General features: G+C 42.4%; 2 protein-coding genes across 2 annotated transcripts; both read right to left on the bottom strand.

The window, feature by feature from the left end:
* Nucleotides 1-43,896: 43,896 nt before the first annotated feature.
* LOC117481492 (rho guanine nucleotide exchange factor 10-like protein) lies at nucleotides 43,897-103,052 on the bottom strand. The gene is given in 29 exon segments (XM_034129191.1): nucleotides 43,897-44,977; nucleotides 44,979-45,457; nucleotides 45,920-46,036; nucleotides 46,426-46,597; nucleotides 51,517-51,659; nucleotides 51,751-51,908; nucleotides 57,796-58,085; nucleotides 58,754-58,834; nucleotides 59,501-59,622; nucleotides 59,853-59,953; nucleotides 60,031-60,158; nucleotides 70,423-70,538; nucleotides 70,831-70,979; nucleotides 71,903-72,048; nucleotides 72,736-72,906; nucleotides 74,050-74,142; nucleotides 75,969-76,085; nucleotides 83,411-83,590; nucleotides 83,974-84,051; nucleotides 85,081-85,184; nucleotides 85,482-85,590; nucleotides 87,285-87,398; nucleotides 93,380-93,507; nucleotides 93,643-93,825; nucleotides 95,186-95,259; nucleotides 96,940-96,970; nucleotides 97,061-97,216; nucleotides 99,112-99,154; nucleotides 102,946-103,052. Coding segments are annotated over 28 exon segments (3,828 nt in total). The 5' UTR covers nucleotides 99,134-99,154; nucleotides 102,946-103,052; the 3' UTR covers nucleotides 43,897-44,911.
* Nucleotides 103,053-134,404: 31,352 nt separating this feature from the next.
* nppa (natriuretic peptide A) lies at nucleotides 134,405-136,872 on the bottom strand. Its single transcript, XM_034129163.1, has 3 exons — nucleotides 136,699-136,872; nucleotides 135,866-136,181; nucleotides 134,405-134,687 (listed from the first exon to the last, which is right to left on the bottom strand). The coding sequence occupies exons 1-3, from the start codon at nucleotides 136,807-136,809 to the stop codon at nucleotides 134,683-134,685; spliced, it is 432 nt and encodes a 143-aa protein (XP_033985054.1). The 5' UTR covers nucleotides 136,810-136,872; the 3' UTR covers nucleotides 134,405-134,682.
* Between the last annotated feature and the right edge of the window lie 7,307 nt (nucleotides 136,873-144,179).

Genomic DNA, 144,179 nt, shown 5'->3' with positions numbered 1-144,179 from the left:
GTTTGGGCCGACCTCACATGGAGGGGCAGAGTGTTCCAGAGCCTAGGGCCAGCTGCTGCGAAGGCTCGATGCCCTCGGGTTTTAAGCCTGGTCTTGGGCACTACCAGCAGCAGCTGGTCAGCAGACCTTAAAGCTCTGGCTGGGGTGTAGCGCTGGAGGAGTTCAGCTATATAGGCCGGAGCCAGCCCATTTAGTGCTTTAAAAACAAATAAAAGGATTTTAAAATCAATTCTGAACCGAACTGGAAGCCAGTGTAGTGAGGCCAGAATAGGGGTGATGTGGTCACGCTTTTTGTGGCCAGTCAGCAAACGTGCAGCTGCGTTTTGGACTAGCTGCAGGCGTTTAATTGAGGCCTGGTCCATACCCACATACAGAGCGTTGCAATAGTCCAGTCTCGAGGTTACAAAGGCGTTAATAACGCTAAGTAATTAAAAGATAAATACGACTTGGTTTTGGCCAATAGTCTTATTTAAAAAAAGCAGGATTTGACTACGGTGCTGACCTGCTGGTCGAATTTAAAAGTGTTAGTGAAGGTCACTCCAAGGTTCATGACCGAGGGGAGGATGTTTTTTTTGAGAGAGCCCAGAATATCAACCGGAGAGGCTGGAGGTTGGGGTCCAAAAAAGATGACCTCAGTCTTGCTCTCGTTGAGGTTGAGAACGTTTTTGCTCAGCCAGGATTTTATCTCTGTTAAGCAGTCCATCAACTGCTGTAGTGAGTGTTTGACATTTGCTTTGAGAGGCAGATAGATCTGTACATCGTCGGCGTAGCAGTGGAAGGGAATATTATGTTTTGTGAGTATTGAACCTAGGGGCAGTATGTACAGTAGAAAAAGGATGGGGCCCAGAATCGAGCCTTGGGGAACCCCACAGGTAAGAGGGGCTTTGGCAGAGGAGAAGGCACCTAGCTGTACCGAGAAGCTACGGTCTGTCAGGTAGGACCTGAACCATGCAAGGGCAGAGCCTGTGATGCCAGCGGACTGTTCAAGCCGTGACAGCAGGATGCTATGGTCCACAGTGTCAAAGGCAGCTGTCAGGTCTTACAGCACCAAGACAGCTGGGCTACCTGAGTCGGCGGCTAGGAGCAGATCATTAAAAACTCTTAAAAGGGCTGTTTCAGTGCTGTGCATGGGTTTGAAGCCAGACTGAAACTTTTCATGGATTCCATGGATGGTTAAAAAAGACTGCAGCTGGGCGTAGACTACTCGCTCCAGGGCTTTTGATAAAAAAGGTAGCTGGGAGATGGGCCTAAAATTGCGAGAATGGAGGGGTCGAGATTTTTCTTTTTAAGTAGTGGCTTAACCACGGCATGTTTGAAGGCAGCTGGGACACATCCTGAGCTAAGAGAGGTGTTTAAAAGTAATAAAATACTTGCTCCAACTGAATCAAAAACATCACTGAGAAGGCGAGAGGGAATGCTGTCTGAGGTGCAGTTTGGTAACAGTGGTAACTCTGTGACGCAGGTTGTAGTTGCGTTTTTGGTTCTCTTTTGCCCACTTCTCTGTCTTCCTGAATTCTCCAAAGTTTGGCCATCGGGGACGCACGGTTGCTGGAAGCTGCGGTATGGTGGTGCATAACTGTCTCCCCATGAGGAGTTGTGCAGGGGAATAACCACACTCAAGAGGTGTGGCTTGATATGTCATAAGAGCTTTCTGTTTCTGACCCCCTCCTTTCCACAGACCTTTCACTGTTGCCACTGCACGCTCCGCCTCTCCATCTGGGGCTACTGGTAATGTGTGAAAACCCATACTCTTTGGAAAAGTCTCTGAAGAGCTCACTGCTGTATTGAGGTCCGTTATATCTGAGACAACCATTTCAGGTATCCCGTGGCGGCTGAATGCTTCTTTTAGAGCTGCAATGACTGTGTTGGCTGTGGCAATGTTGAGCTGCGCAACTTCAATGTGGTGTGAGAAATAATCCACTATTAGTAGATAAGTCTTCTTTTCCTAGAAGAATAAGTCTGTACCCACACGTTGCCAGAGTTTCTCCTGTACTGGGGTTGTCAGCAAAGGCTCTCTCTAATCTGCTCTGTGCTGTGAGCATGTGTTACAGCTCTCCACCAGCTTGGCGATCTGTACAGACAGACCCGGCCACCAGACAGACTGGCAGGCTCTTGCTCTGCACTTGACAATACCTTGATGACCACTGTGAAGGTCGTTGAGGATCTCTTGTATCATACTCTGGGGAATGACGATTCTTTGGCCTCTGAGAAGCAGATCTCCAGCCAGTGTGAGTGTCTCTCTTTCAGGCCAGTATGACCCCAGCTCTGGAGGAAGGGCATGTTTTCATGTGTCACCTTGCTCTCCGCAGTCTCCCAACCAAGTGCACATCTGGTGCCACGCACACGTCCTGAACCTTGTGCTAGGAGACACCACAGGCGTTGTTGTAGCCAGTGCAATCGCTCTTCTCTCACTTCTGAATGATGTTGCTGTATTCATAAGAGAGTGATACAAGCGTATGTGTGAGGATTTGCAGTATCTCCCTCCTTCTTCTCCCCTTTGTTTTGTGTTTGTTATTGTCTGTCTGTCTGTGTGTCTGTCTTCCTGGCTGGGCGTGGCTGACCCACTTCTGTTTCCCGCCAACTCACCTCCTCAGCTGTGGCTCATCATCCGGATTACACTAATCACCTTCACCTGCATATATACCCGGGTCCTCCATCCAGTATTCACCAGTTCGTCGTTTCACCATGCTGGTAAAATACGACTTGGTATATTGACTATAGTGTAACTATACTCTCTGTGTTCCTGTATCTTTACCTTATGCTCTCTCTGTCCAGTATCCGTCTGCCTACTCCCCTGCCTGCCACGTCCAGCCTCCGACTCCTCGTCTGAGTTACCTCCGTGCTTCCACGCACACCAGCTCAGGCCTGTCTACTTTCGTCAGCTCTGGATCCCCGGCTCACCTCGCCGGTGTTCCCTCCGTGCTTCCACGCACACCAGCTTGAGACTGTCAACTCTCGCCAGCTCTGGATCCCCGGCTCTCCTCGCCGGTGTTCCCTCTGTGCTTCCACGCACACCAGCTCAAGCCTGTCAACTCTCGCCAGCTCAGGATCCCCGGCTATCCTCGCCTGTGTACCTCCGTGCACCTCCGCTGGTGACAAAATTCTGGCCCCGGATTAAGTGGACATTAATCCCTCTGTTTATTCCCGAAGGGTTTTTTGGTTAAATAAACCTTTTTTACCAACTAAACTCTGTCTCCCTCTTCCTGGTGTTCAGCATTAGGAGTTCAGTCCTGTAGGCTCGTGAGAGCGTAACAGTATGAACATGAGGGAGGAAGTGAGTGAAGAAACACGACACAGACGGCTGTCTCCAATCGGGGGAGACAAGGTGGTGGGCCAAGGATCAGGCTCTGAGCAAGATATTCGGGTGATTTGGCAATCCTGACCGTGCCTTGTTTATTGACTTGGTGTCAACATTAACAAGGATTCAAGAAGATGACTCCATGAAGCCACATGTCAGAGCAAAATCCAGGGGGTACACAGAGTCTCTCCTAAGGTTCGAGAACAATACTGACCGCTCAGATCTTTCTTCCAGAATATTTGAAATCACGTCACCCCTCTCCAAGTATCTCCAAAACCAGCGGCATGGACTTACTGACTGCCCATCGGTTAGTAATAGGGGACCCAAGAGAGCCTCATCAAGTATGTCCAGGGATTTTGATAAGCTGAAAAGAGCAGCAGATGCATTTGTGGAGTGGGCCAATGCCAAGCTGCAGGAGAAGGAGGACTGTGAAGTTGTGCTCCAGGCTGTGCTCCCAGAGAAACGGATCTGGAGAAAGAAGGTCATGCCAGGTGAGTTGGCTGAAGATGAGCCTGTGTCAGATGCTGAGGCAGACTACAGGATCAAGGTCCACAATGTCCTTCTGGACACAGTCACAGAGAGCATTCAGAGTCGCTAATGCTTTAAATGGACCACTCCTGCGTGGACTTTGCATGTCTTGATCCTCGGAATTTCCCTAAAATAAAGGAATGGGCCTTCCAACAGAAGCATTGCAAAAGCTGAGCGAATGCTTGCAGAAGTATGATGAAAGAGCCACTGCTAGAAGACTGCAGGCTGAGCTGTCAAGCCTAGCCAACTATTGGGAAAGACTTAAGATGCCCCATTTGGATGCATACCATGTCAGGACAACCGGAGGGGAAGATGGAAGAGAAGAAGACCTGGAGCTAGAGAACAGTTGCAACTACTGCAAAAACTGTGCTATTTGTGTGCATCATGTCTTGTCACAGTACAACTTGCTGCTGATGCATATCATGTCATTGGATTGGGCAACAAGTTCCTCCTAACGGTACGTCTACACAGCAGCGTTAAAAAAATCTGGAGGTGGGCGTATCGGATTTTTTGCGAGCAAGGCACGAACAACCAATCACATGAATCTCCCGCCCGCGACATACGAAGCCAAAAAGCCCGAAGTAAACTGGATATAAACTCCCCAAAAACAGGCGAAAACATACCACTGTCTCTGCCACCTCCCTCCATGCCTGGCTCCTCCGGTTTATATCCCGGTAGGTCTGGTCATAAAGCACCGGGGGATTGATTCGCTACCGCTAATTTCTCCTCCATTTTTTGGAATATGAGGAAATGACCTGCGGTATGTCTCTCCCAGCATACACGCCGTTTGATTGGCTAGAGCTTGAACTGTCAGATTTGCGTACACGGGATTTGATTGGCTGACGCTTCCACCTCAGCCTCAAAAGTTGAACATTGTTCAACTTTGAATCCTGAAAATCCTGAAAATCTCCGCTCGCCCTGCCCACAATGCATTTCGGCGAAAAGTGAGGGAAAGTGACGTCACCCCATTCAAAGTGAATGGGCAGAAGCGTTTCAAGATTTTTTTTTAACGCTGCTGTGTAGACGCACCGTAACACTGTCATTCAGTCAAGTTGCCTGTGAGAGGACCTTCTCCACACTGAAATATGTGAAGAATCGACTGAGGACCACCCTGACCCTGGAGCATCTGGAGGCATTCATGCTCATGTGCACAGAGAAGGAGATTCTGATGGCTCAGGACACTGATGGAGTGATTGACAGGGTCGCAGAGACAAGTGACCTGCTGCGACACCTGCTGTTGATGTAAGGTAGGACAATCTCTTTGTCTCTTTGGGGTTTCTGAGAGGGTATGTGTCTGTATGCCTTGAAGTTGGTTGTTTAATACTGGACAAGTGCTCTCATAATGACTATCACTCTCCTCACCCCGTCGACTCCGGTTGGTTCAGGCATTTCTGTGATGGCTCTGAACTTTTCTGGATCTGCGGTCACTCCCTCTGCTGTGACACGGTCAGAGTTGGGTGTAACACGTTACAAAGTAACGCGTCCACATCTCCACGTGCAGTGCTGCATAAACATGGCTGAGTCAGTGATAACTTTTGAGGGGTGGAGGTATGCCCATTATTTTCATTTCATTTCAAACCTTTATTATCCAGGTTGTATCCCATTGAGATCATTGACCTCTTTTCAAGGGAGACCTGCTCAAGTAGGTTCCACATGAAACATTAAAAACATAAACAGAACAACAAAAGGACATCATACATTAGCATTACAGGGATTACAATTTACATAACTATCATCACATGCACAGGTACCAACAGCTTCCGATTCAGTAGCATCCAACCGAGCTTTAAAAACATTGAGTGGCACCAGATTGCTCAGTTTCCATTTTAATTGCAGACTATCCAGGACAGTGGAGCTGCGCATCTAAATGCTATCTTCCCTAAGACAGTCCTAGCAGTTGGCACATTTAATAAAACCACAGCAGCGATCTCAGGCAGTAGCCACTTACAATTCGCCGTGAGATCAGGGAGCAGATGTAGGATGGAAGTTTCCCTAACATGGCTTTATATATAAAAATGTACCAGTGACTGAGCCTTCCGTGCAGTTAGTGAAGGCAGACCAGCCCTTGCATACAGGGTACAGTGATGGGGTTAATGCTTTACAGTTTGTCACAAATCTCAGTGCACTGTGATACGCAGCATCTAACTTGACCAGGCAATTGGCAGGTGCATTCATATAAATCAAATCACCATAGTCCAGCACAGGTAAAAAGGGTCACAGTGACTAGCCTTTTTCTGGCCTCGAGCGAGAAACAGGACTTGTTCCTGTAGAAGAAACCTAGCCTAACCCTCAGTTTTTTAAGCAGGTTATTGACATGACATTTAAAAGTGAGACAATCATCAAGCCAGATACCAAGGTATTTGTAACAGGCAACCACTTCAAGTTTTATTCCTTGCGTAGTTAAAATATCTAAAACAGGCTCTGGTGTCTTTTTTAGCTTTTGAAAAGAGCATTACCTTGGTTTTATCCACATTTAAAAGAAGCTTAAGCGCTGAGAGCTGAGTCTGAATAATGTTAAAAGCAGCTTGCAATTCAACACCAGCCTCCTTAATGGAGGGACCTGCACAGTACATAACGGTATCGTCCGCATAAAAATGTAAGGTTGCTCCATTGACATTTTCACCTAAACTATTGATGTAGATGGAGAATAAAAGGTGGACCTAAAACAGGAACCTTGAGGAACACCATTAGTAATGTTTAACCACTCAGAAGACATTTTGAGTTCGTCCGAAGAATAGACAGGAATGTGACGGTGAGGTGCAAACTGTGTCCAGGCCAGAAGCTGTTATCCACTGCTGCAAACACCACGTCAAACCTCAACAAACACCTGCAAAGAACACAAGCTAAGGTGAAGCTAATAGCTAAGGACCCCCAAACCCAGAGTGAGGATGTTGTGAGTGCGCCGACTCCGAAGCAGCACAAATTAGAATTTGGAGGCCCGGTAACTAAAGCAGAGATGGACAGGCTTGTAGCATCCTTCATAGTAGAGGAAATGTTGCCCATTTGCACAGTGGAATCACCATCGCATCGTTCAGAGATATACTGCGCAAAATACAGATAGCAGGAGGACAGAGGACCAGCCATGGTCAGAGCTATCTGGATCAGTCTTATGCGGACAATGGAAACTGAACTAAAGAGAACATTTGAAACATTAGCAGTCTGCGTGATCTGCCTGTAGGGAGGGGCGGGCCGGCCCCCGCGAGTAAAGAGTAGACGAGTAAAGTAACGAGTTACTTTATAGAGAGAGTAACGAAGTAGTGTAATATATTAACTTTTTTTAAAGTAATATGTAATATGTAATATATTACTTTTTTTAGTAACGACCCCCATCTCTGGTCTGGGACCAAGCTTGACTCCGGTAAGCGCTTGGTTAGAGTAGCAACCACCGATTCATAAAAACGAGGCTTGTTTATTTTCCCCCTGCCTTCTGTCAGCTCTACGTCCTTAAAAAAGCCCGATGAGACGCCCTGTTCAGCCTTCTTCGTTGATCTCCCCCCAGTCGTCTTCATGGCGGTCAAAACATTGATGGTTTGTTTGATGTGGACACTTGAGCCACAAGTGTCATTTCTCTTCTCTGCAGCTTGAGAGACAGGCTCTGGAGTTCACACAGGATGTCTTTCATGACAGCCAAATCTTCCACGAATCCTGAGTTGGTTAGGTGCTTGAGAAGTCCCTTGTATTTTTGCCGTTCTCACTGGATGTTTTAAAATGGAGTGCTAGTCCGGGGAAATCTTTCCATACAGCTTTTACTGTTTAAAGCTGCTGGCAACCATCTGATGGTGAACATTTTACCTATTTTCAGTATTTCCATGTTGAGCTCGGCCGCTGCTTCTTTCAGCAATCTGGAATTCCTGGTTGACTGATTGTAGAGTGAGTATAAATGTGAAATAAATATCTCAAACTGATTAGTGCCACCTACTTCTTTAAGAGCATCTTTGACTGACAGTTCTAGTTTGTGCGCCAGGCAGTGTACAGACTGCACGTTCGGAAACTTGTTTTTGAGTCTGACGACAAGCCCACTGGCTTTTCCCGTGAGCACTGCAGCCCCATCGGTGGCTATGCTTATTAGGTGCGTCTTCAAAAAGTCATCATCCATTCCAGCTTTATATAGACTCGCCATCATCGAGTTATAAATTGATTCAGCATCGACCCCATCTGTAAGTTCCACTATATCCAGGAAAACATTATCTACATCCCCCTTACCACTGACATCACATCTTACGTAAATGATTAGATAGGGACGACCGTGAACGGTACTTTCATCAATTGTGATTGATACCTTTGAATCCATTTCTTTCACATTAGAGACAAACTTGCGGCGCATTTCCTTTGCAATGTGACTTATTATTTCTGCGCATGCATGGTCAGATTTGTGGATATTCCCAACTTCGGCTCCATTCAGCTCCTGCATTATCATGAGGGGGTTGAGCTTTTTATAAGATAGCCTTTCCTTTGCTACGGTGTAAGCTGTTCTAAACGAGACTGTTGTTTTCTTGAGTAAATGGGGTTGTACATCAATGAAACCGTTTGGGAGGGTTTCTTTGTCTTTCATCTGTACTATTTCCACTGACCTCGCGTGGGCCTGGCTGTCCCTGTGTTTGTATATCTTCTTTCGTAGCTGTTTTGCATCAGGGCTAGTAACATCACCATTGATCCATTCTTCCGCGAGGTGTAAACCTGGTCCCTTTTCTGAGAATAGCAACGTTTTTGCTTTCCTACACACTAAGCATCCTAACTTTCCAGCCTTTGTTGTCCAACCAGCCGGCGGAAAGTCACTAGCAGCAGTAGCAGCTACCTCCGCATCTGCTGCGTCTTCTGAGCGCTCTGCCTCAACTTCACCTCCTTCTGGGGAGTGACTGGGCGGGACAGGAGCCCCCGACTCGCTAACGGTTCTGGTAGCGAGTGCTGTGCTAGCTGCTGCATCATCAGCATCATCTCTGGGTGTCTCTTGGTCATCTCGTGGTGTCACTTTTTTGGATGTGAACCCAAAGTGCGCGAGTGAAACACTTTGGTTTAGCTTTCTCTTAGACATTTTAGTCCTCTCTAATGTAACTTCTTTCTCTCCTCTTTGCCGCGCGCGGCTAATTTGCATAATTTGTGTCCGCGTCACGCAGCGTACCCGCGGCTGGCTCTGCTTTTGACAGCCAAAATAGAAGATATTTGTGATAATAAATGTTTTGGAATTATGAATACTGGACATAGTAAGCTTAAAAAACATTTTAGTGACCATTGTCAAGTGACAAAATAAATATTATAATTTCAGACCCCCCCTACATTTTGCTGTTGAGGCTTTCAGGGAGGCTCAGGTGTTAATCGGGGGGGTCGGAGCTCCCCCGAACCCCCCCGTATTTCGCACACTGGCCTCTGTCCATTTTTCTTCTTTTTTCTTTCCTTTTTTTCTTCAGGTTTAGTTTCGTCTTTCTATTATTCCTTTACTTTCCGTTTTACTTCTGACACCATGTTAAGTTATGGCACCGTGTGTGCATAACTAATAAAGAACCAAGAGGCAGCGTTAGTTCACGGCTGTATTTACTTGAGGACTCTGGTGTAACACCCAAGCGGTCCGTGTAGCAACAACCTTCAAAACAGTAGTTCCTTTTACAGAACAACCCCTATCCTCCACCACCTCCACTGGCTCCCAAACAATGGATTGACTTCAACATATTACTTCTCACCTACAAAACCCATCAACAACCTTGCCCCCCCCCACCTCTGTGACCTCATCCAACCACACACCCCTACCCCTCGCCTCAGGTTTGCTGACGCTTACCTACTGCCAGCCCATCAGAACCAAGCTCCGTACCTGGGGTGAACAGGCCTTCGCAGATCAGCTATTTTAGAGGAAACAAATAGGAATACTGGATTTTACAGGATAATGTTTTATTCAATGTTATGATTTGGACTGAGTATTTGTACTAAGATTAAATGAGCCAAACCTTAGAAAAAATAAAAAGGTTTGTTTGAGTTCCAGCTGCAGTATTTGGAACACACTTTTCAGTGAAGTTCTCTACACTATTTTTACTGACAAAATATGTAATAGAGACTTTAGCTTGGAGAGGATGGGATTACTTTAGCAGGAAGGTACAGCTGCTGATTGCTGCCGCCTTGCTTTATGTGTGTTAGATTAGCAGCCAGGTTCAGTTGGTTGCTGGTTAAGGCAGCAAAGCGTGTTAATAATTCCATGTAAAGGCCAGCTGCCCAGCAAGTGTACTCAACAGTGAAGCAAAGGCTGACCCTGACCTCTGGCAGACTAATAAATACTCACACAGCTCACACCCTCAGCACACAGTTTATATGCACTAATCCCCAGGAGCACCATATCTACACACCAGGCCCCCCATGTGTGCTCTGACCCAGTGGGATTAAATGAGTTTTAACACCATTTCCAAGTCTTTAACTACATACATGTAACGGATGACATTTCCTTACAAAAAAGGACATGCAAAACAAATTCAAAGTATTACAAATATGTATTTCACATATGGACATGTATATTACATGTAAATTGATGTATAACATTGCTTTAAGTGTATGTGTAAAATGCAAAACTATAAATAAAACATCGTAAATAACAATGTACCACATTGCACACAATTAGAAACTGTATGAAAACCTAATTTCAAAAATAAATAATGTGATCCAGGCACAGGAAGACTTCTTCAATACTCCACATATGGAAAAGCCTTGTGTGCCTCACATGATGAAACTCAGCTGCCACATTTTCATATGTAGACCCAGCGGTTTCACATATCTAACAATACATCTTTCATGTAAAAGTGTCCAACCTGAAGTGTGTGTGTGTGGTGTGTGTGTGTGTGTGTGTGTGTGTGTGTGTGTGGTGTGTGTGTGTGTGTGTGTGTGTGTGTGTGTGTGTGTGTGTGTTGTGTGTGTGTGTGTGTGTGTGTTGTGTGTGTGTGTGTGTGTGTGTGTTGTGTGTGTGTGTGTGTGTGTGTGTGTTTGTTGCCCTCTGACACATGGACTGGGACTAGAACCAAAGGCACCTTGCAGAGCTGCGCTGTGCGGTGCTGAATGGTTCTGGGGGGGCTCTGATGTCACACAGGGATCCTCACCTCCACAGCGCTGGCCTGCTGCATGACGTCAGCCTGCCTACAGATTATTTTCCCCATGTTTTTCCTTTTAATCCTCCATCCAGTTTTTCATCCAGAGAGCCAGCAATTTGCAAAGCTCTCTCCACACACACAAACAATGTGGCAAAGAGATTAACATATATCAGCAATAAAATTATGGAAGAAAATAAATAACAGCACTTGCACATGACAACAGTTTCATAATGTCCTCGGTGAACAACAGAAATCAATAATTTAACTGAGGGTGAGCATCATTTGGAATGAGATTAAGGTTAGTGAAATGAGATATTGAGGAGTGATATGCCTGTTCCACAGCTGAGCTCTGCATGTGGACCAGACTGCTCTGCTTTACTTTAATGTGACGAATATGGAAAGGAAAATTAAACAGTTTAGCCTATAGAAAACTGTGAACTGCTGTAATGTTTTTGCTGGATGAGATAAAGCTGTCTTTTGCAGCCAAGTCCCTTTGTGTTGTACAATTCTAGTCTGCCCTGCTGTCAGATATGATAATCCGAACTCAAATTTATCAGCGGCAAATTGAAAGACTACAAGAAAATGGTCCGCTGGTGTTGCTACAGTGTGCATGGATGTGGGACTTTAGGGAAAAAGCTGCTTTAATGTTAACATCTTTCAGTGATAACAGAGCTGTGCTCTATATCCATGGAAACGACACATGTGATCTGGCCAACAACACCTGAAAGTGGACTGGCATATAACATTTCTTTCATCTTCCAAACATCAGGAACTCTTTTAAAGAAAGAAAAAAACACAAACCATTTCATACTCTACAACTGACAGTAAGATAGATGTTCCGATCACTGTCATGTCTGTGTGTTAGGTACAGAGCACGAGTCAGGACGTATTAAGTCTAAAGAATTGAGGCGGGGAAAGCAGCGAGACCGATCCTGTTTAAAATTTAAAACACACCTCTTAAGCTCACTGATTAACATGTTGTGTCTGTAAACAAATATAAATATACCCAGACTCAGAGTCGACAGCTGTGCAAGTGGCTCTGCAAAAGCTGAACTGAAGCTTTCGCATTGCCAACATTGGCTTATTAGCGCCTAACACGCAGTTCCCAGGATCACCTCACTCTGCGCATACACATATACATATACATAGATCCATCCTCTCCTACCAACAAACAGAGACAGTGTGTCAAATGGTAACACTGGTAAAAAGACACATTACACTTGCCTTGGGATATTGAAAAATCATTCAACTAATGTTAAGAGTTTAATTTATTTAAAGGGCCCATGGATGTATACTGAGCAATTTTCCAAACTCACATTGGTTTCTCATATAGCATCTCTGTAAAGTATGTGTATTCACCGGTATTCACTCTCTGTCCTAAACGGCTTGTTGGAGCTCCTGCCCCCCCCCTTCCCTGTGAGCCCAGTATGCTCTGATTGGTCGGGACGTTGAGAGGCTCGTTGCTGTGATCTGCTGCGAGGAGCGGACAGGCTTCCGGGTCGGCGATACAGCGAGAACAAGCGAAACTCATCCTGAGCACACACAAACACTCACAGCCGAAGTAAAAACAATAAGTGTGGCTTGATATTGAGTAAGAAAAAGGTTTATAACGCTGTGAGAATGGGTCTGCGGAGAGCATTTCTCCGCGATCCCAACTTAGCAGCCCGAAAAACGTTTACCCATTTAAACAGTCGTGGTAGATACCTTGTTTGTTTTAAACATCATAAATACACAAACAACAATGAATACTTACAGGTTGTGTACCCGAATCTCCCGCTGGTCCAAACAAAGTAGGAACAGCATCGTTCTTCAGTGCCCTACGCTGTACATATCCGGCATGAATCGCTGAAAGGTTTGTGAAGCTTTGTTTCGTGAAATGCTGGCAGAGGGTGTGGCCTCTGGGTATTCACACGTCACAGTACCCAGGAAGTAAACAATGGAAAATGAGAAATCTCCAACGAGGCGTTTTGGGGCAGCATAGATTGTGTTAGAGTTTTACTCGCTACAGGGTGTACTTTGAGGGTTTTTGACTCTGCAGACCGTTTACATGCATACAAACCTTCATAACACACAAGGGGACGGGTAATAACCGGTAAAGCATGACATGGGCCCTTTAAAAGGTTGGGAAATAGTTAAATTAAACCCCAACTGAAAGGAACTAGAGCGAATAATGAGGATTAATCACTCGAAAATCAGTTGTAGGGAAATCAAGTGAGGCCATGCAACATATATAGAATTTATATTTATAATAAAAATAACAATTAAAACTGCAAGCAGCGTAGAGCGGGTCTTTGACGCTCCACAGGCTGTTGCTTAGATGTGTTGAGGGCAGCATCGTTATCAAACCTGTGAAGTTTTGGGCCGTTGGGAGCATGTTCAATGGAGTTATGAGAAAACCGTGTTTTATGGCGACCATTGTGTTACCATGGCAACGGCATATATGTCTTCAGGGCTGTACCGTTAGCACACATATGAAGTTTGAACACTTTTTGACCATTTACACAGGAGTTATAGCAATATCGTTCTTAACGGCGAGGGATGCGTTGCCATGGCAACAGCTTTTGAGGAAAACTCACTGTTGTCATATTGAAGTGTTGAGGGCCGGACCATTAAGGGATGTGTTACCATGGAAACGACATATGGTGAGATCTCAGATTTCACGTAGAGCTGTTGAGGCATGGACCGGTGATATACAAGTGAAGATTGGGGGACGATGGGACCGTGTCCATTGGAGTTACAGCGACATCGTGTTTTATGGTGAGGGATGCGTTGCCATGGTAACGCCACATTATGTAACATCAGATTTGACGTAGAGCTGTTCAGGGCAGCAGTGTTAACCATCATGTGATGTTTGGTGGCGTTCTGAGCATGTCAGTTGGAGTTATGACATGAATGAATAGGGGGAGGGATGAAACCCTCTTTAATGGTCACACATGCAGAGCACACAGCACACACAGTGAAATTTGGCCTCTGCTTTTAACCCATCCTAGTACAAGGAGTCTAGTACTAGGAGCAGTCACATCATCGTGTTCCATGGCGAAGGATCGCCTAGCATCGAGCGAACGTGAACTTTGGCGCCAAATCAGTGACAGTGACAGTGGCTGCGCCCACGTGACTGGGCTCGCGTGGACTATCTCCCTGCCAATTTCTGAACCTTTTCTGTGCTTTTGCCGGTCGTTTTCCCTGTTTTGTGTGTGTTTCGCAGGTTTATCGCTCGCGCAGCAACAATAGGTTCTTCGCTGACCGCTTTTTTATTTTTATTATTATTATTATTATTATTATTATTATTATTATTATTATAAACCATTGGAAAACAGTTGTAACAGGACTGGACCCCCCCCCCCCGGTAAATGGCTCTGTTTGACTGTGTCAGTGGAAGGCTCCTTGCTGCCTCAGCTCTGTAGCTTTCTGCAGGTGGAAGAAGTCTATCTTCATAATCCACAACCTAGACATTCTCCCAAGATCACAGACAGCACATCTGTGAATTATGCTTTGGGATTCAAATCCATGCACTTTGTGGTTTGAATAGCCAAGAGCATTTAATCATCTCAAAGTACAGATTACCTTGAGCAATATGGGTCAGAGTCAGACAATGGGCTTTTTATCCCTGAGGGGAAAAATCTCCAAACAGCATTAGGTAACTAATCTGACCTCTTTCTGCACCAGGCTGCATGAACATATGAGTTCTCTTTGACACAAAATATTTTGTAATTTCCTTTAGATTCCTACTCATTACTACATTTAATTGTTGGGTTTGTTATGGGACGATTTGAATATCCTCTGTGAGTGTTTGTAAGGACCCTGTGGCAAATGTGTGATTTGTGTTTTTTTTTCTCCTAAGTATTTATAGCTTGGGCTAGGGCACAAATGAGCCCTGACTCCCTCTACTGCAAACCCCTTTTAATAAAAAACGAAGGTGGTTATTGGACTACTATGAGAGCAAGGATTTCAATTGGATTTCAAACGATGACAACGTTTATTTTTGCCACCCATTTGTGGTGCAGTACGGTTTTAAAGCCTTGAGCTTGGCTTGTTGGCCATAACCATTTATATTTGTTATACAACAGCGTAGAGCTAGGGGCGCCGCCCCACCTCTTCCCACATTCTAGATTGTCATTAAGAAATACTTACATTTTATAAAAAAATGTTTAATGAACAAGGTACATATTATATAGTTGGTGTCAGTTAAATGTATAATCTACGATAAAATATCGATAAAAATTGTTTAACGATGTCTAAAGTTACTGATAAGTCACATGTTTCCTGCTTGGGGCGCAGAAATCTTTGGCCATTGACTCTCGTAATAAGTGGTGCATGCGCAGTCCGCACCTCTTCAATGCAAGTGATAGGAGCAGCTCGGGGCGCATCAAACTGCGCCCAAAGCAGCTGTTGACACCGCCAACAACTAGGGGGCAGCAGGAGCGCCAGAGTGAGTGATTGACGTTTGAATGAGAGAGAGTTAGACGGACACGGAGTGTAAACAAAACTAGATAGCGAATATGGAGAAGGAAAATGATGTTTAATCACTTAAAGAAACAGCCTTTGAGAGGAGGACACTGGAGGGAAAGCTGAAAGTGTAAGCGCTCGGACCTGATCAGCCTGACATAGGCAGGAGTTAAGCACAGAGGAAGGCAGTATACGTGCTCTTTTTCAAGGAGCTGCTTTAGCAAGAAGGCTAACTACCTGTAGCTACACCAGTGCTATATTTTGCTTCCCCTGCCTCCCTTTTCAAACGTCAGGATCAGACCAGTCTATGGACCAGACCCAGCATGGATCCAGACAAATGTAAGTGACTTAAAGCCCATATCAGAAAAAACAAAAAAGCATGAACAAACTAGAGTCAACATTGATGATGCTATGCGACTAGCCATGTTTAGGAAAGTAAACACAGCTGTCCAATGAGGGCTACAGGATAGGGATCAGTAAGCATAATAAGGAGGTTGACAAAAACAGGCACTAAAATAATAGACTGTATCAAGTGCTGTGTGCCTTTGAGCTAGCCCTGCGTTGTAATATGACATATGTTTTGAGTTTAAGTTTGCTTCAATTCTGGTAGAGCCCCCCCTGGAAAAAAATGCACCAGCCGCCACTGGCTTTCAGCTATAAAGTGAATTCATTGCATGCCATTTTACCTCCCAATAAAACTGCCTGAATTAATTGCATAGAGCTTTCTACAGCCTTTAAAGATACGGATACAAAACTTTTATCTGCCTTCCTAACCTCATCAAACAGGACGTAATGTGGACTCACCGTCTATGAGGCTGAGAGTGTGAGCGCAAAGGAGGAGGCAGCAGAGCGCGAGCGGCCGGGTCATCCTGCTGGAGGCTGCTCACAACCGAGGATCCGCCATCTGTCATCAGAGCGCAGGACGGCGGTTCATCTCCCATCCTCACACTGAGGCTGCTCGCTCTGTGCTCTGGTTTATAGTCAGAGGATTACATCTGCTCTCTCTCTGCGCCCTGACAGCACGTCTATCCCTCTCTCTTTAGATTGGGCTCTAGTGATTTATTTTTTACACAATATTTTAATACATCTAGCTTAGCACATGTCTCATCTGGGTTTCGGTACCCTGCTCTTTAAAGATAATAAAATTAAATGTTGAGTAAAACACACAACTGGTCTGGAGTTAAATATATAATTTATTTGAGGAGAAAAGGCCCAAATGGCCTAAAGAAATTACGTTTTTGCTTGCAAGTTGTTGAGGACCAACAGCTACTGGAATGAACTTATACAAAAACCTGGACCAAATGACAAAATAAATCCTCTGAAAACGGAAGATATTTTTAAATATTGAAGTTAAAAGCATCAATCTGGTGCACTTTGAGAGCAACATTAAGAGAACTATGGATACATCTCTCAACACCCATGAAACAGAACTGTAAACAGATTTTCTTTTTCTTTATGGATATTTTACAAATCACTCCCCTTTTAAACTGTATTTTTGTTTTACTGTCATATAGTAGGCTATTTCATAACTGTTTTTCATGTATTCTCTTATTTTTTTTATAACTATAATGATCGTATGTAGGTGTGCCTCGGAAAAAACCTTTTACATACAGATGTAGCAGCTAATTTAGGCCAGTTTGAAACGCGAGGGTCGTGGTCGGCCCGTGAACGGCCCGTGATCAAGAGACTGCCCCCAGTCTGACTTGAGACCGCCCCCGTGATAAATAAATGTAATTATTGTAAAGCCAGCTGCAATGGATCATTGATCCACCAGGGGGTGCAGTGGGGTTCCACACTGGAGCTCATGTGAAATCAACTTCGATACAGTAAGCTGGATGTACAGTATGTCTGGTACTACTGTATAGCGGATCTTTGTTAAGATCCATATGTCACGGATAGGATCATAGTCTGTGCTAAATAAGAGACATGTAATCATTTACAAAACATCACCATGTTGTTATTTAACAAAATAATGTTGTTTAGTCGAAAAAACGAACGAGAGGAAATGCAGCCGGCTCTCGATTTTTAATTCTAATTTAATCATCATCTTCACCACGATCATTTATGTTTATGTTCGCCGAATTTACAGGAAATCACTGAAAAATATGAATATTCTGTATTCAACTTCATTAAAACGTTATTAACGTGCCTAAACTCAGTAATTCACAAAAAATATTTATATTTTAATGGAGCCTTGTCAGGCAGATCAGGATCCCGACGCATAGCGGAGGGATCTTGATCCCTGGGTGTTATTTTTCCCCACAATGACCAAGTCGCTGCAAATTATCCCGCTTATTACATGGCCACATTCTCAACAAAGTACCGACATGACTCCCAATATTAATTGAAATGCTTTTATGGATTTAGAAAATGTTTTTATTGATTTAAAAAATAGTTGTATGTATTGATTTAAATTGACATGCATCAACTAAGAAACATAGTCCGTTGTTACCGTTTTTCAAACAGTCTGAATGCTGTGTGTTTACACACCTAATGGCCCATCAGCCACAGCTCTCTCTCTCCTCTTAGTAGCGCGCACTCCTTTCCTGTAAATTACAGGTCCAGCCAGGCAAAACTGCACTTCTCTTTCCCGCACTACTGTGACAGACCATGGGGCTGGGTCAGCCACTAACATATTCATATTGCTCTTCTCAAAAAGAGAAATATGAACGTTAGTTTTTAACTGAAATGATCAAATAAAGTCAAAATGTCACAGTGTTTACAAACATTGACCATACCGTTCACCAGCCCCCACCTCCATGTCTACTGTAGGCCTATGTTGCGTATACTCTTTGTTTAAAACTAATTGGCCATCGGAATGTGTGTGTCCCAACCCCACCCTGTGATATCTCTTCTCCAGCAGTCTGTAGGTTTGTGTTCGCATATTTATGCTGTCGCAGTTCCTAAATGACACGTTTACACCTTAAAACGATGTTTAAAATGAAAAGTAAACGTTCAGGGTTTTTATTAATGGTAATTTTCAGACTGTGAGTTGTTTAGTGGTAGCTCATATAGTCTTGATTATTGTGGTTAAACTTTTCGGTGGCAATGGTGTTTTTATTTATTTATTCATTTATTTAACAGGGACATGAACATTTCTGTAAATGTGCCAGAGTTAGCCAAGAGGCTATTTTTCATCTGTAGTCCCTGGACAGATTTTAAAAGTAAATCTAAAACACATTTCATTTTAAACAAGTAAATACAATACATTTAAAACATGCAACATACATTACTGGGATACTTAAATAAAACAATTTAAAATACAGAACATTAAAACAAAACAAATAAAACAAAACAAAAGAACATGTTAAAACATGTTAAAACACAGGCAGTGGGTTGTAAGGAGCAGAAGATTGGGTCAGTGTTGGCAGAGCTGATTCCTCACTAACCATATTTTGATTTAAATAAAGTGAATGTGGACTGGTCTCTGATTGGAGATGGGATTGAGTTCCATTGCTGAGCAGCTTTAACAGAAAATGAAGACTGACTGAAAGAACTTTTTCTGAGTGGAATAATGCAATCTCCTCTCTCTGCACCTCTTGTTACCCTAGTTGCAGTTGTGCGTATGTTAATAAACTGTCTAAGAGGAGGTGAGGTAAGGCCGTTGACAATCTTGTAAAAAAGGCAAGCATTTGCATGTTTACTGAGGTTTTCCCAGCTTAGCAACTTGGCACTAAGAGTACTGATATGTCTACCATTTATTTTATGAGTGTAATATCTGCATTTTCTCTTTTGAAAAACTAAGTCTTAGTTTGCCCATAGTTTGGCCACTCAATTTTAATCACACACGTCTCCCCATCCCATTCAAATTCAAATTCTTGACTGAAAGAGCAGTGTAGCCTACAGTACATGTAAATGGGTGGCATTGCCTATATGCATTTGAAAAGAAATAGTAACCCCCTCTGAGTGACTACGTGTTGACTTCACATCTTGTCACAAACCAGGGACTTTAATTCCTGATTTTTGGAAGACAAGACTGACCCAAGATACCTGTACATAGTGGAAAGTGAAATTGACATTGTCAAATTTAATACAAATACAAAATAATGTTCACATTTGGGAACCGATTGGAAACATAGGACTCAATCTTTTGCTTCACATTGAGGGGAAGAGGCATTTTCCCATTGGTCCCAGTCCAGTTGGTTCTTTTCACCATTCTCCCATATGTTACAAATGGCGTTATGGCCATAAAAATATTAGCAGCATAGATCTCAGGGCGATGCTGTCCCTTAAAAAATCTGTCCTGATAAAAATGTTCCTCTCGCTCTGAGGAAACTGCCCTGGTGGGTTCATCAGGTGTGGCCGCCGACCCTGGATTGACCACTGGCACTGGAATGACCGGTGGCAATGGTGTTTTTATTTATTTATTCATTTATTTAACAGGGACAGTGCACATTAATGAAGAGGGTGTCTGTTTCTCTGCTGTGTAAATGTACCACAACCTGCAAAAAGAAGCTGTCTAGCCCTGTTTGTTTTTTTGACCTTTCAGATGTTGTTGTATAGCCTCTGGAGCAGAAATGAAAGAGTTTTAAAAATGTTTACGTTTTGGTAAGTTTTTAGGGAAATGTTGTAATATTGCAACGTTGGCCTTAGGTGGGAGCAGCATTTCTAACAATTTCTAACAACCTAAACTAGTTATAAATGTTTATTTTTACTGTTGGCCGGGTCACTCATTACTGGATCAGCTGCTGTATGAGACAGACACTGAAAAGTATTATCATCTGAAATGAATCATTATGTTATTAGTATTAAATACATATAAGTATTTTTACAGCTTGTATTTAGAAATACTCTGTTGTAATTATTGATGCATAAATGTGTTCATCCATTCAATGTGGCATCTGCTATAATGGGGTTAATGTATGATATTACTTAATAATACAATACACTATATCATATATGATATGATAATTACATTTTAATTTGATTAATTTCTTATTTCATAGTTTCTCTTCATTATTATAACAGTTCTGTTTCATATGAGTGTTGAGAGCTGTATCCATAAATCTCTTAATTTTGCCCTCAAAGTGCACAAGATTGATGCATTTAACTTCAATTTAAAGAAAAACATCTTCTGTTGCCAAAGTGCTGTACATATAATAAAAATACCCTACAGTAAAGACACTTTACAGCAAATACAACAGCACAGTTTGTTCAGAATATCAGTATGAGTATGGGCACCCAATATTGATGTGTTCAAATGCTCTTCTAAACAAAACTGAAAGTCCATGAAAAGTTGTCTTTCTGTATTTGTGAATGAAGCGCCATCTCCTGGTTAAATCCTGAAATTGAAAATCTGGCAACGCCCTCTTTGAAAATAGTGGGAGGGCTTAACATTCCCAGATACTGGTCTTAGGCAGGTAGCTGGCAGGTAGCTGGCAGGTAGCAGGCAGGAAGCTGTAAACTGGAGTCTGAAATAAGCTGCTACATCTGTAATTTGTGAGTGACCAAACCGTTGCATTCACTGAACACGGGAAATTACAATCCTGCCGTCCTCTCTAGTGTCATGATGAGGTTCAGGTAAAGCACGGTTAATGTATTATATTATTGAGGGAGAAAAAACATTCGGGGCTCAGGCCAGGCGACGCCACTGATATACACTCTTGCAATTCAATTTAATTATTTGTTGTTTTGATGTCTTTGTCAATCTGTAAACATTACAAGCTACTTCTTTCATTTGATATGGTCTTCTTTTTTTTATATATATACTGCTACTTAGTTTTTTTTTATATATATATAATAACTTATCTGTTATTGTTTTTTTACCTATTGTGTTTTTTATGGAATTAGTTTTGTATCATTAACCTGTTAAGCCCGAGAGTACCCTAATCCGGGTCTGGCGGGTAATTTTTTCACGAAACTGTGTCACAGGTAGGGATGGGTACCGAGCCCCGGTATTAAACGGGCCCCGGGGCTGAATTATTAAAGACCGTGGTACCGTTAAGCTCCGACGTTATTGGTCTTTTTATCGGTACTGGAGACATCTAAAAAATATGTCATGTGTATTATTGCTACACAAACATTATATTGCAGTTTTAGTGTCGCCAACTCCGTTTCTAATACGCAAAAAGACTGCAAAATGCGTCATTTTTTGTATTTTCGATCTCTCCAATCCAAACGAGAGATCTCTCTCCCCCGCCTGTGTGCGAGGGGGCGGGGCAGTTTACACACACGCAGCTGCTACATGCAGCAACACACACACACACGGAGGAGATGGCGGAGAGAACGCGCTCCGAGGTGTGGTTAAACTTTACCCGTCTCGCTCGTTGCCTAAAGTGCAATAAGAGTTTAGCATGTCAGGGCGGTAACACGAGCAATTTGTCTAAACATCTTGCAAAAGTGCACCACGTTCAGACGGAGAAATGCACCGGGTTCGACTGTCTCTCTAGTAGCTCTGTAGCCCCATCCACGAGTAACGTTTCCACGTCAGGTATATTATGTATGCTAGCAGCAACACACGGAGCTAACTCAATGATTCAAACATGGGTTAATGATTAGAGGGAACTGAGTTATTTAGTTTGTTAAAGTTTCAGCCATTCTGTTCACAGTTCTGTCATCAGATTATTTAATATGATTTGTTAAAACGTTGTTTCTGTTGATGTGAAATATTATGTATTTCATTTAAATAAAAAGCAATGTTAGTTTTGTTCACAATTTGTTAATTTTCATTTAATTGTTTATTTGAATAGGGACAATGCACATTAATGAACACTTTAGACCAGGGGTGGGAATTTTACGGCCCGCGGGCCACATCCGGCCCGTTGGCCGGCCCGTGTGAGGTTGATCATAAATTATAACATAATGAAAAAAAACAGCAACCTTTTCAAAATAAAAGCAACACAGCTGTATTGCTTGCATGGCGTAAATACTTTTCTAACTGTGTTGCTTTTATTTTGAAAAGGAAGCTGCTGTTTTTTTTATTTATTTACAAACGCGCATGCCGTAACAGCTACGTGTGATGCTGGCCGGCTAGTCCTCGAAATGTCCGCTAAGGGCAAAAAAAGAAAGATCGATACTGAATGCCGTATTTTCAACAAGACATGGACCGCTAAGTATTTATTTACAGAAGTGAAAGGTAAAGCTGTGTGTTTAGTTTGTGGTGCGCAGGTCGCTGTGTTCAAGGAGTACAATTTGAGTCGCCACTATGCTACCAAACACGCAGATAAATACAAGAACCTGTCTGAGGAAGAGCGGGCAAAGGGGTCGGATGCTTTGCTAGCTAAGCTGCAAAGCCAACAACACATTTTCACAAAACATTCCACATCCAGAGATGCAGCTGTCAAGACGAGTTATGTCTTAAAAGTTAACCGTTTTCGGACGAAGAGTTCATTAAGGAGTGTTTGTTGGACACTAATATGCCCGGAGAAAAAGGAGGCATTTGAGAAAGTGCCGCTCTCGCGACGCACTGTTACGAGGAGGATTGAGGACATCGCGGGAAATCTGGAGCTTCAGCTGCAGAACAGAGCGGTCAACTTTGACTTTTTTTCCTTGGCTTTGGATGAGAGCTGCGATGTACGTGACACTGCCCAGCTACTCATCTTCCTACGTGGGATAACTACAGACTTCAAAATCACGGAGGAGCTGGCAGCCATGCAGTCAATGAAAGGTACAACAACAGGGAGTGATTTGTTCACGGAGGTAAATGCATGTGTGGAAAAGTTGGGACTGAAATGGGACAAGCTGGCAGGCGTGACAACGGATGGTTGTCCAAATCTGACAGGGAAAAATGTTGGACTATTGAAGAGAATGCAGGATAAAGTGACAGAAATTAACCCTGAGCAGAAATAGGTATTTTTGCATTGTATTATACATCAGGAAGTGTTGTGTAAGTCAGTGTTAAAAATTAACCATGTTGTTGATGTTGTAACTAAAATAGTTAACTTCATCAGGGCAAGAGCATTGAATCACAGACAGGTTGTTGCACTTTTGGAGGAAAGTGAGACTGAACATCGTGACATACCCTACCATGCAGCTGTCAGGTGGCTCAGCCTGGGCAAAGTGCTGAAAAGAGTATGGGACCTGAGAGAAGAGATTCAAGACTTCTGTGTGAAGAAAGGAAACGACATCCCACAGCTTTCAGATGCAGACTGGATGGCAGACCTTGGTTTTGCTGTAGATGTGACTGCACTAATGAGTGAACTAAATGTCAAACTGCAAGGCAAGGGCCTTTTTGTGCATGACATGTACAGTGCAGTGAAGGCTTTCATGAGAAAGCTGCAGCTTCTCTCAAGCCAAATGGAGGACAACATTCTCACGCACTTGCCAACACTGAAGGAAGCCACACCATCAGCTGATCACCTCCAGAGGTACTCATCCATGTTAGAAGCACTGCATGGTGAGTTTTCAAGGCGATTTAAAGACTTCAAAACAGTTGAGAATGAAATGAACATGATCTTTTCCCCATTTACATGCCATGTGGATGATGCACCCAGTGATGTTCAGCTTGAACTCATTGACCTGCAGTCTGACACACTTCTGTCAGAGCACTTTAGGTCAGTCTCACTGCCTGAGTTTTACTCTTCCCTGAAAGAGGAGAACTTTCCACACATCAGGAGACATGCTCAGAAGATGATGGTCCTCTTTGGATCTACCTACATATGTGAACAGACATTCTCAGTGATGAAGTTCAACAAATCCAGATACAGATCCTCTATCACTGATGATCACCTCTCAGCTGTCCTTCGCATATCCACCTCAGACATTGAACCAGATTTCCGTGCACTTGTTCAAGCCCAAGACAGACTGGATTTTTCTCACTGAACAAGTAAAATTAACTGAAAAACAAAAATCAAAAGCACTCATTTCTTTTTGTATAAAGCTGATTCATTTCTTATCTTTAACATACTGTAAAACACCTTTTCAGTATTTGTATATTGAGCAGAATTAAGTTCAACTTATTTTTGATTCGGCCCCCCAACACAGCTCGAGTTTCTGAAGTGGCCCCTTGTAAAAAATAATTGCCCACCCCTGCTTTAGACAAATAATGCTTCAAGTGTAAATATGCCGGATTTTAGCTTTGAGCTCATTTCCATCCGTAGTCCCTGACATACAACATATCAGTGGCGGCCGGTCCATAGGGGCGCTAGGGGCGCCGCCCCACCTCTTCCCATATTAAAAAATAAATAAATAATATATATATATATATTTTAAAAAACATATATATTTTTATTTTTATTTTTAATGAACAAGGTAAATATTATATAATTGGTATCAGTAAAATGTATAATCTACAATAAAATCTCGTTTAAAATTGTGTTACGATGTCTAAAGTTACTGATAAGTCACATGTTTCCTGCCTGGCCTTGCCCGTGTACCTTCTCTCGTCTGGGCGCTAAGAGAGGAGCCCTCAACCACTGCAGCAGCAGCCACTAGCAGCTGACTGTTGCTATCTGTAACGTGTAAACTATGCCGCGAAAACATAATTTCAGCCAATCAGCGTCGTCAAATATGATGGTCACAGGGCTCCTACGTGAGCGCCCGGTGCAGTCTGTGAGTTGTTTGGACTCGTATCCAAGGAGACAAAACAGGAAGCTGTCATACACTCTGGAAGCTACCATTTAGCAGCTAATGAAAACTCCGTTTTTGACATAAAAATGGAATTATGGATCATCAATCATTTTTCAAAGTGACAGACACATTGGATTAATTTATGGATTAACCTTCAGCTGCGTTTTTCCTCGTTTTTGATCAGAATTGTTATTCTGCAAAAGGTGAGCATATCTCCATGTTTTGCTACCTAAAGCTACGTCGTGTGATGTCTGTATTTGCTTCCCCTGTCGCGAGTTCTGATCGCTCAGTGATGATACTTATATTTCTAGAATATGTGGAATCTCAGTTTGTAAGCTTGTTTGTGCATATCCGATAAGTATATCGATTGATTTATACCTAGAGTGCGTTAGCATTTTTTCGCTCAGGGCTCATTTAGACGCTTCTTGTGAGACTTGTGTTTTGTTTCGGTAAACATGGTTCATATCATCAGTTAGATGCGTTTCCTCTGAGTAGGACACATGAATAGTTTATTACATTTTAAGAAGCCCTGAGACACAGTTTCGTGAGAAAAAAAACGGGGGAAAAAAGCCCCTTAACAGGTTAAATGGGAATTAAATCAGTGTTCCCAAAGCCCCGGTGTTCTGCAGTTTGTGTGGGCCTACTGTACTGTTGCACAGTTTATGCTGTAGAAACTATGTCCAGGACAAGGTGTTTGGAAGTTTTGGAAGATTCATAGCTAACCACACTGAAGTTATGGAGGTATTGATCAGTCTTCTCATATTTTTAAGCCTCAAATTGTCCTTCTCCCCCCCTCTAACATCACCAGAAGTCATGATTTAAGGGGTCTTTTCTCAAAAAAAATTACCGGGGGAGCATCCCCCCGGACCCCTCTAGTATTGTTTGATCACCATTTCCACAGCCCCACCTAAAATATTTTCCACCAGCCGCCACTGCAACATATAGTTAGTTTACCTCATTTTTCTCTCCAAAAGAACCGATAAGAGTACCGTTAAAAGACCGGACCGATAAGCGGTATCGATAAAAGTAATAGTACCGTTAAAACCTTAACGATACCCATCCCTAGTCACAGGCAGTGGCGACTGGTCATTAGGGGCAGGTGCACAGCCCCACCTAGTGTCAGCAGAAAGTATTACACATAATGATTACAAAAAATGCAAAGAGATGCAAAAAAAAAAATTAAAAAAAATATAAAATATATTTTAAGGTCATGTTTAATCATCTGATTCGTCTGTACATTGCTGTTTTAGTCTGTGTTCTTCTAATTAGTGTCTACAGTGCTGTTTTGAGCCATGTGGGACAAAACCTGATCATGCCCCTCCCTCTCACTGTCTAAGTGAACGGTGACTGTAAAAACTACACTGCGCATGCTCAGAGTATTTTTCAATGTAATGTGTGTGGCAAAAAAATAATGACCATAGGGGCACTGAGCTGCCATCCCCACCATACGTCATCTCACATAATTCAGAACTGATTGGCTGTAAATATGTCACGTGTGCAGTGCTGCGAAACGTCACGTGTAGTGTGAAGAGGAGACGAGAGAGCAGCATATAGCTAACATCACCAGCGATTAAAAGAAGTATAAAACGGAAAAAGAAAATGAATGAAGTTGACCATTTACTGGAGCACACATTTGAGACACTTAGTCTCGGAGAGAAACTGGAGGTAAAGCGCCTCGGTGCCCACCATCCACCGGATTTCCAAATGGTCCAGACTGCGGGCAAAGTGAACCGCGGGTTTAATGCTGAGTGGTTTGCTAAAAAGAAATGGCTGACGGCGAGCATCCAGAAGAATTCCCTCTTTTGCTTTCCTTGCCTGCTTTTTGGTGAAGATCAAGGTACTTGGTCGAGGACAGGTTACAAGGACTTAAAGCATCTTTCGGAGAGGACAATGAAGCATGAGAGCAGCAACAGTCACTTGGAAAATGCCGTAAAATTGGGATTACTGGGAAGGGTGAATGTTGCAGCTCAGATTGACAGCGCCTACAGACGCGGCATTGATGATCATAATAGGAAGGTGGAAGAAAACAGGTACGTGTTGGGTCGGATCATCACCTGTATTAAACTGTGTGGGAAATGTGAGACAGCACTGCGGGGCCACGACGAGTCGGCGGACTCTCTGAATCCAGGGATATTCAGGTCAATTTTCAAGACAATGTGTGAGGGCGATTCCAGGCTTCGACGGCACTACGAAGCTCAGCCCGTTTTCAAAGGGACATCAAGCACCATACAGAATGAACTCTTGGACTGCATGTATGATGTGTACAGGGAGGAAATATCCAAGCAAGTGGACAACACATAATTTGTTGCCGTTCAGGCCGACGAGACAACCGATGTCTCATGTAAATCGCAAATGGTGATTGTGCTGCGATACATTATGCCTGACCTCACAGTTACAGAGCGTTTTTTGGAGTTTGTGGAAGTAAAGGACAAAACTGGTGTAGCATCAAGGCTGTTCTTGAACCCCTGAAGCTGAAAGAAAAGCGAATCGCTCAGACCTATGACGGGGCGGCCGTCATTAGCGGTCACGTGCGCGGGGTACAGACGGTCATGAAGGAGACGTACCCAAACGCTCAGTTTGTTCACTGCTACGCCCACCAACTGAACCTGACCCTGCAGCAACTGTGTTCAGCAAGGATGAGCATCCTGAAGGTGTTTTTTGCAGATCTAACTGCTTTTTCCACTTTTTTCTCCGGTGCTCCAAAACGTGTTGCAGCTCTTGCAGAGGCAACACAGAGACGCATACCACGGCCACCGAGAACAACTTGGAGGATACGTTTGCTGAGACTGTTATTTTGGTCAAAATAATAGTAACAACTCCGATGACGACATCCGAGTCAGAGAGGAACTTTTCCACCCTCAAAAGGATAAAGACTTTCACTCGCAACACCATGGGACAGCCGCGACTTAACGCATTGGCCATGCTTTCAATTGAAAGCCAGTTGATCCAGCAACTACAGGACTTCATCCCCAAAGTGATAGAAACATTCTGTCAGAGGAAGGACCGCCGTCAGAGTTCCCGTTAGCCGGTAATTACCGGACAATGACCGGTAAAATATGCTGAAGTCCGGCAAATCTAAATCTCTCCGGTCAAAATGTCCGGTCAAAATAATTTTCCCTTAGCGCAATACCGCATCAGTTGCGCCACTTATGTGACAGACAAGAATAGTATGTGACAGACAAAAGAGTATGTGACAGACAAAAATTGTCAATTCTAATGTCTAACACTTAATGTGGAGAAAGAGATGTCCTGTATGGGTTGATTGTGCGTTGATCTGTTGGTAATGCCTCGGGGTTCCGGTGGGCATGTAAACAAATGCATAATGCTGCGCTATACTTTGTGGCCTCATCCGGTTGCATAGCGACGCTTATTGTTTAGGTGTCTTTTAACAAGCAGGTAGTCATATCATTAGCTAGAACTAGCTAGATCTGATCGATATGGACATAAATGCGAGTAAAGTCTAATCTGACAGGAGAGAGAGATCGGCTGCTGCTGACGAGTCGACACGCAGCTCTGCATGATCCCCTGCAGCGGCGAGCAGAGCAAAACACACTTCAGGTTAGAAAATCACACGTAGCTATTTTAATTACCTCTCAAACTACCTAAACTAGTTATAGATATGTTTAGTTTTACTGTCGGGTCACTCATTACTGGATCCGCGAGCTGCATGATACTGACGGGCTGTCAGGAGAAGGAGAGAGCGCTCCGTTTATTATTCCCGCGTTTTTGTAAATTACTGTACACTTTTGAATAATGTAGTTAATCTACTATAATTAGTTTGTTTAATGTCGAATCATATCAATTTGTTTTAAAGCTCAATAAATAACAAAGAAGACCTTTAAACCGGCACTTATCTAATTTTGTCCGGAAGATTTCAACTTTAACGGACATGTTGACCGGCAAAAAAAATATTCTAACGGGAACTCTGACCGCCGTGCCGCTTTTCTTTTCAAGTGAGCCTTCAGCTTTGGTAAGTTCATTTATGTCATATATTTTGTTGATCTTCTGTGTTTTGCCTCTGCTGGATCGATTGATATTGTGACCTCGGTGATGAGTGTCTGTGTTTTCCTTATATGTACAGTCTATGGTGTTTTAATGCTAAAGCATTATGGTTGTTGTTGTTGTTGTTAAGAATTGCTTTGTGATGGTGCCCTTTACTTATGTATTAAGGTGCATTACAATATGACATCCCCACGCTGTGTACCGTACATTTACGTACACAGTGTACGTAAATGTATGCGCTGACAGTGTTGCTCCATGTGGTCTTCAGTATGTAATTTGACACTCCCCCCCCCTCTCTCTCTCCCCCCTCTCTCTCTCTCTCTCTCTCTCCTCCCCCCCACCTCTCTCTGTCCCCCCTCTCTCTCTCTCCCCCCTCTCTCTCTCTCTCCTCCCCCCTCTCTCTGTCCCCCCCCCTCTCTCTCTCTCCCCCCACCTCTCTCTGCCCCCCCAGTTTTGTACACATAGAAACGCCACTGGTCACAGGGCTTCTTAATATTTAAAAACCTATTAATGTGTCATACTCACTTAACGGTTAGAAACTCAGCTAACTGAAGATATGAACCATTTACCGAAAAAAAGCACAAGTCTCACAAGAAGCGTCTAAATGACCCCTGAGCGAAAAAATGCTCATGCACTTAGCACAGAACTCAAGGTAAAAATACCCTTATTACTTATCGTAACTGCACATACAAGATATCAGATTAAAGCTGAGATTCCACAGATTATATAGGTATTAGTATCATCACTGAGCGATCAGAACTCGCGACAGGGGAAGCAAACACAGAAATCACAACACGTAGCTTTACGGAGCATTCACGTCAGATCGTCTCACCTTAGCTGTTATTCTGATCAAAAGTCGTGTTCAATGGCATTAAAACGATAAAAACGCGGCTGAAGGTTAATCCAATGTGTCTGTCACTTTGAAAAAATTATTGATAATCCATAATTCCATTTTTATGTAAAAGTCGGAGATGTTATATTAGCTGCTAATGGTAGCCACCAGAGTGTATCGCAGCTTCCGGTTCCGGGGCATTCTGGCTGCGCAGCACTCATTCACCAATGGGTAATGTTTAGATGAATTTTAGGAACTTCCCATCGATTCTATTGGCTCTAACGGTTAAAAAGAGATGTCAATCATCAAAATCGAACGAGGGGGGGCCAGAGATATGGAAAATGCACCCAAAAGACCCCAGAAGTGGGGGTTTTTCTTCTAAATCTCTCTTAAAAGGTCAAACTTCACTTGTTTTGCATCAATCTTGATACAGGGTACTTATTATATGTTATAGTTTGGATTTCTAAAGCTTTTAGTCTACTATCCCATCATTCAAACCTGAAAAACAGGCTCAGGGCTTAACAGGTTAAAGGTAGGGTAGGTAAGAATGGAGAAACCAGCTTGAGTGCGCTAGAATTTGAAAGTACACAACCGAAAAAAAAATCTGCCCCTTCCTTCAGACTTCCTAACAGAGCCCCTCCTCCAACACACACGAACGTGACCAATGAGGGCATGAGATAAGTTTGTGCACGAGATGGAAGGCTGATCCAATTATCTGCCGTGGGCCGAGGCAGATAATTGGACTTGCTTTTTACAGCGCCACGGCTTCCACAGATGAAATATTTGTATATATTTATTGTCAAAGCATTTCATGTATTCATTGCTATCGGGATGTTAGCAATGAATTTGTTTCTCAGAATCAAGCAAAACTAAGAGTTTAACCTGTTAAGCCCTGAGCCTGTTTTTCAGGTCTCAGGCTCGAAAATGACATTCCCAGAACAAATGACCATATCTTCCCTTCTAAAAGGGTTAAATTAATAATCTTTTTTCTCAAAGTAATGATAAACCTGTGAGTTGGATGTAGAAAAGTCAGAATCAATATAGATGTTTTTGATTTTAAAGAAAATTCAGATTTTACATAGTAAAAAACTGTAAATGATAGTGTCCGTCCAAAACTTATCTTTTACTTATAGTGAAAACTACCCTTGGATGATGGTAAGGTAGACTAAAAGCTTTAGGAATCCAAAGTACAACATATAATAAGTACCCTGTATCAAGATTGATGCAAAACAAGGGACATTTGACCTTTTTAGAGAGGTTTAGCCAAAAATAACCACTTCTGGGGTCATTTGGGTGGATTTTCCATATCTCTGGCCCCCCTTGCTCGATTTTGATGGTTGACACCTCTTTCTGACCGTTAGAGCCAATAGAATCGAAGGGGGAGTCCCCCACACACACTCATTGTGAAAAAAAAAGGTGGGGGCTTTGCGCATGTAATTTTGCATTAGAGTGAAGCTCCAGTCTAGCTCTGACATCTAGAAACGTAAAAGCATGGATTATCAATCTCATTGTTCATGGATTATCAGAAATAATTTCAAAGGGACACAGACACATTGGATTAAGCTATGGATTAACTTCAGCAGCGTTTTTATCGTTTTAATGCCATTGAAGACCACTTTGGAGAGACTACAGAGGCAAGGTAACCTTGTTAGCATTTTTAGCTACCTAGCGTCAAATGTTTTGATGTCCGTTTTTGCTTATAACGTCGCGAATTCGTATAATTCAGTGATAATGCGGGTACCCATCGATTCTGTGTCACCTCACGATGTGAATCGATGTCATGGATGTGAACAAAAGATAAATAATAAGGTTTTGTGAGTGATATTTGGTGTTAGCATTTTTCGCTCGTTGCTAATTCAGAGGCTCAGTGTTAGCATTGTGGGTTTTCTTTTGAAAAAAAAAAAAAAATGATCAGTTAGATGAGTTTCTTCCCGTTACATGGATATAAAACATTCAGTTCATTAAATGAACATGCCCTCAGACACTGTTTCCTGCAAGATGTTGCGGCAGTGCCCCGGTACCGGGGTCTCTCGGGCTTAACAGGTTAAGAGGGAAAAAAAAACAAGTCAAGCTAAATTAATTTAATTTAAAAAATAAAACTATAAGTTGCAAACAAATCATTTGTGTAATCATGTAAACTATAAGTCTTTTTTCTTTGTTTTAACATATATTTTTCTTTGCAGTTGCCTTTGATTCTTTCTCAATGATCAGACTTTTGCTCTCGCTGCAGCTCTCTCGTTTGCGCTCCTTAACTTATCGTTCAAATCTCCAGCTCTGTGCGCGATAGTGCACGCTTTCAGTTTGCCACGCACCTCGCCGTTTATCCAGGGCTTTTGATTAGGGAATGTTCGTACTGAAACCTTCGGTACCACGTCATCGATGCATTTCCTAATGTAGCAGATGACCGTGTCCGTGTGTGTGTTGATGTTGTTGTCCTCAAACACACTCCAATCCGTAGATGCAAAGCAATCCTGCAGAGCTGAATCTGACTCCTCACTCCATCGCTGAACTGTCCTTGTTATCGGTCTGTCCCTTTTAAGTTTCTGCTTGTAAGCAGGCAGCAGCAGCAGTGAGATGTGGTCTGATTTGCCGAAGGGAGGGCGAGGGAGAGCCTTATATCCATGTCGAAAAGGGGAATAAACATGGTCCAGTATGTTTCCCCCGCGCGTCAGGCAGAACTTTCTTCATGTTGGCGGTATTAAAGTCCCCGGCCACAACGAACGCCGCCTCTGGCCGTGAAGTCTCCGTACTGTCGATAATCCCAAACAGCTGATCGAGTGCTGTGTTGTCGGCGAGCGGCGGAATATACACTGCTGTGATCACAACAGATGTAAATTCTCTTGGCAGGTGAAAAGCCTGGCATGTGATCATGAGGTGCTCTAAATGAGCAGAACAGTCCTAAGAAATAATCCTCACATCTGTGCACCAGTTGTTATTAGTCATTACACACACACCGCCTCCCTTACTTTTCCCCGAGTTAACTGTCCGGTCCTGACGAAAAATAGTGAATCCGTCAGGAACAATGGCGGAGTCCGGGATAGCGGGGTTGAGCCAAGTCTCGGTGAGAATGAACACGTTACATTTCTTAATGTCCCGTTGAAAAGCAATCCGACTTCTGAGTTCATCTAGCTTATTTTCAATCGATTGATACAGAAGAATACTCGGAAGAGGGGGTCGGTTTTCTCATTTTCTCATTTCCTCAGTCTAACCAGCCTGGTGCGGGACCCCCGCTTTGCCTTTCTCCTGCGTCTCTCAGGTAGGACAACAGGTAGCCATGGCGAATCTCCATTGTCTGTCGGTGGGCTATTGTCCACAAAGTTTCTGATGTGAAGAAGTTCTTCTCTGCTATATTGTATAGCAGAGTTGGTGCGGTCGGCTTGCATGTTGCGAACCATGTTAAAAGCAGACGACAAAAAGTAAATAAATACTGAAAAAATACAAAAGAGGGCAAAGTTGGGAGGAGCCAAAAGACAATGCGGCCGTCTTTCACGGCGCAGAGTAAGTATAGGATCACTATAGGTATCAGGGCCGCCCCTCCCTACACGTTTTTTTTTCTAAACCTCTCTAAAAAGGTCAAATTTCACTTGTTTTGCATCAATCTTGATACAGGGTACTTATTATATGTTATAGTTTGGATTTCTAAAGCTTTTTGTCTACTATCCCATCATTCAAGGGTGATTTTCACTATAAGTAATGGTTATTTTTGGACGGAAACTATAATTTACATTTTTTTACTTTGTTCAATCTGAATTTACTTTAAAATGAAAACATCTATATTGATTCTGACTGTTCTACATCCAATTCACAAGTATATCATTGCTTTGAGAAAAAAGATTATTAATTTACCCCTTTTAGAAGTGAAGATATAGTCATTTGTTCTGGGAATGTCATTTTCGAGCCTGAGACCTGAAAAACAGGCTTGGGGCTTAACAGGTTAATAAAATGGTCTATGTATTCTGTTATATTGTAGGATTCTGAGCCACAGTCGCTGATGATGGGGCGGCCGACCGGAACCACAGAGGGGACCGTCCAAGCCTCCAGCACTATATGGTTTCATGAAAAATATCTACTGTTTATGGGTTAGGGGTCCAGAGAGACTCCTCTCTCCTCTACATCAGTGTACCCTCGGTTATAGTTCCTCCAGAGAGACTCCTCTTTCCTCTTTCCTCTCTCCTCTCTCTGCTCTCCTCTACATCAGTGTACCCTCGGTTATAGCTACTCCTCTCTCCTCTACATCAGTGTACCCTCGGTTATAGCTACTCCTCTCTCCTCTACATCAGTGTACCCTCGGTTATAGCTACTCCTCTCTCCTCTAAATCAGTGTATCCTCGGTTACGGCTCCTCCAGACAGCCTCCTCGATAATCGATCCTCGATGAGCCTTTAGAGAAATTTGTTTTCCTTCGAGACAGCGCGCCGACATCCATTTCCGGGTCGCTGCCGGAGGACCGAGGAGTCGAGGACGAGAAAATTAGAGAAATGACAAACGGCTCATTTTAGAGGACTTGTGTGCGTCGACTTCACGCCAAGACGACCGGCGACCCGCCCCGACAGGCGCAAAGAGGCGAGGGTCCGCTCATCAATGCGCACCACTATGACCGCAGTTTTAATTGTTTATTGTTATTGGAAACTGGAAATTGTTTTCTTGCTCTTTCCTGGCTGCTAGTTCAGTGAGTTTTGGTCGTACAGTGATGAGACTTATACATATGGAATAAGTGGAATCTCAGCTTTCATATGATATGATATGTTTGTGCAGATAGCATGAAGTAGAAAAGATCGCTTTTGCCAGTTATGTGCTAAAGTAGCCGTTAGCTCGTTAGCCCGTTTTCGCTAAGTGCTGATTTAGACGCTTGGTGTTAGACTTGTGTTTCGTTTAGGTAAAAATGGTTAATATCATCTGTTAGCTGAGTTTCTTCCCGTTAAGTGGGTATGACACATTAATAGGTTGTTAAATGTTAAGAAGCCCTGAGACGCTGTCTCTTGCAAGATGTTGCTAAATCCATAGAGCGGAAATTAAAGTGCTTGTTTAAGTATGACATGTTTTTCATTTGAATGTTTTATTTGCCTAATTGTTTTAAGTTAATGAAAGTGTGTTTTTGTGTTTCTTAAAGGTTTTCAACCTAAATGAAGCTAAATGAAGCTAAACGATGCTACATGAAATCCAGTGGCGGCTGGTGGAAAATATTTTAGGTGGGGCTGTGGAAATGGTGATCAAACAATACTAGAGGGGTCCGGGGGGATGCTCCCCCGGTAATTTTTTTTGAGAAAAGACCCCTTAAATCATGACTTCTGGTGATGTTAGAGGGGGGGAGAAGGACAATTTGAGGCTTAAAAATATGAGAAGACTGATCAATACCTCCATAACTTCAGTGTGGTTAGCTATGAATCTTCCAAAACTTCCAAACACCTTGTCCTGGACATAGTTTCTACAGCATAAACTGTGCAACAGTACAGTATGCCCACACAAACTGCAGAACACCGGGGCTTTGGGAACACTGATTTAATTCCCATTTAACCTGTTAAGGGGCTTTTTCCCCCCGTTTTTTTTCTCACGAAACTGTGTCTCAGGGCTTCTTAAAATGTAATAAACTATTCATGTGTCCTACTCAGAGGAAACGCATCTAACTGATGATATGAACCATGTTTACCGAAACAAAACACAAGTCTCACAAGAAGCGTCTAAATGAGCCCTGAGCAAAAAAATGCTAACGCACTCTAGGTATAAATCAATCGATATACTTATCGGATATGCACAAACAAGCTTACAAGCTGAGATTCCACATATTCTAGAAATATAAGTATCATCACTGAGCAATCAGAACTCGCGACAGGGGAGGCAAATCCAGACATCACACGACGTAGCTTTAGGTAGCAAAACATGGAGATATGCTCACCTTTTGCAGAATAACAATTCTGATCAAAAACGAGAAAAACGCAGCTGAAGGTTAATCCATAGGTTAATCCAATGTGTCTGTCACTTTGAAAAATGATTGATGATCCATAATTCAATTTTTATGTCAAAAACGGAGTTTTCATTAGCTGTAGCTTCCAGAGTGTATGACAGCTTCCTGTTTTGTCTCCTTGGATACGAGTCCAAACAACTCACAGACTGCACCGGGCGCTCACGTAGGAGCCCTGTGACCATCATATTTGACGACGCTGATTGGCTGAAATTATGTTTTCGCGGCATAGTTTACACGTTACAGATAGCAACAGTCAGCTGCTAGTGGCTGCTGCTGCACTGGTTGAGGGCTCCTCTCTTAGCGCCCAGACGAGAGAAGGTACACGGGCAAGGCCAGGCAGGAAACATGTGATTTATCAGTAACTTTAGACATCGTAACACAATTTTAAACGAGATTTTATTGTAGATTATACATTTTACTGATACCAATTATATAATATTTACCTTGTTCATTAAAAATAAAATTAAAAATATATATATATTTTTTTTTTTTTTTTATTTTTTTTTTTTAATATGGGAAGAGGTGGGGCGGCGCCCCTAGCGCCCCTATGGACCGGCCGCCACTGATGAAATCTAAAAGAACTCTACTTTGAATACAAATAAGAAGAAAATAATCAAGATTGAGTTGTCCTGTGCGTCCTTTTGGAGTGAACCAGGCCATTTTCAAGTTTAGGCAGGAATCAATCAAGCAACACAAATCATAACTTGACAACCACTGATGGAAGAAAGTGTCTTCTAGAAACTGGCAGTAGAATTGGGTTGATTTTTAGTCAACCCACAATTCTTTAACCTGAAAAGGTCCAACTAGCTCCTCTTGAATAATACCAGCCCATACCAGAACCCCACCTCCACCTTGCTGGCGTCTGAGTCGAAGTGGAGCTCTGGGCCCGGTACTGATCCAGCCACGGGCCCATCCATCTGGTCCGTCAAGAGTCACCCTCATCTCATCAGTCCCTACAACTTTAAACATCTATCTTCAGATATTTCTTGGCCCAGTCTTGACATTTTAACTCATGTGTCTTGTTCAGTGGTGGTTTCAGCCTCCCTTAGCCATGTCTCTGAACACCTGAGACTTCTGGGCCCTGAGGTAGGTCACAGTTCTGGAATATGACCGCACTGGAGGATAATGGCTTCCTGGTGGCTTCACGTTTGATTCTTGTCAGATCTTTGGCAGTTAATTTGCATCCTTTTGTCTCAACCCATTTCTTGCAACCCTGTTGACTATTTGCAACAAAACCTTTGATGGTTCTGTGATCACGCCCCAATATCCTTCCAGAGTGCTGCATCCCTCTGAAATACTTTTAAAATGTTTGACTTTTCAGAGTCAGTTAAATCTCTTTTTTGGCCCATTTTGCCTGAGGAAAAGAAGCTGCCTAATAATTATGCCCACCTTCATGTAGGGTGTTGATCCCCTTAGGCCACACCCGCCCTCATTACACAAATACACATCACCTGATATGCTGAAATTGAATATGCATTGAAGTTCATACTGCTTGGAGTTGGAAATATGCATAAAATGATATGGTCAAAATACTCACTTGCCTAATAATTGTGCACACAGTGTATACAGTTAATTAAGGTCAATGTTGATGTTTTTACATTGCATGCTACGCTGACAAAGAAACATTGAGCCAGGGATGTATTGCATAATAAAGAGTTTTATTTTCACAAATGTTCAATTTTAAAATGTAAATGTTTTATTGTTTGATGATTAAATAACTACATTTTACAATGCTATTTAAATGTGAGATTCCACAGTATTCAACATTCTCCCTTCTCACCAGAGGCCTGTACTACGAAGCCGGTTCAACATAACCTGGATATGTTTGGGTTAGCCGGTTGGCCTAATCCAAAACATACGCGCTCTCGCTAAGCAGTCCTACGACGCTGGTTATCAAGTGGATCGCTCAAGCCAGCCGTGTCCTATCTAGTTAGGTGCACGTTCACATGAAAGGGGTGGTATTTGGAGCATTCGACCAATCACAAACATGGACAAGCGTACTGACAGCGCAGCGTCATACTTCCTGAATGAAAAGTCAACTATAATATTAGACATATGAAGACGTTAAACTTTAAACATCCATGACTTAAACACTTTATCCAGGATAAAAGCCACATAGATGCAGATGCAAGGTGAATACAGCTGGTAAAATAAAAAGTGTTTGAATGCGTACATTAACAGGTTTATGATATCACTAAGACACGATCTGACTTTAATTAGGAGAATTTGACTCGAGTGTTTCGTCAACTTAATGTGTTGCTTAAAATAATACTTCTGCATACAGTATGTGACACTGTGAGTGTTGCACGGCCAGATACGGCTCAAGAAGCTGACTCAGATAAGGAAATATATGATACATTATGATGTGATATGATGTGAATGATAATGGGACACATCGACGTCTGCACTCACAGTTCCACGGACTGTAGGCTACGTAATGCTACTTTGATCCGGTTACTTATGTTGTGGCAGATATTTAATTAAGCTTTCTTAACGCTAATGTTATATTAGTCAGATTGCTCTGAAGATGGGAGGTGATATTCTATTCATTTTCACAGTCTGTGATTTTTGCCGGCCGTCTTTCCTGCAACGGCAGTTTAAACTGTATTTTCTTTCTCCTGTAATATAACTTGATCGCTTTAAACTCCGCACACTGAGCTCTGATTGGTCAGCAGGCGGTGCTTTCACTGAGTTGATCTCTTAGCCTGCAACCTAACCTGCTCCGGACCAGGTTAGCCGCTCAGCATAAGTTACCATGGAGATCTTGCCCGCTAAAAAGAGAACCAGCGTCGTAGGACCGGAAACCCAGAGTTTTCCCTGAAGTTAGCCGGCTAAGCGAAAATCCTGCTTCGTAGTACAGGCCTCTGATGCCATGCTTTGATATGCAGTGCTTGAGATGGAGGATAAGCAGCGCCTCAGTTACTGCTGAGCGAGAAGCTTTGGTTCTTTAGCTTCAGTAAGACTAGCAACAAGACACAATGTTAGATTGTGAAAAAAACATATAGGGTTAGGGTCAAATTCTCAAACTCTTCAGAAAAAATTTCTTCATTTGAGAAAATGTATGTATCCAAAATCTAAACTGTATTCTCTATTATACAATAGCTTTATATTACACCATTCCAAATACAAAACATGTAGTAGAGAGTATCCCCACAATGATCCTAAAATACATTTCACCACAGGGCAGAGCAGCTGTAGTGAGAACACATCTCACACATCACTGTAAGAACCAAAGTTGCTCTATATTAGAAAAAGTAAACAAATGGTTATGAAAGGAACATATTAAAGGTGGGGTAGGTAATTTTGGAGAAACCAGCTCGAGTGCGCTAGAATTTGAAAATACACAGCCGGAACAAATCTGCCACTTCCTTACAGAGCCCCTCCTCCAACACACACGAACGCGCACATGACCAATGAGGGCACGAGATAAGTTTGTGCACAGATGGAAGGCTGACAGGCAGGTAGGCCATCCAGTTATTTTAGCCGGGCCAGCTAAAATGATTGGTCGTGCTTTTTACAGTATTACGGCTTCCACAGATGACATTTTTGTATGGATTTTTTGTCAAAGCACTTAAGATATTCATTGCTATCGGGATGTTAAGAGCATTCCATGGAATATAACAAAAAGTGTATCTCGAGCCGGTTTCTCAAACTTACCTACCCTACCTTTAAGGTGCCTGTCTATCTATAATAGATGAAAAGATGGACACTGAATAGAAGTCTATTACTATTTTACCAAGTTCACAATGAATTGGTATAAACGGTTCAGTGTTAGGTGAGCTCTCTTTACAACATTGCATTGTTTTGCTGTAAACCTTTAAAGAGAATGTTGGTTCATCGTACAAAAAGTGCTGATTTTGATAGTGGAGTCAATGTTGTTAGGAATAAAAGAGCAACTCCAACAAGCAGAAGTGTTCAGATGGCAGCAAAGCAAGCGTTCAGCCACTGAAACTCCATCCTCCCAGTACCAACACACATAATGACCAAATAGACATGTTAACAACTTGCTACATTTAATCATCAACTTAAACACTGGGACTATATTTTGGCAGTGTATCCATCCGCCCAGCACTTCTCTGCAGTGTTTAGGTCATTGTGCAGCTTTGGGTCTGTTTGCAGTGCGGCTGCAGCTACATATTAGTTCAGTAATCCATTATTTTACTGATAATCCCCTTAATTAATTGAGTTATGTAATACAAAACAATGTGCTCTAATAGAAGCAGTATGACACAAGAGAAAAGACTGACCAACTAATTTGGTTTCCATAGTTAGAAAAATCCACATGTATTTTGCTCAAATTGCAAATGACAACATTAGCTGTAAAAACTGAACCCATGTGGCTTCAAGTGCAGTTTGAGGTTTCAAGGCTCCAGACTTCTAAAACCGTCCCAAAATAAAGGAAACCTCCCAGAGTCCATGTTAACTGACAGCATTTTTTTTTAATCATTACAGTAATAATAATAATATTAGATTATAATTATTATACTTATACAGTTACTTTCTTATCTTCATTAAGTTTTACTCAAAAATGAAATTTAACATATATGACAAACATATAATGATAACGTTATAATTAACCTTCACCCAATGAACTGAATAGAGCTTGAACGCATCATAATGCATATTCCATCAGACAGGTATTATGATAGGTAGAGATCACAAGAGAGTGGAAAGGCCCATTATACCAGGAATGGACCTCAGAACTGGGTGTGTGCACAGAACATCCTGCAGCCTATTTACAGAGGTATAAAAATACTAAATATGGAATGTTTATTCCCATTTACTCACTACAGCTGAACCAGTCAACACACCTTTGCGGGCATTGAGAGTTAAAACACACAGGGGCTTCTTATAGTGCTAGATACAGCGTGTGATGGTGGACATACAGAGACAGATCTGTAGAGAGAAGGACTGCAGGAGGGGGGGGGGCAGTGCAGCAGAGGGAACATCCTATGGTTTTACCTTATAACTTATAAAGACTATGAGACATATACATCTGACTAATGTTCATCACATTTCATGTTTAATAGTTTTCCATCCGCTGTACATTACTTCCTTATTATTTTCCACTCTCCTGCCATTGTTTGTTTGTAGCCTTTATTTATCCAGGTTAAAAAATCCCATTGAGATCAACGATCTCTTTTACAAGGGAGACCTGCGGCACATTTAGTTATACATATAAAAACAAACAGAAAACAAAAGGACATCACAACATAATTACAGGGGTATACATTAGCAACCTATTTACATTTACAGGTATCCAATAATATTTCATCCAGCCGTGCTTTAAAATGATGCAAGGGAATCAAAATGCTGAGTTTCAATATTTTTTGCATGGTGTTCCAAGCCAGAGGAGCAGCGCACATAAAAGCTTTAGCACCTAAAACAGTCCTAGCACTTGGCACATGTAATAAAAACACATCCTGTGATCTCAGGCAATAGCTACTTGCCACTCTCCGTGAGATCAAGGAGCAGATATAAGAAGGTAGTTTACCCAGCATGGCTTTGTAGATGAACATGTACCAATGACTGAGCCTCCGACCAGTAAGTGAAGGCAGACCTGCCTTGGCATACAGGGTACAGTGATGAGTAAGTACTTTACAGTTAGTAACAAATCTCAGAGCACTGTGATAGGCGGCATCTAACCTTTCCAGGCAATGGGCAGGTGCATTCATATACAACAAATCACCATAGTCTAGCACAGGTAAAAAGGTCACAGTGACTAGCCTTTTCCTGGCTTCAAAAGAGAAACAGGACTTGTTTCTGAAAAAGAAACCTAATCTAACCCTCAGCTTTTTAAGCAGATTAGTGACCTGAAGTTTAAAAGTAAGACAATCATCAAGCCAGATACCAAGGTATTTATAACAGCTAACCACTTGGAGTACTTGTCCTTGCATAGTCACAATATCCAAAGCAGTCTCTGGAGTCTTTTTAGCTTTAGAAAAGAGCATTGCTTTGGTTTTCTCAACATTTAAAAGAAGCTTTAGTTCAGAGAGCTGAGTCTGAATAATGTTAAAAACAGCCTGTAATTTAACAACCGCCTCCTTAATCGAGGGACCTGCACAGTACATCACGGTGTCATCCGCATAAAAATGCAAAGTAGCTTCATCCACATTTTCACCTAAACTATTGATGTAGATGGAGAATAAAAGTGGACCTAAAACAGAACCTTGAGGAACACCATTAGCAATGTTCAACCACTCAGAAGACAGCCCATCAAAGTGAACACATTGGGACCTTTCAGAGAGGTAGTTCACAAACCACCCCACTGCATGGCTGGATAAGCCAATACTGAGTAGCCTCTGCTTTAAGATGTGATGATCGACGGTGTCAAACGCTTTGGAAAGGTCAATAAATAGAGCTGCACAACTCTGCTTTTTATCTAAAAAACTTGTAATGTCATTCACCACTTTCATTGTGGCAGTGATGGTGCTATGTTGCTTTCTGAAGCCTGACTGATGTTTAGACAGAATGTCATTGTTACATAAAAACTCCTTTACCTGTTCACTCACTAGGCGTTCAAGAACCTTAGCCAGAACTGACAATTTCGAGATTAGCCTATAGTTATTTAAAACAGTTGCCTCCCCTCCTTTTAGTAGTGGCAGGACATAAGCTGACTTCCATACTTTAGGAATTGTGTTTGTGCTGAGGGAGAGGTTAAAAAGAGTAGTGAGAGGTGGAGCAATAAAATCTGCAGCTATCTTTAAAAAGAAAGATTCTACGTTGTCCGGGCCAGCCGGTTTCTTAGGATCTAACTTAGATAAAGCTTCATGAACAACATTTACAGTAAAAGGAGTAAAACTGAAAGGGTTTTCCAGACCACATTGTTCAGAGTCACCGACTGTGGTGTTCACAGAAGCAGAATTAGTCACAGAATCAAACATAGAACCGCAGGACACAAAATGCTCATTAAAACAATTTAACATAGTAGCCCTGTCCGATATAGAGCCAGATGCTGTGGTAATGCACGGAGGTAGCTCATTTCGGATCTCACCGGTGGATAGCGATTTTATGGCTTTCCAAAATTTCCTAGGATTATTTAGGTTTTCTGTAGTAACTGACAAATAGTACTTCGACTTAGCACTTTTGACATGTGAAGTGAAGCTATTTCTTAGCTGCCTAAAACGCAGCCATTCTACCTCTGAGCCTGATTTCCTAGCCTTTGCCCAGGCCTTGTTTCTCTCATGCAGGAGACTGGACAGTTCAGCAGAAAACCAAGGATTGTCTCGTCCCTTTACTCTAAAAGTACGTAGGGGTGCATGTTTATCTATAATTTCCATAAAACCAAGATAAAAATAAGACCATGCAGTTTCAACATCAGCACACAGATCGATTTTTCCCCAATCAAACCCAAACAGATCATGAACAAAACCCTGCTCCACAAAATGTTTTATGTGTCTCTTAATAATAATACGGGGTTTAACCTTTTGGACCTTAGTGTCCCTAATTGTGGCTACAACACAGTGGTCACTCACATCATTTGCAAATACTCCCACAGATGAGTATTTATAGGGAACATTAGTTAGAATGAGATCAATTAGGGAGGATTTATTTGGGGACTTAACGTTAGGGCGAGTAGGACTGTCAACAATCTGAGTAACATTCAGAGAGATACAAAGGTTTTTAAAATCCTCTGATACTGCAGTTAACCAGTCCCAGTTAAAATCTCCAAGTAGCACTATTTCCTTGTAGTCTAGTTGTGATAAAAGTGTTGCTAGTGAAGACAAGGAGTCCTTGACAGCTGAGGGGGTCTGTAACAGCCCACCACCATGACTTGTTGCCCCTTTGCCACTTCTATATTTAAGGCTAAAAATTCGAATTGCTTACTGATAGATTTGGAAACTAATGTGGTTACACTGAACTTATTCTTAACATAAATGGCAACTCCACCACCTTTATTAGGCCGGTCGGTACGATACACATTATAACCATTTAAGGATATGTCAGAGGCCAAAATAGTTTTATTTAGCCATGTTTCTGATAACACAATGACGTCAGCGTCAGTCGAGCTCGCCCAAATGCGGACAAAATCTAGTTTACCTAACAGACTGCGCACATTCAAGTGGATGAAACCCAACCCAGATCTAGCTTTAAAATCAGCAGGAGTAGCGATCTGACTACTACTACTGGGCGGACCAGGGTTAGGTTGAACATTTCCTGACAGTAATAACAACAAAAAAAACAGGCATCTTTTCCTCTTAATCGACACACACACATTGTCATCTACTTTAGAATCATCGGAAAAGTCTGCGAGAGTTTGATTAGAGCTTAAGAAGCAGTCCTGAAGAACCATCATCGCAGGCAAACAAAAAAGACAAACATATTTTGTCGAGCAGATTGTCTGCGACAAGGTGACCGGTAAATGTTTGTGTAAGACATCCGAACCTTTACAGGGGATGTCCACTGCGGGCGGTAGAACAGACCTGAACCCAGTCGACTTCTCCGGATGACGAGAGAACTTCTCATTGTCCAAAATAGCTAACAGGCATAGCAGAATCACAATAGGGGCCATTTTCCCAGACCAGCACAGCATCCGGATAGGTGCGCAAGCAGGCCCGAAACGTGGAGGCGCTCCGGTCTCTCCGTGATGACCCCGGTGCAAAACCTCCTCAGCACAGCAGGATAGGCGAAGCAGGCCCAGCTCGAGGCGTAGAGGCGCTCCGGTCTCTCCGCGATGTCCCCGGTGAAGATCCTCCTCAGCACAGCAGTACAGGATAGGCGAAGCAGGTCCAGCCCGAAACGTAGAGGCGCTCCGGTCTCTCCGCGATATCCCCGTGGTAAAACCTCCTCGGCACCGTAGAGCACGACAGGTGGAGCAGGTGGATACAGGCCTCCGCTACAGCAGGTGTAAAGCAGGCCGCAGCCCGAGCGCGAAGCCGCTCCGGTCTCTCCGTTACGTCAAAAGAAACGTACACAATACAGCCCCAGACAAGCTCAATGTGTCTGCCTGCCATAGTTCAGGGATTGTGCTGCAAGTCAACAAAATCATCAAAGACCTCAGGTAGCTGCACACCAGAGGTTTTAGAAGTATTCAGATCTTCTACTTAAGTAAAAGTAGAAGTACCAGAGTGTAGGAATACTCTGTTGCAGTAAAAGTCCTGCACTGTATTAGCTTCAGAATATAGTAATACAGTAGAATAAAAGTAGTCATTGTGCAGATTGGTCCATTTCAGAATAATATATATGATATGTTTTATAATTATTGATCATTAAAGTGTTATCAAAGCTGGTAAAGGTGCAGCTAGTTTTAATGACTTTGTGACTGGGTGTGCTCTTTCATTGGCCGAGAGTGAGCGGGAGCTGCCACAGCAGCAGAGTGTTCTCAGTGTCTGAGCAGGGGGGGGGCCCCAGGTCCCATCCTGCGGGATCCTCTGCCCCCGGAGAAGACGGCTGTGGAGGTGACTTTGCCGCGCCTGGCCTCCCCCTCCTTCCCCCGCTCCATGGGCCGCCCCCTCACCCACACATCAGGGTCCTCACTAACCTCATAGATAGAGCCATCCTCTGGGCTGTGCTCTGGGGAGTCTGGGAGGGGCTGGGGGTTCCCCTGGTCGGGCTGTGCTGTCAGCAGCCTGCCGGGCAGCTGTCGGGTGGAGTGGAGGCGGTACTGCAGTAGGAGGCTGGGCTTCTCCCTGGGTGAAGGAGCTTCTGCGTCCTTGGAAGAGCTGCCCTGATCCAACCTCTGCCCCCCTTCTCCGTTGACACCCTCCTCGCAACCGTTAAGGATGGAGTTCCGCCTGAGCAGGTCGGAGGCCAGAGTGCTGGACGTAGCCACCAGGACGTCCACCGGACCACAGTGAGCGTTCAGAGACATCATCCCCTTACCTGGGGGTTCAACAGTTCTGAATGTTACCTGGGGGGGCAGCCTGTATAGTAGTTTCCGCAGTGTATGAATTTGTGTGTGAATCTGTAATCTGTCTGTTCTACTCCCTGTTAGTGTTGTCTATCTGGCAGTGAGTACCTTAGTCAACACAGGTATAAGTTGGGTATATAAGTATAAGATTTGTTTGTAATTTGGGGGACAATGGATGTTGCAATCAGATCTACATCAGGTCTCTTGGAGGATAATAATGTCTCCATTTTGTGTGCTCTCTTTAAATTCATGTAAAATAATTTATACCCTGGATGTTCCACATAGAGTTGGAGAGAGTGTGTGTGTGTGTGTGTGTGTGTGTGTGTGTGTGTGTGTGTGTGTGTGTGTGTGTGTGTGTGTGTGTGTGTGTGTGTGTGTGTGTGTGTGGTGCGTGTGCGTGTGCGTGTGTGTGCGTGTGTGTGTGTTGCACTGACCTGTGATCTTGGGGATGCCCTCCAGGGTGGGCACAGGGAAGGTGAGGATGACACCCTGACTTGTCCCCACCCACAGCAGGCCCTGGCAGATCAGCAAGCTGGAGACACACATTTCACCTGGAAGATAAACACACATCGCCCAATAACATTAGAACCATTACTGTTGACACAGCAACGATACAGTCCTTTCATCCAGGAACCACTGCATTGTCATGGCTGCTACCTCTGCTTTTATCAATGCTTTTACTTATAAAAGTCTTTTTTTATTACTGCAGTGAGAGATGCCAACGGATTTGTTTAAATACATGAACAGGACGACATGACAGTGTACAAAAGTCACAAAAAATGATTTATCAGATTATTTACCTCTATAAAGCTCATGGCTCTAATGCTGAGCTGCAGCATGCAATTAGGACTTATTTTAGTTCTAAGCATGAGATTAAATGTGTGTGTGATACGGTAACCGTGTCTGTCCGCGTGGATGTTAACCAGCGTCCTGGCCTTGCCTGTTGTCAGATGGGCGGTGCGGGTGGAGATGTTGACTTCCTGTAGATGTTCCAGGGTCTCTGTGTGAAACAGGTGGATAGAGGATCCCTGGGTGAAGGCCATCCACACCCCCCCGCCTGAGCGAGTCATATGGCTAACACTGCGTCCTGGATCAGAATGGGCTCTGAAACTCTGAGAGAAGAGAGGTGCTCAAATATCACACAAACCCATGTGGAATCATTTTTGTGCCATGTTTGTGTGTTATTATCCACAAAGGCAGACCATTTAATCACACCCATTGCTTTGAAGACACGTGTGGCAGAATGTTATTGATTTTACACTTCTGTTCATCATGTTGTTGGTTAATTAGAATGTTCTTTATCAAACTGAAAGCCTGTCTTTACTATTTCATAAGTGCCTGACTGGGATCATTTTGAATAATCATTAAATCCACAATGAAGAGGATCTAAAGCCAATGTAAAAAATTGGCAACAAATAGAAACTGAAGAGTCACTCCACTAGCTAGGATGAGGCACATGAACTGTTTATCTGAGAGCAAACATGACTAAGTAATGCTGAAGTTAAGGTTTCAGCTGCAGCAGTGCCTCGCACCATGTGCCTTAGGTCGGCCTAGTTTTAGAAAAAGCTTTTTAACATGAACCTGTGCAACAGAGCAGAGGTGAAACATTTATTAAGCAAACAATTTGAAGATGTAGTGACTACTCTGCCAATGGTGGCATCATTTAAATGAGCATTTTAACAACATGGTCTATTTGAAAGAACGGGACAGCTTAACAATAACTACAGTCACTCAGTCCAGAGGGGATTTCTGCCTTTCTTCGTGTTCATCCACTCCACAGCTTCTACAGTTAGCTAGGAGTAAACCTGTATTTTAGCAGTGTCACAAACACTGCCCGGCACTGCGGCATCAGAGACACAGCTTGTGAGGGCCGGCTGATGCAGGCTGTGTACTACTGCATAACATGTGGCATTCAGTGGGATGGATACAACGCTGCTGTTACAGTTGCTTGGAATATTTGATAACCAATCATGTAGCCTGTGAAGCATGAGGACTGTTTGTTCAGTCCAACATAAAGCTGTGTTCTTCATTTGGAATCCTGGGGGCTTCTTCATTAGATGCCTCACCGCTGCGCTATTTTGCTAACAGTGGTTTGTTTTTAAATGTAGCACAGCTCAAATGGTCTTCCTAAGCCAATCACAGTGGGCCTTTCTCATTTCTCTAATTCCCCTCCTCGACTCCCCTCCTCGACTCCTATCCTCGTGTCTTACCCCTAGATTCCACTGGGTCCGTCTGCGCCACGTTACGGGCGCGTTACGGGCGCGCCGCCGCGTTCGCAGTGATCGCTGTGTAAAGGCAGCCTCAGTAGGTGATCAGCTGATCAGCGTGGGCTGTGTGTGACTCTCTTTTGGCGCGTCTCCACTACAGCGCGGAGCACGGTTTAAGAGGGCTGTGACGTCAGCAGCCCGTTTTTGGTTGCGTTTCCACTTGGCCTAGTACCGGCCGGCGGGTCCTAATTCACAGTTTTTCTGGCCTCATAAAATCGTGGTTCTAGGTCCAGAGACAACGAGGCTGAGTCGGGCTGAGTATGCTAAACTAGAGAGAGAATCGCTGGCAAGGGGGCTACAACTACAACAAGATGGACATATTTGACCGTGATTTAATTGTAATACACGTTTCAAAATGATGCCGAAGTAACAACATACTGATACCGGTTAGTAAAAACCATGAATTAATGCTTTGACAAGTCTGCAGACAGACGGCAGGCGAAAAACCTTTTAAAATGCGTGTTTTCTAAATGGAGATTGGCTAAGCTAACGCAGTATATGCTCCGACCGTCCACACTCACAACAACGGCCTATACAGACATAAATAAAGCAGCGACTGTATTCGCCATGACACAGACAGTCTGTGGTTTGTACTTGTTTCACTTTTGTCTAGTTTCTGAACATATATGAGGAGCTGTGAGCTCTGAGTGCTAACAGCTAACGGCTGTGTTGTTTTTCTGGGGTTCTCATTGAAGATGACGTCACGGCTCCGCCTACACTGCGTTACTATAGATACTACCCCAGTTCCTAAACTGTAATGTAAATGCGCCATAAAGTGAGCCAGTCCTAACGAGGCCTAGCCATACCGAGCGAGGTCGTGTAGTGGAAATGCGCCATTTGTTTACACACCTAATGGCCACTCAGCCACAGCTCTCCCCCCCCTCCTGTGATCTCCCAACCCCCCTGTGATCTCTCTTCTCCAGCAGTAACGTTTAACTGTAGGTTTGTGTTCGCATATTTATGCTGTCGCAGTTCCTGTTGTTTCTATCGCGCATTGCCGGTATGAAAGGGTCTGTGCCGGAAATATCAAACATTTCATAAAAGTGAAAAACAATGAACAAGACTTAACGTATTAATAATAATTAATTATATTTATTCCGTTTGGATGTACGATTATTGACTTTGTTTAGAGCAGTGATCTTCTCTTCCTCTCTGCAGCAGAGAGCTAAGCGCTGTCAGACCGGACCATGGCTGTAAAGGCAGAGGGGTGTCTCTAGTTCCCCCTCGACACATAGATAGACTGATCCTTTTTTTGGTCCATGTCCGATTGGCTTAGAGCTTTCGCGACTGCAAACATTTTTAAACAAACATTGACCATGTACCGTTCACCACCCCCCACCCCCCGACAGCTCCCTTATATCAATGCAGGGCTGTGACTCTTTGTTTCAAAAGTAATGGTCCATTGGAATGTGACAAAACTCTCCCCCCCCCCCCTGTTCTACAGCAGTGGTCTGAGGCTGGTGCCCCACGAGGACGAAAACGGGTTGTATCCGCATATTTCTCTTGCGTATAGCCCTTTTTGCTACACGAGGCCGTTACTAAACGATAGAAACGGACCCCGCAAACGATAACGGGTCCAAAGGTGGATAGATCTGGGAACGGAGCGCTCTGGGGGGGGTCATACGGCTCCGTGTGATCGCCTCTATACGATCATTTTGTGATAATGATGACGCCAATAGCCCTGCCTCTCCCCGCCTCTGCTGCTCACCCCCGCAAAAGTACACTGCACACTGAATTCAGATTATTTATCTTTATCTCGATATGGACATAAACGCGAGTGAAGTCTAATCTGACAGGACGGAGACACGCAGCTCCTCCCGCTGTGATGCAGCGGGAGCAAAACACACACTTCAAGTCAGATCATCACCCTTAGCTATTTTAATTACCTCTCAAACTACCTAAACTAGTTATAAATATGTTTATTTTTACTGTCGGGTCACTCATTACTGGATCAGCTGCTGCATGAGACAGACACTGACGCTGTCAGAAGAGAGGAAAAAGAGACAGGCTCCGTGTATTTTATTATTATATATAGTCGTTATTCATTTGTTTTAAAGCTCAATAAATAACAAAGAAGACCTTTGACCGGCACTTTTATAATTTTGTCCGGAAGATTTCAACTTTAACACACGTTGACCGGCGAAAAACTCTGCCCGGTTCCCTCTGCCCCCACCACGGTGAATAAACAGAAGGGCAACTATGACGACCATGCTTCTTCGCTGCTTTTTCTGGAGGAAGTTACAGCGCCACGTACAGGCTCGGCATATGTACTGCAGCTTTTTCCAGTGGTTGGAGCTAAACGGAGCTGTCTCGTGTGAACAGACACTATCCGGTGTATATTGCGTGTGGACGGAAGCTTTTTTGCAATTGCGATTGCGTTAATCCTATGCGTTTTGCCGCATGCGTTCCCGTGGGGCACCAGCCTGAAAGGGTCTCTGGAATTATCAAACATTTAATTAAAGTTTTAAAAACATTGACAGGGTCCAAACTCAGAGGTGGAAGAAGTGTTCAGATTATTTACCTAGGTAAAAATACGTATTAGAAGTAAATGTCCTGCATTCAAAATTGTCAATTGCCCAAGTGAAAAGTATTATCATCTGAAAGTAAAATGAATCATTATGTTATTAGCATTAAATACATATAAGTATTTTTACAACTTGTATTTAGAAATACTCCGTTGTAATTATTGATGCATAAATGTGTTCATCCATTCAATGTGGCATCTGCTATAATGGGGTTAATGTATGATATTACTTAATAATACAATACATTATAATATATGATATGATAATTACATTTTAATTGTATTCATTTCTTATTTCATAGTTTCTCATCATTTTTATTTGTATCGCTGATCTTATTTTTGATTTGATTAATCTGTGTGAATCTGTGCTGTCCTGTTTTTCACTCTCACCCTGTTGCTGTTTGAACTACTGAATTTCCCCTCGGGGATTAATAAAGGTCCATCTTATCTTATCTTATCTTAAAGTATAAGTTGATTTACTTCGATCTACTGTACTGTGTAAAAACACCACAACAATATTACAAAAAATATACTGCATATTAAAGCAAACTATTGTAAAGGTAAAAGTATGAGCATAAAAAATGTAAGAAGTGTAAACATTTACATTATTATTATGATTATTTAATATATAAAGACTATATATTATTGAATTACAATTAAGATAATAAGATTAGATATACTTTATTTGATCTAAAATATTGATGTTTTTTCGTTATAGTAGCCTGTGAAAACCATAACAAATAAGTGATTAAATGCTCTTCAGCAAACACAACTGCAGAGCTGCAACATTGTAAACAGACTAAGTTCTACTGTACTGTATCTCATGGTTAAATCCTGTAATTGAAGAAATGGGGGAAATTTGGTAACGCCCTCTAGCAATTTGGCAACGCCCCCAGCCACTGGGATCCGCTGGGTTTTTGGTTGGAATCCGCTGGGTGGAGTCCTATCTGGAGTGCTACATCTGTACTGTATGTGGCCGAGCTACCCAGCTACAGGACACACAGGCTGCTCAGGGACTTTGAAGGATAGCTCCAACTGTTTTACATGCTCTATCCATTCCCCTATTCATACTGGCTATAAAGGGATATCACTTTATATTGCACTCCCAGAAGTAATATTTCCCAAAGTCTTTTCAGTATTGACGTTGACCAAAGTGGAACACCAATGATCCAAGACCAACACTCATTTAAAATACTTCTAAAATCGTATTTCCATGTGGACGAAGTGCCCCTGGACCTACCTGTGTGTGGAGGCTGGTTCCCTGGATCACGGAGACCTGGTTGGCACAGCTGGCCCAAACCGTGTCTTCCAGTGTGAGCAGGGTGCAGACGGGGGGGCCGCCCAGAGACAGCAGCCGGCACGAGTCCACATCCCACAGTCTCTCTAAAGGGGAACAAAGATTTAGAACCCGTCCACAGCTCTGTGCTCAGGTTCTGCAGTGGTGTGATGTGCAGCAGCATCAGGATGCACCCACCCCCCCGGTTCCTGCGGTACACTGCCACCCTGCCATTAGCCAGTCCGGCGAGGAGGAGATCCGGCGTGTGTGTGAGGCAGAGGACGGGACTGCGGTCTGGGGTGATTAAGGTCAGCAGCCACTGCACCGCTGTGTCCACGCTGCTGTACACAGAGACGCTGCAGAGACATGGCGCACACTCCACTGAAGAGTCAAAAACGACACAGAATGACAGACAGACTAAAAGGAAGCTTCCGTCTGAGATACCGGCCTCATGTCTGTGTTCACCTCTTGAGGTTGTAGTAGAATAAAATAAGTAATTGTGTATTAATAGCAGATGTCAAAGGTATTGAGAAAGATTACTCACACTGCCCAACAACACAGACTGTAAGATTAAAGTAGGAAAATGTCACTGTGGTGCAGATACCATGTGAAGAAATGGAATAGAAATATGGCTAATATGAGTCTATAAAAGAAGACCAGGGGCTTCATTTATAAACGGTGCGTAAGCTCAAAAGATGGCGTACGCCAGTTTCTACGCAATGTTTGCGATTTATAAAAAACAAACTTGACGAGAAAATGTGCGGTCCTCCACGCAAACTCTGACCCATGCGTACGCACTAAGCACAAAAACGGGAGAGACGAGAAACTGCGACACCGTTGGCAGAAGGAAGAATGGAGAGAAATATGTGGAAATAATACCATAAATAAAATGTTACCTCATTTATCATATATGAAGAATTAATTTTCACAAATTGATTAAAGCCAATCTTAAAATGATTTTACAAACGCCTGTTTGAGACTCCTCTGTTACGGTTTTGTATTTATGTTTTCATTTTCCACCTTTTTGTTTTGAAATGTTTGCCTCCTTGTGTCTTCTCTGTTCCTTCTTCCTGTGTTTGCCTTCCTGTCATTAGTTCCCCTGGTGTGTCTGATTGTCTGATTGTGTTCACCTGTTGCCCTTGTGTTTCTGCCTCTCTTACCCCAGCTGTGTCTTGTCTTGTGATTACCCCTCCCTGTATTTAGTCTTGTCTCTTCCTGTGTTCCCCTGTCGGTTCATTGTTGGTTTTTCCTGTCTTCCTCCATGTCAGTCACGGTTGTCTCTCCTGTCTCCCTCCATGTGGGTCACGGTCAGTTTTTTGTACAACCCATTTGTTTCATGCCTTGTTTTGATCAGCTTTTAAAATAAAGCTCGCTTTTTGTTACGAGACCTGTTACCTTTTTGATAGTCTGCATTTGGGTCCTACCCTTCCACGCCATCCTAACAGAATGAACCGACCAGCTTTGGACTCAGCAGACTCGGATCGTTTTGCTCTACAGGCAGAATGTCTTGGGTACTCTCTGGAGTACATTTTTTATACCTGGAATGGCGCCTCTTCTAGACGTGGTAGAGAGGCTGCGTTGAAGGAGGCACGTCAGGAGGTTGCTCGCCAGCCCTGGCTTAGGAGCATGTTGCCTGAGTGGCTACAACTTTTCACAAGTAGTCCTGAGGACTTGTCCGAAGCCTCTAACCCTTTCCTGGGGTATGACCAGGCCTGGGGAGGCCCACAGATCCTCCAAAGAATCTCTAGGAGACGCAAGACCAAGATTCCAGCCCGTGCTCCAGTGGTTCCAGCTCCATTCTCTGGCCCTTTTTTGGGATCCCGCCTGGCGTTTGGAGGTCCACGGAGCCTCCAGGGGGCCTCGGAGAAACGCAAGGTCGGGAGGCCGGCTCGTGGTCCAGTACCGGCCCACACAGCCATGGATCCGTGCACCAGTACCGGCCCACACAGCCATGCTTCCGTGCTCCATTACCTGGCTCACACAGCCAGGGTCCAGGCTTCTGTTCCGTGCCCAGCAGCCATAGTCACTGCTCCAGAACCGGACCTTACAGTCATGTTTCCGTGTTCCAGTGCCGGTCCACACAGTCATGGTACCGTGCTCCAGTACCATCCCACACAGCCATGGTTCCGTGTTCCGGTTCCGTGCCCAGCAGCCATGGTGCCTGCTCTAGTACCGGCCCACACAGCCATGGTTCCGGCTCCAGAACCGGCCCATACAGCCATGGTTCCAGCCCCAGTTCTGGCCCCAGCAGCCATGGTTCCGGCCCCAGTTCTGGCCCCAGCGGCCATGGTTCCGGCCCCAGCAGCCATGGTTCCGGCCCCTGTTCCGGTCCCAGCAGCCATTGTCCCGACTTCAGTTTCGGCTCCAGTACTGGCTCCCCGGCCGACGCCAGCCCCCCGTGTCCTGTCGGTGGTCCGGCCGACTCCAGCACCTCGTGTCCTGTCGGTGGTCTGGCCGACTCCAGCACCCCGTCTCCTGTCGGTGGTCCGGCCGACTCCAGCACCTCGTGTCCTGTCGGTGGTCCGGCCGACTCCAGCACCTCGTGTCCTGTCGGTGGTCCGGCCGACTCCAGCACCCCGTCTCCTGTCGGTGGTCCGGCCGACTCCAGCACCTCGTGTCCTGTCGGTGGTCCGGCCGACTCCAGCACCTCGTGTCCTGTCGGTGGTCCGGCCGACTCCAGCACCTCGTGTCCTGTCGGTGGTCCGGCCGACTCCAGCACCTCGTGTCCTGTCGGTGGTCCGGCCGACTCCAGCACCTCGTGTCCTGTCGGTGGTCCGGCCGACTCCGGCCCCCCGTGTTTTGTCAGTGGTTCGGCCCACTCCAGCCCCTCGTGTTCTGTCGGTGGTCCGGCCGACTCCAGCACCCCGTGTCCTGTTGGCTCTATGGCCGACGCCTACCCCATGTCCTGTGATGTTGGAGGTCCCGCCGACTACTCTTCTGCCGGGGGTCCTGCCAACCCTATGTCCTGTGCTGTTGGAGGTCCCGCCGACTACTCTCCTGCCGGGGGTCTTGCCAACTCTATGTCCTGTGCCGTTGGAGGTCCCGCCGACTACTCTTCTGCCGGGGGTCTTGCCAATCCTATGTCCTGTCCCGTTGGGGGTCCCGCCGACTACTCTTCTGCCGGGGGTCCTGCCAACCCTATGTCCTGTGCTGTTGGAGGTCCCACCGACTACTCTCCTGCCGGGAGTCTTGCCAACTCCATGTCCTGTCCCATTGGGGGTCCCGCCGACTACTCTTCTGCCGGGGGTCTTGCCAATCCTATGTCCTGTCCCGTTGGGGGTCCCGCCGACTACTCTTCTGCCGGGGGTCCTGCCAACCCTATGTCCTGTGCCGTTGGAGGTCCCGCCGACTACTCTTCTGCCGGGGGTCCTGCCAACCCTATGTCCTGTGCCGTTGGAGGTCCCGCCGACTACTCTTCTGCCGGGGGTCCTGCCAACCCTATGTCCTGTGCCGTTGGAGGTCCCACCGACTACTCTTCTGCCGGGGGTCTTGCCAATCCTATGTCCTGTCCCGTTGGGGGTCCCGCCGACTACTCTTCTGCCGGGGGTCCTGCCAACCCTATGTCCTGTGCTGTTGGAGGTCCCACCGACTACTCTCCTGCCGGGAGTCTTGCCAACTCCATGTCCTGTCCCATTGGGGGTCCCGCCGACTACTCTTCTGCCGGGGGTCTTGCCAACCCTGTGTCATGTGCCGTTGGGGGTTCAGCTGTGGGTCCTGCCAACCCCATGTCCTGTCCCGTTGGGGGTCCCGCCGACTACTGCTCCGCCAGGTTTCCTGCCAACACCAGATCCTGTCCTGTTGGGGGTCCCGCCGACACCTGCTCCACCAGATTTCCTGCCTACACCATGTCCTGTCCTGTTGGGGGTCCCGCCGACACCTGTCCCGCCGGGGGTCCTGCCAGCTCCATGTTCTGTTCTGTTGGGGGTCCCGCCGACACCTGTCCCGCCGGGGGTCCTGCCAACTCTGTGTCCTGTCCTGTTGGAGGTCCCGCCGACACCTGTTCCACCGGGGGTCCTGCCAACTCTGTGTCCTGTTCCGTTGGAGGTCCAGTCGACACCAGCCCTTGCTCCATCCGGGGTCCCATTGACACCAGTCCATGTCATGTCCAGGATCCCGTCTACGCCTGTTCCGTCGGCTCCGGTTCCTGTCTGGCCGACAACGGGTCCTGCCCGGCCTCCGGAGCTGTCCCGTCAGCACCTTCCTGCCCGGCCTCCGGAGCTGTCCCGTCGACGCCTTCTTGTTCGCCCTCGAGCCCGGCCCCCTGAGTGCCGGGGCCTTCGCCCTCGAGCTCGGCCCCCTGATTTCCCCAGCCGTGGCCTTCGCCCTCGAGCCGGGCCTCCTGACGCTTTCAGCCGCTGCCTTTGCTCTCATGCCCGGCCCCCTGAGTTCGCCCGCTGTGGTCTTCGCCCTTTTTTGAACTCTGCCTTGCCCCCGGGCCGTCCGCCCGAGACCCCCTCCTTGATCTCTGCCTTGCCCCCGGGCCGTCCGCCCGAGACCCCTTCCGGGTCCTCCGCTGTGCCCCTGGGCTGTCAGCCCAAACCCGTCCTCCAGACCCCCTCCACCCACCCTGCTGGAATTTTTTTGACTTTTGGGGGTTTTCTTGGGACGTCTGGAATCCGTCCCTTGAGGGGGGGGTTCTGTTACGGTTTTGTATTTATGTTTTCATTTTCCACCTTTTTGTTTTGAAATGTTTGCCTCCTTGTGTCTTCTCTGTTCCTTCTTCCTGTGTTTGCCTTCCTGTCATTAGTTCCCCTGGTGTGTCTGATTGTCTGATTGTGTTCACCTGTTGCCCTTGTGTTTCTGCCTCTCTTACCCCAGCTGTGTCTTGTCTTGTGATTACCCCTCCCTGTATTTAGTCTTGTCTCTTCCTGTGTTCCCCTGTCGGTTCATTGTTGGTTTTTCCTGTCTTCCTCCATGTCAGTCACGGTTGTCTCTCCTGTCTCCCTCCATGTGGGTCACGGTCAGTTTTTTGTACAACCCATTTGTTTCATGCCTTGTTTTGATCAGCTTTTAAAATAAAGCTCGCTTTTTGTTACGAGACCTGTTACCTTTTTGATAGTCTGCATTTGGGTCCTACCCTTCCACGCCATCCTAACATCCTCAGTGCACACAAAAACATAACTTGGAGAAATAAATATATACGGATATGTTATTGATCACCCCTCCATTATGTTCTCTTGTTAAGAAATGTATTCTCATAAATGATGCGGTAGACAGAAGGACAGAATTACTTTAAACTGACGCCGTTTTGCATTTCTATAGGTTGTGGATACGAGCATGGTTTTATATACTATCACGTTTAATCATGTTTTATGCCGTTCGCCAAGACTTGATAAGTCACTCGTAAAACACAGGAGGTATGGAAACTAAGAACACCATATGTGGTAAATTGTACAGCTAATATAACACAACACATTAGTTGTATTTCCTTTAACTGGTGGATTATGGATATATAGTTGCTGATCGACAGCTGGAACACAAACCACCAAATACAACCAAATAATTCAGATCCAGTCGTCATGACTCCACTCCGGAGGGATTCCCCGATCATTTCTTACAGTGTCTCATCAAGGGGGTGTCTCCTGTCCCCGGTACAAACACACTATGTGTATTTTTTTTGTCATTAACCTTTTTTGGACCACTTATTTATTTATTTTGGTAACGATCCGACCTTCATGCTGCTACTCTGGTTCAAACTGCATCCACCAAACAATGTGATTTGTCTCCACCTTCCCAAAAGAACCAAAATCTCACACGGAGTGAAATGTCTTTTTTAGCTGTTCTGTCGTCATTTCCTGAGATCTTCTTCATGCAGTCAGTCAAAATGAATATTAATACGGGGCGTTTCTTTGACTATTTATAGGCAATATGGGCGTTACGTGAAGCCCGCAAAAGCTGCGCCGCATTTCGAGTTGATTGTGATTTATAAAGGGAAACCGGCGTAGGACGTGCCGCACGCACGTCCCACACCGGTATGCAGTGTTTTATAAATCGGAAAATTTCTGTGCGTATTTATTTGTTTTGTCCTACGTAAGCAATCTTCCCACGTGAATCCTACGCAAGGCTTTATAAATGAGGCCCCAGAACACACAGAGAGAGGATTTGTATTGGTGACTTGTACTGAGTATAAGTATAGAATAAATCCCGTTTGGCTGCCAATTATGTTGTGGAGATAATATTAATACCAGGTCTGTGAAACCTGAGCAGACCAGAGGAAAGTATCTGGACTCTGAGCCCACTGACCTGCCGTCCTGTAGGCCCACACAGATGATGTTCTCTGTGGGGGCTGCAGGGGGGGCCCCCACACAGATGATGTTCTCTGTGGCGGCTGCAGGGGGGGCCCCCACACAGATGATGTTCTCTGTGGCGGCTGCAGTGGGGGCCTCCTCTGGGCTGGGACATGGCTCCTTCACGTACTCCAGGCAGAGGACCGGGGACATCAGCGGGACGCTCTTAACCAGGCGAGGAGACGCGCGGTTCAGGGAGAAGATCTCCACCTGGCCGTGGTCCAAGCCGCCTCCTCCACCCGCAACCTGAACTCCATCAGAAACAGAAACATGTCTACTCATTCAAAAACAATAAGACAGACCGAGGAGTTTACCACATTAGCAAACAATCATGATAAAATAAACAATACACAAATAAAAAATTCAAACTTGGGCTTCTTCTAGAAATCATTAAACATCATGAATACAATGTAATGACAATTTATTTTCAAAAGAGTAACAAGCTCTTGATAATAGTAATAGTAATAGTAATAATAATGGAGTGGAATAGGAATAACTTCCTAAGAAGGTTAGGTAGCCCCACATATCTGATGAATATTGGTGCCGTACACTGAACATAGAATGTGTTCTGGGGACAGAAAACAAGCGATCCACATTGAAAGCCAACAGACCTACAGCTGTATGAACAGATATATAGTAACATCATCTTACACACCTTTATCAACTGTTGATTGATAAATTGATACATTTTTGATTTGTGGTCATCAGTCTTAGAAACAAAAGTATCTAAAGGATATTATGTTAAAGTTAAAAATGTTGGTACCAATATGTTAGAAGTAAAGAAAAACACAACAAAGCAAAATACAATACAAAAAAAACTAAAAGAATCCTGAAACCCTAAAACACATTACACAATCATATATAATGTATAGTATCTCTTTATATATATATCTGTGCTAAGGCAGCGTACCCACCCAGAGGTAACCCTGAGGTAAGGAGGTGCTGGAGGAGCAGGAGCCCAGCAGGCTGCACCGAGCCGGGCTGTGGAGAGCTGCCTGCAGGCACACAGGCACACACACACACACACACACACACACACACACACACAGACACACACACACACACACACACACACACACACACACACACACACACACACACACACACACACACACACACACACACACACACACACAGTAAGACCTTTTTCACGTCAAAGCTGGTGGAATAAATACATGTTGAAATTTAATCCGAAAATAAGTATGAACACAAATAATATTGTGCCTAGATAGATTACAACATGTATTTATTTGTTCAATTTAATTGAACTAGGTTTATTATTGAATATATTCCATTCTGACATGTATAAAGACATGGGCACAACCCACGTCATCACTGGCTTTAGAGGGATCCACAAACAAAACACAGAAAATGATAATCCAGAAGAAATGTTTTGAAAAGAAAATGTGTTTATTAAGATTTGTGATGGGCTCAGTTTCATCACCTCCTAATGCTATTTTACAGTTTTTATTTCTACAATGTATTTATATCTTGAATGCTGCAAACCTCCTCAGTCTGATGTTAATATCAGTTCACAGCTTAGCCAGAAGATACTGCTGCTCAGTGACCTACATTAACTAGGAAACACCCCTAATAATAATAATGATAATAATAATATACCTTTTAGAATATATATATCAATAATTAGTTGCAGCTCTCACCTTCAGTGTGTGTGTTCTGGAGGAGAAGACAGGAAGTCTGCAGGTCAGCAGTGGACAGCTGAATGCAGCCTTCGTCTTCCCATCTTCTTCATCACATTCCCAGCCCGGAGTGTTCTCCTGTCCTGAGCACACACACAACCAATGCACACACACACACACACACACACACTTTTAGAGACTAATTCAGTCACAGTTTTGAAGAGTGTGCTCAATACAAACACAGTAAGTTGCAATGTGACGCATGATGATCAGACAGACAGACAGACACACAAACACTCTCACACTCACACACACACACACACACACACACACACACACACACACACACACACACACACACACACACACTTACTCTGAGCTATCTTGGCGAGGTGCATCCGGTTGACCCAAGAGATCTTACTGAGGGGGCTGGGGGTGTTGAAGACCAGAATGATGCTCACTGGACGACCACACCTGGGGACATGATCACATGATGAGCTACACTCTGCTCCTGTAGGGCAGCTGCATCAGCGTCCTGCAGAGAGCCTCACCTGTCAGGCTTCCCGGGGACAGACAGCCGCAGGCGGCACCTGTTGGCGTTCTGGATCTCCTCCTCCTTCAGACGCACCAGCCTCTGCAGAGCCAGACTCCAGTCCTGAGACACCAGGCTGTTGAGATTCTGACAGCCACACAGCACAGTGACTTTATTAAATCCTCTGAGAAAGATGGAGGGAGAAATGAGCTTCAGCCTATACTGAGCAGAGCAGCATCCTTAACTGTCTCACAATGAAGATTCTGCTTTAATACAACTTAGATCTCACTCTGCTACTTTTGGCTCATCAGTTAAGGAAGAGAAGCGGACGTGAGGAAAACACAGCGAGAGTGGAGGTGATGTTCTGGTAGGGAGGCTTTGTTTTCATGTGTGTATAATAAAGTGTAATACTAGGGCGTAGTGAATATCCGATCACAAGTTATATTTTCAGAGCCTTCCCTGTCTGCTGCACGGCCTGGTCCTGCATTAGTATACAGGAGAAACAACCAAAGAGCTGAAAAAACAACGGACAAGCAGCAGGGAGAGCTAACACTGAGTTTCTCAATAAAACAGAAGCTTTTTAAGTGTGTATGATGATTGTTAAAAATACAGAGAATTCTATTAATAGTTCCGAAACACAAAACAGGAAAACTGATTTTTACTGTAAAAATTATAATAATAATAATGCATTTTATTCATAGACCGCTTTTCTAGATACTCAAAGAACCTTTGCAGAGTAAAAATTCATAAAAACATAGATAAAACAACACACTTAAAATATATAAAACACAACATTAATTACAGATTAAAAGCAGTTCTGAAAAGGTGAGTTTTGTTTTGTGATTTGAAAATGGTGAGATTGGGGCAGTCACGGTTGTGTTTGTGGAGTGAGTTCCAGAGGGAGGGGACAGCAACGGAGAAGGCTCTGTCTCCCCAGGTCCGGTGCTTGGTCCTATGAGGGAAAGACAGGAGGTTGATGTCTGAGGAGCGGAGGCTGCGGGAAGGAGTGTGGTGATGGAGCAGGTCAGTGAGGGAGGGGGGGCCTGGTCAGTGAGGAGTGGGGGGCCTGGTGAAGGAGCAGGTCAGTTAGGTAGGAGGTGGCCTGGTGATTGAGCAGGTCAGTGAGGTAGGAGGTGGCCTGGTGATGGAGCAGGTCTGTGAGGTAGGAGGTGGCCTGGTGATGGAGCAGGTATGTGAGGTAGGAGGGGGATGGTGGTGGAGCAGGTATGTGAGGTAGGAGGTGGCCTGGTGATGGAGCAGGTCAGTGAGGTAGGAGGGGGCTGGTGGTGGAGCAGGTCAGTGAGGTAGGTGGGGGCTGGTGGTGGAGCAGGTCAGTGAAGTAGGAGGGGGCTGGTGATGGAGCAGGTCAGTGAGGTAGGAGGGGGCTGGTGGTGCAGCAGGTCTGTTAGGTAGGAGGGGGCTGGTGATGGAGCAGGTCAGTGAGGCAGGAGGGGGCTGGTGGTGGAGCAGGTCAGTGAGGTAGGAGGGGGCTGGTGATGGAGCAGGTCAGTGAGGTAGGAGGGGGCTGGTGATGGAGCAGGTATGTGAGGTAGGAGGGGGCTGGTGGTGGAGCAGGTATGTGAGGTAGGAGGGGGCTGGTGGTGGAGCAGGTCTGTTAGGTAGGAGGGGGCTGGTGATGGAGCAGGTATGTGAGGTAGGAGGGGGCTGGTGGTGGAGCAGGTCTGTTATGGCGCATTTCCACCACACGGTCGGCCTCGGCCTCGCTCGGTACTGCTTGGCCGCGTTGGGCCTTAACAGGGCCGGCTCACTTCATGCTGCGCTTCCATTACAGTTTAGGAACTGGGGTAGTTACTATAGTAACGCAGTGTAGGCGGAGCCGTGACGTCATCTTCAATGAGAACCCCAGAAAAACAACACAGCCGTTAGCTGTTAGCACTCAGAGCTCACAGCTCCTTATATATGTTCAGAAACTCGACAAAAGTTAAACAAGTACACACCACAGACTGCCTGTGTCATGACGAGTACAGTCGCTGCTTTATTTATGTCTGTATAGGCCGTTGTTGTGAGTGTGGACGGTCGGAGCATATACTGCGTTAGCTTAGCCAATCTCCATTTAGAAAACACGCATTTTAAAAGGTTTTTCGCCTGCCGTCTGTCTGCAGACTTGACAAAGCATTAATTCATGGTTTTTACTAACCGGTATCAGTATGTTGTTACTTCGGCATCATTTTGAAACGTGTATTACAATTAAATCACGGTCAAATATGTCCATCTTGTTGTAGTTGTAGCCCCGTTGCCAGCGCTCCTCTCTCTAGTTTAGCATACTCAGCCCGACTCAGCCCTGTTTGTTGGCCCCGATAGAACCACAATTTTGTCGGGCCAGAAAAGAGGTGAAAAAGTGGCCCCGGGCCGGGCCGGGCCGTAACTAGGCCTAGTGGAAGCGCAACCAAAAACGGGCACGGCACGACACGGCACGCTTAAACCGCGCTCCGCGCCATGGTGGAAATGCGCCAATAGGTAGGAGGGGGCCTGGTGATGGAGCAGGTCAGTGAGGTAGGAGGTGGCCTGGTGATGGAGCAGGTATGTTAGGTAGGAGGTGGCCTGGTGATGGAGCAGGTCAGTGAGGTAGGAGGTGGCCTGGTGATGGAGCAGGTATGTTAGGTAGGAGGTGGCCTGGTGGTGGAGCAGGTATGTTAGGTAGGAGGTGGCCTGGTGATGGAGCAGGTCAGTGAGGTAGGAGGTGGCCTGGTGATGGAGCAGGTATGTTAGGTAGGAGGTGGCCTGGTGATGGAGCAGGTCAGTGAGGTAGCAGGTGGCCTGGTGATGGAGCAGGTCTGTGAGGTAGGAGGGGGCCTGGTGATGGAGCAGGTCTGTGAGGTAGGAGGGGGCTGGTGGTGGAGCAGGTCTGTGAGGTAGGAGGGGGCCTGGTGATGTAGCAGGTCTGTGAGGTAGGAGGGGGCTGGTGGTGGAGCAGGTCTGTTAGGTAGGAGGGGACCTGGTGATGGAGCACGTCAGTGAGGGTCATGGGAACAGGTGTGGGTGAGGAGACGGCGGCAGAGTTCTGAATATACTGGAGTTTATTGAAGAGTTTGGATGGTATACCATAGAGGATGCTGTTAATAAGATAAGAGGTACTTTATTGATTGTTGCAGTAGTCTAGTCAACCCGGTATCACGGCAAGACGTGAACATGTGACGATCTACCATGCTGGGAGACGTGAATATGTCACGGTTTCGTCCCTTCAAACGTGACAGTTACACGGTATTGTTAACATGGCCCAACCAGTGGAGAAATACCCGGAAGTGCCTAGCAAATGGTCTACCGCGCCTATTGGTCGGTTTTTATTGTCAAAATTAGATGTTTTTAATTTATTTTTTAATCGTCACACTCGATTTCGCCGATTTTCTTGTTGCCCTAGCTGGTCGACACCTCTTTTAGCAGAAACAAAGGCTACATTAATGTATTAAATCGATGTTAATCCATGTGTGTGGAGGTGAGGATGTGGAATTAACGGACGTGACGTTGTGCGATTGCGTTGCCAGGCAACGCAATTTACAAAGTCTTCAACTACAACCCTAATTATATTTAAAAACATTTTAGAAGGCCTCACGAAATACTTTAATGTAAATTAAAATGTAAATGTGAAGGAATGTGTGTAATGTGGTGATTGACATTATTCACCCACGGATCTATGGGTTGGGGGTATTGTTCCGCACGGACATTTTAGTTAACCGGACTCCTGTTGATGTGAAATCCGAAAACATTAAAATAAATTTAAAAAAATACATTATTCCGAGTGTGCTTGCTTTTCTCTTTGGAGGTCATCACATAACGGCATTGTAATACACGGTTCGGCTGCATTAAATATTACATATCTGCCGTAGTTCTGTATTTATAGAGCCCTGATGAGAAGACTTCTGGACAAACAGGAAGCACTGCCGCCAAAACTGAAAACGTGACGTGGATCATAAATATATCAGCAATTAAACAACATCTTACATTTCTTTTTACACAATACGTCTCCTTGCAGTATCAATACTAATTCGGCTGACTTTTATATTTGATCCAATTGGTAGATAGGCTGTATTTACACCATAACGGTGCACAGCTGATAGAAAGGCACATCTAGTGGTTAAAGCACGTTATTGAATTTTATTATTTTATTATTTTTCACAAAAATGAAACCATCAATAGCAGAAACAGAATTAACTGTCATTAGTAAACCACTCAAATAAAAAGATCATAAGTGGTTTTGTTTTATATATATTTGAAGGATAATAATAGCAATGTAACACTGTCTATGACACTTAGGCCTACTGTATAACACTGATTTGAAAAACATACAGAAAAAACTAATTCACTGCCCTTAATAAAGTATTTAAATATACATTTCAGGTGTGCTGTTTTGTTTAGATCATTGACATCTGGAGCTCTTTTAATGTCCTTTTTGATTATTGTTACACCAGGTCTTGTCAAAACCTTTATTCCATATTCAATATCCATTACTAAACAAAACAGCAATTCTACTCCACTACAGTTCAGAGGTTAACCTGGTATTTTTACTCCACTACATTTATTTTAGTTACTTTGCAGATTCTGATTAATGATGTGAAATATAAACAACCCTTAAATCAGGCTTTAGTTACACCTGAGTAAAATTCAGGGAAAGGTGATCGTCAAGTGCCAACAATCAGGAGAGATATTTGATAGTTGCTGCTTGAGAAGACTAAACATTTATCTGCAGATCCCTATAAAGTATATTCATTACTCGTTATTCTCTACTAATAGTTAATTAAAGACTGTATATAATAGCTATTTTGCATATCCCTTTCAAGATTTCAAGATTTTCTAAGGTTCATTGACACAACTAATTCAATAACGTGCTTTAACCACTAGGCGGTGCACACAAGGTACACACAGCCATAATAACTTTGTATTATTAGTGTAGGACACTTGTGTATGTATAACATCTGAAGATGTGTAGTTTTATTCATGCTTTCACATAATTGTACAGGATATTGCTATATTATTTCACATGTTTTACTTCTAATATCTGATTTGTAAAACATCACAGACAGAAAGGTATATCCGTCATTTAACAGTAAGCTATTGAAATTCTGAATCCATAGATGTGTCTCCCATCACCCAAATCCCCTGACTATTCTCTCAACTCAGTATTTACATTCTTATATTCAAAGAAAATCAGTAATATCTTTAAAAACGACAAGTCCTTTTATATCAGCTGTGCACTGTTATGGTGTAAATATAACCTATCTACCAATTGGATCAAATATAAAAGTCAGCCGAATTAGTATTGATACTGCAAGGAGACGTATTGTGTGAAAAGAAATGTAAGATGTTGTTTAATTGCTTATATATTTAAGATCCACGTCACGTTTTCAGTTTTGGCGGCAGTGCTTCTCATCAGGGCTCTATAAATACAGAACTACGGCAGATATGTCATATTTAATGCAGCCGAACCGTGTATTACAATGCCGTTATGTGATGACCTCCAAAGAGAAAAGCAAGCAAACTCGGAATAAAGTATTATTATTCCGGTTAACTAAAATGTCCGTGCGGAACAATACCCCCAACCCATAGATCCGTGGGTGAATAATGTCAATCACCACATTACACACATTCCTTCGCATTTACATTTTAATTTACATTAAAGTATTTTGTGAGGCCTTCTAAAATGTTTTTAAATATAATTAGGGTTGTAGTTGCCTGGCAACGCAATCGCACAACGTCACGTCCGTTAATTCCACATCCTCACCTCCACACATACTTGCCAACCCTCCCGATTTTCGCGGGAGACTCCCGATTTCATTGCCCTCTCCCGGTTTCCTCCCGGGGTCATATTTCTCCCGCATTTCTCCCGATTTCTGACAAAATCAGATTTACTCAGGACTGTTTCCACTCGGACTTTAATACAGCTACACCATTGTTTGGTTTCCATGGTAGCGTAGCGCACGCAACTGAAAGTCTGAGAGGGTGAGGAAGATAGTCACAGCAAACAGAACAAGAATCGACAATTCTACCCTCTGCTCACTCCTTTTCCAGGTCCAGCCCACACATATGGTGCTACAGGCCCCCCCCCCCCCCCGCGGTGGTTTTGGAAATGCTCCCGATTTCTGCCTTCACACACATGGATTAACATCGATTTAATACATTAATGTAGCCTTTGTTTCTGCTAAAAGAGGTGTCGACCAGCTAGGGCAACAAGTAAATCGGCGAAATCGAGTGTGACGATTCAAAAATGAATTAAAAACATCTAATTTTGACAATAAAAACTGACCAATAGGCGCGGTAGACCATTTGCTTGGCACTTCCAGGTATTTCTCCACTGGTTGGGCCATGTTAACAATACCGTGTAACTGTCGTTTGAAACGTTTGAAAGGACGAAACCGTGACATATTCACGTCTCCCAGCATGGTAGATCGTCACATGTTCACATCTTGCCGTGATACCGGGTTGAGTCTAGTCTGGATGAGATGAAGGCATTGATGAGGGTTTCGGCAGCAGAAAAGGAGAGTATGGGCAGAGAAGGGTTATATTTTTGAGGTTGAAGAAGGCAGTTTTTGGACCGATGATGACCATGTCAGAATTATCACAGTTCAGTTTGAGGAAGTTGTTTTGCATCCAGGATTTAATTTCAGTGAAGCAGTTGGTGAGAGTAAAGAGGGTGATGATGGATTTCGTTAAAATGTAGAGTTGCACATCGTCGGCATGGCAGTGGAAGTGGAGGCCATGGCGTTGTATGATGTCACCGAGGGGGAGGAGGTAGAGGATGAAGAGGATGAAGAGGATGAAGAGGAGAGCACCAAGCACCAAACCCTGGGGGACGCCTTGGGGCAGGGGAGCAGGGGGGAGGTGCAGTTGTTGATATTGATGAATTGCTGTTGGTGTGTGAGGTATGACTGTAGCCAGGACAGTGCAGTGCAGGGGCGGATCCACGGGGGGGCAAGGGGGGGCAGTGCCCCCCCACTGTAGAGCCTTGCCCCCCCAGCTGCCCCCCTAACTTTTGTGTCCCTAAAACTGTACTTGTAGAAACAAACCTACACTATGTCCACAAGCTTCTCAATCAACTAAACAAGCAGTACATTCATTAACCTGTTCCACTCTGAGCCTGTTTTTCAGGTCTCAGGCTCGAAAATGACATTCCCAGAACAAATGACCATATCTTCCCTTCTAAAAGGGTTAAATTAATAATCTTTTTTCTCAAAGTAATGATAAACCTGTGAGTTGGATGTAGAAGTGTCAGAATCAATATAAATGTTTTTTATTTTAAAGAAAATTCAGATTTTACATAGTAAAAAACTGTAAATTATAGTGTCCGTCCAAAAATTATTTTTTACAGATAGTGAAAACTACCCTTGGATGATGGGTTAGTAGACTAAAAGCTTTAGGAATCCAAAGTACAACATATAATAAGTACCCTGTATCAAGATTGATGCAAAACAAGTGAAATTTGACCTTTTTAGAGAGATTTAGCCAAAAACTGGGCCATCTGGGGTCATTTGGGTGGATTTGACCTATCTCTGGCCCCCCTTGCTCGATTTGGTTGGTTGACATACCCTTGTGACCGTTAGAGCCAATAGAATCGAAGGAGGAGACTCACATACACACACATTGTAAAGAAAAAATGTGGCCGCTTCACGTGTGGAAAACGAAACCAAACTGGAGGAATGTCTCCTTCTGGAGTTTGGAAACTAAAACGCAGTTGTATTGCTTATGGATTATCAGAAATAATTTCAAAGAAGGCACAGACACATAGGATGAACCTATGGATTAACTGCAGCATCGTTTTTTTATCGTTTTAATGCCATTGAAGACCACTTTTGACCAAGGTAAGCCATATTTACATGTTTAGCTTCTTAGCTCCACATGTGATGATGTCCGCTTTCGTTGATAGCGTCGCGAATGTTTATCACTGAGTGTTGAGGTGGGCACCGGTAGATTCAGTGTCTCCAGGACACCAAAAACGAGTGGTTGGCTGTGCATCTAGGATAAGTAATAAGGGAGTTATGAGTGAGTTTAAGTGCCTTTGTAGGTCCCGTTTTTTCGATCGAGGCTAATTCAGAGGCTGAGTGCTAGCATTGTGGTTTTTTTTTGAAAAAAAAAATTAAAAAGATCAGTTAGCTGAGTTTCTTCCCGTTACATGGATATAACACATTCATAGTTTTATTCAATATTAAGATTCCTTAGACGTTGTTTCCTGCAAATGACGCGTTTATCCGCCCGGTACCGGGGGGAAGGTGTGAAACAGGTTAAAAGTGAATCATTTTAAATATCATCTTAGGCCCGTTAAAATCGTAGCTACGGCCCTGCATTAAACTGCGGAGCGGCGTTCACACAGACCGCGGCTCACACCGCTGCAGAGAGGGAGCGAGCTGTCCCAGCACCTGAGTGATCAGCTTCCCCTGGGAGCATTTCCCCTTCGACTAGTTTTGTTTTTAATAAGGACGAGAGTTTGAAACAAAATATTAATAAACCGCTGCCGTTTGAATCGATAGCGTTTAACAGACGGTCGCTGTTTGGGATGTTACGTTACAAAATACTGCGCAGACAGCGCTAGCTGGGAGATCGATCACTTTATTTGCTAAACTATGCGGTACTATTAAATCCACGTATATTACACATCACAGCAATGAGGCCAGATCAATGAAACCAGGATACATCCTTTACCGTCAAACTGGCTCTAAACGCAGCTGCCTGTGTGCGTTAGTGATGGGAATTATGGCTCTTTGAAGGGAGCCGGATCTTATGGCTCCGTTCCTTTCAAAGAGCCGTTCAAAAGAGCCGTTCAAAAGAGCCATTTTTTTTAAAGGGGGCGGGGTCACTAGGTTTATAATAATCACCAGGATAATGATTGACTGTATTGCCAGACCTAATGTCAATAATCTGCATTGTAAACATGACACAGGGTGGCGCCATATCCATGTCATTCATGTCAGTGAATGTACTACTTTGAATTTACCCTATGTATGTGTTTAGTAAATACATTTGCCTTGCCTAGAATGAAATTCACGCAACTCTTAATATTAGAACACTGCCTGGGTTTTGGTTGAAGTGCATCCAAATGCTGCTGCGTTTTCGCGTTTGGCTCATTTTCCATTCGAAAAACACGTCGTCTACCTGTCCTGTAGCCTACCACTTGTTATGACTTCTCTCTCTCAAGACCCACCCCATCTCACTCCTCGTGCTGAAACCTACCAATCAGAGTAGGGGCGGGTCTTCACAGAATACGTTTGGGGAACGAAATCAAGCTTTTTAAAAGGCGAGTGGATTTTGACAGGCAGTGAGTGTGGACCAACGATTGAACGATAAAAAGAACGGCTCTCACCAAGTAGGACTCGGTTCCCTTCGTTCGTACCAAAGAGCCGTTCAAAAGAATCGGCTCGTTCGCGACCGACACATCACTCTTGTGCGTTTGATAACTACTTTCTGATTTTATATTTATTATTGGCTATGCTACTTATTAGCTACATGGCCCTAACGTGTAAAGTTGTAAGCATTTGTACCAGTGCTTTTCACAAGTAGACTGGAGTGATTCAACAAAAATAAAAAGACATATCTGAGAAGTGATCAGGATAAGTAGAAAGAGGAAAAGGAAAAGACAGTACACTGAAGAGACCAGGAGGGTCAGAGCAGGAGAAAGCCAGGAGAGATGAAGACATTAGTGAAGAAGAAGAAGAAATGTATGTGAGGAATAAAGAAGAAGTGTCAGAAAGAGGGACAGAGGCAGGGATCAGGAGGCAGATGAGACTCCAGCTGGACCACATGGTATGTTTTTATTCTTCTTGCATACATATTCCATTACAGCAGCACAATCTAGCGGCTCTTAGTATTGACAAATATTTATTGAAATGTGTTGCTGCACAGGTCACCTTTAGCTCTCTAAGAGATGGGTGATGTCATTTGTGTACTTAATTATAACTAAGTACTTTTGATGTACTTACAGTAAACAGAGTTCTAGGGTATCATGAGTACTTTCTGCTGTTTTATACTATATTTTAGTTTGTTTGTCTGAACACCTTGTTTCTCTTGTGCATTAAGAACACTTGTGTTAGGGCATGATTTAACAATAAATAGGTTATATATACAGTATAAAATACCACGTACGGTCCGCCCTCCCATGCCACCCTGGCATGACCTCTTGCCCCCCCTTTGCCATTGATTGATCGTTTGTGAAAAAGAATCTGCTTATCATCCAAATGGCTTGTTTTTGGGTCAGCCATTCAGTTTATCATTCTGTACTGTTATTCATATAATAGCATATGAAATATACATGAAATCTCTCACTTATTCAGGGTTATCAGTTGACTGAATAATGGAAAAGGCTTCCCTTAAAGACACAGGTGATTCAGTCAGTTAATCCTGCTGTGGTTAGGGGGCAGAGATGCAGGGTGAACACATTGAGTTAACAGAGAACTCAGCACTTTGTTACCTGGTAGGGTCCATGGAGCGTAGCCACCAGCAGGGACACCTCCTCCACCACAGCCAGGTCGTGCTGCAGCTGCTCCAGCTCCTGGTACAGTCGGGGGGGGCCCAGGAACACTTTCCCTGGAACACAGGGAGCCATACTGAGCTTCATCTAAACACATACTGCACTGAAAAACTGAAACGTTGACTTTTATTAAATGTATAATGTCATCAGATTTCACATAACTGTATTAGGTTAGTTGAAAGAAATACAATTCAGTTTAAATAAAACAATATTAGGTTCAACCCAATATTATTGCTTTCAACTAACCTATACAGTTACGTAAAATCTTTTGAAATAATACATTTAATTAAAATCAACGTTTCAGTTCTTTCAGGGTACCCAATTAGCCACCAGAGATCTGATGTGTACCCATGTAGCTGGAGCCGGAGCTGGGGCATCTGGCTGTGAGGACACTGTCCTGTCCCACCTCCACCACCTGGGTGTGCAGCAGGGGACAGCACCACTTCACCGTGTATTTAGGACCAACAGGAACCAGGCTGCTGATGTCCGAGGGCCCCCTGGTGGACAGACATATTTTAACGTTCAGTAAAGTGCAGTCACTCTGTTTGTCGCTCTGAGGTCTCATCCGTCTGAATCACAGCGGCCGTCCCCACCCCCCACCAATGGTGTTAAGGAGCTAAGTGTGTTTACTCAAGTACTGTACTTAAGTGAAGTACAAGTCTCTCAAAATTATATTTGAATATATTCCATGTTTTGCTACTTTGTACTTAAAAGGTTAATGGTGTACTTTTCCTCCACTACATGTATTTAATACCTTTAGTTACTTCACAGATGTGGATTAATGATGTGAAATATAATCAAGTGTTAAATCAGACTTTAGTTCCACCTGGAGTAAATCCACAAGCTACTCTGCAGTATACAAAGTCATTCAAACTAGCTGCACCTTTACCAGCTTTGAGAACACTTTCATGATCAATCATTATAAAACATATCATATATATTATTCTGAAATGGACCAATCTGCACAATGACTACTTTTACTGTCGCTACTTTAACTATATTTTGATGATAATACTTTTCTACTTTTACTTGAGTAACATTTTGAATGCAGGACTTTTACTTGTAACAGAGTATTCCTACACTCTGGTACTTCTACTTTTACTGAAGTACAAGATCTGAGTACTTCTCCCACCTCTGCCCCCCACCCCCGTGACATCACCTGGAATTTAGTCAGCATCACACAGCTGAAACTCTGGTGGTGTTAGTCAACAGTCACTTCTAATGCTGGAGCATGAAGATGCATTCTTCAGTTAGAGTGAACATCACAACTTTATTCGCCAAAGAAGGCTGTGGTATCACATAAAAATAAAAATATAATGCCAACTGCAAGGTTTTATTTCCACATTCATATTGTAATTATCAAAAGAAAAACAATGCAATATGTACAAAATTATAACAAGTGTCCTGGAGATGTCCTTACTTCAGGTTGAGGTTGGCACAGATCAGGGTGTCGTTGAGCAGGAACAGCTTCCTCTCTTTGGACTTGAGGACTTGCCCTTTGTCTCCGTACACCCTCTCAGTGAGCAGTTCGCAGTGCAGCAGCTGCCTCCCCCCTGCCCGCAGCAGCTGCAGGCAGAAAGCACATCCACAAACACACATGAGTATATTAACATTTACAGCCTGCTTTTTTCTGAAATTCATTTGTTGTGTTGTTTCTTTTGGATTGTTCTAATCCGAAGCTCATGCAATACAAATGACTTGTTGATATAAAGACAAAGGCTGCAAAATGAATAGAGATGACTTTGGTTTGGATGTCAAAAGCTTGACTTTCCGTGGCTTTAGGTCCATCTTAAGGTACTGTATTTTAGTGACTGCGGGCCAGATGGGATGGAATTCAGTTTTGATTGTACGTTCTCTCACTTATTTTCACGCTTTGTCTGTGTTTCCTGTTTTATTTTGAACAGTGTTCACACCCTGTCTCACGGCTGTTTTTACTTCCTGTCTCTGTGTTCCCTCCTGTTTGATAACCTTTGTGTTTTTCCTTCCCTCCCCAGCTGTGTCTTGTCCTCGTGATTAGTCTTGCATGTATTTAAGTTCTGTTTTTCTGTCGGTGTTTGTTGGATCTTTGATTTGTACACATGGGAGAGTTCCGGGCTGTTTGCTGTAAATCTTTTGAACGTTGCATATTTTTCTGTTTTGGTCCATCCTGCCCATGGGTCCAAACCATCATCAACTGAATAGATAAAAGTGAATGTAACATCACATACGAAACATAAACCAGCTGAACAGCTCATTTTGTCCTCATGATGTCACCTTGCTGAGGGTGCGGTCGCCCCCGCTGTGAGCGAGCAGCTGGAGCTCCGCCTCCTGCTCAGACAGGCGCTTCTGCTCGTTCAGCTTCTCGGCCAGAGTCTCCAGCTCGGTGAGAGCCAGCTGCAGCGGTAGCCGGTCCACGTGCCACTGGGGGGTGTTCTTCAACATGTCCTGATCACACAACAACACACGACAGTCACCCTGAAGCTCACAGGGAACACAGTAACGCACACATGTGATGTAATAATCTTCAACAAAATGTTCTTAAAGGCAGGGTATGTAAGTTTGAGAAACCGGCTCGAGATACACTTTTTGTTATATTCCATGGAATACTCTTAACATCCCGATAGCAATGAATATCTTAAGTGCTTTGACAAAAAATCCATAAAAAAATGTCATCTGTAGAAGCCATAGTACTGTAAAAAGTACGACCAATCATTTTAGCCGGCCCAGCTAAAATAACTGGATGGCCTACCTGCCTGTCAGCCTTCCATCTGTGCACAAACTTATCTCGTGCCCTCATTGGTCATGTGCGCGTTCGTGTGTGTTGGAGGAGGGGCTCTATAAGGAAGTGGCAGATTTTCTCCGGTCGTGTATTTTCAAATTCTAGCGCACTCGAGCCGGTTTCTCAAACTTACATACCCTACCTTTAAGTGAATTCAATCTGAATATATTTTTGGGCCAAATTATGATGATAATGTTTGGCATTCATGGTGTTTATGGGCTTGATGTTCATCAATAAAGATCTTAACTTCATCTTCCTAACAGTTTCAGTTTCAAGATGTCAGGATAAGGGACTAACACGTGCAGTAATACTTGTTAAGAGAAGGTGTTGGGGGGATTGATTAAGATGCGCTTCAGCAGACTCAGGAGTGACTGGCTTTCACTTCCTTTTTGTCCGAAACCCCAACACAAAGTCTCAGTGCCTCTGAGCTTGTAGAGATACCAAACACCACGTGCACCACGTGCTGCCACTTGAGAGATTTACACTTCCTGTTTCCTGCCAACATTGGTGATTTACTGGTGAGCAACATAACTCCACTATCTGTATATTAAGGTGTGGATGGTTATAAGACATAAGACAATGACACATCCATGAAAATGCTTCATTTTCATACATATCTAAAAAATCTACCATCCCAACAAACCCATCAACTGTGTTGGAACAGGAATAAATATGACAGTGACTAGAGGGCATGTTTCGGTCTCTCTTCTTCTGTCAGAACTACTGTTCACCGTGCATATCATCAGTGGGGCCACACTGCGGGCTCTGTGAGTTTGATGTGTGTGGTGTGTGTGATGTGTGTGACTGACCTGCAGCAGCAGGATGAACTGAGGGAAGCGCTGGATGGGTCGGACCATCAGGCCGTACAGAGTGATCCTGTCTGGACTGGAGGCCTGCTTCTTCTGAAGGTCACAGGGAGAGGACACTGTGTCAGTCTCTGTCTAGAAAAGTTTCTTTAGCATAGTTATTCTGCAGGTAAACAGTATTTATCAGCTGTGTGTATAATCTGTATGGTGTTTGAAAGGTTTGAACCGCTCTGTGCTGCTGCTGTTAAGTCTTGACATTAAAAGATGGTTCGGTCCCATCCGGCAGAGAACCAAGTTAACGGTCAGCCTTAAGCCATTGACACACATCCATACAGATACAAGGTGTAGTTGCGACACACAGCCGGAGCAATTACAGATCTCCATGGACCAGTGATGGATAGTAACAAAGTACATGTACTCAAGTAATGTACTTAAGTACAATTTGGAGTTACTTGTACTTCACCTGAGTATTCTCAGTTTATGCTACCTTATACTCAGTGGCGAGCCGTCAGGGCCCTCTAGGCCCTCCTAAGATATTACAAATAATAATATTTGAAAACATAAAAAATATATATTATTTTTGAAAATATTAATTTGTTATATATTTTTTATTTGTTTTACCAAAATAACTTGATTTAATTGTATTTAAAATAACATTTCCAAAGAAATAAATCTTTCGAATCTGCCTGTTCAGTTTCTGTTGGAATGTGAAGGGTTAAATTAAAGAAGCTCCTTTGGCCATCTCTGCGAGTTACTGTGAAGACAGGAGGTGATCGGTGGTCCAGCTATAAATTCACAGAGGGCCCGCTATAGTAACTCAACGAGAGAGTAATGTCAAATGACAGTACAATTGACCAATCATATCTTCCCTCTAAATGGGTGGGCTTTATTTTCGCGGACTTTATGACAAGTTCCGCCCGCTGTGAAGTTTATGCATGTGTGTTATAACAACGGGTCAAGCTAGGCGGAAGTAGCCAATTAGCATAAATGTGTTCATGATGGCTCATGTCAGTGATAGTGATGACATCGTTGCGAAATTATTAACGGAGTCATTTTCAAGATTGAGTTACAAGGATAAATTGTAGTGGCAAAGGATCAGCTGCATGACCCGCCATCAAGTGCTTCATCCAAAAGGACAGGAGGATGAACTTTGTGTTTAAGTGATTTGATCATCAAAGGTAGGCCTAAGTCATTTTCAATGTGGGCCACCGTGCCGACTTAATTCATTTGTAATTGTTACTTGGCTGTGGGTGCCCTGTTATGATAGGTGTTTATATAAATCGTGTTGTTTTGTGTGGTAGAGGGTCGCTGTCATTGATGCGTTTTGCACTCCGGGCCGCTGTTTTGATATTCCACTGAAGTATACGCTGAGACATAATAACTTTTTCTAGGTTCAGACGGCCTAGGTATAAAAGTCACGGCTCGCCACTGCTTATTACGCCACTACATTTCAGAAGCAAATATAGTACTGTTTACCCCACTACATTTATTTGACAACTTTTGTTGTTAATAATTACTTTTATGGTTAGATTATAGGCTACTACAAAATCTAAATTAATTATTAAATAAACGTTGACATATATTTATAGAGTTATTAAAATTAGCTCTTAATTTCCCAGCTGTGATAAAAACACTATATCAATATTCATAACAGTAACCCAGTAACTCAATATATATACAATTCTGAAACGGGACAAAAGGAGTACTTTTACTTTTGGTACTTTAAGTATATTTTGATGTACAAAGTACGAGTTTGAATGCAGGACCTTTAGTAAGTAACTTAAATAACAAATCAGAGGACTTATAGAACATCATAGTGCTTGGGATCGAACCACTCACCGTTCACTATGAACACTACCCCCTGAGCCCCAGCCTCCCCAGCCAATCAATGAGTCACAAGAGACATGATTAAAAGTAAGCACCTTCAGGAAGTCCAGGAAAGAAGGTTTAGACATGCAGGCCTTCTTGATGAGAGCCATGGCGTTGGTTAAGTTGTTGATGTACTCACTGTACACGTTCAGCACCATGGACTTGGAAAACTGTGGAGGAAAGAGTGTGACCTCAGGACTTGATCACTACGATCCACTGCCAGTTTAGATTTCAACTTTAAAGTAACAAGGAAGAACTGTTAAATCCAAACATTACTAACAGGCCTCGGACAGAAATATGAGACATCTAGAATATCTTGATCTGATGGAATGGAGCAGCCACAAAGAACCTGGAAGCTGACACTGAGTCAGCAGGAGACAGAGTAACAACACTTGTTTTGTCCATTTAACTACTTAAGGATAGATACAAGACAGGATCACATAATCACATGATCTCATTACTGCATGCAAATCCCAGCATTACTGAATCAAATTATTACAGGATCTGATTTAAATAAAGGGAACGCGGCAACAATAAATTGCAATTCCAGTTTTTTTTTCACTGAACACAGATTGAAAACAAATGGCTGAATGTTAATGCCTTAACTTCGCCTTCAGAGAGAGAACTGTGTGTAGTCCCAGCTGGATGACGCTTCCTTCTTAAAGTGTTTAAATAAGGCGGAAAGTTCTGAGAGACTTCCCTCTGGCCAAAAAGGCACATTTGGAACTTTTTGTGACCATAGTTTCGTATCAGAATCTCTCAGAAGAAAAAAGACATAATAATGAAACTGCAAAAGAACTTGAATGACTTTTCTTTGATGTACACCTCTTCTCTCTTTTAGTTCTGATGCTTATGAGCTGCTTGGTTTGACAGTCCCTGTAAATATGCAAAACATTACAATCAAGTGCACATTTCTTCTATACTAGACACCAGAGGTGGGACCAAGTCATTGTTTTGCAAGTCCGAGTCAAGTCTCAAGTCTTTGTGCTCAAGTCCAAGTCAAGTCTCAAGTCAGGATGGGCAAGTTCAAGTCAAGTCCAAGTCCTAAACTTTGACAAAACGAGTCTTAAACAAGTCATTATGTGCTTTTCACCAAATGTAATGACACCCATCAACAGAATAATACTTAATAATCAAACTGCTCTTTATTAGTCACATTAATACTGTAATAATCTATTTTCTCTCTGCTGGTAAAGTAACGTGTTTTCTTCTATTGTAAGAGGGATCAGTAAGGTAATGCTACTGTGACGGTTTGATTCAGAAGGAGTTTAATTGATAAGATCCCTGATGTTGAGGTAACCAGAATGTTTATTTCCACTGTGTACAACATGTTATAAGGGACCCACAATCTATCTTTATGCAAGGGATAATGTGCAGCGAGGCGTCTCTATGGGGAAAAGAACACCTGAATCTAGATCCCTCTGCAGGTGGTACTTTAACTATATTTTGATGCTAATACTTTTGTACTTTTACTTGTAACATTTTGAATGCAGGACTTTTTATTGTAACCGAGTATTCCTACACTCTGGTACTTTTACTCAAGTACAAGATCTGAACTTCTCCCACCTCTGACAATAAATCCTGAGTGGTTACCAAAAAAAAAACCCTGCTCTGAAGGTTATTTTCATTTTACAAATCCTGCACTCAGCTTTGCTTTCTCCAATATCATTGAAATGCAGCCAGATACTGCTTCTTTTTTCGGTTTTCGCTAATTTCTTGACTTTTTCCGACGCGCTTGCATTTAAATCTGTCTCCCCGTCGCTCTGTGTAGCTGGCCTGTACCACTACACCTGCTGTCTTTGGAGCGTCTGCCCCCCACCCTTCTTTCACATAATGGTATGATCCTAGTGTGTCCTCACATATGATTGGCCGCATGGTGGCCCAGCTAAATAAAGATGCAAGGATTCTCAGCAAGAGTAGAAGCGGCTGGAGGTTCTGCTCTCCCCGACGGGAGTCTGCTCGCGGCATCTCGCGATCGGCGTGTTGGAGACCTCTGAATTAAATTATCAAGTCACCTCAAGTCAGAGGGCTCAAGTCCAAGTCAAGTCCCGAGTCATTGGTGTTCAAGTCCAAGTCGAGTCGCAAGTGTTTTGTGATTTTGTCAAGTCGAGTCCAAAGTCATCAAATTGGTGACTCGAGTCTGAATCGAGTCCAAGTCATGTGACTCGAGTCCACACCTCTGCTAGACACTATAAACGGGTATATTAGATCCTAAGAATAAAAAAAATGTACCTTCAAGTTTTACATCTGTATGACAAGATAAAATGTCTATGTTGTTTTGCACAGTTTACCAGTAAGGGTTTGCACAGAACTATTTGTGCACAGCGTGTACACACAGTGTTGCATGTTGTCAGGTTGGGCTGCAGGGTAAGACTTGTAGGATTTAATAACTGCCACTCCCACTAGTTGGTTTCACTACATATAGCGAACCCCTTGAACCAATGCATGTATGTCCCAACAGTTTTATTTTACAAGGTCTCAATACTTTAATATCTTATTTATGTCACTTAGAGACTCAGTGAAGACTCGGTTCATTTCTGGCTCCAGGGCTGAAGGCTCTCTAGATGGCGGTGCGTGTGCATCGCGAGGCTCAGTGTCTGAAAAATAGTGCTTTTGTACCTAATTATCTCGTGTGTGTTTGCTCGATTCAGCTGGGCGAACTACTCATACAGCAGACAGTCACTTCTGGATATAAATCATCGATGTATCAACATAGTTTTGGACTATCAATTCAACTTCGGCGAGCTACCACCTGAGTAGTGATATTCATACCGCTTTCGTCACAATAGTATGCATTAGTATAAAAAGTAACTGGTGGTGTGACAGCTGACACTTGCTACTACTTATGTTATGACCCCCAATAAAACCTTTGATGTGAGGTGTGAAGACAGGTGTCATACAGGTGTGATATGTTTATGACCCCCAATAAAACCTGTGATGTGAGGTGTGATGACAGATGTCATACAGGTGTCATATGTTTATGACCCCTAATAAAAACTTTTGATGTGAGGTGTGCGGTGTGATGTCTAATCTTTATGACGTGAGATGACAGGTGTCATATGTTTATGAGGTGTTGTTTTATGGTGTCATATGTTTATGAGGTGTTGTTTATGAGGTGTTGTTTATTATGGTATAATAAACCTTTGATGTCTGTCCTTTGATGAATGTCTGATGACAGATGTCATATGTTTTATCAGGTGTTGTTTATGAGGTGTTGTTTATGAGGTGTTGTTTATTATGGTATAATAAACCTCTCTATGTTCGCTCCAAGAGCCTCAAAGGGCGGACTCATGAGCTCCGTAATGTCCCTCTAACATGGCACTTAGACTATTTCCATCATCCAGGGAAACACAACTTCAAAGGGGCTTCCTTAGTTAATAAAGTAATTAAACAATAAAAGATCAATGGGTCATTAAGATCTTTACATTATTATTACCCATTTCAAAGAGACTTCCTTATAGTTAATAAAGTAATTACACATTAGTTCACACGCCATACAACTTAAAAGAACATCCTTAATTAACACAAATCATATTAAACAAATATTTTAGAGTGGGCAATTGAACAACAGGTCAGACACTCATCAAAGGACGGACATCAAAGGTGTATTTACTGGTGTGTTTCCCTGGATGATGGAAATAGTCTACATGCCATGTTAGGGCGACATCACGGAGCTCAGGAGTCCGCCCTTTGAGGCTTGAAGAGCGGACAAAGAGAGGTGTATTTACTGGTGTTGATCCCTGGATGATGTAAATAGTCTAAGTGCCATGTTAGGGGGACATTACGGAGCTCATGAGTCCGCACTTTGAGGCTTTTTTAACATTAATACTTTTTGCTTTGTTTGTGTTACTAAGATACTTTTAGATACACTTTGAAGTGTGCAACACTTTACAACTGGTAGAATATTAAGTACTTTGTAAGGAATTGGGTTTCTCTAAAAGGCAAGTTTTGTGATTTTAACACTTTTTTTTACTGACACTCTGCAGATTTGTGTGTAATTCTCTCACAAAGGAACTGTAAGATACACTTTTATGTATGCAAAACCTTAAAAACTAGAAAATAAAATACTTTGTCTGAATAGATTTTCTTTGAAGGCACTTTGATTTTAACGCTATTTCAGTGGAACAATCCAGTTTTGTTAACATTAATGCTTTTTTCTCTTTTCTTGTGTTACTAAGATACTTTTAGATACACTTTGATGTATGCAACACTTTACAACTGGTAGAATATTAAGTACTTTGTAAGGAATTCGGTTTCTTGGTAGAATATGAAGTAATTTGTAAGGAATTGGGTTTCTTTAATGGCAGTTTGTGATTTTTAGGGCTGTTTCAGTGAGACAATGCAGTTTTGATAATTTCAAGTTTCAAGTTTCAAGGCTTTATAGTCATCTACACATTAGCTACAGTGTGGATATGTCAAGGAAAAATGTAGTTCACAGGCTCCTCCAACAGTGCAACATATATATATATATATATATATATATATATACAGGACATAGAACAAATAAAACAGATAAAATAGTGCAATAGAATGTTTTGAGATGACAGATTTGTGCGTAATTCTCTCACAAAGGAACTGTAAGATACACGTTTATGCAACAGGTCAACAGAGGACGCCATCTCCACGGCACTCCACTCTGCCCTAAACCACCTGGATAGCCCCAAATCTTACGTCAGAATGCTGTTCATAGACTTCAGTTCAGCATTCAACACTGTGATCCCCTCCAAGCTGATCTCCAAGCTTCGCCAGCTTGGTATCAATACATCGCTCTGTAACTGGATGCTGGACTTTCTGACTAACAGGCCCCAGTCTGTGAAGTTAGACAACCTCTCCTCTTCCACCACTACCTTGAACACTGGCGTGCCACAAGGCTGCGTGTTGAGCCCTCTCCTGTACTCCCTGTTCACCCATGACTGCGCTGCTGTTTATGATTCTAACACCATAATAAAGTTTGCAGATGACACCACGGTGGTAGGCCTGATCAGAGGTGACGACGAAACGGCCTACAGGGATGAGGTACAGCACCTGGCCACGTGGTGTGCTGACAACAAACTGGCTTTCAACACCAAGAAGACCAAGGAGATCATCCTGGAATTATTGGGACACTCCTCTTAATCATTTAATTCAGGTGTTTCATTCAGTCCCATTGCCACAGGTGTATAGAATCAAGCACCTAGCCATGCAGTCTGCCTTTAAAAACATTTGTGAAAGAATTGGTCGTTCTAAAGAGCTCACTGAATTCGAACGTGGTAGGATGCCACCAATGCAACAAGTCAGTTGGTGACATTTCTTCTCTCCTAGATATTCCACGATCAACTGTAGGTGGTATTATTGCAAAGTGGAAAAGTTTAGAAACCACAGCAACTCAGCCACAAAGTGGCAGACCACGTAAAGTTACAGAGCGGGGGGGCGGAGTGCTGAGGCGCATATTGCGTAAAAGTGGCCAAAGCTCTGCTGACTCAATAACTGCAGAGTTCCAGCTCTGGCATTAATATCAGACCAAAACTGTGGAAGCTCCATGGGTTTTCATGGCTGAGCAGCTGCATCAAGCCTTACATCACCAAGCACAATGCCAAGCGTCAGATGGAGGGGTGTAAAGTATGGGATTCGTTTTGTGTCATAAAGATAAAGCAACACCAAATCATTTGTGTAATCATGTAAACTTTAAGTATTTTTTCTTTGTTTTAACATAGGTTTTTGTTTGCAGTTCTTGTTGCTTCTTTCTCAATGATCAGACTTTTGCTCTCGCTGCAGCTCTCTCGTTTGCGCTCCCTCATTTTTTGTTTCCGATTCTGACACAAACGTCCCAGGTGGGCGGGACTTTCAGAGGTGCGTCCCCATTGGCTACTCAGCCACTGGAATCTGGAGCAGTGGAAACGTGTTCTGTGGAGTGACCAATCACACTTCTATCTGGCAATCTGATGGACGAGTCTGGGTTTGGCGAATGCCAGGAGAACGTTACCTGCCTGACTGCATTGTGTCGACTGTAAAGTTTGGTGGAGGAGGGATAATGCTATGGGTTGCTTTTCTGGGGTTGGCCTAGGCCCCTTAGTTCCAGTGAAGTGGATTCTTAATGCTTCATCTTAACAAGTCATTTTGGACAATTCTATGCTTCCAACTTTGTGGAAACAGTTTGGGGAAGGCCCTTTTCTGTTCCAGCATGACTGTGCCCCACACAGCAAGGTCCATAAAGGCATGGTTGGATGAGTTTGGTGTGGAAGAACTTGACTGGCCCGCACAGAGCCCTGACCTCACCCCATTGGAAACCTTTGGGATGAACTAGAACGGAGAGCCAGGCCCTCTGTCCAACCTCAGTGTCTGACTTCACAAATGCTCTTCTGGATGAATGGGCGTCCCCAGGGGCGTCGCCTGGACCTGAAAACATTCGGGGCTTAGCCCACAGTGGCGGCGGCACCACAGTGGCATTTTTACTGCAACACTCCCCACACGCACACACAATACACCCGCGATTTTTTTTTAAATATTGAAGTTAAAAGCATCAATCTGGTGCACTTTGAGAGCAAAATGAAGAGATCTATGGATACCTCTCTCAACACCCATATGAAGCAGAACTGTAAACAGATGTACTTTTTCTTTATGGATATTTTACAAATCACTCCCCTTTTAAACTCTATTCTTGTTTTACTGCCATATAGTATTTCATAACTGTTTTTCCTTTATTCTCTTATTTTTTTTATAACTATAATGATCATATGAAGGTGTGCCGCAGAAATAATCTTTTGAATAATTTGTGACCAAACCGTTTGAGACCCACTGAGATAACTTAGACTAAAGTTAAGTATCTAAACACTCAGAGAGTCCTTTAGCTCACCTGAGTCTCTCAGTCTGAGAGGAGAGGACTCTCCTCCAGCTTGTTGTGGAACAAACAGCTCCTTATGTCCGTTAGTGCAGCTAGCTAACCAGATGCTAACAACACGGTCCCTTCTGGCACCGGTCCCTCCCTCCCCCTCTCTCCGTCTCTCTCTCTCTATCACACTAAATGCGCTATTGCCACACACACACAGAGCCGAGCTTGAATGACACAAGCACACGTTTATTTCCATGCAACTCTCTGATTGGTCTGGTGTCATGCCTCTGTTGCATTCACTGAACACGGGAAATTACAGTGCTGCCGTCCTCTCGTGTCATGATGAGGTTCACGTAAAGCACGCTTAATGTATTATATTATTGAGGGAGAATTGTCCGGGGCTACAGAAAAAACATTCGGGGCTAAAGCCCCGGATGCCCTGGCCAGGCGACGCCACTGGGCGTCCCACAGACACACTCCAAAATCTTGTAGAAAGCCTTCCCAGAAGAGTGGAAGCTGTTGTAGCTGCAAAGGGGGACCAACTTCATATTAATGCCTAAGAATTAGGAATGGGATGTCATAAAAGCTCCTGTAGGTGTAATATGTAGGTGGCCCAATACTTTTGTCTATAGTAGGTCAGGAGGACAGACAGAAAAGGACTGAGTAGAGGAAAGGTTGTGGACTGACCGAGGCCACGAACAGGTCTCCGATCTTCTCGCTGTGATCCCACTCGGCCACTCGGGATGCCAGGGCAATTTGGAACATGGAGTGGCACTGATGGATCTCCTGCAGACGGTAAAAGATTTGACGAACCTTCTTGGGGTTTAGGACCAAGTTCTGTGGCTCCAACAAAGGCTGCTGGTACTCCTACACAGAGAAAGGTTGGTTGGACATCCTGTTGATCTGTGCATACATTTCCTTCAGCATACAAAGAATCTCTGGAGATGAAATAGTGTACTTTGCAAATTGACTTTTTTAAACGTTTCTAATGTCTTGAGAGATTAATAATGACCAAAAATGTCAATTGTCAGAATTTGTGGGTAAAATATTATTATCACCATGAATCAAAAGGAACCACTGCATAGCTCCATCATCACTACCGTTTTTCTTTTGGTTTTCCATACAAGAGCTTAAGAACCTCACCTTTGGAGTGAGTTAAAAAATAGCAGCCCAATTCCATCCCTACTGTCTGTCAAAAACACAAAGCTCTCCACACGGACCGGCTGCTACATGTGAGAAATGAGACTCACCTGTAGAATTCTCTTCAGAGAGTCCAGGTAGCTGCACTCACTCTGGACGATGGAGCTGAGGATGAGACGTCTGACAACCTGAGGAGGAGGAGAGAAATGCAGGTACTATTTCTGAGTTATACCATTATATAACATTACATCCTATAAATGTTCTAATCAAATCTGATATTAAATGGCAGTGTTGTGATAAAAGTGGGTCACTGATTAAGGCCTGGTCAAATGTCCTGTAATGGCTCACATGGTGAATCAGAACCTGTGATGTCATCACTCTGCTGCTCTCACTTTCACTTTTCAACACAAACTGAATTGTTTTCAGTCACATATGCATTCAACTTTCTTCTGTTTTATTTTAAGCTTAATATTAGAAATGAACAATTTTCTACAGAAAGTATTTAATTTATAAGGTAGGAGTAAGGCTTTTATTTTGTAACATCTGCAGGAAGTGTTGAGTTCTGCTGACAGTTGAAAACAGAAATAAAGAAGCCATTAATTAGAGAATGAAAACAGCATGAGAGTGACAAAGAGAAAGCTGGAGCATGACATGACGTGTTGTTGTTCTGATGGACTGAGAGCTGTGTATTTTACACACTAATGTATAATGACGGGCCAAACTGTATTGATTTACACCCCTCTGCCTCTGCATAGAGAAAAAGCTGGCCTTTCAAGATTGTCTGCTCCTTTTGACACACAGGAACGCACCTGGTATTCACACACACTAAACAGCACAAGCTACCGAGATGCACTTAGGCGGAATATAACTGAAACTATGACCAAGAAAAGGAGCTGCAGGTACAAAAAGCCCGGAAAAGTATTTACTCTGTGTGAAGCCGGTGGAGGGCAATTCACACACAGAGTTTTTTATGACATTTATCAGAGTTGTTTCAATCGCACATGGAGGTGAATATGATTTAGAGCAACACACTGCATGCAAGACTTTAATTATACACTACTGTGTTTAATATAAATGTTTACATTTTAGAGATAAATGGATATTATATTGAAGTCTAAAGTACCTCTCAGCATCTTGGTAACATGTCCCACATTGTCCCACGTAATCATACTCTTTGTCCTACATTTGTGCGAGTACACACTGGTCTACATACACACCTGCTGACTGCTGAGTCCCTCTGGCGTGGGGGACAGCTGTGCTGGGGGGTGCTTTATCTCACACACAGACACATCTACGTAACCTGCATCATCCTTTCCCTCGCCTGCAAATTCAAACACAATTACTTTATGCACTCAGAGGAAAGAACACATGAATCTGTTCTGGTTCCCGTGTTACAAACATGTACAACTGCCATTTCGCGTGTCCATTCATGTAATTATGATCCACACCTACAAAGTCTAACTCCAGAGATGTTATGTATGCACCAGATCAAATGGATACATTCGGTTTTCTTGGTGCTACCCTCAGGCCACTAGGATCCTGATAGTGAAGTGACTGCCCCCATGTGAGGTGAACGTGAACGAGGTGAACGTGTTTATTCCAGTTCCAGTTTCTGTACCTGTGGAATCTTTTCTCTGCAGGAAGGACACTTTACGAAACATGGCTAACTTTGTCTTCTCTAACCCGTCCATGGTACCATTTTTCGCTGCTTTCATCAGCTGCTGCACCTGAAACACAATGTAAAAACAGACATGGAACACATCTGAAACAGACATGTAACAAAGCCCTTAATGTGTCATGTGACTGTGTTGGTTATCCCGGGTTTACAGGCCCAGCAGAATCTCAGTTGTATCAGTAGGAGAGTCATTCCTACCCAGTGTTGGGTGTAACGCGTTACAAAAGTAACGGAGTTACAGTAATGTATTACTTTTTGCTGTAACGCAGTAATGTAACGCATTACTAATGACATTTGGGTAATATAATACCCGTTACAATTCTCAGTAACACACGTTACAACACACTTTAACCCGAAATTAAGTGGTGTTTTGTGCGGGTAGATTAGTAAGCCTGGTGTTTATGTGCAACGAGGCGGTCATTATGGGGAAAAGAACACCCGACAGGCTGATCAGGGGGCCCGACGCGAAGCTTATTACACGGCCATATACTAAACAAACTAAGGAATCGACTCCCAATATTAATTGAAATTATTTTAATGACTTAAAAATTATCGTATTTCTTCCGCTAAGAAAAAAAAAACTCTGTTCCACGGCGCACCAAAGGCTGGAACTGCGACAACAACTTTACGGCAGCACTGTCCAAGGCCCAATTCCAAACCACACCCTACCCACTCCCCTCCGTGATGGAGTGAACTCCGCCTGTAGTCTCACTCGCAGTTTAATGAGGCTCCCTTCTTTCGGGCCGGCTAAAATGATTGGTCGTGCTTTTTACAGTACTACGGCTTCCACAGATGAAAGTTTTGTATGGATTTTTTGTCAAAGCACTTAAGATATTCATTGCTATCGGGATGTTAAGAGCATTCCATGGAATATAACAAAAAGTGTATCTTGAGCCGGTTTCTCAAACTTACCTACCCCACCTTTAAATGTCTGTCTTGTTTGGCGCAGTTTATCAGTGGATGTTTCCACGGAACTATTTCCAAACAGCTTGTTTCCTGACGGACACACACAGCATTAGTTGGTCAGGTAGGGCAGCAGGTGAAGTCAGGTGCGATGCAGACTCGCTGTTGAAGGGCTTGATAACCCACTCCCCCTCCACACTCATTTGTTTGGAACAGCACTTAATGTGGCGGACCCTCCACGCGAACGCGCACACTTGAGGGGTAGTGTGTAGGGGTAGGGTGTAGGGGGCGGTTTGGAATTGGGCCCAACTCTGTTCACAGTTTCTGAGCCACTAACAAGTCCCTAAACACTGCAGAGCCCATACTGTGTTCCTTCCTGCTAGTGTTTACTTCCTGTCTGCCTTCTTCTGGTGATCTTTTCCTTTCTCTTTCTTGATCCTCCTTAGAAACGGTCATTATAGTCCTTGACAGCAGTCTGTACTACTGTATTAACAACGTGTCACATGTTTTGAATTGACCAATCAGAATTGAGTATTCAACTAAGCCGTGTAATAAAAGTTGTTAGTAGCCTTAATGGCCTACACAGTTGTTATGCTATACCACATTGCCCTTCACTAGATGTATAATGAGCTGCACTAAACTACATTTGAGCATTTAAAATACCTAGCCATTCTTTTGCAGTTATTTTGGTGAAAGTAACTCAAAAGTAATATAAAAGTAGTGTAACTCATTACATTTCAGAGACAGTAATTTTGTAATGTTACTTATTACTTAAAAAAGACAGTAATAAGTAATTTGTACTGTATTACATTTTGGAAGTAACTTGCCCAACACTGTTCCTACCTTAGTGTCACAGCTCTGTCTGGTGTGGGCAACTTGAGGAGTACTGAGACGCCCCCCTCCCTCCCTCTTGGTGGAACCACGGGTCTCCTTCAGCCTCTGCACATCAGCAGTCAGCTGGGGGTCCGGCAGCAGACAGCGAGCAGAAACATAAAGTTTGAGATGAACACTGAAGCAGCGTCATGTACTGTATCACCTCAACACACTCTCCTGGAGCTGGGGAGGGATATCTATGTCTGGGGTGTGGAGGAAACTTCTGTGTAGCAATGCAGTGGGAGTCACCGACTCAGGAAAGAGACACGGTGAGAGTTGGAGCTTTGATGTCAAACACTGATGGGTTTATTCAGAGTATCGGCCGGAGGATTCACATCACAAATCACGGAGTCAGCGGTTCTGACTTACGGGAGAGTTGCCACGTCAATTCTGAAGAGCCTCTCTCTATGTTAGAGAGAGTAATCAACATATCTGAGAAAGTAGACTAAACAGCTGGGAACACTGAATCACTTGCGTCCGACACTTATGGCCTCAAAGATTTCACACCTTAGAGTCCACAAACACCGATAAGGAAGTGCCTCAGCGTTCTCACAACAATTACCATTCGTGCCAGACAAGTTGACCGGTCACAAACTGGTGACAACAACACATATGGCACCAATGCCTTTCCTTAAAGGAGATAACAGACGTCAGAGTAGATCATAAAACGTCACAGAGCAAAAGGTTAGATATCTAGAAGAATTATCCCTTAACATGGGGTACACTCTAGGGGGGGGGGGGGGTGGGGGGGGGGCAATATTTTTTGAAAATGTACTGTTACATATACTGTTATGTTTATTTTATAGCAAACAATTCAATTCCACTTGAATATAGTATATAGAATTTGTCATATGTTATCATATTTGACTGTACTCAGTTTCTTACATAATTATATTCTGTGTTAATATTGTCTTTATTTTTTATTTGTTACAATAGTTAAAAAGCTTTTATAATTGTAAAACGTTTTGCTACGTATTCTTATTTCTTTGTCTTTGTTTGCACCATTATACCAAAGCAAATTCCTCGTATGTGTAAACATACAATAATTATATTTTCGATGTGTAAGATATTGAAACGATTCAGTTACTCTGTTGTGCAGTACAATGCTGTGTATGTGTACAGTTTCTCATGTCCCAGTGAGGACACTCTGTGTATTACATCCCATGATTAATGCACACCACATTATTTATAGCTTCTATGACCCAAGGCTGGGAACAGACATTCAGATAATTTGAAACAAACAAAGAATATCCATCCATATCATACTTTACAGCAACAAATGCAGTTTTTTTTGTCTTGGTATTTAGAAAGATGCATCATTATGGCCGGGGATAACAACTATGATCAGAGTCATGCAGCCAGGAAACATCAAGTGCACACAGAAAACACAAAGCCTATCATATTCATCAGCTACTGCTGACACTAACATCTGAGGTGAGCCCTCTAAATATGACATCATGCCTGACTAACATCGATCGTTTATTGTATTTCAAGAAGCAGCAACTCTAACATACTGGATGTTCTAACTCATATTCACTTATATCCACACACTGCTTAATTTACATAAATTATAAAATGATCAAAGGTGTTTTAAGAACTGATATAGCCTGTTCAAAAGTTCACAACTCTTCCTATGTAGTGTAAACGTTTGAAAGTAAGATTTAAAATCCGGTCAAAACAAAAAAAATGAAAAGTCAACAAGATTAAGAAACTGATCATCACTCACTATATTGTCAATTGTCAGGCAGGTGACAGTCCAATGCTTGGTAGTATTTGATTAAAGCCGTAGAAAACAAGACACATACCTCACACTGTGTATCAATGAATCTCTTGCATTTAGAACATGTTTTCTCCTTCAAAAGTCTGATGTCTTATCCAAGACAGAGAGACATCCTCTGAGTTTAAAGCCAGATGATAAACTTCTTATTGTGAATGTGATAACATCTACACACTCTGCTGCTTTCTCAAACAGCAACACATGAGCTGAGAGGGGAAAGTCCACCCGAGCAGTCACACATGCTAACAGAAGCAGAACACACATGTGCTGACAGAGCGAGGCCAGGGACTGACACAAATAATTTGCTTCCCCTTTTCAGGTTTCGTTTACACTGTTCATTGATTTTAAAGAAGACTGGGCTAAACTGTGCCTAACTGATCTTTAACGTCTTGATCGTCTGTGTTATTGCTTGTAAAATGTTTGGGACCATGTTGTCAGGGGGAAAACATAGGGGTACATAGACATTGTGGAACATTAAACAACAAAACAGACACATATGGAGACCAAAACTAGAGCTAAAGGTGAGAGACTAATGCTCTCACACTCGTTAGGTGGACACAAACACACACACCCCGTAACTAACCACAGCCATGTTATAGTGCGGCAGCTTAGCAAAATTATGGGGACACGCCGGATAAAAGCACCACATTTTTTCCATGTGTTCTACATCACCATAGCTTTAAATTTGGGGGGGAGCTACTTCATCAAGATGGAAGATGGCGGCCATCTTGGATTTCCAAGCTGGGCCGCCATGCAAAAGCTATAAGTGCCAATATCTCGGCTTCCAAGCCACTTAGAAGGTCAATCTTGGTGTCAAAATATACATTTTCTGGGTCAGGGAATGCATTAAAGCTATTGAGAATTTCATAATGTGACTATTGTTTGCCAATATTTAATTATTTGGTCCATTCGGGCAATATATCAATTCAATTTGACTCATTGTAGACCCCTTCATTAGGACCCAATTTCAATGAATAAATTACTGAGATTGAACAAATATATTTTTCTAAATTCCGACTCCCTTTTCATCTCTACCCACTGCCACTGACACAACTCACATAGCTGAGTAGTGGGCGGGTACTATTAATCTTGCCTGGCATTGGCGAAGCTGCAGCAGGATGCCTTCTTGGACATGGTGACTGATAATGAGAAGAGCAAAGAAGCTTGGAGACAAGATATGATCACAAAGAGTCCAACATTTCACGACTGGGATGGCTCTTTTTCTGCTCTATCTACGTAAATGTCCCCTCTGTGGGACTAATAAAGGTATTCTGGTTCTGATTCTGACCATCCTCAACATGGAAAATCTGGGTCTGATATTTGTGCAGGCGCACAGAGAACAAGATTTCCCCCTCTATGTGGAGTCACTGAAGGCCCTCGTCCAATGGTTCTTCGCCCTTGATCACCAGAACTATGCCCGATGGATTCCTGTCCACATCCGGGACATGGAAAGCTTGCCCACGTCCATTCACAAGGAATTTGAAGAACATGGTCATTGGGTTGTTCCCAAACCCACAAACAGATTCTCAAGCATACCGATAGACCAGGCTCATGAGCAGAATAATGATCTGGTGAAGGGTTCTGGGGCTGCTGTGGGACTCACCGAGAATCCTGAAGCCTTCAAAAAGTGGATGATCGCAGGGCCTGAACAAGCACGACCCCTAAAAGAGTTTGAGCAGGAGTATATTTTAGAAAAAGGCAATAAACAACACCACCGAAGAAGGAATGTCTACACAGAAGACATTCAAAGAGCAAGCACTAGCTCTGGTGCACACCATCAGTGGGATGAGCAATCCGTTCCTAGATGATACCCCGATCTTCCAATGGTGGACACGGAATATCATTGACGAGTCTGTTGTTAACACAGTGGAATCAGTGGGCAGAGATCAGTACAACAAGTCCCATAAGAGAGTGATCAGGGACCGCACACACTCCATTAATGAGCCCATCAAAAAGAACTCAATGCCTCTCTTTAGATGGCCAACACCCAGGACAAAGACCAAGCAGGCAGGGCAGATCTCAATGAATGGGATGATGTGGCACTCTTTTCCCAATTATATATAGCCATGCAACACAGAGAGGGGGATATGAGCACCTTCTTTAAGCATGAAAACCATCCATACCCTCCCTCTCTATCTGACAGAGGGAAACTACGGCTTGGAAAGAAGTCAGATCTGCTAATTATTCTGACAAAGAAGACACAACAGGAACCTCCAGGTACTTTTGATGTGAAAGTACTCGACGGTGCAGCTGTTGTGCACTTCCTGTCCACATCCCAACATTACCACATTTGATGAATATGCCAGTTGTGTCTTTGGTCCCCACATCATGAAGCCCTTTAAGACATCAGAGTTGATGTGGTCTGGGATACTTACATCACCAGAAGCATAAAAGAGTCAACGAGGGAGAAGCGAGGCAAAGGGATACGGCGGAAGGTTGCTGGTCAGAACAAGCTGCCAAGGAACTAGCCAGATTTCTTGCGTGACCCCAGGAACAAGCAGGAACTCTTCACCTTCCTCTCCAGTAAAATGTCATCCACTGCCTGGCCAGTTGGCAAGCAGGTCTTCATTTCATCTGGCGTCAGAGTAGTTGGCACAGACACCAGCCACTTCATGCTGCCATGTAACCATGAAGAGGCTGACACCAGGATTATGATTCATCTGCTTGATGCCCTGGAGCATGGCTCTTCTACTTGGTACGCACTGTGGATACGGATGTTGTCGTTATCCTCATCGGCAAGTTCCATGCCCTGCTCACCAAGTATCCAGCTGCAGACATCTGGGTTGCTTTTGGCACCGGCAAAAACTACACTTATCATCACATCAATACCATCTGCCATACTTTGGGCAAAGACAGGTCAACAGCACTTCTCTTCTTCCACTGTTGCACCGGCTGTGACACAACCTCAGCCTTCTGCGGCAAGGGGAAGAAGTCAGCATGGGATGCTTGGAATTCCTACCCTGAGGTCACCCAAGCCTTCAACTATATTGCAGCAAATCCGCATACTCCCGTGACCATAGATGCCGAACACTTTCGACTTCTAGAGCGCAACACAGTAGTCCTTTACGACAAGACAAGTGATTTGGAATCTGTAAATGAAGCACAGAGAAAGATGTTCTGCCAGAAGAACAAAACAATGGAACACATTCCACCAACACAAGATTCCCTGCTACAGCCCTTGAAGTGAGTTGCCTACCAGTCTGGGATCTGGGCAACATCTGAACTGGCCCAGCAGCGGACAAACAGTCCAGAAGGATATGGATGGACTTTGGATAGAGACAGCCTGGTCTGGCTTCCTGTGTGGAGCACTTTACCAATGGCTTCGAAAGCCTGCACTGAACTCGTCAAGTGTGGTTGTAAAAGCTGTGGTGCAAGGTGCTCATGCAAGAAGGCACACTTGAAATGCATAGAGCTTTGCAGTTGTAAATGTGACAGATAATGTAATTATAGCCTAGATGTAAAAATTCTTTATGTTAAAAAAGGAAGCAAATAAAGTGAAATTAAATTCATGCATATTGTCCATTTATCAATGTATATGACTTAAATTAATGTACATATGACCTATAGTCGAGCCGCTTAGGAACCAAGTAAAAAATGATGTGAATACATTGCCAGTATTACCATATTTATTTGATCTCGGTACAAATAATCATCTAGTGATATTCTCAATAGCTTTAATGCATTGCTTGACCTAGAAAATGTACTTTGACACCAAGATTGACCTTCTAAGTGGCTTGGAAGCCAAGATATTGGCACTTATAGCTTTTGCATGGCGGCTCATCTTGGAAATCCAAGATGGCCACCATCCGCCATCTTGATGAAGTGGCTCCCCCCCCCCAAATTTAAAGCTATGGTGATGTAGAACACATGGAACAAATCTGGTGATTTTATCCGGCGTGTCCCCATCCTTCTCAAATCGGGTCATAAGCCGCCGTACTATTAACACAGAATGGGATGATATGTCATTGATGTGTTGTCAGCATGTTCTGCTGACCCCAAGTGTCCAAGAAAAGTATTGCATGTAAATACGTTTTGAATGTCTGTTATTTTGCCATCATGTTTTAGTGTTCTCTATAATACATTGTATGAATTATATAATACACAACTAACATATTATGTAAATGGTAACTTTCAGGGAACAATTACACAAGTTCAACTGTACTAAATGGAAATATGAGTGAAAAGAAGCATTCTTTCTGTGGACTGAATGTCATGCCAGAGACCAGAGAACTATAACGAGGACTTGCTAATCTTATTGACAGTAAAATAAAGTGTATGAGGGAGGCACCTTGCTGCTGTGTGCCGGAGCAGCCTCGCTGTCTGAAAGCTCATCATAACTCTCAAATTCACTGGAGCTCCAGCCGCTGGAGCCGCACTGATCCGTTCTCTGGATGTCCTCGTAGATGTCATCAACATCTACACATAGAAAACCACAGATGAAAAACATGTGCTACTCATGTAGCCTATTCTGTTTGAGTCTGTCAAATAAATCTGTGCAGCCCACAGTGTAGAATAAAGCGTGGTGGTCAATGATGTGAAAACAACACTCACCTCCCACTGGGTGCTGTTTATGTTCAGCAGGCACATCATCATAGATGGCCTGTGGGTGTCTGAGCACACTGTGGGGGGGGCGGCCCCCTGCAGTGTGGTGCTCAGTGTGAGGATTGGCTGAAGACAACACCTGTTCCTCAGCAGCGTCCTCATTACCCCCTCCTGTCATTATAGAAGACTTTCCTACAACATAAAACCATTGAACCAGTGTTAAAGGAGCAGAGCTGCTAACATTAGTCGACTTATCAATAACTGAATTGGCAGAATAATTATTATTATTATAATTCTCATGCAGACATTTAAAAAAAAAAATCATCAAATCATTGGGTGACAAAAAAAAAGGAAGTTGTAACCCCATAAATGACTTCAGATGTACCAGTTGTAGTAGAATGCAGTAAAACCTGCACTTTCTTCAATATTATTAGAACATTCCCCTATAGAATACAAATAAGAGAAATATTTACATCCATTTTCAGTATCCATCTTTTCCATGTATGTTCAAATAATCATATTGTTATATGGATTGTCTCTGTTGTAATTTTACTATGTAGTTTATTCTTTTGCCCGCCCTGGCAGATGCCTCCCTCCTCTGTGTCCCTGTGGTCTCTGCTGCAGTTATTCCCTGTTCGCTGCGAGGGTCTCGGGACAGTGGCTGTCGTATGCTGACATTTCTTTAAAAGCCCCATTTCTTTTTAATGATATGTTGTATTAGCAAATAGAAAATCTACACAAATCCACATTAGTGATCCATTGCCGTCCATTTATTCAAAGAAAATAGTAAACAAAAACTCTAAACTCTTAAACAAAGAGGCCACACAGCATATCAAGGGTAGCTTGTTTCAACAACATGTGACATTTGAATGATTGATAGGCAGCAAGCAGTTGTAGTTGATGTGCTGATGATCTGACAAATCATTTAAGCACTGAAAAAACTGAAATGTTGACTTTAATTAAAAGGTATTATGTGAACGGATTTCACATAAATGTATTAGGTTGAATGAAATCAATAATATAAAGTTGAAATAAAACATATTAGGTTCAACTTAATTTTGTCATTAGTTATGCAAAATTTGTTGACATAATACATTTAAGTAAAGTCAACCTTTCAGCGTACACACACACACACACACACACACACACACACACAAACACACACACACACACACACACACACCTGTCAACACAATACTAATATCTGCTCAAACAAAAACCTCACTACCATATGCACTACTGTTCACAGGAGCCACTTTAAGCACACACAACAGGGGTCTGATGCAGGGGATAACTAGCTAATGCTAATGCTATCTGTATATCTTACCTTTGCTAGGAGCTAGCTACTACCAAATCAAGCTAACAGAGGAAGGTTCTGTACCTTTGTTTAATCGCACTGTGAGCTCTGAAACCACACTGAGCCACTCCGTAGCTCGATGTGATGCGTGTGCTGTTTGGATGCAATCAAACACAAAACATCCTCACTTTGGTGACACATGGACACAGATCTGGAGAACTGGACGTTAGATACTGATGTTCCTCTGATTCTCACCTTCATAAACACTGTTTGCTTTCCAGAAATTCTCCGGCTCTCCTGTCGCTGCCACATCCGAGGAGGTGGAACATCTGCAACAAGCATTTTAGTCTGAAGGTCATTAAAGAGCTCTTCACATTTATCTTTGCGGTTATTTCTCTTGTATTCTTGAGATTTATTGCACTCCAAAACTTCCTAACAAATAATTCCAAAGCCTGTTTGCCCAAAAAAGTCAAATTGAGGTAACGTGACCAAAGATTGAACTTTAAGACTTGAAAAAAGCTGGCGATGTATTTGAGCAAGACAGTAACCCTTCTGGTAAGTGGATCTTGTGGTGAGTTGATTTTTCATTAGTATCTTGTAGTTGTTTGTAAAGCTACAACAAAGGATCCAGATTTTCATGCTCAGCTAAACTTTGGGTTAATAATGGGAGAATCGCCCAGTGGCAGGTGGATCAATCCCAGACTGAAACCATGAACCTCCGTCACATACAACATGGCATTTATGGTAGTAATAAGTCCTACCAAATGACAAAAAAGTACCGGGTGAGATGAAGTCAATAATGTGGATCACTGTTTACTGGTTTGAACTGGTTTGCCTTTATGGGCCTCTGTCCACATAGCGCCTTTTTCTGGCAGAAAGCTGCTCCATTCGTTTCAGCAGAAAAAGGTCATAGCGCTTTGTCACTGTTTCCATGAAGATATCTAAACAACAACTTTTGTAAGACAGGCTAGCATGGATTTCATCATATGTTTGTAGGACATTGTTTTTTCACTATGAGCACAGACAAAAGTGTGTCATTTTAACAGAAGGATCTTGCTCTCACCTTTTGTCTGAATGAGCTTCACTGCTCAGTCTGACAGGCGTTGAGTGAGGAGGAGGATAACAGACCCTCAATCACTAGCAGCTAACACCTGGTGTCCCCTGGCCGATCTGCTCCAACAAACATGCTTCTCAGTCTCTGTTCTGTCTGAACAACACGGCCGTCACCGGCGACTTATGAAAAGTTTTAATATTTTCAACTCTAAGTGCTCCGAGCAGCCACTCAAAAAAGACGTAGAAAAATGGCGCTATGTGGACACAGGCCCTAACTCCACAGTTAGAGTCACAGGTTTGTGTTATTCTGTTAACGATAGCTGTAGGAGCTTTAGCCGAATACTAAAGCTTCTATGTGTTGGTTTAACTCCCGGGGATGACTTGACTGACTCGCTTGCTGTATTTATAGATACCGTTTGTGTTGTTGTGTTCAATGATGAATAGGTAGGCTTGTATTCAGGTGCGGGGTAATACAATCTATTTATTTCCTTAACAAACATCCTTTGCAGTATTCACACTCGTGGTAATGCGGTCAAAAACCTGTTGCCCTTCCGGGGTCAGACACACCCAATCCTGTGACAACACACACCTTAAATACCTGTGCCATAGGGAATCGGTGAGTGACACTCCATGGCACACACAGTGAATAACACACAATGGTGAAACTTCAACCAAAATATGACCATCATTAAAATAGCTATTACAACAGGTTTGGTAAATGTTTGCCAACTTAAATATCTTTACAGAATTAATAAACAAACCAAAGGTATTAGTCGAGCCTTCTTTTTTCCTTTTGGTTTACAGTTTAAAGTACACAGTTATTTTAAATATAAATTAGACATTAAATGAATGTGCCAAAATTGTTTTTCTAGGCCTGTTATATTAAACACTACAGTGATTTTAAATTCAGTTTCATTATTGTTTGTTGTGATGTTGCCTGGTGTACAGCAACTCACCCCTCTGGTGACTTCCTGACCGCCATGTCTCCTACAGGGAAAATGCATACAGAGAAGAACATGATGATGGCATCTACAAGCATAAGACTTGTATTTTAGTATATCCACATCTATTGTGTACCTGAGCAGTGTAGCAGTGAGGCGCTGTGGCCTGAGGGCCAGTCCCTCTGCCTCTCAGGAGGGCCCCTGTCATCGCTGTCATCAAACTCAAACTCCTCCCCCTGCTCCTCTTCATCCTCATCTTCCTCTTTGCCTGGAGCCACATCAGCTGCAGACTCTGAGGAGGAAGAATGTGATGTAGTGCTTGTGTGTCCAGGAAGGGTCCACTCCTGTTTTCCCGAATTGTTTTATATAAACCTGTCCGGTTTTTCTCGAATCTTGGAAATGTGGAGTATATCTCTAAATATCAACACTGCACCTCTGTGAATTTCTATTTTTTTTTTACCTACAATGGCCTCATGTATTTATTATTTTTTAAATATTTTTTTATTCAAGTGACAGCTATTAAAGGGGGGGAAAGAGGTGATGACACGCAGCAAATGGTCCCAGGCCAGATTCGGACCCGGGTCCTGCGGTACATGGGCTGCCAGCTCTACCAACTGAGCCATTCGGCGGCTTTGTGTATTTTGTAACTTCGGACCGAGCGGGACTTGTTTGATGTTTAGTTGGTTTATATAACCTGGCTAATGTTTTGTGAGGAGCAGTGGAGTGCAGGTGTCCCCGTACTAAAAGATGGAAGCCCACACACCGTAGGACTGATTGTTTAGGAATCCTTAGATCCATAAGCATTCCCCTGGGTCCCCTGTGAAGTCTGTCCCCTGAGTCCCTGAACATGATGCAACATGTTGGACAGTATGCTGCCAGGGGTCTGCTGATACAGAGCCACGTAAACATAGGAGTAATCGCAGGATTACACTCTGGGCATATGGCTTTTAAGTCCTAACCCTTCACCAGTCACTCCTCCTTTGCACCACCACTTAGACAAACACATCCAGGCAACAACAAGCCTCTGGGCTATAAGCACCTTGGGGCCCCAAAGTGAAAAGTGGACAGAATGTACACATAGTGAACCTGAAGCATCAGGTTCACTATGTGTACATTCTGTCCACTTTTCACTTTGGGCTTCATCACTCAGCCTCAAAAACAAAAGCTCCGCAGAAAGCTGCCGGGGTCAACAGAGCTGCAGCTCCCTACACAGCTCGGGAACAGTGTGACATTTCAATATACAACTAAACAGATTCTGTAATTGTTATTCTTTTTAAATGTAGTTGAAAAACAGTATCTCCATTAAATAGTTCAAAGAGAGCATTTCAGAGTGTTTATGCTATGTGCCTGTGCTATAGATGCTACAGAAGCAATGCCTATTTATTTATTAACCTCTCATGTTTGTACTTGTGGTTTTCAAGTGTTTTTAGATGTGACAGGGGGTGCTTTTTTGGAGATTTGTTTGTTGTCTGTGTCGTGGTGGATCCCTTTTTATCTGCAAACCAATAAATAACCTGAACCTGTTATACACCATTTTTCAGAGGTTTTACATTTTAGTCTTTAGACGTTATGTGGTTCTGTCTTTGAAGAATATCATAACTTAACATTATTTTGTGTTTAATGAATGTGTCACACACTGAACCAGGGGCTGTGTAGTGCTGCAGCAGAGTGTATGAAGGGGCTCACATTAGGACCTGAACTACCCATGGGCTAGCAGATACTATGGTTAGGGATGGATTGCTTATCAGTAAAGTAATCAATGGGGGGGGGGGGGCGGTTTGAGACAAGGCTGTGTCAAGAGCTTATGGCCTGCAGCAGCTAGCAGATGGTCAGTGGGCCAGGAGGCGCTCACCCCAGGACAGCAGGGGATAATGAGGGGGGCTTCACCTGCTGCACATTCTCAGTTTAGAGCGGACACTTTTCAAAGTTTAAAAACCTGACCCGTATAAGGACTAAAAGTAATTACTTCAAACTTTAAGAAAGTTCAATACATAATATGGGGTAACCCTTTGAATCACAGCATCTCTCAGTGCTTCATGTTCCCAGAAATATATGTTCAAAACCTGCTGCAAAGGCTTTTATTGTCAAAGGTTAAATGTTGTGATGTTTAAAAGTTTACCATCATTCACCAAGTCATCTGTATTATTTAACCAAAACACACTGTCTGTGCTGGGCTCAATTACTCACCAGAGGGACGTGGAGAAGTCATCCTCAAAGGTCACACTGGCTCCTGTCAACACACACATCAACACAGTGAAGTCAGCTCTGAGCCTGAAGATACATGCAATCCATGTGAATGTGTTTACAACAGTTCACGCATCATTCACAGCCTCATCTATACACACTTTATTACTAAGAACATGTAGATATGACAGTATTTTCAGATTTATGCAGTGATACAAAGAGCTATCCAAAATCCCCTCAGCAAAAACCTTTAACTGTCAGCAACAGAAAGCCCGGGTTGTCCACATTTTTTACCTTGAAATGTATGCACATTAGGACATATTTAACAAGATCATGCCTAGGGTTGCAAAGGGGCGGAAAGTTTCCGGTAAATATCCGGAAAGTTTCCGGAAAGTTTCCATGGAAAGTTAAGTTGGGGAATTTTGGAAATATTCGATGCAAAATTAAACAAAAAAACATGACATTTCAACAGATTTTTAAATTTTTTAATTTTTTAAAGTAGAACAGAACAAGTTTTAATTATTTTATTGAACAATTATTTGTTTCATTGAAGAACGAAAACAGGAATGTTGAGTTAAAGGACACCTATCATGCTATATTTAAATTATATATTGTAGGGCCATACCTATATAAGGTATATTTATACGTTTCTGTTTTCAAAATACCAAACAGATCATGCATTTTAGCCATGCCTCATGCCTATGTGCTGTTCTCCAGCACTGTTTTTGCACGGGGCTGATTCTGTGAGCTGCAGCTGACCACACCCCCCTGCAGGAGAGGGGAGCCGTGCTCTGATCAAGTCAAGAGGGGGAGAAAAAAAGATCTCCGTCCTCCGTGTTTTATTATATTATTATAGGCCTATAGAGTCGTTATTCATTTGTTTTAAAGCTCAATAAATAACAAAGAAGACCTTTGACCGGCACTTTTCTAATTTTGTCCGGAAGATTTAAACTTTAACGGACATCTTGACCGGCGAAAGAAACTGAAACTGAAACTCTGCCGCACGGTCCCCTCGTTCCTTGGAAGAGGCGGAGAGGTGGGTGTTTGTCATCTGCTGGTGGACTAACCGGAGAGAATTACAGTGCTTGCCTCGACGGGGAGGGATTGCATTGAATTACAGCAGCGGGAGCAAATGCTTGCCTCGGGGAGGGAGAAAAAAAAGCCACAGCGGAGAATAAACAGAAGGGTAACCATAGCAACCATGCGCGGGAAGTCTTCTTCGCTGCTTTTGTGGCAGACTACAGCGCCACTTACAGGCCTGGCATATGTACTACAGCGTCTCCAGCGCTTTCGAGCGGCAATGGCCGGCCGTGGCCCAACCCCACATTCCCCTGATAGGTGGAGAGTTGGCCCAATAGCCGTAGCGCCACCGTCCTGACAGTGTTCAAATCTGGATCAGTTTTTATCAGATCCGTTGCAGCCCCTTTTTTAGAGATTTGGGTATGGAGGAAAATAGAGAGGGTTGTGTTTTCTGACACTTGGTGAGTTCCCTGGAACACCGGGGACACATATTCATGTATAAAAGATGTACAAAAGTGCATTTTGCATGATAGGTCCCCTTTAAATGTTACTCATCCCCCCCAACCCAACTCATTAAAAAATGAACAAAAATGCACCCCCCCATCCAAAAATCCCCACAAAGTCCCATTCAAAATGTTAAATGAAAAGAGCCCTTCTCCCTCCAAAAAGTCCCATTAAACATGCACATCTTCCTTCAAGCGATCTTCTGCATTTTTGCTAAACCCTTTCAGTCAATGGGCTCTTCCTGGGCCTCATCAACATCCAACTCTGAGTCTTCCTCTTCAGTGTCACTGTTGAGGATGGCTCTGTGTCAGGCTCAAAGAGCCTTAGGTTTGCCCGAATGCCAACCAGTTTTTCCACTCTCACATTTGTGAGCCTGTTGCAAACCTTTGTGTGGTCTCAATAGCCATGCAGTAAGCAGTGTGCTATGGCATGGATATTCAAGTGTACTTGAATGGCATCTGTTTGTTTTAGTCAAGATTATGCTAAAATATACTTTCCCCAACTATATTTAAGTTCCCTATGAAGAGCCAACCTTCAATTTTGAAAATTCCCAGTTTATTCCCATAAATTCCCGTTTATTCCCGTGGAAAGTTTCCATCTTTGAAAATTCCCGGAATTTTGCAACCCTAATCATGCCTCATTTGCATATTTGAACACCAGTGGCGAACCGACATTGTCAATCCAAACGTACGCTCTCATTCAGTGTAAGGGCCAGGGCATTCTATCAAGGATGTAGAATACCTTGGTTGAAGGATATTCTACCCAGAGACCCAGAAAAATATCTGATTGGTTGCATTTTCTTTTTAACACAAAACCACTGAAATGCGTAGTGCATGGACCGAGAAGGACAAACAAATCAACGTAACACTGTAATATTACAGATCAACAACTCATTTATTCATTTTATTTACATTTTATTTATATAATTAATTTGAGCTTTTGTTTGTTTTATCTGAGTGTTCCAGGGTATTCTCTGAATACCTTGAAGGCCCTGATGGTTCACCACTGTTGAACACAGAACTTTAGAAAACGTGCAATTCGAAAAATTAAATGAATTGATTTATTAGTTGATATGTTTAATCTGATGTACCTGTAGTGACTCACTGCACCCTTGTGGAAAAGTCAGATGACACACACACATTATGATGCGGTGACAGGTCTAATGCAGAGCCGGGGGAGGAGCCGGTGTTTATCATGTGGTTATAGTTGTATTTTGCTGCATTCTGCCAGAGGCAACCTGAGCTTGGTACATTCCTTTACAGCAAATCCAGACGTGTTCTTTACCAGACTCTTACTCAATGACATGCCACTACAAACCACATCAACATCACACCTTAGCTTCTATTATTCTCAAAATTAGGTGACTAGACATAAAACGATGTTTTACACAGAAAGAAAGTTGTCCTAACTAAGGCCAGGACCCTCTGGCCAAAATCAACACTGATCTTTCAGTATTAGAAGTTACGGTATTAGTGTCAAATGAAAGACCATGCGAAGAACAATCTTGAATAAAGACAAAAATAGATGAATAATGGAACAGGCTAATGAATAAATTGTGCTGAAGATACCGCGGCCCGGCAGCTGAGTGGGCAGTACCAGAGGGGGATGAGGAAACAGCCTCTGATTGTCCACATCTGCTGTCTCCCACTGAGAGGACAGAGTCAGTGCACACACAGACAACATGAAGGCACATTCTTGCATAATCTCTCACTGAAAACTGATGAGTTGTGTTCTACCAGATGAGAGCGCTGCAGCAGCAGGTCAGAGTTAAACAATGTGAGTCAGTCAGGCTAACACCATATGTTAACAGCTACTACACACGGTTAAATTGTTAAGCAGTAAACAGTAACAGTCAAGTGTTATCAGCTGAGTAGACATTGCCCTGTAGGTCTCCAGCTGATCTCAGAGCAGACAGAGCTGCTGACACACCTGGACATTACCGTGCTCTCCTGACTGTCACATGCACCCATAAACCTGGGTGCTCAACAGCTCTCATTCTCATGTTCTACTCACACACCTTTGAACATTTCTATTGCATAATCATCTCATCACATTGCTTTTATTTCATTACTTGTGAAATCAATTTCTCTTATTTGTTCTCGTCCCCTTACAATCTCTGATGACAATACTGCTGATTGTACCAAACACTGAGTCCTTCACAGTTCTATACTCTCCTCCCACCTACACATGCAGATGGACTCCATGTAGCTTCCTGACAGTCACTGCCTGCTGTCTGGGGTCCACCATCAGCGAGCGTATTAATGCTCTCAGACTGACCAGAGTTGTTGCTGAGAGGTAGAAGGTTGTGCTCACCTCAGTTGTCCTCCCTCTCTGCTCCACAAACATGGCTGGGGTTTCTCACGGGCTTCCCCGAGGAACTCTTCTCTGGTGTTCCTGTTGTTTCCCTCCTCCTCCTCTTCCTCCTCCTCTTCCTCTCTGTCCCGCGCTAACACTGCTCTCTCTGCTGGAGTGGTGCCGGTGAGCGTCACCGTGTGGGCGGGGCCACCATCCTGCTGAGTCCCCCCCCACCCACTGGCAGACTGTCCTCTGAGAGACACAATTATGTCTGTGCATTCCCCTCAGCCAGAGATGCGAAGTAATGAAGTACATTTACTCAAATACTGTACTTAAGTACACTTTTGATGTACTTTTTAAATTGTTGTATTGTATATTACTGTTTACTTCTACTCCTCTACAGTTCAGAGGTACATGGTGTACTTTTACTCCACTACATGTATTTAATACCTTGAGTTACTTTACAGATCTGGATGAATGATGTGAAATCTAATCAAGTGTTAAATCAGACTTTAGTTCCACCTGGAGTAAATTCACAAGCTACCCTGCAGTATACAAAGTCATTCAAACTAGCTGCACCTTTACCAGCTTTGAGAACACTTTCATGATCAATCATTATAAAACATATCATATATATTATTCTGAAATGGACCAATCTGCACAATGACTACTTTTACTCTTGGTACTTTAAGTATATTTTGATGCTAATACTTTTGTACTTTTAATTGAGAACATTTTTGAATGCAGGACCTTTACATGTAACAGAGTATTCCTTCACTCTGGTACTTCTACTTTTACTTAAGTACAAGATCTGAGTACTTCTCCCACCTCAGCCCTCAACACACAGAGAACATGCAGGCTGTGGATTAGAGCAGCGTTTCGTAGGTATATAGTAGAGTAAAGCAGGTTTCAGTACTAAGAACTAACAGCAGAGGTCAACGTTGGCTGCTTAACTGTAGCCAAGTGATGCTGATTATGTCATAGCACACTGACACTGAAGATAGGGAATATGTATTTAAAGGTCTCCTATCATGCAAAATGCACTTTTTGATGTCTTTTATACCTAAATATGTGTTCCCGGTGTGTCAGGGAACTCACAAAGTGTCAGAAAACAAAACCCTCTCTCTTTTCCTCCGTACCCAAATCTCTAAAAACGGGGGTTCAACAGAGCTGATCCAGATTTGCTGACGTAATATCGGAAATGTGGGCTGGCTTTAGAAGCTTTAGGACGTGTTTTGGAAGTAATATGGTCTTTATTTACATAGCAAGCATCGCTAACACTGCTAACCTGTACTGGAGAAAGTATGTATAAAAAAGCAGGATATAAAAAGGAACTCACCTTGTGATAAACCCGCAAGAGAAAAGGCATTTGAGCTCCATAATGTTTCAGAAATAATCCTTGATGTAGTTTTGAACATGATATGGTGTTTAATAATGGCAGCGTTTAGCTGTATCTGGGTAGAATTTTCCCACATGAGCAGGCATAAGCTCCGCCCCCTCTTCTTTATTTAAAAAGAAAAAAGCTTTTTAAATACCCAGAATTGGCACTTTATGGCGCGTTTCCACTACAGCGCGGAGCACGGTTTAAGAGGGCTGTGACGTCAGCGGCCCGTTTTTGGTTGCGTTTCCACTTGGCCTAGTACCGGCCGGCGGGTCCTAATTCACAGTTTTTCTGGCCTCATAAAATCGTGGGTCTAGGGCCAGAGACAACGAGGCTGAGTCGGGCTGAGTATGCTAAACTAGAGAGAGACTCGCTGGCAAGGGGGCTACAACTACAACAAGATGGACATATTTGACCGTGATTTAATTGTAATACACGTTTCAAAATGATGCCGAAGTAACAACATACTGATACCGGTTAGTAAAAACCATGAATTAATGCTTTGACAAGTCTGCAGACAGACGGCAGGCGAAAAACCTTTTAAAATGTGTGTTGTCTAAATGGAGATCGGCTAAGCTAACGCAGTATATGCTCCGACCGTCCACACTCACAACAACGGCCTATACAGACATAAATAAAGCAGCGACTGTATTCGCCATGACACAGGCAGTCTGTGGTTTGTACTTGTTTAACTTTTGTCTAGTTTCTGAACATATATGAGGAGCTGTGAGCTCTGAGTGCTAACAGCTAACGGCTGTGTTGTTTTTCTGGGGTCCTCTGAAGATCACGTCACGGCTCCGCCTACACTGCGTTACTATAGATACTACCCCAGTTCCTAAACTGTAATGGAAATGCGCCATAAAGTGAGCCAGTCCTAACGAGGCCTAGCCATACCGAGCGAGGCCGAGCGAGGCCGTGTAGTGGAAACGCGCCATTAGTAACAGGGCTGAAATAAAGGGTTATGAGGCATGGCTAGAATTGGTGATCTGTTTTGTATTTTGAGCAAAACACTTCATAGACATGTTTTTTATATATTTGTTATATATCTGAGACCTATAATATATGCCTAAAAATAGCATGAGACCTTTAAGTTGTTAAACTGACATAAAATATATTAGATATTTTTTGTAACAATGTATCATGTAATTAAGTACTGTATCTATCTATCAAAAATGGGGGCGGTTGCCACCTCCTCTGTCTCCAATAAATCTGCAACATTTTCTGGTAAGACTTTTTACGTCATCCTACTTTTGATTAGTCTCCATCTCCAGGCTCCGCCCATCCCTTTCTCAATCTAGTACAGAAGTTCTGGTTCACGCATTCGTCACATCCCGTCTGGACTACTGTAATGTTGTCCTCTCTGGCCTTCCCATCAAACTCCCCAATAAACTCCATATCATTCAGAACTCTGCTGCCAGGATCATCACCCGCACCAAGTCCTCAGACAACATCACCCCCATCCTCATCCAACTGCTCTGGCTCCCTGTTCAATCCTGAATTGAATACAAACACCTCCTGCTCACTCACAAAGCCCTCCGCAACCTGGCCCTCACCTATCTGGCTGACCTCCTTCACAGTTAAATCAAAGTGGTTACTTTTTTTTTGGCTAGGCAGTGTAGTTTTACACACCATCTTATTTGACTTCCTCAGGACTTAAAACTGTTTTTTGGGGGCAGACCCCACAAAGAAAAATATATATATGCACACATACAAGTTCATCATCTTAACAGTTTTTTATGATCATCCGTGAGCACAGCATCAAGTTGGCATGCCTATAACAGCTGAATGAGGCGATTACCATCTTGTTCAGCAAAACGCCTCACAAACTGATTGAGATCCAAAGCTTTAGTGCGTTTTGATTCAATGCTGAGTACAGCCAAACTTGACAGTCTCTTCTCTGTCATGTAGACCGCAAATATCTCATTCCTTCCATCTACTTGGGTCCGAATGTTTCTCGTTTACGCCGTCCCGTTCAAATGAAATCGCCGCCAATCATATTAGGCTCGTTTGAGATGAGCGAGACCGACGCAGACCTGCACAATTGCGACTGCCGTCTTGCTAGTGTGTTGCATGATGGTTAGTAATTTTGTCCGACTTGCTCTGGAGGCTCGACTGCATGAGACGTGGCTGGCGGAGTGAGAAGTAACAACGTTGCAGGCTCGTAGAAAAAGTTTAGATTTTAGTCCTTGACTGTAAAACTGACAGGCAATAGCTTATTCATGATACATGATAGTTATTATAGAAGCTTAAATAGTCACATTTTAGTTACCAACACTTTTGACATAAAGTGCCTGCTAGCATGACCGACCACGATTACAACTTAAAAGTTCTCCGTGAGGCGTGTTACGCGTCGGATATCGAGGACATCGACATGGAAGCGGACAACTCTAAGGGACAAAAAATTAATTGGGACCACACACCAACTAAAGGACCGAATCCAAAGAAATCGAAGGTTCATGGCGAAACACAAATGACAGAGGATAGCAGCAGCACTTCAACGCATTGAAGCAAACACTGAAGCAGCTAAAGAAAATAAGAAAGACATTTCTGCTCTTCAGAAAAAGTTTGATGATCTTCTGAAAGATAACACTTTACTACGTAAGTCTGGCGAGGAGCAAGCCCGCTACAAACGGAGGTAGAATCTGAGGATGAATGGTCTGCCTGAAAAAGAAGGAGAAAACACAAGAGAAGCTGTGATCGTGATACTCACAAGAGTTGTTCCGCTGTCTGTGGAAAAGCTGCGTGACTCAGTGGACACTGTCCATCGGCTGGGAATAAAGGGTAATGCAGCTACCTCCAGAGGTGGGACCAAGTCATTGTTTTGCAAGTCCGAGTCAAGTCTCAAGTCTTCGCGCTCAAGTCCGAGTCAAGTCTCAAGTCTTTGCGCTCAAGTCCAAGTCAAGTCTCAAGTCAGGATGGGAAAGTTCAAGTCAAGTCCAAGTCCTAAACTTTGACAAAACGAGTCTTAAACAAGTCCTTATGTGCTTTTCAACAAATGTAATGACATCGATCAACAGAATAATACTTAATAATCAAACTGCTCTTTATTAGTCACATTAATAATTTAATAATCCATTTTCTCTCTGCTGGTAAAGTAACGTGTTTTTCTTCTATTGTAAGAGGGATAAGTAAGGTAAGGCTACCGTGACGGTTTGATTCAGAAGGAGTTTAATGTATAAGATCCCTGATGTTGAGGTGACCAGAATGTTTATTTCCACTGTGTACAACATGTTATAAGGGACCCACAATCTATCTTTATGCAAGGGATAATGTGCAGCGAGGCATCTCTAAGGGGAAAAGAACACCTGAATCTAGATCCCTCTGCAGGTGGTACTTTAAGTATATTTTGATGCTAATACTTTTGTACTTTTACTTGTAACATTTTGAATGCAGGATCTTTTATTGTAACCGAGTATTCCTACACTCTGGTACTGTTACTCAAGTACAAGATCTGAACTTCTCCCACCTCTGGCAATAAATCCTGAGTGGTTACCAAAAAAAAAACCCTGCTCTGAAGGTTATTTTCATTTTACAAATCCTGCACTCAGCTTTGCTTTCTCCAATATCATTGAAATGCAGCCAGAAGCTGCTCCTTTTTTCGGTTTTCGCAAATTTCTTGACTTTTTCCGATGCGCTTGCATTTAAATCCGGCTCCCCGTCTCCCCGTCGCTCTGTGTAGCTGGCCTGTACCACTACACCTGCTGTCTTTGGAGCGTCTGCCCCCCACCCTTCTTTCACATAATGGTATGATCCTAGTGTGTCCTCGCATATGATTGGCCGCATGGTGGCTCAGCAAAATAAAGTCCCGCCCCTGCCTGCATGGATTCTCAGCAAGAGTTGCAGCGGCTGAAGATTCTGCTCTCCCCGACGGGAGTCTGCTCTTCTAACGGCATCTCGCGATCGGCGTGTTGGAGACCCCTGAATTAAATTATCAAGTCACCTCAAGTCAGAAGGCTCAAGTCCAAGTCAAGTCCCGAGTCATTGGTGTTCAAGTCCAAGTCGAGTCGCAAGTGTTTTGTGATTTTGTCAAGTCGAGTCCAAAGTCATCAAATTGGTGAATCGAGTCTGACTCGAGTCCAAGTCATGTGACTCGAGTCCACACCTCTGGCTACCTCCAACAACACACCGCGGTCTAGCATCATTCAGTTCGGGGTGAGGACTGTTCGTGATGAGGTCTGGAAAAAGTCCAAAGATGCGAGAGTCTGCAGCGAGATGCACATTTGTTTCAAAGAGGATTTCTCCAAGGAGGGCCAGGAGGCTCGCTCCAAACTGTGGCCACTGGTTCAAGAAGCCAGGAGAAAGGGGAAGAGAGTATACAACCTGTAAGTTTGCATTGTTATTTGTGTATTTATCAAACAAGACTGTTTAAATGTGTAAACTGTGTTGGACTGCTAAGCCATTGACACAGTGCTAACTGTGCTAACTAAGTTGCTAGAGTTTCCATATATCAACTCTAATATCAGCAGATGGCCTTGCATACATGTATCTCATAGCAGGAGAATGTCTGCATTCACACACAAAATACCTATTGACAGTATACTCCGGGTGATTTGCCATGCGGTCAGTCGCGAAACGTAATTACATTATAGCTGGCGTAGCGTGTATGCAACCGATCTAACACACGGAGCTAGAGCTAGTTTTGGTCGGAAAAACATTTTTGTGATGCTACGTTGCTAGCGTTTAAATATATCAACTACAATGTCAGCAGATGGCCTTACATGTTTGTCATGGCAGGAGAATGTCTGCAGTCACACACACGGAATACTCATACAGTATACTCCGGGTGATTTACCGTACATTGTGACAGTACATATACTGCATGTAGCTAACGAGGCTAGCTGTATGCTAGCGCAAAACAATGTATTCATGCAAGTTACATTGTATGGTAGCAGAATACCTGTATACGATTGCAATTATAAACACGTTATTGCTAGCCTAATATGAACCACTAGCTTTTGTTCATAGTAGTTTTATTACACTGCATTATAGTTGCCTTTCCTCCAAGCTAACGTTCATATCGTGTTAGCTACCAAGGTAAACAAAGCTAGGTTAGCATATTAGCAGGCAAGCTGTTCATTACACAACTACTACTAACGAATCTAAAACAACTAAGTTTCTCTAATATTTTGTGATTTGCATTTGATTTCGTCCAGCCAGATCCTGGCGGACAATCCATGACGGGGAAGGGACTTCTACTACTACTGAGGCCTCGTGCTAAAAGGCACCGCACCGACTGTGCGCAGGCAAGATGCAAGGAGGAATGGATGATATACCGTGTGTATATATGTATATTTATGTTCATTTTGTACATTTCTAAAAATAAAGTTTAATGGAAATACTTAGTAGGCCTATCCTTTCTTCCCTGAATTCATATATAGCAAACCATGATTTGATTTCTCATCAAACAGTAGTAGTTTATAACGGGTAAAAATAACTTACTCTTTGTTATGAGCGGCTCGTAGGCCACAACGGAAAGACAAGGAGACATACACGAGTTTACAAAACCACGGCACATTTATTGTGGTAAATGCAGAGATAGGTGGTTGAGAGGATCGCAGAGTTAGTCTTCCTGCAGCCGCTTTGGAGAGAGACTGGGGCCGTCGTGTGACTCCGGGCAGCTGGGCTTAATAGCACCTCGGCTCCGGAGGTGTCCGTGATCGTGCTGATTAGCCTCTTCAGCTCCACCCCATCGTAAGACAAAGGCCCTGGGGCCGTCACACTCTTCTATAACAACAGTTAAAAATATATATGTATATAAAATATACGGCTGTACCGACGCCATGATAAGACTGATGTTACGCTGAGAGCAGCCGGGAAAAGCACTGTTAGACATGGGCGCAGCCTCTCTGGTGGTTGACTAATCAGAACGAGTGGCCGAGCTGACCAATCGGAGCACACTAGGCTCACAGGGAGGGGGGGGCAAGAGCTCCAACGAGTCGTTTAGTGGAGAAAGTGAATACTGCTGAATACACATGCTTGACAGAGATGCTGTATGCGAAACCAATGTGAGTTTGGAAAATTGCACAGTATAAATCTATTTTAGTATACCTCAACAATGTAATTATGATCAGTGGAAATGGCCATGACATGGGCCCTTTAAGGATTCTATCTTTACTCTTTCAATGTTATCTTTTATATCCTTAAATGCTAGGGGGCTAAAAAACAATGTGAAACATAAGGCAATTTTTCTTTTTTGTAAGGAACAAAAAGCAAATTGTGTGAGGCAGACACTAAGTTCTGGAAAGTACAATGGGGAGACAACATTTTTTTCAGCCATGGAACATCACATTCGGCTGGAGTGATGATTTTATTTAAAGGGGACCTATCATGCTAAATGCACTTTTGTACGTCTTTTATACATGAATATGGGTCCCTGGTGTTCCAGGGAACTCACCAAGTGTCAGAAAACACAATCCTCTCTATTTTCCTCCATACCCAAATCTCTAAAAACGGGGCTGCAACGGATCTGATAAAAACTGATCCAGATTTGAACACGTTACTGACGTCAGGACGGTGGCGCTACGGCTATTGGGCCAACTCTCCACCTATCAGGGGAATGTGGGGTTGGGCCACGGCCGGCCATTGCCGCTCGAAAGCGCTGGAGACGCTGTAGTACATATGCCAGGCCTGTAAGTGGCGCTGTAGTCTGCCACAAAAGCAGCGAAGAAGACTTCCCGCGCATGGTTGCCATGGTTGCCCTTCTGTTTATTCTCCGCTGTGGCTCTTTTTCTCCCTCCCCGAGGCAAGCGTTTGCTCCTGCTGCTGTAATTCAATGCAATCCCTCCCCGTCGAGGCAAGCACTGTAATTCTCTCCGGTTAGTCCACCAGCAGATGACAAACACTCACCTCTCCGCCTCTTCCAAGGAACGAGGGGACCGTTCGGCAGAGTTTCAGTTAGGTTTTTTTCCGCCGGTCAAGATGTCCGTTAAAGTTTTAATCTTCCGGACAAAATTTGAAAAGTGCCGGTCAAAGGTCTTCTTTGTTATTTATTGAGCTTTAAAACAAATGAATAACGACTCTATATAATAATATAATAAAACACGGAGGACGGAGATCTCCCCCTCTTCTGACAGCCCAGCAGCTGTTCAGAGCACGCTCCCCTCTCCTGCAGGGGGGCGTGATCAGCTGCAGCTCACAGAATCAGCCCCCTGCAAAAACAGTGCTGGAAAGAGCAAATGGAGCGAAATGAGGCATGGCTAAAATGCAGGATCTGTTTGGTATTTTGAAAAAAATATATATATTTATATACTTTATATAGGTATGGCCCTACAATATATTGTTTAAATATAGCATGATAGGTGTCCTTTAACAGGTTACCTGGAAATATAATTGACCACAGAAGTGATACAAATGGTCATTGGCTAATGGTTGTGACTAGGGTTGCAAAATTCCGGGAATTTTCAAAGGTGGAAACTTGCCATGGGAATTAACGGGAATAAATGGGAATTTATGGGAATAAACTGGGAATGTTCTAAATTGAAGGTTGGCTCTTCATAGGGAACTTAAATATAGTTGGGGAAAGTATATTTTAGCATAATCTTGACTAAAACAAACAGATGCCATTCAAGTACACTTGAATATCCATGCCATTCCTCAATCACATCTACATAGCACACTGCTTACTGCATGGCTATTGAGACCACACCCCCTACAGGCACTGTGCATTCCTCCATCACATGCACAGATGATTTCTAGAAGACTGGATCACACTTTTGAGCCCAAAGCACAAGACAAATAAAGCCACACATTTGAGCCTGTGGACTACACAAAGTGAAGTAAGTTTTGATGATATTATGGGGTAATATATTTATTTAATTTTTAAATTGCAAATATCACATACAAATGTATTCATCTAGTACAGTGTTTCTCAAACTTTTTCATACCAAGGACCACTTAACCAATACAAAAAACACTAGCGGACCACCTAACTCCCCAAATATCCAAAAACACATAGTTTTTCTAGAACAGATTACAAATTGCCTGAAAATGGTACAAACAAGTGGCAACATGTGTGACGAAGGTGTTGCGCTGGGCTATATCATGCAATCGAAAGTGAAACTTAAGCTCGCTCGCGGAGATATTCCCGCGAGAGTGCAGAAAACTTAAATTTATTTATTTATTTCAAATATGGAATATTTCCAAAATTCCCCAGCTTAACTTCCCATGGAAATTTACCAGAAACTTTCCGGAAATTTACCGGAAATGTTCCGCCCCTTTGCAACCCTAGTTGTGACTGATGTTAATGGGACTAATTACATACTGATGTGTGTTTATGGGTATAATAGAAAGATTCAAAACAATCATTTTCTTTCAATCTTGCATGTGCCAACATTTTAAGGAATGGAAAGTACTTTATACGAGTGATAAGATTATAATCGGAGGGGATTTTAATATAGTTCCTGATGAGTAGTTACAGATGGAGCATCTTATTTCAGACAGTTTGAAACGTGAGGGTCGTGATTGGTCCGTGATTGGTCCGTGATCGGCCCGTGATCGGTTCGTGATGAAGAGCCGGCCCCCAGTCTGACTTGATACCGCCCCCGTGATAAATACATTTAATTATTGTGAAGCCAGCTGCAATGGATCATTGATCCACCAGGGGGTGCAGTGGGGTTCCACACTGGAGCTCATGTGAAATCAACTTCGATACAGTAAACTGGATGTACAGTATGTCTGGTACTAATGTATAGCGGATCTTTGTTAAGATCCATATGTCACGGATAGGATCATAGTCTGTGCTAAATAAGACATGTAATCATTTACAAAACATCACCATGTTGTTATTTAACAAAATAATGTTGTTTAGTCGAAAAAAACGAACGAGAGGAAATGCAGCCGGCTCTCAATTTGTAATCCTAATTTAATCATCATCTTCACCACGATCATTTATGTTTATGTTTGCCGAATTGACATGAAATCACTGACAAATATGAATATACTGTATTCAACTTCATTAAAATGTTATTAACGTGCCTAAACTCAGTAATTCACTAAACATATTTATATTTTAATGGAGCCTTGTCAGGCAGATCAAGATCCGCGTAGCGGAGAGATCTTGATCCCTGGGTGTTATTTTTCCCCATAATGACCAAGTCGCTGCAAATTATCCCGCTTATTACATGGCCACATTCTCAACAAAGTATCGACATGACTCCCAATATTAATTGAAATGCTTTTATGGATTTAGAAAATGTTTTTATTGATTTAAAAAATAGTTGTATGTATTGATTTAAATTGACATGCATCCGCTAAGAAAAATAGTCCGTTGTTACAGTTTTTTAAACAGTCAGAATGAAACGGCAGCTCTCAGCTGTGTGTTTACACCAAGCGGCAAACTCTGGGGAAGAGCCGGGACGCCAATACGGAAGTGCCACAAACTGCAGTTCATATATTGGCCGATAGGCGATGACTGCAGAAAGGAGCAATTTCCATAGACCCCAATGTTAAAATGCCCATTTTCACAGCAGAAAAAAAACGTTTCTAGCCCTGGCTCCAATACATTTTATTATGTATATAGTTAGATTCCACCTTCGTGATTATGAATCTGTGAGTGAATTGTTTTCTAACGCGACCCTTTTATTTATATTAGGTCTTAAAGTCTTTGCATAAATTAGGGCGTGGTCACATTGAGTGACAGCTCTGTCAGGTGACTGCTGCTGTTAGCTTTTTGTCTCTCTGCTAGCTGCTCCGTCCGTGAAGCTACAGGGACACTGCCTGCCCAGTTCATCCAGGGAACACAACTTGATCCCGGCCGTGTTTGTTTGTTCTTCATGCTTATATATCGGACTATTGTGACTCGCTCTGCGGTTAAAACAGACGGTGCATGAATGCCGTTTTGCGGTAAGTGAAATTCGAGTACTTTATTTATGTGTTTATGATACGTAATGAATGTTAAGGCTTGGGTTTGCGTGTAAGCGAGTGGTAGCTATGCTCAAGTATGTAGACAAGCTAACGTCGAAGTAGTGTATGTGAAATCAACCTCACAATAAGATGTGTGTATATTACAATTATTAATGTCATATTTTCAAGATGATTACTTAGATATTACAATATGGTTGGTTGAGCTGGAGTTCATTATTGAGTTTACACATTAACGTCACAGTCATCTGAAGAACGAACCCAAACGTTGTTGTTTTTATTAATTGCATTACCAAATTGGTATCAAATAAACAGTAACACAACAGCATTGGTAACACAACTTCCAAAGTTACAGTAAAATAAAAAGAACCCTGACTCGGACAATACACAATCCAACATGTTCAACAGAAGAGAATAAGTTATATTGTTTGTACACATGGTTCTTTACATATATATCTGTTTGTTTAAAGTTTCCAGGTGATGCAGACAGGATGGACCAGAGAGTGAGAGACAGAACTGGACTCCTCACAGCAGTGAACTTCAGCACAGGTACAAATACTCTTTTTTCATACTGTACAAAGAATCAAGAAAGATATTGGTTTAAATAAATGAAGTATTGACTTTAATACACTGATATACATTCCATTAAACAATACTAAATACTAGATCACCTACACATCAGTGAAGTTGAGGGTTTTTTCCATGCAAAGGGTTACATTTAGATGTTAACAAGCAATATGACTGTCAGCTTTCTAATTTAAGGTATTGAAGGCAAAGCTATTTAACGCATAGTGACAACTGCTATTTATCTCGCAATATTGTCTGTAAAAAACGTGGTAAAAGTTATGATTTCAGTGAGAGAACAGAGCAAGCTTCTACAGTTGCACTAAGTTTTGATAACAGTTCAATATTATTTTGATAATAAAATATATTTCAATGTTGATGAATTTCATACTGTTCATTCATAATCTGATTGTCTTTGTAGCTCACTGTTGAAATAAAATAAAACATTACAATTACAAAATAATTATATCTACAGCCCCTAAACACAAACACACCTCTTTCATAAATAACACACTTGTTCTGCAATAATATGTTTTATGTTTCCTGTAATTTTTGTTAGGAAAGGACATGCCTGAAAGACACGACTCAACATTTTCTCCTTCTCTGAGGGTCAAGAAGAACATCCAAGAGGAAAATTAAAAGCTGATGTTATGAGATTTTAAGACCAGTACAGGACATTCACTAAGAAACTACTTTTATTGTGAAGTCAGCTGATCGAATGCACCTATTTCCACATCTACACTCCATCAGCTGATTAATTCTATTTGCCTCACTTTATGAGCTTCACAACATGTACCTTGTACCGCAGAGTTTGCAACGCAAATAAATGGGGCCAATCTTCAGTCGGATGTGTAATCTAACATTTTCAGTAAGAATAATGGACAAAAGGAGTGCAAATACAAATTCAATTTATTGAAATCTGAACCAAAAGTTAATCAAACATGTTTTAAATAAAAAAGCACATATGGACAGAAGGTGTAAACCTATTAAATGTATAAGTAAACACATTTAGTCAAATAAAGTGACAGACAAGGCCTGATCAGGTGGTATCAGCTATGCATGGGCTCCTCCATCAGGTCTGATCCTCCTCACAGAGGAAAGCCCCTCAGTCCTCTCCAAACCAACAGACTGGACGTCCATCACACGGAGGTTTCTCCCTGAAGTCTCTGCAGCTCTCTGGACACCACGCTGTCTCAATCCGTCCACACTGAATATGAGAGGGGAAAATGAAAATAATAAATGCTTTAGACAATAAGAAATATAAAGTTGACTGTTGAGTTGCTCAGTTTTTTTAGATTGTCAATACTATTACTGTATAACTAATATCCCAGGTTAAGAGGCACCTTCAAATAAAGATTGGTCTTTAAATACATTTTGTCTTTTGTATTGTTTGTCTAAAGTCAAGGATCTAGAACTGGTACTTATAGTTTTAATGATACAGTCTGGTTATAATGCGGTTTGGAGGAGGCCTCACAGGTAAGAGCACTAACTAGCTACCATCACATGCACCTTAGCTTAACTTAAATGTATTAAACGTATAATTAAGTGATAGCAAAATATAAATAACTAATGTCATACAAACATATTAATATTTGCTTGATTCCAGTGTTGCATTTAGCACATTGCATACAAACGTTAAGGGATTTTAAGATTCTGAAGTATTATGCTAAAAACTCAATAACTTAGATTATTATTTATAGTTTTGCTGAATAGTTTCATGTCCGCTTACCTTAGAAACGTAAAATGTGACGGCAGTGTGCTGATGGGGAAGCATGTTAGCTTAGCTTCTTAGCTTGAGCTAGCTCTGTTACTTCCCAGCTGGAGGCAGGAGGTCCCGCCTCGGCTCCGCCTCTTTGCCCTTATTTGGAGCAGGCTGGAGCAGGCGGGAGTTAGACTCAGACGTCACTGTCGAGCCGTTAGTGGCCGACTCCGCCTACTAAGGGCTTCTCGGCAACTCTGCAGAATCCTATGGGTGACGTCACGGACCCTACGTCCATTTATATATACAGTCTATGGTTTACACACCTAATGGCCCATCACCCACAGCTCTCTCCCCCCCTGATCTTTCTTTTCCAACAGTTAAATTAACTGTAGGTTACTCTGAGTGACAAGCTTACAGTTAGTGAAGTAACACTTTTTTTTTGTGAGTCACGACCTGGCTGTTTCATTCTAACATAACGCTCCAAATATGACTGTTTCCACTCGGACTTCAATACAGCAACACCATTGTTTGGTTTCCATGGTAGCGTGTCTCTTTAGTAGCGTGCACTCCTTTCCTGTAAATTACAGGTCCAGCCAGGCAAAACAGTGCACTTCTCTTTCCCGCACTACTGTGACAGACAATGGGGCTGGGTCAGCCACTAACATATTCATATTTCTCTTCTCAAAAAGAGAAACATGAACGTTAGTTTTTAACTGAAATGATCAAATAAAGTCAAAATGTCACAGTGTTTACAAACATTGACCATACCGTTCACCAGCCCCCACCCCCCTATGTTGAGTAGGCTATACTCTTTGTTTAAAACTAATTGGCCATCGGAATGTGTGTGTCCCAACCCCCCCCTGTGATATCTCTTCTCCAGTAGGTTTGTGTTTGCATATTTATGCTGTCGCAGTTCCTGTTGTTTCTATCGCGCATTGCCGGTATGAAAGGGTCTGTGCCGGAAATATCAAGATAACACGGCAGGGTCCGTTACAGTTTGTTTTCATCTGATTTCAAATAAACAAAGTCTTGGCTTTCAGAATATTAAACTTGATTCGGCAAATTTAGATGATAAATACAACTATGAAGCTTGTAACGGCATAATTACTTAAGCGGAGAACGGAGTAATTTAACGTTACAGCAGGCATAACAACAGCCGGTGTTTATTTTATTATTATATATAGTCGTTATTCATTTGTTTTAACCTCTTAAGCCCGGCGATCCCCCCATTGGACCCCTCCCACTTTTTTTTTTTAGATAATGTCTCAGGGCTTCTTAAATTTATGAAACTATTAATGTCTAGCACCAGATTAACGGTAATAATCTCAGCTAACTGAAGATATGAACCATTTTTAGCTAAAAGAAACACAAGAGTAATACCAAGCCTTAGAATTAGCATTTTGCGAAAAAATGCTAACTAATGCTAACGGAGTTTTGCACAGCACTCACTCTCAAAATGCCCTTATTACTTATCGTAACTGCACAAACAAGATATCCGATTAAAGCTGAGACTCCACATATTCCATACATGTAGTGTCATCACTGTACGACCCCGAATTTGCGGAGCTTTCAGCCAGAAAAGAGAAAGTAAACAACATCCGGTTTCAAAAATATTACAATAATTACATCTTACCTTTTTTGATTTGTGATCAAAAGTTGTGTTCAACGGAATAAAAACGCCGCTCAAGGTTAATCCAATGTGTCTGTGTCACGTAGAATTTTTTACTGATAATACATCATCATATTTATGGCAATAAACTGGGTATAAAGTTTTGCAGTCAAGGCTTGTACTTTCAGATGTGCTTCGTTTGTTTCTCTATTACGTCCGCAATGGTAATGTTTACGTAGATTTTGGAACTGCCCATCGGATTCTATTGGATCTAATGGTTAAGAAAAAGGTGTAAATCACTCAAATCGACCAATGGGTTCCATAGATATGGTCCTGCGTAAAGTATAAATTGTGAATGCCAGCGGCACACACACTACGCACCACACTCTACGCAGTGTTTAGTACGTAAACAAGAGGAATTGCAGCAGGACCCAGAGCGCACAGAGCGGACAGCAGATAACGGAGCAGACTACAAGATTGGCGTTTAGGACTTTTGCTATACTTGCTATACTTGTAATAATGGCTTGCAGGAAAGAGATGCTTACGACTTTACAGGCAATGGAAATGGTGACTAATGCTGACAGCGATGCAGACATGTTACCTGTTGATTCTGAGTCAGACGACGAGGACCTCTTGCAGCCAGAACGGAACCCGGAGCGTTGTGACTCTGATGATGAAATTCCACCACGGGAAAGGTATGTAATCTCTCTGTTTTTATCTATTACTTAGTTATTTGGTGTACGATTATTCATATAGTTAATAAATAATAATACAGCGCTATAATAAAACTATTATTTTCTGCCTTGCTCATGAGAGTAACAGCTGGCGAAATTACAGCCTCGCCTACTGATTTTAATTTAACCATATATCGAGCTCGATCGTCGATTTCAAATGTGTGCTCTAAAATGGTATTCATAAATGACTATTATCATTATTATAAGCAAGACAATAAATGGCAAAAATATGTAGAAAATAAACGTATTTAGTTGGAGTTTAGTTCTGTGGGAACATCATTTTTAGGAGACAGGGTTGGCCAGTGTTGAGATGAGGATGAAATGGCTCTATAGTCACTAGATGTATTGCATTCACACACTCAAAATGGCATGTTTACTGCCAAGGAAACAGGAATTACAGGAATTAATCTAATCTCTTTGTTTTTCCACATTTATTTTCAAAGTGATGTAGATGAGGATGAAATGGCTCTATAGTCACTAAATGTGTTGCATTCACACACTCAAAATGGCATGTTTACTGCCAAGGAATTACAGGAATTAATCTAATCTCTTTGTTTTTCCACATTTCTTTTCATAGTGATGGAGATGAGGATGAAATGGCTTCACCACTGCCTACTTTCACCCAGCCCACACCTGCCACACCTGCCTCACCATCACATTCCTCCAGAAAGAGATCTGCACAAGTATTGGCCACTCAGCCTGCATCCAAAAAGCACTCACTTCCAAAGCTACCATCGTCTGGTTTCTACCAGCTTTCTGCAGCGTCAGATGCATCTGTAAACCAAAGGAAGCGTGGCCGAGGTGGGGCTCCCGCTCCTCAGCCAGGAAAGGAAAAGCATCAGATAAATGTGTAAAACGCAGGAAGCGTGGCCGAGGTTCTTCCTCTTCCAGAACGACAGAAGAAGAACTCGGGTGGCACAACAGAGAGGAGAATGACCAAACACCAGAGCCACTGAATTTCACACCAGCCAGGGTCCCAGGCCCAGCGCTCGACCCCACTGTAGCATGGTCTCCCCTCTCCATTTTCAGACTTTTTTTTAGCGCTTCAGTGGTTCATACAATCATTTCCAACACGAACGCCAACGCCCTGAAAAGACTGCAGGCTGGAAAGAAGCATGTTTGGAAAATGCTGACTGTGAGGGATTTCTATGTTTTCCTGTCCATTATCATTTTCTCAGGCCTCGTCACCGTTCCCAACCGATCGGACTACTGGAGGAAGAAATGGCCATATAACTTCAAATTCCCAGGTGATTCGATGTCCCGGGACCGCTTCGGAGCCATCATGTGGTCACTGCACCTGAGCAACCCTGAAGAAGACGAGGAAAACGATCGCAAAAGGAACACCGATGAGTACGGCAGACTTTTCAAAATAAAGCCCCTGTACACGGACATCGTTACTGCCTGCAAAGCACATTTCCAGCCCCATCAAAACATTTCAATAGATGAGAGGATGGTCGCCTCAAAGGCCCGCATCAGCATGAAGCAGTACATGAAGGATAAACCAACTAAGTGGGGATACAAACTGTTTGTGCTGGCGGATTCCTCCACGGCATACACATGGAACTTCAATGTGTACACAGGGAAGAGTACGTTCTTCTCAGGCCAGGGACTCAGCTACACCTCCGTGACCGACCTCCTGCCCCTCCCTCTGCTCGGTGCGGGCTACACACTCTTTGTGGACAATTTCTACACTAGCCCTGCCCTCTTTGGGGATTTGGCCAAAAGAAACATTGGCTGTTGTGGGACCATTCGAAAAAATCGAGTTGGTTTCCCACAGACGGAGTTGAATGGCCTACCAAAGAAGGCTGAAAGGGGAGAACTGCGGTGGATAAGGGAAGGCAAACTCCTATTCATAAAGTGGATGGACAGCCGTGAAGTGACCATGTGCTCCACAGTGCACGAGGCCTTCAGCGGTCAGACGGTCCAGCGGAAAGTGAAACAGGCTGGTGTGTGGCAGACTAACGGGCCGTCTCCACGGCAGCGTTAAAAAAATCTTGGAGGTGGGCGTATCTGAGGCTTGGGGATTTTTTTGCGATCAACCAATCACATGAATCTCCCGCCCGCGACATATGAAGCCAAAAAGCCCGAAGTAAACTGGATATAAACTCCCCAAAACAGGCGAAAACATACCACTGTCTCTGCCACCTCCCTCCATGCCTGGCTCCTCCGGTTTATATCCCGGTAGGTCTGGTCATAAAGCACCGGGTGATTGATTCGCTACCGCTAATTTCTCCTCCATGTTTTGGAATATGAGGAAATGACCTGCGGTCTGTCTCTCCCAGCATACACGCCGTTTGATTGGCTAGAGCTTGAACTGTCAGATTTGCGTACACGGGATTTGATTGGCTGACGCTTCCTCCTCAGCTTCAAAAGTTGAACATTGTTCAACTTTGGATCTTGAAAATCCTGAGAATCTCCGCTCGCCTGCCCACAATGCATTTCGGCGAAAGCGAAAAAAAGTGACGTCACCCCATTCAAAGTGAATGGGCAGAAGCGTTTCAAGATTTTTTAACGCTGCCGTGGAGACGGCCCGTAAGACTGTTCCCGTTCCTGACGCTGTGTTGGACTACAACAGAAGCATGGGCGGCGTGGATGTGTCTGACGCTTTGATCGGGTACTACAGCGTTCTCCACAAAACTATGAAATGGTACAAGACTTTTTTTTACCATTTTGTGGACATTGCAGTGGTGAACAGATTCATTCTCCACAAGGAGCTGCACAAGATGACGAGTGACCCCAGCAGGACAAAGCCACACACCCAGAAGACTTTCAGGGAGCAGCTTGCTGCAGAAATGTTGGAATTTGGAACACCTCCACAACATTATAAATAGTAACATAGCTGAACATGGTATTGCACATTTAGCTTTCAGTGTTACTGACCTGAGATGTTTTTATTACATGAATTAAGGTGACTGAGGCTTTTTAACATAGACTTTTCCAATGTCTGAGTGTAATATCTGCATTTTCTATTTTGATTTGATAAGGACACATCCTGGGGATTGTGTTTACAAACATTGACCATACCGTTCACCATCCCCCACCCCCCTACTGTATGTTGACTTTGTTTGCCTACATGTAAATGGGGGCATTTAGTACCTACCTGTCCGGGGCTAAGCCCATAGGACGATGCTCTGATGTCAACACCCCCCCCGTTGACAATTCACGAGCGTCTAACTCTCTCCCCCCTCCCCCGTCGCACCTTCTAACAGAGCCCCCCCACATATCAAATCCCAATTTAACCCCTGGCCTCTGGAGCAGAAAGGAAAGAGTTTTAAAAATGTTTACGTTTTGGTAAGTTTTTAGGGAAATGTTGTAATATTGCAACGTTGGCCTTAGGTGGGAGCAGAATTTCTGTATTTCTACTCACATTGTCTGAATAAATATATTGAACAACTAAGGGTTAATTTGCAGGATTGATTGCTTACTTAGCCCTATATCAGTATATAGCATGAATAATAATCACACATCACTCATATTTGTTATGAATAATCATTTATCTTTGAATGGTTTAGGCCCAAAATACATGTCTGACCTACTGCTAAATTATGAACCATCCAGAACTCTCAGGTCTTCAGGGACTGGTCAGCTTTCTGTCCCCAGAGTCAGAACTAAACATGGTAAAGCAGCATTCAGTTATTATGCTCCAAATATCTGGAACAAACTCCCAGAAACCTGCAGATCCGCTGCAACTCTTACTACTTTTAAATCCAGGCTGAAGACTTTTCTTTTTGCCGCTGCTTTTAATTGAACTATTCACATCTTAAACTGCACTGTAACTTTTAACTTTTATCCATGTATTTTTTCTTTTAATGTTTATTTTATTATCTTTTCTTTTTAATGACTGATTTTAAATGCCATTTTCATAATGTCTTCCATTTTTGTAAAGCACTTTGAATTGCCTTGTGTTGAAAGGTGCTATATAAATAAACTTGCCTTGCCTTGCCTTGCCTTATCATTTATTAAATAGTAAGTCGCTTTGGATAAAAGCGTCAGCTAAATGCAATTTATGAAAGCCTCACTCAGGATTTTTTTAACAAGTATTTGTATTGCTCTTGGGGCATTAAAAACAAGATTTTAACTTTAGTTTTTTATATAATATCTGCATTTTCTCCTGTGAAAAACTAAGTCTTAGTTTGGCCATAGTTATTTAATATATAGCGCCATCTCCTGGTTAAATCCTGAAATTGAAAATCTAGCAACGCCCTCTTGGAAAATAGTGGGAGGGCTTAACATTCCCAGATACTGGTCTTTGGCAGGTCTTAGGCAGGTAACTGGCTGGTAGTAGGCAGGAAGCAGTAAGCTGGAGTCTGAAATAAGATGCTCCATCTGTAGAACGTCTTCCTTTAAGGGGACAATGTCATAATTGTAATGATTCTATTATTCACTTGGCCTCTAAACTAAACTAAATTAGTTTTTTTTCAATGTGCGTTTAAATAAGTAACACGTAAGCAACAATGAGAACATGTTTTAAGAACTCATTCATTTGTAAATTAATATCACATTTTCTGAACTTTCTTTAAAAAGACGTTTTGGAAAACGTAATAAAAATGCTTTTTTCAACGCCACGGTCATGCCACGCCCTCAAACGAGAATACCGCGGTGTGAGACTTCCTGTTCCTCTTTGCACTGGTTCTTCAGCAGTTGGACACGTGTTTGCGTTGGATCCTCCTCAAACCATCATAAAACAAGTAAGCATGCCACCTGAGTTATTAATTACTGCTTTTTAACTAGAAAGTGTTATTTACTTTTCTTGTATTCACTGTTTTGAACGAAACATCGACATTTTAATGCATGCCAGCGCCATTACTGCTGTTAAAGTTAGACTCAGCCCTGTCGTGCTCATGTAGTCTATTTCTTCACGCAAAGTTGTTGGGCAAAGTTTGCATCAAGTGCTTACCGACGCAATTCTGTTAAAAGTGGTTAAGTTAAGAGTACGTATTAAGAATCAACTCCGCAAACTGTTCCCCTATGCCGCTCTAAGCGTTGGCCCGGGCACCGTGATGCGCCGCGGGGCTCAGAGGCTCTCCTGCCGTGCATGTTGTGCGATAAAATACCTCCGTTAAAACTATTCCCTACTACTTTATAACCCAGCGGTTATGTAAGACTAAGTTACTAATGCCAGGGTGCGTACGGGTGCTTGAAATCCTTGAAAATGCTTGAAATTGTACGAGGTGTTTTCAAGGTTTGAAAAGTGCTTGCATTTTGGGAATGGTGCTTGAATTTGGGATAAAGTGCTTGAAATTGTAAATGCTTTACTTCGCTTTTTAGATTAAAAGAAAATAAAGAAGTCGGAGCGCGCTTAATTGCTTCGCTTTTACATAAAACAGCTCCGCTCCGGCCTTCCCGCGCAATGCGCGTGACCGGCAAGTGTTTTTGTTACGTGTGTGACCTGGGCATTCTGATGAGAGTGATAGATGACAGTATGCCAGGAGGTTGCCGTTTCAATGAGCGTTGGCTAGCAGAAGACAAATACAAGCCATGGCTAAGACGAGGGTCAAGCGAAGCCCAAGAGTAGCCTCCTGCAAAGTGTGCAACAATAACGATGCGAGAGTCTGCGCTGACGAGCCACACCACACGAAAGGTACGCCATAGTAGAGCATTTTAGATTAGGCTATCGTTGCATGTAAAATACATGACACTTTTCTCTGTGCGCGGCAAAAGAAGCTCGCCAAAATGGCTTCACTAGTCTGGCAGTATTTTAAGTGTCCGAAAATGACAATAAAATAGCGGTATGCAACGTGTGTTGCAGAAATCCTGCAGCTCCACCCGCTGTGACGGACCGGTGAGCGGAGCAGAACACACATTAAGAGTTAGACCTAACACACTTAGCTATTTTATCTACCTCTGGAACAAGCTAAACTAGTTATAAATATATTTATTTTTCACTGTCGGGTCGCTCATTACTGGATCAGTGAGTTGCAGGAGATACTGACGGGCTGTCAGGAGAGAGAGAGAGGGGGAGAGAGGAAAAGAGAGCGGTATCGGCCGATACTGATTCCGGCGATCGGCTCCAAAATTGGCGATTGGAGCATCCCTAATAATTGTATATGATATGTTTTATAATGATTGATCATGAAAGTGTTATCAAAGCTGGTAAAGTTGCAGCTAGTTTGAATGACTTTGTATACTACAGGGTAGCTTGTGGATTTACTCCAGGTGGAACTAAAGTCTGATTTAACACTTGATTATATTTCACATCATTCATCCACATCTGTGAAGTAACTAAAGGGATTATATACATGCAGTGGAGGAAAAGTACACCATGTACCTCTGAACTGTAGTTGAGTAGAAGTACACCGTGTACCTCTGAACTGTAGTGGAGTAGAAGTACACCGTGTAACTCTGAACTGTAGTGGAGTACAAGTACACCATGTACCTCTGAACTGTAGTGGAGTAGAAGTACACCATGTACCTCTGAACTGTAGTGGAGTAGAAGTACACCATGTACCTCTGACTTGTGTTTACTGCCAACCTAAAAGTACCTCAAAAATAGTAATCAATAATGTATTGAAAAGTTATTTGGCTGATCGTTTTATATTGGCTCAGCCAGGTTATATGGGATGCCCAGTCTACGTACAGATGGGTCACTCATTTTGAAATATTAAACTTAGTTTTCTTTTCTAACATTTTTAATTTGTCATCCTCATGTAGAATGCTATTATGAAACACACATTTGGTTGTTTATAGCATAAAGAACATCTGATTTAATGTGAGGTAGGGAAATAATCATTTGAGTATAAGTATGTGTATATAAATATGTCATTTACAACAGCTGTAAGATGCTTGAAAAGCTTGAAAATGCACCTTGAAAATGCTTGAAAAGTGCTTGAATTTGACTTTGGAAAAGGTGTAAGAACCCTGCACTTTATATAAATCTCTGAGCATGAGGTGGGGTTAAAAATAAGTAGTTGGACATTTTATGAACTATATCAATATCATGACTATTTGGTTCATTTTCTTGCAAACCAGCCTTTTTTTGATGGCTTAAACCCCTTGTAATGCATGTGAATAGCACCTCTGTTACCGTCTGTTAACAGCTAATGTAAACTGGCTCGTTATGTTTTCAAGACGGATTTGATTTTTGTTTTGAGGAAAACACATGGTGTGTCCTGATTTGTACTCAATTTAGTGTTTTGTTTGTATTTACAGGGAACAGCAGAGGTCGAAGTGCAACAGGCTCGTGATGCACAGCATGAAGTTATACATTGCCCAAGAGCCAGATGCAGTTATAACCATCAAGTAATAACCATGTGTCTCCATGTATGTTAATGTGTTGTGCTTTTAAACAAACTTGTTACTCTTTTATGACAACTGTTTTGAAATAATCACATTTTAATAAAATGTATTAACATGTCCATAATGTTCCCTTTTTTAATTTATTTGTTTAATCTGCGATGTTTCAATGCTATCAAATATTTAAAGGGTTGGATTGAAATCAGGAAGAGTTTGTCGTATATAGGTTCCGGCAACTCAATTGTGTTTTATAATTTACTTTATTCTCGTGTGGTTCTTAGCAGATTGTTATTTGCATTGGTTACACTTAATATCTGGGCTTTTAATTGTAGGCTCATCTCATCTTTTCATATGCAGAAAAAATCACATTAGTGAGTTTACCCAACTCCTATAATTGCTTGGAATCGCTTGACACATATTTTTTAAGTTTTAGCAAAGTAACACATTCTTGAGTAGAGGAAAACTAAAGAAAGTACATTTCACCAACTCAAAAAATGCAAAAGTTGACTAAACTCTTAAAATTGCTTGGAATCACTTGACACATATTTTTTAAGTTTTACCAAAGCAACAGTTTTTACAGTGTGGACTCAAAGGTACAAAGACCCCTTTCATACTTAACAAAGAATCGAGAAACGTTCTGGTTTAAATAGATAAAGTAACAACTATAATACACTGATATACATTCCATTAAACATGACACTGACACATCAGGGAAGTTGAGTGTTCCTTCCTTGCAAAAAGTTACATTTAGATTTTACCAAGCAACAAGCAACATGATTTTTTTGTCAGCTTTCACATGTCAATGTATTGAAGGCAATTAATATTTTACTTAGTGAAAGTTACTACCATTTGTCTCTACATATTGTCTGTAAAAACGTGGTAAAAGTGGTTCTTGCAGTGAGACAACCGAACAGCATGACACTACAGTTGCACTAAGTTCTGATAACAGTTGAATATTATTTTAATAATTACATATATTTTAATGTTGATTAACTGCAGACTGTTCATTTATAATCTAATTATCTTTGTAGTACAAAGTGATGAATTTCAAAAACACATTCAAATAATTTTGTATTTATTTCTACAGTGTGTGCTTCCTGCTTCTTGCAGTGCAGACGCTTTTCTGCTTGCTCTTGCCTCTGCTTACTTTTTTATGCTGATTTTCTTTTCTGATAACTTCGAGCAGCGGCTCCTGGACATTAACTTATCACTGGGACAGTTATCACCCAGGAAGAGCGCCTCTTCAACCCCTCTTCATACTAGGAAACAGTCGTGGACAGCTGCTAAAGGGAGAACTACAAACAATCCTCCTAAACCACCAACTATGCCAATCCAGAACAGATACGCTCTGCTGACCCAGAACCGGAGATCTCTTTCTGATGAGCTGGATAACCTGTCCTCTTCACACAGCAGGGTAAGGACCAATAGCTACTCCAAAAGTAAAAGGCTAGAGGGAAAGCTAACGACTGGGCCTGAAACTCTGATTGTGGGTGACTCTGCTGTAAGAGATGTAAAAAGTCTGTGTCGTAAGAACAACACCAAAGTACTCTGTTTTCCCAAGGATATGGTCTCTGACTTGGCTGAGAAGATCCTGAATATTGGGACTGAACATCCGACTGTGAAGAATGTGGTACTGCCCATTGGAACAAATGATGTTGTGAAACAATAGTCAGAAGGGCTGAAAAAAGACTTTAAATGTCTGTTGGAAACTGTCAGCTCTCTAAATGCGGAGGTGTTCATCAGTGGCCCTCTACCGTCAGTCAGAAGAGGAGTGGAGAGATTCAGCAGATTGTTTGCACTAAACACGTGGCTTTCAACTGCCTGTACTGACCATTCTGTCCATTTTATTGACAATTTTAACTTTTTCTGGGACCGCAGACATCTTTTTAAGGCAGATGGAATTTGCCTGAACAAGTCAGGAGTAAAATTGCTTATCTCCAGAGGTGGGACCAAGTCATTGTTTTGCAAGTCCGAGTCAAGTCTCAAGTCTGCGCTCAAGTCCGAGTCAAGTCTCAAGTCTTTGCACTCAAGTCCAAGTCAAGTCTCAAGTCAGGATGGGCAAGTTCAAGTCAAGTCCAAGTCCTAAACTTTGACAAAACGAGTCTTAAACAAGTCATTATGTGCTTTTCACCAAATGTAATGACATCGATCAACAGAATAATACTTAACTAGAGAATGCAATTCCTGAAGAAATTGCTAGTGGGAATGCTTTATGCTGAAAAGCTGACGCTAAACTGCTATGCTGAAATGTAATGTGTAAGAAGAAAGTGAAGAATGTAGATTGAAATGATACATGAACACTGGGGGCTTGAATATTTGAACTGCAAACCTTTGAACTAACTTGATGGCGAATGATCTGTCGCCATGGCAACGGCATTTGATGACACCCCATAATACGCTTAGATGCGTTGATGGCTGCATCGTTACCAAACCTGTGAAGTTTTGGGCCGTTTGGAACATTTTCACTGAAGTTATGAGAAAACCTTGTTTCATGGCGAGCATTGTGTTGCCATGGCAACGGCATTTGAAGAAACCCCATAATTGACGTAGAGCTGTTGAGGGCTGGACCGGTGATATACAAGCGAAGTTTGGGGGACGATCGGACCGTTTCCATTGGACTTACAGCGACATCGTGCTTCATGGCGAGTGGTCTGTCGCCATGGCAACGGCATTTGATGACACCCCATAATACGCTTAGATGCGTTGATGGCTGCATCGTTACCAAACCTGTGAAGTTTTGGGCCGTTTGGAAGAGAGAGAGAGAGAGAGAGAGAGAGAGAGAGAGAGAGAGAGAGAGAGAGAGAGAGAGAGAGAGAGAGAGAGAGAGAGAACTCTTGATCGCCCTCTTTCTCTTGAACGGCATATGATGACACCCCATAATTGACGTAGAGCTGTTGAGGCCACGACCATTATCTGAAGTCTGCTGCTCTGAGCATGTCAGTTGGAGTGATGACATCATCGTGTTCCATTACACAGGTGTTTATAGTTGAGCTAACGAGCTCTGTAGAGATCAAAGGTTTGCATTGTTCTGAATGAGAGATAAACCTCTTACATGTGAACGTTTTGTGGAAGAACGATAACAGATATCTGTGAAATTTCAAAACATGAAGCATGTCAAGGAAGTTGAGTATCTGAAGTGTAATTTTTGTGTACATTCGGGTTAATAATGTGGCCTTTTTGGCAGTTTAACTAAAGGTGTGCGGCTGCTGCTGTGAGGAAATATCAGCCTGAAATTACAATGGGTTTTAATGGAGACATGTTGAAAGTTGTTGTCACTTCATGCCCTCAAGAGGCATTTTGTTTAATTATTTTTGCTTAATTATTTCTCATTTTTCAAGCTACGAGATGTTTTCCTACGTTTGTCATGAAAAATGATGTCTCAGGAATGTAGGGTTTGGGAATTATGGCAGTTTTAAAAAGATATATGAAGGCAAATTTCAAGATTTGCTCCACTCTAGCTGTGACATCACGCACTCTGCCTTAACGAGCTGCGCAATGTTAAAGTTAAAATGTAAAAAATTTGATGAATTATGGGATGTATCTCTGGAATTATGAAAGTTATGAATGAGAAAAGTAATAGCCTGCGATTCCCGACCGAGCTGAACGTTTTGATGTTTGAACGGAGTTTCTGCGATGTTGAATGTGGGAGGAGAAGAGGGCCAAAATAAATCGGTGGAATAATAAACTTTTTGTCCGTAGCATAACATATAGTTGGAATGCTGTATCAGCATTCCCACTAAATAATCAAACTGCTCTTTATTAGTCACATTAATAATTTAATAATCCATTTTCTCTCTGCTGGTAAAGTAACCTGTTTTCTTCTATTTTAAGAGGGATCAGTAAGGTAAGGCTACCGTGACGGTTTGATTCAGAAGGAGTTTAATGTATAAGATCCCTGATGTTAAGGTGACCAGAATGATTATTTCCACTGTGTACAACATGTTATAAGGGACCCACAATCTATCTTTATGCAAGGGATAATGTGCAGCGAGGCGGTCTCTATGGGGAAAAGAACACCTGAATCTAGATCCCTCTGCAGGTGGTACTTTACAGTAACTATATTTTGATGCTAATACTTTTGTACTTTTACTTGTAACATTTTGAATGCAGGACTTTTTATTGTAACCGAGTATTCCTACACTCTGGTACTTTACTCAAGTACAAGATCTGAACTTCTCCCACCTCTGAAAATAAATCCTGAGTGGTTACCAAAAAAACCCCTGCTCTGAAGGTTATTTTCACTTTACAAATCCTGCACTCAGCTTTGCTTTCTCCAATATCATTGAAATGCAGCCAGATGCTGCTTCTTTTTTCGGTTTTCGCTAATTTCTTGACTTTTTCCGACGCGCTTGCATTTAAATCCGGCTCCCCGTCTCCCCGTCGCTCTGTGTAGCTGGCCTGTACCACTACACCTGCTGTCTTTGGAGCGTCTGCCCCCCACCCTTCTTAGGTAATAGATTAAGAGCAGTGAATCAGTTTATACACAGGAAGCTCTCAAAAGTTTGTGTGAGTTAGGGTTAGGAGTGATTCCATGTCAGCCACAGCTTGCCACAAAAAATCTGACTGATAGTGTATTCAACAAACTTAAACTAGCTTTATTAAATGTCAGGTCTTTGGCAGGTAAAACATTTTTAATCAATGATTTTATCACTGAGCACAATAGCGATTTTATGTTTTTAACAGAAACATGGATTGAACAAAATAACAGTGCAGCTGTTCTTATCGAATCAACCCCTCCCAACTTTAGTTTTATGAGTCAGGAAAGAATGCATAAGAAAGGAGGTGGAGTTGCTATTTTGTTCACTGATTCCCTTCAATGCAGGAAGACATCTTATGGGAACTTTGCTTCTTTTGAATATGTGGCCCTTCAGCTGAAATGCTCCTCTCGAGCTCTGTTCCTAAATATCTATAGACCACCCAAATACTGTGCAAGCTTTTTTGATGACTTTACAGAACTGCTGTCTATAGTGTGTATTGACTTTGACCGTCTAGTCATTGTTGGTGATTTTAACATCCATGTTGACAACCCCCAGGACAGAGGGGCTAAAGAACTGTATTGTGTTCTTGATAACTATGGACTGACTCAGCATGTGACAGAGCCCACGCACAATAAGGACTCTGGACTTAATTATCTCAAAGGGTCTGAATATCTCTGAGGTTGTGGTGACTGATGTTGCACTCTCTGATCATTCCTGTGTTTTCTTTGAGAGCTCTATTTCTGTTCACAAAAATGTTCAAAAACAGGTAACCACAAAGCGATATTTAACTGAAAATACTAGGGAAATGTTTACTCAGAATTTTTCTTCCACACTTGCCCCTGCTAACATCTCAGTAAATGAGCTAGTAGATCATTTTAATTCAAAAATTAAAAATGTTATAGATGCCATTGCTCCAACTAAGGTAAAGGAAGTGACTGGGAAGAAAATATCTCCATGGAGAAAGGCCATGACCGTGAGAACAGAGAAAAAAGAGTGTCGAAAAGCTGAACGCAGGTGGCGAAAAACAAATCTCCAGGTTCACTTTGAAATCTATAAAGAGAGACCTGGCCTTTATAATTTGGAATTGAAATTTGCCCGACAGTCTTTCTTCTCTGACATCATTACCAAAAACAACGCACGTGCCTTATTTGCTACTGTCGACAGACTAACAAACCCCCCAGTGTCAGTAGCCTCTGAATTTCTATCCACCAGGGCGTGCAATGATTTTGCCTCCTTCTTCACTGACAAAATTCAGAAAATCAGACAAGCAGTCAGTGCCTCTGTATCAGATACAGCAAATGTTTTGTCTCTGTGTCCACTTAAAATCAATTCAAACACCATGACACAATTCCATCAGATTAATGATAAAAACCTAGAGGACATTATTCAACATCTGAAATCATCCTCCTGCTGCCTTGATATTCTTCCAACAGGATTTTTCATAAATATTTTTCATTGCATGGCCTCAGATCTACTTCATATAGTAAACAAGTCTCTCCACTCAGGTGTTTTTCCACAGGCCCTGAAAACTGCAGTCATTAAACTGCTCTTAAAAAAAGCATAATCTAGACGCTTCAGTAATGAACAATTACAGGCCAATATCAAACCTCCCATTTCTAGGTAAAATCATTGAAAAAGTTGTTTTTACAATATAAATGAAATGGCATCGATTATTGTACACTATAATGAAATAAAAAGACTTGTAAAAAAAAGAAATAAAAAAAAAAGTTGTTTTTCAACAGTTGAGTAATTTCTTGCATTTAAATAACTGTTTTGATGTGTTCCAGTCAGGCTTTCGTCCAAACCACAGCACTGAGACTGCTCTTGTAAAGGTCTTCAATGACATCCACTTGAACACAGACAGTGGCAGAACTTCAGTGTTAGTATTATTAGATCTGAGTACTGCGTTTGACACTGTTGACCACAACATATTACTAGACCGACTGGAAAACCGGGTGGGACTTTCATCAACAGTTCTAAATTGGTTTGAATCCTACTTAAAGGACAGGAAAAACTTTGTTTCTATAGGTAAATACAAATCTGAGTTGACAAAGTTCCATCTTGGGGCCTCTTCTCTTTAACATCTACATGCTACCGCTGGCTCAGATAATGAAAAACAACAAAATAAGTTACCATAGTTATGCGGATGACACAAATGTACATAACCATTTCACCAGGAGACTATTCTCCAATTTAGACACTGCATTGGACAAATCAATGAGTGGATGTGTCAGAACTTTATCCAATTAAACAAAGGCAAAACTGAGGTAATGGTTTTTGGAGCCAAGGCAGAACGTATAAAAGTTAGCGCTGAGCTTGAGTCTGCAATGTTCAAAACAACAGATAAAGCCAGAAATCTAGGTGTAGTCATGGACTCTGACTATTCATATCTTAAACGGCACTGTAACTTTTTATTCATGTACTTTTTATTCATGTATTTTTTCTTTTAATGTTTCTTTTATTATCTTTTCTTTTTAATGAATGTTTTGAAATGCCTTTGTCTGAATGTCTTTCATTTTTGTAAAGCACCTTGAATTGCCTTGTGTTGAAAGGTGCTATATAAATAAACTTGCCTTGCCTTGCCTTGCCTTACAGCCCTCTAACACACCTCTTTCATAAATAACACACTTACTCTGCAATAATGTCATATGTTTTATGTTTCTTTTCATTTCTGTTAGGAAAGGACATACCTGAAGGACACAACTGCCTCACTGTTTTCTCCGAGGGGCAAGAAGAAAATGAAAAGCTGATTAAAGACCAATACAAGACATTCACAAAGAAACTACACTTTTATTGTGAACACAAAGATCTGCACACTGAATCAAACAGGACCATAATTTGTTTATGACAGCTGTGCCCAGTATAGGCTCACAGGTGCAGTTAGTTGGTTTCTTCATCAGGCCTGGTCCTCCTCCCAGAGAAAGACCGCTCCACCTCAGTCCTCTCCAGCCAAACCCACAGACAGGACATCTGTCACGCTGAGGTTTCTCCCAAAGTCACTGCAGCTCCCTGGACACCACGCTGTCTCAATTGATCCACACTGTGAATATGAGAGGGGAAAATGTGTGTAATAAATGCTTTAGACAATAAGAAATATGAAGTTAACTGTAAGGAGTGGCTTATTTTTTTAAATAAACAATACTATTACTGTATTTCAATATCTCACGTCTGAAATTTTAATTTAAAAGAAGAAGAGGCACCTAAAATGAAGATTGTTATTTCAATACATTTAGTTGATTTTGTCTTTTTAATTGTTTAAAGTAAAGTAGATATAACTGGTACTTAAGAATTGTAATAGTCTGGTTGTGGAGGAAGCACACAGGTAAGAGCACTAACTAGCTACCATCACATGTAACTAAGCTTGACTTGAATTTATTAAAAGTATAATTAAGTAACAGCAACAAATCAATAACTAATGTCATGCAAACATTTGAATCTTTGCTGGATCTACTGTTGAATTTACCACAAAATATATATTTTAGAAACCTGAAGGCATTTTAAGATTTGTATGCAAGTATTATCCCAAAAACTCAATACCTTAGATTATTATTGAAAGTTTTGCTGAATAGTTTCATGTTCACTTACCTTAAGCAACGTCAAATGTGCAGACCAGGAGCAACAGATGTAGGTTAGCCGGCTAGCATCACAGAGCAGCCCTGCTGAGCATGTTAGCTTAGCTTGGTAGCCTCAGCTAGGTCTGGAACTTCCAGCTCGGTGTCAGCAGGTCCCGCCTCTTTGCCCTTATTTGGATCAGGCTGGAGCAGGCGGGAGTTAGACTGATGTCACTGTCAAGACGTTAGTGGCCAACACCGCCTACTTTAGGCTTCTCGGCAACTCTGCAGAAGTTACGTCACGGACACTACGTCCATTTATATATACAGTCTATGGTTTTATTGCATGACTGAAAACACAACATCATTTTTCATATGAAAAAATATTTTATTTATCTGTTAGCAACACACCTGCACTTTAGTAGTATAATCGTTTCCTTTAGGGCCTTAATGTTATGCAGCTAATATTTACTAAACAGTAAACAGTTTGTTACATATTGACAAGCTGCCCTTGTGCCATTCAAACAGAGAAATACATACAAGATGAACTGTGACTAATGCAAAATCATACAAATGCATTCTATGGAGATGTCCTTGGCTGGAGACCAAACTATAATCCAACATGTGTCCCAGGAGGCTGTCAAACTAGCCTGAATGGAAAATGACACGAAAATAATTTGTTATAAATAACTGTACAGCAGTGTAGATTATACACATATGCATATGTATTTAATTTAAGACGCTTAAAGATGGTTCAGAGTTTTTTACATCCCACAAAATGCACAGTACACACAACTTAGTGAGGTTTTATGCTTGTTTGTTTATAGAATTGATTATTTGGTATGCTGCAGGAGTCCTGGTGTGTGTAGTGCTACAGGCTGAGATGTTCGGATGGATATTGTTCAGTGTGTTCAGACATGGAGTCAGGACGTGGTTAAAGCTAATCAGAAATGTGAACCTGATGGTGAGGAAGGGTCACCAAACTGTCAAACAAACAAAACACAGAAATCATCCTCTGTGGCCCATCATTAACCAGACTTCTATAAATTGCATAACTCAATATTTATCAGAGGTGGTAAGTAACTACGTACATTTACTCAGGTACTGTACTTAAGTACAATTTTGAGATCCTTGTACTTTACTTTAGTATTTTCTACTCGACTACAATTCAGAGGTAAATGGTGTACTTTTACTCCACTACATTTATGTAATACCTTTAATTACTTTGCAGATTTTGATTAATGATGTGAACTTTAATAAACTCTTAAATCAGACTTTAGTTCCACCTGGAGTAAATTCACAAGCTACCCTGCAGTATACAAAGTCATTCAAACTAGCTGCACCTTTACCAGCTTTGAGAACACTTTAATGATCAATCATATCATATCATATATATTATTTTGAAATGGAGCTGAATGGATCGGCACAATGACTACTGTTACTTTTGCTACTTTAACTATATTTTAATGCTAATACTTTTCAACTTTTACTTGAGTAACATTTTGAATGCAGGACTTTTACTTGTAACAGAGTATTCTTTCACTCTGGTACTTCTACTTTTACTAAAGTACAAGATCTGAGTACTTCTACTTTTACTCAAGTACAAGATCTGAGTACTTCTCCCACCTCTGATATTTATGTTGCAATGTTATCTCTGATGAAAAATATTCCAACCATGACATGTTTATTTTAGGGTAAATAATGTATTGCCATATGCAAATCTGACTTCCAAACTCTGACCCCCTAACCAGCTCAAGCGTTACCCCCCCATGCTACAATGCACTATATCTTCTATATGTTTAATTCCCTCTCCTCACTGCAGCCTCACCTCTTCCGTTGTTGCAGCCCAGACCGCTGGCGTTTCCTATCCGATCCATCCTGGCTCCGAAGCAGCTCGAGGACCGCTTCCTGGAGCCGATCAGCAGGTCCAGCAGACGGCTCCGCTCACTCTGGCCCCTGCTTGGGCCCTCCGCTGGCACTTGGGATCTCTCTGATGTCAAAGGTCGTTGGGGCCCCTCCTGGTCCAGGTTCCATCCCCGGGGGGCCTGGCTGTTGTCAGGCTGCTGGTTGGTGTCTTCATAGTTAGCTTCAGAGTCCTCCTGGTCTACTTCAGCCAGCGTCTCCTCAAAGCGCTGCAGCAAAGACTGGGGGGTGGTACAGTCTCTTTATGTTAAAGTTACACATGCGGAACATATGCTGATTGAAGAAACAAAATCCTCCCGGTGAATCTGTAACCAGGGAAAACCCACAACTTTGTGGTGTTGGGTGGTGTGATGGGTTTGGGTTGGTTAAGGCATCAACGTTTAAAGTGTTAAAGCAGGCTTGGTGATGAGTGAGCACACTGAGCGTGGGGTCAGGCCTTAGTGCAGTCTGCTCCACAGCTGAGTGTCTAAAACAGATCATCTCTTGGTTCTAGTCAAACTTTGTATGTGTTGATGATTAACTTGTATGTCATAACTACTGACACCTGTTTGATTGTATTCTTTAGAGACTAGAGAAGTAGTGCCAGCTGCTGATTATTTTAGTCGTCAAACTCCTAATATTCCCATTATAGTAATGTATTTATTGTTAACATTGGCAGTAGTGTTATTTGTTGCATCGAACAGAACAGACACACTCAGTCTTTAGTGATAAGTAAATGGGTGTGGGGAGGGTTCTTACCTTGAGCTGAACCAGGTCACTGTTGGAAGACGACCTCCCCAGTGTGTGAGCGCTGACCAGTGTGTGCTGACACAGCAGGGCTAGCAGGCCCCACAGGACCCCCGTCCTCATGATATCCTGCTGCTGCAACTACTGACACAGCCTGCACCGCAACCCTTATATACATGCCAACACACACACACACACACACACACACACACACACACACACACACACACACACACACACACACACACACACACACACACACACACACACACACACACACACAGACAACATGCACCAGACAGTCAGTGTCAGTGGCTCATCATTTTGAATATCGCCTCAAGTGCATTCTGACACCTCTGCATGATAAGACAGCTGGTCAGATGTCCCTTTAAGTGTCGCTCAGTGGTAGGTGATGCTGTGTGTGTGTGTGTGTGTGTGTGTGTGTGTGTGTGTGTGTGTGTGTGTGTGTGTGTGTGTGTGTGTGTGTGTGTGTGTGTGTGTGTGTGTCTGGCTATCATCACGCTTACCAGCATGCAGTGGCATGACCTCAAGTGCCATGATGGAGCTCTGAGCTCAGACGTGGTGTGTATTGATGGGAATGCAGCATTCACCATGCAAATACTTAACACTGTCTGCACTCCTGAGCCTGAAAATACCATAGTAGGTTAAAACAGATGCTCCTGGGTTACAGGGAGGTTAAATTAGGAGAGGAAGGAGAGATGTCATCATCAATTCAAGATATTAGTTCACACTATATATCATACGATGAACTGATGACATGTCTGTTGACCAGTCTGTTATGTAGGGTTTAGAATAGTTTAGCTGTTTTTAAAATAGTATTAGCACTTTTATACTATTTATACTGGGGAAGCTGGGGACAGCTTTTCCACTTTTGGAAATGGTGAATCTGTAACCAGGGAAAAGTCATACAGTCTTTGCTCTGTTATAGATAAGTTATACTTTATATTACATCTATAAATAGACCTAAGTGAAAACATTTAGACCTGTATAGCCTACAGTATGGTGCGATTTATAAAATGGTACCCTGACGTGTAGCTGCCGTTTGCTTTATGTATTTCTCTGACATTTTGCAATGCTTTACTGTTTATTAAACTTTGGGACAACATTACAACCTTTTTGTTTAGCTCATGCTGCTTTGAGGTAGGGCAAAAAAAAAAGCCTATTTGAAATATTTCCACCAGATTTTATCATCTTTTATTTAGGTTAAAGTTTATTTAAAGGGGACATATCATGCTATATTTGAACAATATATTGTAGGGCCATACCTATATAAAGTATATAAATATAGTTTTTTTTTCAAAATACCAAACAGATCCTGCATTTTAGCCATGCCTCATTTCGCTCTATTTGCTCTTTCCAGCCCTGTTTTTGCAGGGGGCTGATTCTGTGAGCTGCAGCTGACCACGCCCCCCTGCAGGAGAGGGGAGCGTGCTTTGAGATCAGCTGCTGGGCTGTCAGAAGAGGGGGAGAAAAAGAGATCTCCGTCCTCCGTGTTTTATTCTTATATATGATTATATAGAGTCATTATTCATTTGTTTTAACCTGTTAAGCCCGAGAGACCCCGGTACCGGGGTACTGCCGCAACATCTTGCAGGAAACAGTGTCTGAGGGCATGTTCATTTAATAAAACTATGAATGTTTTATATCCATGTAACGGGAAGAAACTCATCTAACTGATCATTTTTTTTTTTTTTTAAAAGAAAACCCACAATGCTAACACTGAGCCTCTGAATTAGCAACAAGCGAAAAATGCTAACACCTTACTGCACCGAAAATCACTCACAAAACCTTATTATTTATCTTTTCACCACATCCAACACATCGTTTCACATCGTGAGGTGACACAGAATCGATTGACACCGACATTACCACTGAATTATACGTATTTGCGACATGATAAGCAAAAACGGACATCAAAACAGGTGACGCTACAGATGAAGCGTCTTATTTTGGACAGTTTAAAATGCGAGGGTCGTGATCGGTTCGTGCACGTTCCGTGATGGCCGGCCGGCCCCCAGTCAGACTTGATACCGCCCCCATGATAAATACATTTAATTATTGTGAAGCCAGCTGCAATGGATCATTGATCCACCAGGGGGTGCAGTGGGGTTCCACACTGGAGTCATGTGAAATCAACTTCTCTGTTGTTAATAATGTTGTTTAGTCGGAAAAAACGAACGAGCCGGCTCTCCCGATTTTTAATCCTAATTTAATCATCATCATTGATGTTTATGTTCGCCGAATTGACATGAAATCACTGACAAATATGAATATTCTGTATTCAACTTCATTGAAACGATCAGGATGAGTGTTATTTTTCCCCACAATGACCAAGTCGCTGCAAATGATCCCATGTATTATGTACATGTACATGGCCACATTCTCAACAAAGTTACGTAACGAAACATTCTGTATTCCTTGCTTACTTTTTATTTAATGCTTTATAACAGCTGGAATAGTTCGTTTAGAACAGGCACCTCACTCGCAATCTGCTCCTCCGCAACGCCTACCACCTACCTCCGGCTGAAATTATGAATGTACAGTAAGGCATAGTAATCATAGATAACACGGCAGGCTCCGTTACAGTTTGTTTTCATCTGATTTCAAATATTTCAAATGTCTGAAGTTAATAAATACATTCTCAGTGTTCAAGTCAATAATAGTCATATAAGAAAAGTACTGATCTAATAACAGAGATTTTATATTATAAGGACTTTTCAATGTTCGACATCGCTCATGTGAAATACAGTAAACTGGATGTTGTGGTGCCGAGAAGCGGGGTATCAAAAGTACAAGCTAAACTTTTATTTAGCATCTGAACACACTTGTAAACAACGTGATGCCCGGGAAGCGAAGACCCGGCGGAAACAGCTGGTCTGGTTCACTAAAATGTCCGTGTACAGTATATCTGGTACTAATGTATAGCGGATCTTTGTTAAGATCCATATGTCAGTAGAGATGGGATGGCAGAAGGTGCTATATATATATATATATATATATATAATTCCAAAGCTGGTAAAGACCTTTCAAATTTAGCAATAATAGTCATGTAAGAAAAGTACTGATTTGTTCTTGAATCAACTTTTTTATGGAAAATGTTTTATGTAATTTTATTTCATTTTAAATAAAATGAAAGACATTCACAGTTAATGTAATTAGATATACATTATTAATGCCATACATTTTTAAATGTAATTAGATATACATTATTAATGCCATACATTTTTGCATAAATATTTATTCAGTATGATAGCTGTCTAACAGAAGTTAAATCCATTTCTCACTTATTCTGACAATGTACTTAACCCCAAATAAAAGAACCCAATAAAAATAGTTGTTAAATAATAGTGAAGTCACGTTGTAATAACAATAACTCATCTCTCTCGGTTTTTTTTGTTTTCTTTGTGTGCTTTGCCAAAAGCCACTGTGTCAAGTGTCCTAGTTGGGTTACCGTCCTAGTTGGGTTACCGTAACGAACAGCAGCCGGCTCTCGATTTTTAATCCTAATTTAATCGTTTATGTTCGCCGAATTGACATGAAATCACTGACAAATATGAATATACTGTATTCAACTTCATTAAAATGTTATTAACGTGCCTAAACTCAGTAATTCACTAAAAATTACTGATCCCTCCGCGTCGCGGAGGGATCTTGATCCCTGGGTGTTATTTTTCCCCATAATGACCAAGTCGCTGCAAATTATCCCGCTTATTACATGGCCACATTCTCAACAAAGTAACGACATGACTCCCAATATTAATTAAAATGCTTTTATGGATTTAGAAAATATTTTTATTGATTTAAAACATAGTTCTATGTATTGATTTAAATTTACATGCATCCGCTAAGAAAAATAGTCCGTTGTTACCGTTTTTTAAACAGTCAGAATGAAACGGCAGCTCTCAGCTGTGTGTTCACACTCCTAACTCTGATCTTTCTTTTCCAACAGTTAAGTTAACTGTAGGTTACTCTGAGTGACAAGCTTACAGTTAGTGAAGTAACACTTTTTTTTTGTGAGTCACGACCTCGCTGTTTCATTCTAACATAACGCTCCAAATATGACTGTTTCCACTCGGACTTCAATACAGCAACACCATTGTTTGGTTTCCATGGTAGCGTGTCTCTTTAGTAGCGTGCACTCCTTTCCTGTAAATTACAGGTCCAGCCAGGCAAAACAGTAATATGAAATATGAACGTTAGTTTTTAACTGAAATGATCAAATAAAGTCAAAATGTCACAGTGTTTACAAACATTGACCATACCGTTCACCAGCCCCCACCCCACTCTTTGTTTAAAACGAATTGGCCATCGGAATGTGTGTGTCCCAACCCCCCCCTGTGATATCTCTTCACAGGGGGGAGAGAGTTAGACGCTCGTGAATTGTCAACGGGGGGGGGGCCTCTCTGCACGGAGGAGCCGCGGAGAAGTGAATCACAGTGATCTGCTATTTTAAAGTAAATTCAACACATATCGACCCTAAATATAGCATATATTAAGAACGAGAAAGTGTTAACATCGTTTTTTGTAAACATATGACCAATGTGCGAGGGTGATGACATCAGAGCATCGTCCTATGGGCTTAGCCCCGGACAGGTACAACAGGTATTCACTCAGAGGGGGGTAGTTACCCATTTACATGTCAAAAAGCAACATCCAGTAGGCGGGTGGGGGATGGTGAACGTTTACATTTCTCTACAGCAGTGGTTCCCAAACTTTTTGTGCCCAAGGCACACCAAAGGACAAGTAAAAATCTCAAGGCACACCTATTGTGCGAAATAGCCCTTATAACACGTGTTATCACTCATATCATGTAAAATATCTGTAAATGTGCATAATTATTTACTAATGCCAAATAAAATGTATAGATAGAACAATCAGTGGTTCAAGTTAGTATATTCCTCAGTGTAACATATCCACTAGTTGCAAAGCTTAAACATTTTTATATATTTTTTTATTTTAAGGGAAAGGATGTTTTCACTACTCAGTTTGTCAACTATGTTACGGACAAACTTGATGTCATTACAATCATTTGATTAAGTCCTGCACTTCAAGTAAAATCAAATTTGAAAGGCTCTTGAGTCTATTCTACCATATATCCAAAGATTTTTTAAAGTTTAAAAAATAATTGTATTAAAGTTTTGTTTTTTCATGTGATATGTTCAGCACTGTCATTAAGTTTAGGGATATTTTGTATTATAAAACTACCATACAGGTCATTTTGATAGTTTTAAGAGATGTCATGTAAAACTCCAACCTGTGTAGATATACATTATACTATAAAGGATATCAGAAGCACTATTTTAGATATTTTAAATTTGAAAAAATGAGGTGCAACATAGTTGACAATGAAAGTCAAACATTTGACGCAAATAACATAGTTGACTGGACACATTATTAACCATCAGCACTATGTTAATTTCAAGGCAGAAGTGCAAAATTCCATTGATAATGATGTGTAATGACGTCTACATGTCGTACAAATTGTCAACTAGGTTACCTGTCAACTAAGTTACTACAGTTATTACAGTACTGGGTAACTCAGTTGACAGGTAACCTAGTTGACAATTTCCCTATTTTGACCCATCATTTCAATGGTAGGCCTTGCCTGGATGACCACATGTCATTTTCTTGAACAGGTTAACATCACATTTGCACATATAATTGAATTAAAATCATTAAACAATTGTAAACCATAACAATGTACGTAACATTGTTGATTGTCAATGAGTATATTAATTGACCATGTGCTATTATACATAAAATATTGTAAAAATGTAGAGGACAATCACCACAGTGTGTTCAAAATGTCTGCCAAAGAGGAACATGGCATCATGTGATGCTGGTGACATGGTATTGGGACAAACAATTTTTGAGTTAAAGGGGGAAGTTCTGTTAGTAACATAGTTGACAGAACTTTTGCGGACATTCATATATTAAGATATTTAAATTATTTAAAGGGGGAAATCAATTAAAAATATGTTATTATTCTTTAGTATTTAGACTTTTGAAATAAATGAATCATTTTTTAAATTGACTTTAATGGTTTTTATTCATTATTTTGAATCCAAGACACCCTCAACTGAAAAACGGACATAGCAAAAACTGACAATTTAAGAACATCATGACACATTTCAAGCTAAATAAAGCATAGGATGCACATAATGTTTGTGTGATATTATAACATGCTTTCCAATAATAGGCAAAATATGATATTTTTGAAGAAAATAGTTAGAATAATTATAATTATCATCAATGGACATCAATGGACATGGAATGTACCCTAAATTGTAGAATCACTCAGCAGTTACATACACCAAACCTTCCAGTTATATTCCTATCAATATTATGAAGGCTTTTACAGAAGGGTTTGGTCATATATAATTCATAGCCTGAATTATATAACATTTTATACCTAAAAACATGGTGAAAATTGATATTTTAGGGCTGTTGACAGTATTTTCTGATTTATGGAGTGATACAAAGAGATATCACTCACTCAATTTCACTTTCCACTATGTCCACCGTTGTTTTTCACAACCAATGGCAGAACTTTATTGAGGCCTGTAATTAGTCAACTACAGGTCTCTTGAGTCAGTCTTTTTCTTCCAAAAAGCTTGTGACAAGATGTTATTGCTCTTGGGGCATTAAAAACAAGATTTTAACTTTAGTTTTTTATATAATATCTGCATTTTCTATTGTGAAAAACTAAGTCTTAGTTATTTAATATATAGCGCCATCTCCTGGTTAAACCCTGAAATTGGAGAATAGTGGGAGGGCCTAACATTCCTGAATACTGGTCTTTGGCAGGCAACTGGCTGGCAGTCGGCAGGAAGCTGTATGCTGGGGTCCAAAATAAGAGGCTCCATCTGTAGGTAGCTAAAAATGCTAACATTTTTACCTTGGCTCTGTAGTCTCTGCAAAGTAGTCTTCAATGGCATTAAAACGATAAAAACGCTGCTGAAGTTAATCCATAGGTTAATCTAATGTGTCTGTGTCCCTTTGAAATGATTTCTGATAATCCATAAGAAATAAAACTGCTTTTCCGTTTCCAGATGTCAAAGCTAGAGATAGGTTCACTCTGATGCTAAATTACATGCGCGAAGCCCCCACCTTTTCTCTTCACAACGTGTGTGTGTGGGGGACTCCCCCTTCAATTCTATTGGCTCTAATGGTCAGAAAGAGGTGTCAACCATCAAAATCGAGCAAGGGGGGCCAGAGATATGGAAAATCCACCCAAATGACCCCAGAAGTGGTTTCTTTTTGCTAAATCTCTCTAAAAAGGTAAAATGTCACTTCTTTTGCATCAATCTTGATACAGGGTACTTATTATATGTTGTACTTTGGATTCCTAAAGCTTTTAGTCTACTAACCTATCATCCAAGGGTGGTTTTCACTATAAGTAAAACATATTTTTTGGACGGACACTATAATTTACAGTTTTTTACTATGTAAAATCTGAATTTTCTTTAAAA

This window comes from Trematomus bernacchii, unplaced genomic scaffold, assembly GCF_902827165.1.
Source record: "Trematomus bernacchii unplaced genomic scaffold, fTreBer1.1, whole genome shotgun sequence".
Taxonomy (NCBI): Eukaryota; Metazoa; Chordata; class Actinopteri; order Perciformes; family Nototheniidae; genus Trematomus; species Trematomus bernacchii.
The sequence above is the reverse complement of the archived record's forward strand: the minus strand, read 5'-3'. Positions and strand labels throughout refer to the sequence as shown.

Coding starts and splice junctions, on each gene's coding strand:
- nppa (XM_034129163.1), bottom strand. CDS start 136,809: ATGAGGACGGGGGTCCTGTGGGGCCTGCTAGCCCTGCTGTGTCAGCAC. Junction 136,182..136,698: donor GTGACCTGGTTCAGCTCAAG/GTAAGAACCCTC, acceptor ACCACCCCCCAG/TCTTTGCTGCAGCGCTTTGA.